The sequence below is a fragment of the Trematomus bernacchii genome, unplaced genomic scaffold, assembly GCF_902827165.1.
Source record: "Trematomus bernacchii unplaced genomic scaffold, fTreBer1.1, whole genome shotgun sequence".
Lineage (NCBI taxonomy): Eukaryota > Metazoa > Chordata > Actinopteri > Perciformes > Nototheniidae > Trematomus > Trematomus bernacchii.
This window is the reverse complement of record NW_022987429.1, coordinates 597471-719366: the sequence shown is the minus strand read 5'-3', so window position 1 is coordinate 719366 and position 121896 is coordinate 597471. Positions and strand designations below refer to the sequence as shown.

The 121896-nt window shown below is 40.0% G+C and overlaps 4 protein-coding genes across 6 annotated transcripts; 3 read left to right on the top strand and 1 right to left on the bottom strand.

Annotated features, from left to right (window-relative positions):
- Nucleotides 1-15354: 15354 nt before the first annotated feature.
- On the top strand, nucleotides 15355-23771 carry spon2b (spondin 2b, extracellular matrix protein). The gene is made up of 6 exons (XM_034140623.1): nucleotides 15355-15455; nucleotides 16726-16993; nucleotides 17408-17631; nucleotides 19047-19238; nucleotides 19589-19775; nucleotides 22729-23771. Exons 2-6 carry the CDS (start codon nucleotides 16759-16761, stop codon nucleotides 22905-22907), a joined length of 1017 nt encoding a protein of 338 aa, XP_033996514.1. The 5' UTR covers nucleotides 15355-15455; nucleotides 16726-16758; the 3' UTR covers nucleotides 22908-23771.
- Nucleotides 23772-26115: 2344 nt separating this feature from the next.
- Nucleotides 26116-28206, top strand: si:ch211-255i20.3 (transmembrane emp24 domain-containing protein 11). The gene is made up of 5 exons (XM_034141668.1): nucleotides 26116-26364; nucleotides 26908-26999; nucleotides 27419-27544; nucleotides 27667-27813; nucleotides 27892-28206. The coding sequence occupies exons 1-5, from the start codon at nucleotides 26235-26237 to the stop codon at nucleotides 28039-28041; spliced, it is 645 nt and encodes a 214-aa protein (XP_033997559.1). The 5' UTR covers nucleotides 26116-26234; the 3' UTR covers nucleotides 28042-28206.
- Nucleotides 28207-29249: 1043 nt separating this feature from the next.
- On the top strand, nucleotides 29250-37805 carry LOC117491577 (probable E3 SUMO-protein ligase RNF212). 3 transcript variants are annotated; one of them, XM_034141639.1, is made up of 13 exons: nucleotides 29250-29271; nucleotides 30089-30205; nucleotides 31249-31310; nucleotides 31442-31516; nucleotides 31668-31724; nucleotides 32024-32082; nucleotides 32191-32250; nucleotides 33607-33671; nucleotides 34439-34505; nucleotides 35552-35594; nucleotides 35788-35842; nucleotides 37167-37236; nucleotides 37609-37805. In XM_034141639.1, the coding sequence occupies exons 2-13, from the start codon at nucleotides 30097-30099 to the stop codon at nucleotides 37751-37753; spliced, it is 867 nt and encodes a 288-aa protein (XP_033997530.1). In that variant the 5' UTR covers nucleotides 29250-29271; nucleotides 30089-30096; the 3' UTR covers nucleotides 37754-37805. The 3 variants fall into 3 exon arrangements, with proteins under 3 accessions (XP_033997530.1, XP_033997538.1, XP_033997547.1); XM_034141647.1 differs by lacking the exon at nucleotides 29250-29271 and adding an exon at nucleotides 29760-29860; XM_034141656.1 differs by lacking the exon at nucleotides 29250-29271 and adding an exon at nucleotides 29849-29865.
- A 10314-nt stretch (nucleotides 37806-48119) lies between these two features.
- On the bottom strand, nucleotides 48120-118878 carry fgfrl1a (fibroblast growth factor receptor like 1a). The gene is made up of 8 exons (XM_034140731.1): nucleotides 118429-118878; nucleotides 116759-116852; nucleotides 88770-89042; nucleotides 58535-58612; nucleotides 53640-53942; nucleotides 51090-51262; nucleotides 50812-50992; nucleotides 48120-50019 (listed from the first exon to the last, which is right to left on the bottom strand). The coding sequence occupies exons 2-8, from the start codon at nucleotides 116817-116819 to the stop codon at nucleotides 49592-49594; spliced, it is 1497 nt and encodes a 498-aa protein (XP_033996622.1). The 5' UTR covers nucleotides 116820-116852; nucleotides 118429-118878; the 3' UTR covers nucleotides 48120-49591.
- Nucleotides 118879-121896: the final 3018 nt, after the last annotated feature.

The following is a 121896-nucleotide window of genomic DNA, read 5'->3' as shown; positions in this document are numbered from 1 at the left end:
AAAAACAAAGTGTACCACGCCTTTAAAGTCATGGTCAAAAGAAGTCTTCTAGAAACGTATAAGCGATACTACAGACAGGAATTTAAACCACAGTCAACGATTCAGCCAAAGTAATGCCAGGCTGTTCAATGCCAAATGATACACACTGACTTGTAGTGACATTTATGGTCAACTGTTTCTATCTTTTTCCCTCTGGGTTTCTTCTGAATGTCACCAACACAAATCCTCTAATATTTTTGCACCTGGCAGTTTTGGTAACCGTGATATTGACTTGCACCTGCTTTGACACAATCCAGATGCGTATGAATTGTCCCAAGGCTCTAATTTTCTTTCAAAATGTCTAAATCCTTGATGGCAGAAGGCAATTTATTGGGTAGCTTTGCCAGGTTCATGGAAACAGTAGGTGCTCCTGATTGTTTTTCTCCATTTGGTGTATGGCTGCGTTTGTAAGAATGGCAGGAGTTCTGGGCAGCCGAGCAGCCTTACCTAACAGCTCCTCAGAGAGGGACAGCAAAAACACAAGATGATGTTCCTGACTGAAAGCCAATAGTGTGTGTGTAGAGAGAGAGCTTCTTTTGGTGTATGAATTGTGTGTATTAAAGCATCTTGTCTTGCAATACTGCCATAGAGGATGTCTGTATTTTTATGATTGTGTGTGAATGTGCCTCACTTTCTGTGCAGTGCAAATATCCCTTGACATAATAACATAAACAGAAAGCCAATGAATTCATCTCGTGCAGACATCTGGTCAAATATCAAACCACATCTTCACTGAATGTTTTTTGTATGTGTTCTTGCATTTATATTCATCCTGTTCTTTATTCATAAGTGCAGTTGTGTCACTGTGAGTGCTTTTAAGGTTTTGAAAACCACCGTTTTGCACAATAATTTGCCTGATGTGTGTGTGCGTGTGTGTGTGTGTGTGCTTGCGTGCATGTCCCAGTTATTTAAACAGCCTGATCAGGCTTTGATTTGAAGAGCTAACTGGCCAGATTTTAATACGCCACAAGGAGATTCAGGACAAAGCATCATTGTTGAGGGTTTTACGTAATTCCTCAGAACTGTGGACATTTTGTATTTTCAATGTTGGCCTTACACCTTACACTTTAAAGCTGACATCATCCTCCAACATGCTGAGGGAGTGATATGACATTAATGTCTGTGAAAATCATTCCAATCCTATCGTAGAAAAATCTGTTGGCGTCACCTGGAAGAAAAGAAGGGTGTCTCTTTCTCCGGCACTGCAAAAAATATCCATCTGTGGAGGTCATTCAGTGTGATGCCGAGTTTTAAAATGTATTCAAAAGTAAGGGAGTACAATCTGCCAGCGGGCTGAGGTAATCTTAATTTAAGCAAACTGGCTTGTTTAAGCAATTTTCAAGTGATGTTATATTGATACCCCTGGAGCGATGTTATCACTATTTCACAATGTCATCACTTTCTAAAGAAGACTGCATTGAGAACCAGTGAAATTATCTCACACGTTTTCACCTTTTTCAAGTAGGACAAGAGTTAAGATTGATGTTTTTTGTGGGGTGAAAAGTATACGTCTTCAGAGATTTGAGGTTTTCTTTTCACTTCAGTGATAATTCAATATCCTCCCCTGTCTCTTTATTTCCAAACTATTAGCAACTCATCTGAATCGAAGCCTGGAAGCTGGACAGACTTCTGACTTCTCCTGACAAGGTAAATACACCCTCATATTGAACTGCTTTTGATCCGCGGGGATCCTCAGTATCAAGGGCCAGATGCACAAAACATCAACAAGTTTTACTGTAAATAAAATTCTCCTTATCTCAATCTTGTACTTAAGGTATCTTATAAAGTTATTAAGCAGAAAAGACCTCAGCAACAAAAGTGAGAAAAAATATATAAGGTATGTATAAGACTGTGTTAAACGCAACATGGCGTCAGTTTATGCATGGCGATAAAATTAAGAAAAAAGACAATGCCAATAATAGTTTTCTGCAACATTGTAAATCCATTGTTTACGCTTCACGTTGAGCAGTTGATTTTACACTTAGATTTCACCAGCAGTCAATTCATGATGTGTCCAACAGTCTAGAGTTTGATCACTCTACCTTCTCAGCTGTGCTCTTTCCGAAACCTTTGCAATTAAGGATAGCTCCACGATTTCATGCTACGGGATCATTTCCGACAGCAGGAGAGGTTTTCAAGTCCTCAGGTCAATTGTGTGGCACGTCATTCAAGTTTCAAATGTTCTTTTATTATGTGTTTTCTTTCATTGTATTCCTCCAGATGTATCTTTTCTTCCTCTGACCAAGTTGGTTTTCCTGTCTTCTTTTCTGCAGTCTTCTTTTGAGTATCTTCTAGCCAACGTTTGAGATGATCACAGGTGAGGCTTTTAAAAAAAGGTGGCACTTTGCAAGCAAACAAAAGGTCTCCATGGACAATGTAGAATTTCCCCAGCGTAAAAATGTCTTTCAATAAAGTAAATGTTTTTTCTTATCCAACAAACTTTTTAGCAGGCAAACAAGCCTTAAAGTGGACCTATCATGCTATATTTGAATAATATAGTGTAGGACCATACCTATATAAGGCATATTTATACTTTTTTTTTTCAAAATACCAAACAGATCATGTACTACGACGTCTCCAGCGCTTTCGAACGGCAATGCCGTGGTTGTCTCCTCCTGATTGGTGGAGTTGGCCCAATAGCCGTAGCTCCACCGTCCTGACGTCAGGACAGTGTTCAAATCTCGATCAGTTTTTATCAGATCCGTTGCAGCCCCTTTTTTAGAGATTTGGGTATGGAGGAAAATAGAGAGGGTTGTGTTTTCTGACACTTGGTGAGTTCCCTGGAACACCGGGGACACATATTCATGTATAAAAGACGTACAAAAGTGCATTTTGCATGATAGGTCCCCTTTAAGTGTAGGAGAAAAGTTAAGGTGTTTTGTGCATGGGCAGAATCTCTAATTAAATAAACCAGGTTCACAGAGTAACTATTACTTAACAGTTACTTTTACCTCTATTGCAATTAAAAAGGCTAATTGGGAAAATATCGTGTTTAGATTTTGAGTGTTTAACTCATTAGCTTTCTCGTTCAGTGTCACAAACCTCTGCGTCTGATGTTTGTTGGATCTTGATGTTATTAATTAGCCTCAATCCTCAAACCAGCATTTAATCATAGTGTACTGTAGAGACAAACTCTAGTCAAGGTCACCGTGTACAGTACACAACCCCTGATGGTTTTACCACATCATGTTCAGCAGAAGCAGCGCCAACTTACGCCTACCGCAATTCTCGATTACATAACGCACTCCTGCTATCGGAAATGATAGGGGAAGATAGACTATGTTAAACTATTACAATTTGGCATTTGTTTTGAGTTGTTTTGCTTTATTCTGTTTCTATGAACTGTAAAACTGTAAGACTGTTTATTGAACCTCTTAACAGAGATGTGCCTGAAATTGCCTTTTAGTCTGCTATTTCCATTTTGGTGTTGTCAGTAAAGGAACGTTAACACTGTGCATCAGAAATACATTATTTGGAGGTTAAGTGTTGAAAACTGAAAAGAAAAATTGAGCAAATAGCAGCAAGTAGGCCTACAGTAGCTAGCTTTAGAAGTGTAATAACCCTTATTTATGGGTGTTCTGAGTTTGTTTTGACACTGAAGCACAGATGTATTGGTGTGTATCCAGCGGAGAAAGTAATGGGCCGAGCCTGTCACTGTCTGACAGTGTTTTGGGGTGGAGAGTGTCTGTCTGTCACAGGACTGTTGTTTTCAACCAAAAGGAGATGTAAGATTTCGACCAGGACTCAATGTGTTTCTGATTAAGTTTGAAGATTAAAGCTACCCAACAGACTGACTCAACTGTACCCAAAAGGTTACATGTTTAATTACCCAACAAACATTTCCCTACAGATGCATGCAGTGTTTGGTGCCCAACATAACAGCCACCACTGCATCTGCTGCCAAAGCTGAACAGATGTTAAATTCTGATGAAGCACATTTGATATGGAACAAAAAAAACAAATTACCTCAATGAAGTGCAGCCACCGTTATGTGGCAGGAGATGGGAAATTATTACTTCATAAATTCAGCATTTAGAGGTTAGATTTTCACTCCATTTATACACTTCATTTCTTTATTTGCCAGTTATATCCAAGTAAAATCCTTAGACACAACCACCTGGCAGCTTTCCAGTGTAAACACACTTTTTCCTTTTGACTATGGACCTCTTCTACCGGACTAGTTTAGAATAAAATGTCTCAGTTGCTTAGGAAGTGGAAAATTGTGTTCATTTTTTCTTTTAAACTCTGTCAAGGATGTAAATAAATGATTTTCCAGCCACAAGCGTGATACTCACACTTCCAGACTAGTGGGTTTATAGTACTTAATTAGGGCTGACACCTTCTGCTTGGTGGGTCGATTGGTTGGCTCTTGTCAGACACATTTTTATAGGTCGGATAGTCTTTCATAGCCAGACCTGTCTCTTCAGCAATAGAGAAAAGTTTTGGTTTCACATATAACCAAATGGACAGCGCCAATGGCAGGTTCAGACCCATAGTGTACCCAGTAAATCACATAATAGATTGGACAACCTATGTGACTTTCATTGGGATACAAGGGCTTTTTAATCATTCAGAAGGTTTTTTGTCCCTCATCGATCAAATGACTTGTTCAACAGTAGTTAGAACTTTTGAAGATTCAGACTTTCTTTTATTGACTACAGGATTACAATTTGTAGCACTCAGTAAAAATGTTCATTAAACCCATAAGTTACTTACTCATTACCCATTACTCTAAACTTTTTTTGTTTCATAATCCAATTAAAGGTTTGGCCTGATAAACTTGACTCAAGTGTGTTGGCCAAGTATCAGGCAAGGTACTTGAAGACCTGCTTCCAACATTTCTAAAGAAAAACGGTGGTTAAAAAAGTAATATTTTTAAGATAAGAAATGTTATTTTTGCTTCAAACAGCCATTGTGTTTTCAGTTAATCAAATAGTCTTTTGTGTGGCAGTATCGGAACTCCAGCTAGCTTCCCACAACATCCCCATCCTCCAGCATCAACTCCAACTGTATAAACTGTGGTCTTACGAGATGAAAAAGCCAGACTTCATTTAATTGGGACTTTACATCCCATGCTTCTTTTAAAACAGAGAATTACAATGTGTCAATACTGCAGCCTTGGGGCTAATGCTTAACCGCTGATCCCACTTCCACCCTTATCTGGATCTTTTCTATCGCTCCATCCAGACATGTCAACACAACGCACATGGGGAGAACTGAAACCAGCATTATCACAGTTTTCTTCTCCCGTGGAATTACATTTTGGCACTCTTGCAACCTTTGAACGCACCGTGTCGTACCAGGGGCACCATATTTCAAGTCAAAACTTTGAATAGTGAAACCTGCGTTAAAGCAAAAGACTACTGTGCTGGAAAACTGATCTCTCATTTAATGTTTTCTTCTTACTTTTTCCTTTTTTTGTTTGCAAAGGGGCCCTGTAAATCATGTCCTTTATACCTCCGGCCGGGGGCTCACCGCCTCACCGCAGGGTGGGTGGAGAGCGTGATGGGAAAAACATGATGGGATCTCACTTTAGTGGCTCAGAGAGAAGAAAAAAGGGCCAAAAAGAATAAGAGGCTGTGAATGAGGTAAGAGGAGCTGTCCTGGATGAGAAAGATACGGAGACAGCAGGAGGTAAAATATTGAGAAATATTCAGACAAAGAAAAAGAAATAAAGAGAAGTACACTAAGATATAAAACCGAAGTAAGAGCAATCAAATCGGAACACCCATTTCATAACATAAGCAACTGAAGAGGTTCAGACACAATTCCAAAAATAGACAAAAAGAGCAATTTAACTAATCAAACCATCAAAGGATATCATTATTTTGACGATTTGAAAAAACACATATCTGCTTAGCATATTTTGCCAGTGTGTCTGACTGATATCGGAGCAGGACTTGTTGTGTTTTTTCTCTTCTAACCAGGCAATATTTCACCAGTGTTCCTGACAAGCCACAAAATGGGTGTGTGACGCAACTATCTCATGGCAGGTGTATTGCTCACGACCCAATGTAGCAGTGTTGCGTTTTTTTTTTAAACTGCAAGGGGCAATACGGCAGGCGTGTTTCGGATAGGCACTGCAATAGCCCGCCAACACGATATAATCATGTGTTATAACCATGATATCGATATTTCAATATATTAGTTGTCGTCAATACCTGTATATATTGCGACAACCCTTGCTACACATGTCTTTTCTGCCATATAGAATTTGGCAACTTAAAGTGGACCTATCATGCTATTTTTAGGCAATAGCATAGGTCTCAGATATATACAAATATATAAAAAGCATGTCAATGAAGTGTTTTGCTCAAAATACCAAACAGATCACCCATTCTAGCCATGCCTCATATCCCTCTATTTCACTTCCTGTTTCAAAAGTGCTGATTTGGGGTATAAAGCTATAAAAAAAAGAAAGAAAGGGGGACTGAGCTCATGCGGGAGATTCTACCGGCAGATACTGCCGTGATGAAACGCCATATCATGGATTATCAAGGATTATTTCTGAAACAGTATGGAGCTCAAAGGCTTTCTCTCTTGCCGGTTATACCACAAGGTGAGTTCCTTTTTATGTCCAGCTTCTTCACACACATGCTCTGTGCAGTACAGGTTAGCTCTGAGTGTTAGCGATGCTAATGTAAACATGCACCGACCATATTACATCCAAAACAGTCGGGCATTGTTTCTGATAGCAACGTTTCTGATAGGGCCGTGGGTGTAAAGCCAGCCTACATTTCCGACATTACGTCATATCGGCGGCAAATCTGAATCAGCTCCGTTGTTCCCCCGTTTTTAGAGATTTGGGTACGAAGGAAAAAAGAGGGTTTTATTTTCTGACGCTATGTGAGTTCCCCGACACACCGGGGGACACATCTTTATGTATAAAAGACATCAAAAGGTGCATTTTGCATGATAGGTCCCCTTTAAGCAAGATTCAATGTTTACTACAGACGTACTGTTTGGTACTGTTACTCTAACTGTTTCCAGGTTTTGATTTTTGCTAATGAGAATAGGTTGAAAGGAAGATACAAATAGTGATGAAGATATGAATTATCACCCACCAACAAAAGCAGTGCTACTGTACACAGGACACTTTTTGTGTGACATGACCTCCTTTACTATGGATCATGTCATCTGAAGACTTAAAGTAAAAGTTGCCTCTTAACCTGCATGACCCCGCCTCATTAAAGACAATGAGGGTTCCTTTAAAAAGGGCCCATCAAAAAAAGTACTGTGACCTTAATATCTGACCTTCCCAGCCCACTCCATCCCTAGAGTTCTCCTTTCCTACAACACTGGCCTGCTTTTCAACCCACGATCAAACTACAAACACAGAGGTGATTACGCCTTTGCTGTCACGGCTCCTTAACTTTAAAACAATCTCCCACTCTTCCAAAGATCAGCCCCTTCCCTAAACTCCCGTAGAATTCAACTATAAGCCCAAATTCTGGTTTTGTAACATCCCTCTTTGTGTCCACCTGAAGTTTTTTTTTCAAAGTTTTTTTTTTTTGGGGGCCCAATCGCTTTTAAAAGCTGCAACGGAAGAAAAAAAAGTTTTAAATAAAACTACACTGATCAATAAAAAGTCAATAATAGAGATAAAATGTCCAACTCTTTTAATGTATATAAGTGATTTTCAATTAAGGGAATTTAAACAATGAGTGCTTGATTGCTGAAATTTGCATAACAAATCTCTATCATCAAGTCCATCACAATAAACATATTTACAGGGTGCAGTGTCAGACTTTATAAAGCCTTGCATCAGATTTACTTTATTTATTGACAGAAATTAAATATAATGTCTAAATTGGCTTAATAGGCCCACAATTACAACAGTTCCTGTTCCAGTTCAACCTCTCTGAAGGTGGAAAAAAAGCCTCACATAAGGATAAATGGGTTAACTATTAGCCTTTCTGCTTCAGTATCCCTTTTGCCCTGAGTGAAATCTGGAAAGGGTTATGGTCTCTCAAAGCTAAACGACAGTGATTGCTCTCTCCCCACCATTAGATCTTGTGCCTCTCTCCTTTACATGACCCCTCGCTGCCATTTGGAGATGCCCATGTGCAAATGTGCTTAATGCAGCTTTTAAAACTTCACAATGCAATCCAGGTGCTCAGCAAAGCCCAATGAAAGACATAAGAACGACTGAGAAGGAGCGAAAACAGCAGCCTCAGCAGCTGTGATTTGCTAAAGTTGAATTTATATGTGTTGTATTTTAATACTCTGCGGTCATCTAATAACCTGAAACAGATGTACATCCAAAATTCTTAGATCTAAACCGCCTTAGTCTTAACATCTAATATTGGTATGTCTGACTATGGTGGGTTTTGATGATGGATGGCACAAACAGTCTGCTTCTGAGGAGTCAAACAGTAGTTATCAGATAATGTATCAGCGCAGGGTTGAGGCAGGTCAGACAGTTTGTGCGTTTGGATTCGTGTACAAAAAAACATTAAAATCAGCCAAAACTAGGGCTTGAAAAGGTGAAACATAGTGTTTTTCCAGTGAAAGCATAAAATAATCATTCAACTTTGAACAAAGAAGCACATTAACGACCACAAAAACATTATACTGTACTATTTGCATAACACAAGTAAAGCTCCAGCCAAAACCCATGGTGCGCCACGTGCTGCCTGGATATACAATAAGACAATGGGCCTTTTTCATGCACACACACACACACACACACACACACACACACACACACACACACACACACACACACACACACACACACACACACACACACACACACACACACACACACACACACACACACACACACACACACACACACACACACACACACACACACACACACACACACACACACACACACACACACACACACACACACACACACACACACACACACACACACACACACACACTTGAGCTAGAAATGTGCAAATAAACGCACATGCACACAAATTGCTCCCACACAGTGGAAGAAATTATTCCCGGAAAGCAGGGGTGATTATTGCTCTAACAAGACCCCCGGGATACTCTGAGTGGGGGTTAGGGGCGAGAACAGTGTGAAAAAGGTTTGAATGTTAAGACCAGGTGTGTGTGTGTGTCTGTTATCGTGTGTTATTGTGCGTTGCGCAAAAGAAACAGGAAGTGAGTGACTGATTCATAATGATTGACAGGTTAAATATGTGTTCTTTGTTTTATTTACTGTGTGTAAACTTGTGAATTACTGCATGCATGCATGAGTGTGTGTGTGTGTGTGTGTGTGTGTGTGTGTGTGTGTGTGTGTGTGTGTGTGTGTGTGTGTGTGTGTGTGTGTGTGTGTGTGTGTGTGTGTGTGTGTGTGTGTGTGTGTGTGTGTGTGTGTGTGTGTGTGTGTGTGTGTGTGTGTGTGTGTGTCTTTGTTTGAATTCTGATGACTCAACCCCTCTTGTGGTCCATGTTTGCATGTCTGTGGGTCTTTCAGTTGTGCTAAATATCTCTTAAACCAAGCCAGAGAGTCAAAACAATGACCTCACGTTCTGTCACCAAATAAACACCAGCCGTTACCCCAACAACACACAAAGCCCCTTGTTTACAGGCTTTCCAGTGCATTTGGTTAACATACGGTGGCCCCTTGGTGGCCTTTAGCATCTTGACATTCACCCTGTCACCAAAATCGAAGTGTTCTGTCTTACTTCCAGTTTCTGCTAGAAAGTTCAATGTTAGTTGGCTTACGTTCTTTCTGGCTTGTAAACCAGCGTTTGGATGATATTTCTTAGCAATGAAAGTCTGTGCCTGCATATAAAAAAAGATTGAATCTGTTTCACAACCTTCATTCATATGAAACACCAGTGAGGTTAGTGGGTACAGCCAAGGGTAAGTATTGCTGATTCAAGGAGCACCGTGAGCAGCAGTTTACGAAACCAACATTTGCACAGACTTTCATTCTGCAAAAGGTCACCCAACCAATTAGCTGTTCAGCTTAAGTTAATCAGTGCATTTGAATGTAAAGTTAAGCAAGTAAAAGACCAAACAAGAGGAACCGCAAAGAAGGCTTTCCAAATGTTTGTATCTTCATCTCATCTCGTCATTTTAATTCATGGAATAATCAGATGAGATCAAGAGGCAGCTGAAGGGTCCCTGGTTCAAATACCCGACCGGACCAACTACAGAGGGAACTTTTCAATGGAGAGGGGCCAGTTTGTCACCTTGGCACTGCCATGGTGCCCTTGAGTATGGCACGACACTGTATATATACCCCTGCCACTATGCTAGGGATTATATAGGATGTGTGACGATAAAAAGTTAATTTGAATTTATCAATTTCCATATTTTGGCCACCACATGGCCACCTGGTATGAAGCTAAGAAGTGAGCAAGTGTGTCAGAAATTGGTCACAGGTGTGCTGCTTAAATTAACATTTCCGATTTGATTGATGATAGTGTATTATTTCCTAATGCTTCAGCGTGATAAAACCTCGATGTATAATACAAGAAACATTGAGGTCTCAGATTAACACATTATAGTCATCTTTCAGTTTAAACACACTATGAAGCCAGCTTGAAAGCCAGATGCAGAGATTGAGTAGGTTGAGCCTCTCTTTTGGTGATTTTATTATATCCATTCACCGTAGTGATGTCAACTGAAATATATAGAATACTGACAGACCTCACAGCTTCGCACCACAATATGTAACAACATCCCACTTCAGTTGCAGCAGATACGTGCCACTTGCCTTTTGGCCAAGGTCCTTGTGGTGTAATCTCCTAGACTCTCCCCTCCACAGGTTTTTACAGCTTCCTTTATAGACATCATAGAACTGGTCGTTTCCTACATAAACACTATATTCTCAGACTGGGTACAGCGTGTTTTTAAATCAAGACCTGCCTTTACGTTTTGAGTCATATGCTTAAAACATAAAGCACAAATTGGCAATCGTTCACCTAGGGAAGTTGTCCGTTGCCACAGAAACAGACAATAACAAAACAATGCAAGCTGGGACCATGGACAGTGTACTGTATGTGACAATAAGTGACATGTGTTTCCTGATCAACAACTGTATTGAAGTGTGACTTTCCTGTATAGAATCAATATTCACAAAAAAATCAGGCAGCACGGAATAACATATTTAAATATTGAAGGCTGCACAATGGCATTAAATCAAAAGATGAGGCAAATAAATATGGATTTGCAATTAACCTACCGATTTAAAAGTCAATAATTACCTGTCTTGAGCCTACGAAAAGTCAACAAATAGGGCTGCATCTGAATGTTATTTCATTATCGATTTGTCTGACAATTATCTTCAGTTTGTTTTGTCTGTGAATTTACAGAAAATAGTAAAACATGTTAGTCCCAGTCTCTCAGATTCCAAAGAGATTTCTTTAAGGGTCTTGTTTTGTCATTCAAAAACCCAAAGATATATTCTTTTGTTCACAGGCAATTTTACAATAGAACAATTAGTCTATCAACAAAAACAAATGATTAGATTATCAAAATAGCGATTGTTGTTCATTTACTAACTAATCATTGCTGCTCTAGAAGGGCTCATAAAAATGGAGTTAATAAACATGTTCAAACTTGTACAACTGAGCTAACGCATAACTGGACCTTGGGGACTGTTGCCTTCCAACAGTGACACTGTCACTACTGCTACTGCTATTCCTACTCATTCTGCATCAGAGAAACAGATCAGGACTTGGTTGGGATTCAGGGGCTTGATCCAGGACACTGCAGCATGTGGATCTCTGCACCCCACTGCTTTCTGACGTGATGATAACTGCTAATCCATCTAATGAATTCAACCAGCAGATTTCAGTGTGCCAGGAACCTAAACTGAAAAGCATCCACTTCAGGCCCATCGTCCAGGCTGCTTCCTTTTCTCATTAAGCTCCACGACTCTCAAGAAACTGAATACAGTACAGCACTGTTCACTGTGCAAGAGCTACCAGGGTGGTTATGAGTTAACTTTCCCTTTTCAAATGCCACTGGACTCTGAAATATAAACAATAAATCCTGGAAATTGAGAAAGGTTCATTTAGGGCAACTGGTGTGTGTGTGTGTGTGTGTGTGTGTGTGTGTGTGTGTGTGTGTGTGTGTGTGTGTGTGTGTGTGTGTGTGTGTGTGTGTGTGTGTGTGTGTGTGCGTGTGTGTGCGCGCGTGTGTGTGTGTGTGTGTAAGACATGTGACCATATGGAAATGATTAGATGTGCATGCTGGCACTTATTTGCACATGTCTGTGTGGAGTGTTTTCTGCAATCTCCAGGTTCAGTAAGTCAATTACCACGCCACAGACCCCCAAACACACAAACAAACAAACACACACACACAAATAGCCTCTATAACTTGTCTGAGAGAATAAAGACGCACAACACGGTATCCGGGGAAAAACAGCGGCTGTTATCATGGCTGCCCGTAGGTGTGTTCGTCACACATTGTAAAACACTCTGAGCGACACTGCCTCGTCTGTTTATGTCCAGCCTCACCTGGAGATGTCAACAACAAATGTGACCACAAACACTTCCTGTTTGTGGCAACGGGTTTTTGTGAGTTTGTTTACAGTATTTTCTTGTGTTTTCTTTCAAGGAAATGTGTGACGACAGCTGAAAATTACAGCTCAAAAGATGATAAACTGCTGATAATGTGACTATATTTGAATGCATGACTTATTGCATCACTTTGGTGGCCCTTTGTATTAATTAAAGGGGGGTTGTTGTCTTTTGTTGTGGTTAAACTGTAAAAATAAATAACAAATGATTCAGTAGCAAAAGGACATTCTGGTAATAAGCTATACTAAAACAAGCATTATTAAGTCTGTTGGAAGCACAATTTTGGCGTTTGTCGTGGCTCAAAACACAACATCTATATGACAGTGTCTAACCGTGTCTATCACAACTGGACCTTCTGTAGACACCCCCCCCCCGGATTCGAAAATGCGGTTGTTCTAGTCAGACGGACGTCACGGAGGCAGTCACTTTGCGTTGGATGGCCTTTTTTTATAATGTCCATATTTTCACTGAATGGTCGTCTTGAAAAGGGTACTAACAACAACATCATCTTCACCTGTTGCCATTTCGACGTAAAAAAAACAATAAAACTTCAAATGAATTCCCACGTAGCACTTACGCTGGATCCTCTGTCTCGAGCCGGTGAACTAACGGGCCTTCTAGAGCAGGGGTTCCCAACCTTTTTTCCCAAGAGCCCCCCCCCAAACGACTCCTGTTGGAAGTCAACAGCGGTAATTAAAGTTTAAAAGTCTAAAAAATGCTACAACTACTGTCACAAACTGGATGAATGTGAAGTATTTTGTTAAAGGAGGATGAAAGCGTAATTAAGGAGCACTATTGGAGTGACTTTGATGGTTATTGGACTCATGATTAATATATTTGGATTCCCGCTGTATGAAGAAATTAACGGACGGCGCAAGTGGAAACAATTCACAAGGGGATTAAACTGTTTAAAACACATGCTCAAGTAAGTAAGCCGGATTTTGCCGATGTGTTTATGTGGATTCAAAAGTCGTAAATAATCTACAAAATGGAGGAGACCGATCTGATCGGAGCAACTGTGACAAATAATCTGAAACCGGCATGGACAATGACTATGTTTTAAAAATGCGCTTATCCAGAAAAGCCTGGTTTGGACACTTTACGGGCAGAAGAAACATTTCTATTAAAGAAAGAATTATACATTTCTGTCTTTTTATGCCTATAATAGCTACTAACTTCAATTTTTATTAAAATTAATTAATCAATTATTTTTTATATTTTATTGTAATGTAGAGACAAGGCTTTTAGTGACAATCATGTATTGCGTTACAATTATATGTAAAAAAAAAAAAAAAAGTCTAAATATGATATTTGGCCTCAAATCATCTGAGGCCTGGCGCCCCCCCAGGTTGGGAACCACTGTTCTAGAGTACCCTGGAACCGAGGGAAACTCTGAAAGAATACGCCCATTGGCTCCAAATCAATATATGATTGGTTGATCAAACTGTCAATCCAAACGTACGCTCTCATTCAGTGTAAGGGCCAGGGCATTCTATCAAGGATATAGAATACCTTGGTTGAAGGATATTCTACCCAGAGACCCAGAAAAATATCTGATTGGTTGCATTTTTTTTCTAACGCGAAACTACTGAAATGCGTAGTGCATGGACCGAGAAGGACAAACAAATCAACGTAACACTGTCATTTTACAGACCAACAACACAGATACCATTCTCGTTTATTAATTTTATTTACATTTGATTACATTTTATTTATATAATTTATTTGATTTTGTGTTCCAGGGTATTCTCTGAATACCTTGAAGGCCCTGACGGTTCACCACTGCTATATAATGAGGACGTTATTGGCTGTGAGGTCATGTGGTTGTCTCTTCTAAATCAAATGTGCTCTGAGAAGTTGTAAAGGCTGGATTAAGCACTATTTAAATACAGTCCATTTACCATTTACCAACAGTTTTAGTCTCATTTCGACCAAAGCATCTGTAGATTGAGTGAGATTTACCTCTTCTTCTTTGGAAGGGAAGAGACACTACTAAGTGAATTTTTTTAGTTGCTAATTGAAAAAACGCCAACTGGGGCTCTTTGAGGTTCAGACATACCTTATTTCTTCTGTGTTAAAGCAACAAAACAATGACTAAATTAAGTGAACTGCTGCCAGGATGATACACAATCTAATAAACTATGGAGTGCAATTTGGGAATTAAATAAATCACTGAATGGGTGCCGTAAGATTTCAATCAAATTAGGGTTTCACCTTAAATCTGTAAGGTTTTGCCAAACATCAAACACATTATATCCTTATAATTTAAGGCAAATAATTCCTCCATATCTTGTCGGATAATACTTTAACTAGCTTGACGAGGCATAACATCAAAGAAGTTATGCAAACTGACTGTGAAAAAGGCCACATAACTTGACATGAAGTCAAAAAACAGCACTGGGATTAAAAAAACCATGACCAAGAGACATTCAGGGAATTCTAGAGATACATTATGAGCCTCGTTGTTCATATATGTAGGTATATACAGTTTCATACTGTGAAATGACACTCTACCCATGGTGCTGCACAGGACCGCTGTCAGTGCATCCAGGACTGCTGAACACATTAGCCAGTTAATGGGCTACTTAAACAGACAGAGGCGCAGAGAGTGGGGAGGGAGAGCCAAAGTCAAAGGCCATGAAGGGAGCAGGGGAGTCACTGACAGGCAGATAGAGAGTATTGAAAGAAAAGTGAAAAAAGTTTGAGAGGGGAGTGGAGAAAGAGGTTTGAAGGAGGGGGGAGAGAGAGGGGTGAACCTCCTGGAAGACATAAATAGGCGAGAAAAAGACTTGGAGCTTTGCAGTCTCTCCTCGCGACAGCCACCGCCCTCCTCTCCCCTTCTCCTCACCTCCAGCCCTCCTCTCCACTCATCTGCTGCAACCATCCATCCACCTGGAAGCCTGGGCAAAATCAGTGAGTAGCTTCTCCACCACATCTTCATTATGTTTCCCAGAGGCAGCACTGAGATGTTTATATTTAAGGAAATGTCAGCTGAACATGTAGCTCTACCAAATATGCATGTATAATTACTTATGTCATGGTAGAATTGTATACAATCATACTTAAGAACAAACTAATTCAGATACCAAATAAAGTGTGCATTTCACAGATTGATGTGGTTGCAATGTGTTTTATTTAGGAAGGGTAGTGTTGCCGTGGAATGCAAATATCTGTAGCAAAACACATCCTGCTCCACTTTTGTGAACATATGTAAACTGAAAAATATGTTCTTACCTTACCTTTAAGCTACATTTAAAATGACTATATTAGGAGCAAATCTTTGTCCACATTTACTAACTCTGCATTAAGCAGAATGTAATACTGGGTGGTCTACTTGATTAAGGAAACTGCACATCACTATATTTGCATGCTGCTCATGTATTTCCTCTTCGAGGCAAAGATCTGCTGCGAGAATGTGCTTCATAGAAAATGAATTTCCCCCTGGGGAACACTTAGTTCTTCATTAGTCAGGGACTCTCATCCATTCATGCAATAGTCCTTAATAATACAGTTAAAAGAGAAGGACCTGAGAGAGAATAGCTAAACTAGTGAACAGCCATTGAAATAGTCCAAGGAGGTTGTAGGACGAGTCCCATGTAGCTGCCAATCATGATATTATAAATTATATTAAGTTAGGAAAGTCAGCTGGATTTGCTTTATTCTTTGTGGCAGGAATGTTGAGCTCACCAGGCTGTAACCACAGCAACAACAAACACCACACTATTTGTTTCTCCATTATTGCAAGATCTACTCCTGCCTGATTTTACAAGTCTAAACAGTGGAAAAACAGTGGGGGACGCTTAAGTAAGACAGTGTCTCTCTGACTCACATGCCCCGCTTGTTAAAACTTGTTAAACTCGGCACTGATACTGCAGACAGACGCTCTGCCATCCCACCAAGTCAATCATGTCTTGTACTGTAGCATATCAGGCAGGAAAGGAAGAAAGACTGCACATATTCTGTACATCCAAAAATAAATGAATAAGACTTACTAACTCTAAATGCACAAGAACTAAAGAAGTAAAGAAATCATCTTGTGCATTTGAATCTCAATAATCAAGCAATTGTACATCAGAGCAGAAATCATGAAAAGTTTTAAAGCATGTGGAGTTTACACCAGCATCTTGATAGTAATGTTACTACTATTATTTCTCCTTTCTTTGCCATCCTTTTCCATCTTCAGGTCATTTATCCTCCCTAAATAAACCCCATTACCATGGACACCACAAGGAACATCCTCTCCTTCTCTGAGGCTCTCTACCACCTGATCCTCATGATGCTGACTCTGGGCCAAGGCGTTCACTCAATGCCCGTCCCTACTGACGTCCCCATGTGCACGGCCTCAGAAACAGCCCAGTACAAGCTAACGTTTTCTGGGAAGTGGACCCAAGCAGCTTTCCCTAAACAGTATCCTGTGTACCGACCCCCTGCTCAGTGGTCCAACCTCATCGGTAAGTGCACAGCAAGACACCGTCTAACTGGTGGTCACAGTAATGGCAGCATATGTGGAATAATATACTGATTGAGCAACACGGAGTTAGTGTGGAAACTAATTTCCAAAAATTACTCAACACAGAATAATGTCCTGTTAAGTTAATTGCAAAATGTCTCCTATTTGTTATAATTAAAAAATAATAAATGTTTCTTCCCATTGAATACATTACGATAATCATTTATTGTCAGATCAAGACTGAAATTTGACTTGCATCACAGCAGCTCCATTTCCAACATCAACCAATGCCAATGATCTTCTCAATAAGACACAAAGACATTACAAAGTTTTACAAATAAAAACATAACCTTATTTTTAAGATAATATTTGTTGTATATCACATGACTTCCTATCCCCCTCTCTTTGCTCTTAGGGGTGACCCACAGCACTGACTTCCACATATGGCAGCGTAATGAGTTTGCCAGCAACGGAGTGAGGGAGTTTGCGGAGAAGGGCGAGGCCTGGACGCTCATGAAGGAAGTGGAGGCGGCCGGCGAACGCATCCAGAGTGTTTATGGGATCGTCTCCGCTCCCGCTGTCAAGGGAGGAACGGGCCAGATGAAGACAGAGTTTGAGGTCTTCGCCAGGCACTCTTATGTAAGTCTGTCAACACCTGGTTCCTTTCACTCTGGCACAGGTACATCAGAGACTTGTATCTAAAGGGTCAATATAACAAGGTGATGAAATGTTCTCTTAGCCATCATTCCTATCAGCATATGAAGATATTGTATTACCAATAGACAAAGCCAAATAATCAAGTTCATGGATCACGCAGATTTCTAGTTTGACCGTATTATAAACAAATTATTTACGAGTGAAAATGAAAGTTTTTCTGAGAATGATTATATTGTTGTTTGAATCCATTGCATCTTGCCGAGGTCCTAACTGGTACATCTTTAACCAACACGATATTTGGTCAGTGTACAATTATTTTTGGGGTGCATTCACTTTTATTTACCCCAGCAATTGTGAGTAAAAAAGCCCAAACAATAAAAAGGAGACAAGGGTTGTTAAAAATATAAAACTAGGCAAGTAATAAGTCACACTACTGTTAATTATTGATCATTAAAAAAGCATTACATTGTCAGAAAGTGCTGCATTGTTCCTTTTTGAGTGGTTCTGATGCAGCAAAACGGTTGATGCTTCTATAAAACTTGGTACAGAGCGTTTTGTTTCCATATATGCTGCATCGTAAAGAGAGCTTCCGAAATGTAGCAAGTTCAATTTATGTCTCTACAAAGTAAGTACAACTCTGCATGGTTTGGCTGTTAAACTTTCTACTGATGAGTCTCAGGGTAGATCATAAAGTTGGGGACATGTCTGACCAAAAACAATGTTAGGCTTGGACAAGAAAGGAGAGTGAGGAGGAGGAGGCGCGAGTGTGATTTAGGAGGTGAGAGAAATGGAAAAAGGCCAGTTGGAGAGACAGAAGACCCTAACCAAAACAAACTGTACTCGGTTGCTTACATAACCACACATGTGTAGGGAGGTGGGTGAGTTATTGGACTACAAGTTAGGCTGAAGACTACAAGTCTGAAAATGAAAAGAAATCTGGGCTTTGGAGTTAGAAGAAGTGAGTTTACCAGACCTCTGTAGCCCACTCCTCATCTGGACCTGAGGCAATCGGCTGAATAATCAACTGCCAGCATAACACCAAGATCTTGAACCACAGTGTAGGATACATTCATTTGTAATAGTTCAGGTGCTGTTGTAGAAGTTAAATGAATGGATCCATCAAGTTTATACATTTATTGAAATAATCTATTTTTCTTTGTGGCTTTAACCCACTGTCAAACTGATACATCATGAGGTCAAATAGTTATCCAAGGACTAACACTAAGATCAAACCCGGTGACATGAAATAACAACCGATTTCATTCTCCTTCCCACCTCTTTCTCCTCTTTTTCCTTATCTCCATCGCTCACTCCAACCCACCTCTTAATTTCCCTCTTTTCTCTCTTACTCACTTCATCTCCCTCCCCACGGTCTACTTCCTCCCCTCTTTCTGCAGCTGTCATTCCTCGTACGTCTCGTTCCTAGCCCAGACTGGTTTGTGGGCGTGGAGAGCATCGACCTGTGTGACGGCGACCAGTGGAAAGAGAATGTGTCTCTGGATCTTTTCCCGTACGACGCAGGAACTGACAGCGGGTTCACCTTCTCTTCTCCAAACTTCGAGACCCTCCCACAGGACCAAATTACACCGGTGGGTCATCCTGAGTCAAGTGCAACATCCGTCAATCCAAAGCCAAATAACACAAATGGTGTGAACAGGAACAAGAGCTTAACATGATACAACCAGGAATGTGGGAACATTGTTGTGTGTGTGAAGAAAAACTAAATTCAATCATTTCAACAGAAGATAGAACAAAAGCCTTAAGGGTCGACAGCACAATTTGAAAATCATTGGCATGAACACTTGAGTACTCAAACTACTCAACACACAATCTATCTGACCTTATCTCAATGATGTCAATATAAATGTTGATTCCTTCTTTCATCTCCAAACAATCCACATATATTCACTTTTATTCCTTGTCCACTTCCCCTCCACAGATCACTTCTTCCTACCCCAGTCACCCTGCTAACTCCTTTTATTACCGCCGCCTGAAACACCTGCCGCCAATTGCCAAGGTGATGCTGACCAAGATAAAGAAGACCAATCAGATCATCAGCCTGCTTGTGGAGCCCACAGAGTCCAACCTACTGCCAACAGGAAACGAGATTGAAGAACAGCTCATAAGTAAGTCTGAGGAGCAGAAATACTCACACTGGATGGGGTATGTTGATGAGTTTAAGGGACTTGCGCAAAGAATAATACGCAGCCTTAAAACAAACACAAGTTTAAAAACTACATCTGGTTTCACACTGTTCAGCTGATCAGTGGCGAGCCGTCAGGGCCCTCTAGGCCCTCTGTGAGGGCCTAAGATATTCCAAAAAATAATATTTAAAAACATTAAAAACATATATATTTTTTTTAAATATATATTTTTTTAATATTATTTTTGTTATATTTTTCATTAGTTTTACCAAAAAAAAACTTGATTTAATAAAATAACATTTCCAAAGAAATAAATCCTTCGAATCTGCCTGTTCAGTCTCTGTTTGAATGTCAGTTACTATAGCGGGCCTCTCTGCGAGGGCCCGCTATAGTAACTGAACGAGAGAGTAATGTCAAATGACAGTACAATTGACCAATCATATCTTCCCTCTAAATGGGTGGGTTTTATTATCGCGGACTTTATGACGAGTTCCGCCCGCTGTGAAACTTTTCTTGTTTCCATAGCAACAACAACTTCCTGTCAACAGCGTGAACTCGCCTTCAAAATAAAAGCATGCCAAATTACACTTAAGACATACAACTGCAACGAAAGTAACAAACACAATGCAATATCATTTTCAATGTCAAAGAACACAAATTGGGTTCACAGGTGTTGTTTTGTGTGGTAGAGGGTCGCTGTCATTGATGCGTTTTGCACCCTGGGCCGTTGTTTTGATATTCCGCTGAAGTATACGCTGTGACGTAATAACTATTTTTTTTTCTTTTTTTCGAGGGAAGGGGTGGGGGTTAGAGGGCCTACATGTAGGTATAAAGCTCACGGCTCGCCACTGCAGCTGATCATCAGTGGGTGACAGTTTTGTAGAGTCCAACAATGCGCCAGAAAAGCTAGGGAAGCAGACGACAAGCTAGCAAGCATAAACGATTTTAAACATTCAAGAAATTGGCTTTGCAGATGTTTTATGAGAAAGGAAATGCGATCAACAGGATTTGGTAAACCCTAAATGTACATACAATTCACTTTGGTCGGAAACACTGAATGTAAACATGGTATATTTGACTAACAGATCTAAATGTCCAACAGAAAATCAATTTTTGAATATTTCCTTGGTGTAAAATAAAAAAATCTAAACCATGCAAATAATGAGTTAGCACAATTTGCACTGGTCGATTAATCTACATATTAAAAAGAGATTAAGTGGTTGCAAAAGAACAGATGTAGGAGCTTGGGACTAAGTCTATTGCTGACTCAATTGCTTTCATTTGGAAACCATTACAGGCCACACACAAACTTAATTGCTACTAACCATAAACCATAGAAACCAAGTGAAAGCAGGGCATCAGAAAATACCAGAGGCACATCTGGCATCCAGTGGAAAACTCTAAAGATGAGAGGATAAATAAGTGAAAGAGAGAAATTCTGTACAGCAATGTTTTGGTCGTGACCTAAAATGAGATCCCAACACGTTTGCTTTAACCAGATCTGGACCCATTAGATGAAGCTGTGTTTATTTAATGATGGTTCTCAGACTGTTAAACATTAAGACTCACAGATTAGTGGTTGGTGTAAAAAGAAGCCCGACTGTAAGTAAGAAAAGAAGGCGAAGTAGGAAAAACCAAGAGTGTGTGAGACTATAAAGCAAAGCCAAACAATACAGTGATGTACTCTAAAGAGGGAAAAATAACCTTTTATAAAAACATCTCTTACCACTGGAAGTCTAAACAGGTTTTTGTGGCAGGAAAAGAGAAACAGATAGAGTGTCTGACTGGCAGGCGGTTCGATGTTCAGGGTAAATGCAAAGGCTTGACTCAGCATCACAGACTACAAGTCCGTTCCCCTGACAACCCATCAACAAACAACAGAGAGCAGCCAGGAGTCTGTCGGGGTTTCCTGCCTTGATCCCAATGTGACATCTTACCCTTCTGTCTGTTTATCTTTCCCTCCCTCCATGAATCCCTCTGTCTCTTATATGCCTTCTCCCGGGGGCTTGAACAACAACTCTTATAACAGATTAGAAATCACCTGTTGTACAGTACATTCGATCTTTGGGATACAAAAAGATAAATCATCTTTGGGTCTTACATCATTTTATCATGTTATCCTTTTTAGGTCCTTAATGGACACACAAGATGAAGGAGGATTTGATTAGCTTGTTCCATCCCTCCTTCCTTCCATGTAGCTTCCGTACAGCCTCCCATCCTTCTGCTTTTCTACTCTTAACTCACAGCTAAATCTGTGATACAAATCAGCTGTAAGGGAACTCACAACAAGGTTGATGGAGGAAGCCCGGCAAGTTCAACAAGTTGGAGAACGAAAAAGTTCAAGATGTGCTCTAATTCCCTGTATTACAGTAGAAGTGCCTTTTAGCACGGCTCAGAATCCCTATCGGCTGCAGGTTACTCATTAAGTGTATCAAAAATGAGACAAGCATGGTCAGCAAAACGCTAATTCAATAAAGGTTATATTAGATAATTAAACATACCTCAGCAGCACAACCACCGCCAATAATCTATTAGCGTAGCTTTCTGTTCATAAAGAGCTGCACACACAGCATGCCACCATTCTTTGTAACTAATGTATACACTTTGATAACAAAAAATAAGGGTTGAATGCCAGCATGTTGCCCTTTTATGACTTATTCCTCTCCTTTCCATTCAAACTTATTAAAGAGACTCACAAAAATCAGCCATTTGCAGCTTCCAAAAAATAAATACAGTCATAAGGGGGAAAGAGAGTCCTTTGCAGTTACCTCTTTGAATTGATATATAAAAAATAGATATACTTCTTCTGTTGCAATAATGTACATTTCCCTGTTGCGGGACGAAGAGAGGAATTCTGATTTCTGAAGAGCTAGAAAACAATGACAAACCAAGTCTAAATGTTAATGTGATTATATTTCCCTCCCTCTCACTGCAGATACCCCTCTGGACTGCGAGGTGTCAGTGTGGTCTCCATGGGGTTTGTGCAAAAGCAAGTGTGGAGACTCGGGCGTGAGGCACCGCACACGCTATGTCATAATGCACCCAGCCAACAACGGATTAGCCTGCCCCCTGCTGGAAGAAGAGAGAAAGTGCTTCCCCGACCACTGTTTATGACTAAGCCAGGAAAGGAAGGAGAAGAAGGAGAGGAAGGAGAGGAGAGAGAAGAAAGAGAGAAAAGGGAGGAAGGGAAGGAAAGGAAGAAGACGGAGAAACAACAAAAAAAGGGCTGTACTGTATTCACTTGAGGCTTAAATACGATGAAGAAGACTCCTTCATTTCCTCCCTGGCTTTGCCTTCTGTCTGTGGAAATGACTAATGTAATTATTGACTGTTAAACAGCAGAACAAGTATCTTCCTGAAGTCACATTGATATATCTGACAGCACTAGAGAGGTGTAGTTTGGCAAAATAGCTATTAGACACCAATTCTGTTTTGGCAGATTATACAATTTGACAGGGAATAGCACAATGCTGTTTCAGCCATTCACCAAAAACATTATAATTTGGTTTCATTTGAAATCTCTGAAGCTCATAGAAATGTGTTTGCCAACTGTGGATTATAAACCCCAGGAGCTTCCAAAAAGAAGATGTTGAAATAAATCCATATTAATAATAATCTGAAACGCTATACTGAACAGAACATTTGAATAAACTCAGGCACAAATGATTTCTTATATCCATTAGCATTGATGTAGTGCTAGCAACAAAATGAGTCAGACATCGACATTAATGTACCATCCTCCCCACATTCAAAACACAATTTTTAAAGAGAGATTATGTTTGTTTGCCTGAAGACAAAGAATATATTTATTACAGGATTTTAACCTGTAGTGTACAGTATATCAAGTCTGAATCTATAAGTTGTATTCCTCTATGTTATTGAGATATAAGTCCATTGCTTTTGTAAAAAATGCTAAAAAATGTACCAAAAAAACATGTTTTCTGTATGATCAATAAAGTGTAAATACATCTAAAGATATTGTGATCTCATTGATTTCGGTTTCTTCAAGAAAGCGACAGATACTTCATCGTGTACAGAGTCGTATCGCCTATATAATCACAATAACACTTGTGAGTTTAATAATTCTTTAGTGCCCTTTGCTCAGTGCACTGTTTGACCTTTAAATCTGAATCACACATTTGGGCTCCAAGGGCAATATTACTAACACTGTGGCTGCAGGATCAAATTGAATTTAGAGAGAAATACTATTAACTGGAGAACCGGAGTTGAAGCCTGATGCTGGCTAGGATTCACCCTGATGAAGTGTTGGTCATAAAACTGATTAATGCGCTCAACTATTTAAAACAGTTCACCAAATGTTGATTTAGCCCACAAGGTCTGAAATCTCACACAGCACACTTCAAGCTGTGACGTCCAGTGCAAAACATCCCACTCTAAAGCAGGAGTTACATTTAATAGGCAGAACAGACAGCAGCTACACTTGAAGTGACCTATTTTTTCAGAGGAGGTTTCTTGGCAGGATGACGACAACACAATTTGAAACGGAGAGAAAGTTTGCTTCTTTAGTGAACAGCAGTAGTCAGAACATCTGGTGCAGGAGGAAGCTCCTTCCGGTTTGAATGGCGAGGGACAAGAAAAGGACTGAGACAGAAAGTCAGAGACATGTAAGTGTAAAGTAAATGCCAAGTATCTGGTACTATGATCAATATTACATTATGCTAAATAGTTTTGCCACAGTGTGTTTTTCAAATGTTTCCAAAGTAAATTCTGTACATATTTATATTCTGAAAATGTTTTTAAAATGACAGAAATAAGCTATTTCAGTGTCAGGGATATTAAACAAATTGATTGTCCTATTACGCCTTTTGTGGTTTTCCCTTTCCTGTAGTGTCTTATAGAGGTTTTTGTGCATGTAAATGGTCTGCAAAGGCTAAAATCCCAAATGTCCCTGCAGAGGGAGTTTCTTCCCCATACACACTCATCCCCCCCCCCCCCCTCCCCCTCCTGCCTGAAACACCTCCATTGGACTCCTTTGTTTACTTCCGTAGCATAGTGACATTACTATGTAACACTTGCTCTTCTATTGGCTTGCGCTCCAACACATTTGACCTGATAGGCTAAGGGAAGGGACATCTCTCAGTAGTTGACCAATCAGAAAAGAGCAAGCCAGCTAACCAATCAGAGCAGACTGGGCTCTGGTTTCAGACAGAGGGTGAAAAGAGGTGCTGCAGCACAGCCAGTATGAGAAAAATAAAGAGCTTTTTGAACATTAAAGCATGTTAACATGTCGCAGTAGAGACACTGCATACACATATGAACCTAAACGAGCATTATAGGGCCCCTTCAAGTATTCATCCAACATATAAAAAAAAAGTGTGGAATGAGAAGGAAATCTGATTATTTGCTGACTGAGTAGAAACAACTTTTGCAGATGCTAAATATGAGATGATTTATTCTGTGTGTGGGGGGGTTGTGGGTTGGTTTACTTTATCCTATAAGTGACCTCGTCTAGGGTTGGTTTATGGCACTACTGTATGTTATGGTTTGGCTTTCAATTTTCAACAACGTTTGAACTCTGTTTAATACTGTAGTAACCCACACTGTGACAGTGGTAATCTTTAAATCTTAAAAAGGTTCAAAGGTGAACACCATGTTTAAAAAAATATACAGGAATCAGTAGGCCAGATGAGAAGTGCATTTGTCCAATTTTTCAAGGTTTGCCATAAATCACTGTACTACAGTACAGTTTGCTAATATATTCTTAATTTTGAAAGACATCTACATCAGATGAGCACTTTTCTGAACATGTTACCTTTCTTGCATCTTTCTGTAGCTAGTGAGTTGACCCTTAGGGCAAAGTTCAGCATCTATACATTTTGAGAGAGCAAGCACTTGGCCCTCGGTTGGAATTACACTTACAGCAGTATCAGAGCAGTCTCCTGCAACATCAACATATGTAATCCCATGAACCCTAATCTTTTACAGTTATATAATAGTTTGTAGATATTTTCTCTATTTTAGCAGTTTAATTCCACAGGTTCTTTTTTTGTTAATATGTCACAATGTCAACGTCAAATGTCTCTTTTTCAAGTTGTTTTTGCAATGTTGATTCATGATGTTTTTTCTAAAGCATTTGACTTTAGCAGTGTGTAAGTCAGACTGTCCCTTAGTCTGCAGGAAGTGGTCTGTCCTGTTACTCATTATTCTTAACAGCTTTACTATTGGCTCCCAGTTTAACCAGTCACAAATTGACCAGAAGGTCTCGTCACACAAAATAGCACCTGTGAGTTTCTCACACTCAAACTGTCCCTCTTACCTCCCACTTCAAATATATGCTGAAGGACATGTGGGTTTGTCTATAGTCAATGGCAAATACATCTGGAATTAGAATTTGGAGATCTACGAAAAACTGAACCTACATGCCAAACATTTGTTCACTGTTCAGTGTATTGTAATTGAATAGCTCATTGTTAGCTGAAAATGAGTTTGCGAGGCATTGGCTTTCTCTTCCAGTGTTACCTGGTGTTGGCAGCAGCCATGTATTTTGATCTCGGAGAGCAGGAGCAAAAGTGCATCATCGAGGAGATTCCTGAAGGCATGCTCGTCACCGGTGAGTCCTGGAGAGGGAATATTCCTCCTGAGTGTCGTTTACAATCAAACACAGGGAATCAATGTGGAATAAGGTTTGGAAGACTGTATTTTGAATTGCCACGTGACAGTTCAATTTAATGTTATGTGTACCTCCATGATGGTGTGTCTCTTATTTCAGCAAGTGTAAAAGCCATTTGTGTAGTAAAGTGGAGTCTTTGTAAAAACGGATTTGTCTGTTTAACATAAAATTACATGGAAAATCTTAAGAGTATTTCATTTATTGTACAAGTAACTAATTGTACTAAAAAGAGGAAAAAGTACTAACAATCAGTCCTACAGTGAGAGACATAAAAGTAATGTATATGTTAAATATTATAATAGTTACACATTCAATAATTTTTTTGTAAATCAAATATAAATGTAACTTTTATTCCCTCTCCATGCTTAATATAAGCATCACAAAATCAAAATTGTAGAGGACAAGGTCATAATTACGTTTTTGAGTCCACTGTGTGTGATTGTGTACTTAAATGCACTCATGTAGACTGTGTTTTACCTTCAGGGTATTTCTTGTTGGAGCCGTGGGAGATGAATGCCCTCTCCCACTCCCCTCACCTCGGCGTCACTGTGACAGTCAGAGATCCAAACCATGAGGTACTGCACTCACAGGAGAAATGAATCACCAAGTCAAACATTCGCTGTGATGGTTCATTAACACATGTGCCTATAACTGGTTTCCCCCTTCAGAGCAAACCCAAACAAGAATAAAATATATGAGTCACTAACATACACACACACACCTATAATTCATCTTGTTGACAGTGTAGAAAGAAGTACTCATATAATTTACTTAGTAATGTACACCAAACTGTAAAAGTCCTGCAAATCTTATTAAGAACAAGACTTCAAATTCACCTGTTTATTTTCCACCGCAGATTTTTGCTCACTCACGTAGGAGAAAGAAAAAAAATCTTTACTTTCATTTCCAATTCAGCTTTTTTGGAAATGTTTGAAATGAGACAAAACCCTAGCTAAAGAAATGTTGGCCTAACAGTGTCTCTCCTGCTCTCTAGGTTCTGATGTCAAAACGCTATGGTAAATTTTCTAAATTCACCTTCACATCGCACGCCTCTGGTCAGCACTACCTTTGCTTCCAAACCAACTCCACAAGGTTTTCTGTATTTGCTGGAGAAAGACTGGTGAGACCTGTGGACACAAACAGAAAATGAATTATTAAACGATGGGGAGAAATGCAACAAAACATACATTGTAATATTATTATATTGAACAATAACCCATTTTCCTTCATCATGCTGAGCAGAAGCTACATTTGGACGTTCAGATGGGAGAGCACTCGATAGACCCCGTCCCTGACAAGACCAAAGACAACATGAAGAATCTGGAGAACAGCCTCCGACACCTCGTAGATCAGATGATATTCATCACCAGGCAGCAGGAGTACCAGAGGGTATTAACACATTTTACTGTGCAAATTAAAAAAATGTTTTTGGAAAAGAGTGTTTTATATTAATGTTCTCCCTCTCAGGAGAAAGAGGAGGTGTTTCGTCAGATTGGTGAGAACACCAACAGCAAAGTGCTGTGGTGGGCCATGGTGCAGACCTCTGTGCTGCTGACGGTTGGTTTCTGGCAGATGAAACGACTCAAAGATTTCTTCATCGCCAAGAAGCTTGTCTGATGATGACCTCTGACTGCAAAAACCTTCAAGTGTATTGGGTGCATACTGAATGCCTATTACACAAACACTCTTCTCTTTCTGCCAATTGCTGATACTTAGGATTCAAAACTATATATGGCAAGAATAATTAAAGTGTAAAGATGTTTGACAGTCAAATAAAATCCACCAACACTTATTTGAATGTCGTCTAAATACAAATTATTGTTTTGTCTCATTCTGTTCTTCAACTCTGTCACCCTTAAAACTGGATTACATTAGGCAAGAGTTTACTGTATACTTTGTTGGGGTTTAAACCAACACAACTGTTTGTATATATATATATAAGTATAGCTGTATTGCTTACCTTATGTTGAAATATTAAGCTAATTGAGAAAAGTTTTCAAGTAGTTTCAATACTTCATCTAACCGAGATTAAGCTAGTATCACTGTATAGGCCTATTGGTATATGGATATGTGCATTAGCTAGCTAGTTACGTTGTATCATTTAAGAATATTAGATTATTCCGTTTTTATCATTAGAAAATACATATAAACGTTTTTTAACCTTGTAATTCGTTAATATGGCGCACATTTTGGAAAGTAGGCCTACTGAGTTAAATAGTAGTACATATCTATCATATAATCAAAGCATGCATTTATGTTAAAATTAAGTGTCAACTCAATGTTGTGCAGTAAAAGTACAAAATGTCCCTTTGAAATATAGTGTAGTAGAAGTACAAAGTAGCAGAAAATGGAAATACTCAAGTAAAGTAAAAGTACCCCAGAATTATACTTAAAGGTAGGGTAGGTAAGTTTGAGAAACCAGCTCGAGTGCGCTAGAATTTGAAAATACACAGCCGGAAAAAATCTGCCACTTCCTTACAGAGCCCCTCCTCCAACACACACGAACGCGCACATGACCAATGGGGGCACGAGATAAGTTTGTGCACAGATGGAAGGCTGACAGGCAGGTAGGCCATCCAGTTATTTTAGCCGGGCCGACTAAAATGATTGGTCGTGCTTTTTACAGCGCTACGGCTTCCACAGATGACATTTTTTAATGGATTTTTTGTCAAAGCACTTAAGATATTCATTGCTATCGGGATGTTAAGAGCATTCCATGGAATATAACAAAAAGTGTAACTCGAGCTGGTTTCTCAAACTTACCTACCCCACCTTTAAAGGTAGGGTAGGTAAGTTCGTGCCCTCATTGGTCATGTGCGCGTTCTTGTGTGTTGGAGGAGGGGCTCTGTAAGGAAGTGGCAAATTTTCTCCGGTTGTGTGTTTTCAAATTCTAGCGATCTCGAGCCGGTTTCTCAAATGTACCTACCCTACCTTTAATTATATAATTGAGTGAATGTTCTCTCAGTTACATTCTAATTACATCTGAACAAAAATCATGAGTTCATGTTGGATATTTTTAAATAGAGTATTTAGGCACAAATGCAATAAACATAACCTTTTGTGAATGACTTAGCTTATGTTTAAATATTAAGTCAGTTGTGAAAACGTTTTATAAGATGTTTCAATACTTCATTTTACCGAGATTAAGCTAGAATATTTATAGCATTAGCCTAGAGATGATAACACGTTATTATTCGTGGTTAGTTAGCGTAAAAACTGACGTTAGGTGCCAGTTGTTAACGTTAAATAAGTAAATATTTAATATAGCTAAGCTAACAATCATTACAGATCGTTAGTCAACAGACATGTTTCTGTAGTTTCAAAAAATGTAAAAGCAGCTCATGACGTCACTCTTTAGAACGTCGATCAGTTATTTATGCTAGCTAGCTAGCTAACGTTATTAGCATTTAGCTTCATTTGCAGCGGGGTATCGTCGGTAAGGTAATTAATTGACATGTACATGCGTTACTCTAAAAACGTTGTACAAAGTTGTCTTGAACGTACACGAAAGCCAGAACACATTTTAAAGTAGAAAATGGAGCTTTGAGCTTCACCTCGCAAAATTAGCTAATGCTATGTAAACACACTAATGACTAGCATAAATGACTTAACAAGATGAGTTAGCTTAATTAAACGCTAACCTAATTTTATTTTTTTGTTGCAGGTTTTCAAATGTCTTACTGGATCTGCTGCAACTCCTGCTTCCTTTGCCCCAGTGCTGACAGAAAACTGGCTGTCACCACCTGTGGACATATCATCTGCAATGTCTGTCATCAGAAAGGTAGAAAACAACTTAACGATACTAACTTTACGACAGTCAAAACAATCGCTGATGGGGAAGTTTAGCTTCACTTCAGTTGTAAAGTGATCAAACAGGGACATCTGTTGGACTCTATGGGATATTGCATAGCTGAAGACTGAGTTATACACCGTGTATTCAAGATTGGAGCTTCTATTTAACATTTGAGCGGATAGTAGACAAACGAGTCCCCCAGTAAATAAACTCTTCCTTAGAAATACAAATGTGATAGTATGCCAAAGTTGGTTTAATATGAATCTGCTCTATTGTTATCAAGCAGCAGATGAAAGGAAATATTTGATCTAGTGAAGCTCTTTGTTAAGGGGGGCTTCCAGTATAATTACACAATTTGACATTGAAAAGAGGATAAGGGCATGGAAGTATTACTCAACTGACTACCTTGTGTCAGCCCCCTGGCTTTCACTAACAAATGTTACTTAAAGACACATGTATCAATCAGGAATAGACTCATAAGGACTATAAAGAGACCAAAACAACTGCTAAGGGACACAAAACAATTGCACAATACTCTAAATTACCACAATTAAAACACTGTATGACTACAAAGAGACACAAAACAACAACACACCCACTCAAAATGACCACAGAGGGACGAAAAAACACAGATGCGTAACATTATCTGACCATGGGTGCTTCTCGTCATATCCTCAAAAGAAGTAAGAGGTAAATTACACCAATCATCATTGGATATTGGATTTCTTGAAGTAATCTCCTGGAAGTCTCTCAGTCCCACTTTAGGAAAGCCGATCATATTCACAAGCCATGGGTCTGTTCCCGATGGGTCAAACTCTCAAGAGTTCGATTATATTTGAATTCGCTCTGGCTTCCAGGGTTAAACCCAGGGGTTACACTTAATTAGTTTTGGGTCTGAGGGGTAAGCACTTTGAGAGCCCCTTTTTGTTCAGTTCCTAAATTAGATTTAGAGAATCCTCTATTTACTATAAGCGTAGAAAGGATATGCATTTTGTATTGTTGTCCATATTTAATTGAAACCTTTCTTTCAGGAAAACCAGGCATGTGTTTAATATGCAACGCCAAATGCCAAGTATCACCTCTCACCGACAAAGTAAGCATCTTTATTCCCATTGAATCCTTTGTGTGACTGTCTGAGTGGGATAAAAGCACACTAAAATCAGACTGATATCATTATATTACATTATAATTTTGTTACATTCATTTGAAATGTCTTTGTTTCAGAGCAGCTCAGAAGTGAAGGCCCTGTTCACCGACATCAACGTTGTGGCAACAAAAAACTTCACAGAAATCAGCAAAGTTTGGTCATTTTCGATCTTATCATCAAATATTAAAATCTTGTTAATTGTTGTTATATCAGATGAAAGTCTGTCAGTTGGAGTTCTTTATGTGATATTTGTATTTTTACATAAGTATAGAAATAACAGTGACTTTATTTCCCTTTTCTCAGGTTTTAATGTTCCAGGCAAGACACCAAAAGAGACTGTTGTCTTACTACCAGCAGAGGGTGAGAGACATCTGTTCCTGCTGTGGATGTTTATTGTGTTTGTGTGTGGGTTTTGAGGGTTTCATTTTGTTCATCTGGCATGTAATGGACTATGTTGTCTAATAATTGTGAAATGTCTGCTTTTTGACATAATATTTTTTTCATTGTTTGTTACCATGTAGAAAGTTTGATTTAATCGATTTCCTGTTCTCTTCGCTGCCCACTAAATGTAATACTATAGTAATAATTAACACCGTTTATATTACAAGATAGTCACAAAAGCTGCCCTACTGTGTCCCCATCCAATTGATCAATTACAGGATGAGAAACTAGAGGAGGTACTAGTCAAGATGAAGCAAGAAATGCAGCAGATGGCAAAGTAAGTGGAAGCACACGTTATTAATGCCTTTTCAAACCTATTTCTCAACTGCAGTAAATACGAAAAGTTGGGTGCCTCCTATTTTCTTTGATTTTCTTTCATTTGAAGGAAGCTGAAGGACCAGAGCGCCTACATCACTAAGCTGGAACACTCTCTTCATCATCAGAGGTAAAGCATAGAGGAGATATTCATTTAAAAATCACTTTCATTATTAAACACCAATAGGTCATTTTTATTGAAAATTGTTTATGAGTTGCAATTGTATAATTTTTTCAAGATTTGAGCTCTTAAAATTCTATGTGGTGCAGTTTGTAAATGCTTATTGGCAGGTTTTCCTTCTTATTTCACAGCCACAATGCTCTCTAATTAGCAGTCTTTAACTTTTCCACCAATCAAGCCATCTTGATCTTTGCTAAAAAGCATCTGGCTGATGTTTCTTTTTTAGCAACTTCACTCACACAGGATTTAAACAATAAACATCACATGTCATACTGCATCAGAGATGATATTGCTCATGTAATGAGACTCAATAAGGATCTGTTAACCCTCCTGTTGTCTTCGGGTCAAATCTGACCGATTTACTACTTTCATCAATCATAACTTTTTTGTTTTGCATTCGATTGCATTAAGGCTTTATGATATCTTTAACAGGAGACATTTGAACATATACAATTGCTGATCACCACTTTCATTGAATTTTGGATGATTTAGTCAACTTTGTAACACCCATGGTGTTCCCGGTCAAAAATGACCGCCATAAAGAAAAGGAATTAGTAACCATCCGGATCAGATCACACACACACACACACACACACACACACACACACACACACACACACACACACACACACACACACACCACACACACACACACACACACACACACACACACACACACACACACACACACACACACACACACACACACACACACACACACACACATACTCTAGATGTGCCCCCCCCCCTGATGTGCCCAATCCCCCCCATGTGACTCACACCTAGTCTGTCTGATACAATATTTACAGTTTGAAAGGGTGTTACATGAAATTTGGTGATGATGAATGGTTTTTGTGTTAATGTAATAGCAGTTAAAACAGGACCGGTCAAATTTGACCACGAACACCAACGTAAGGGGGGAAACAAAGACAATAGGAGGGTTAAGGTAGTACAACCTGATTTGGAATTGAACGGCCTGTTTGAGTTTGGCAACACATAAAGTTATGAACAACCAGCTGGCTGTTATTCCTCTCCTCTCACTAGGTGTCACTCCTGGCACATCTACCACAGCTTACAACCATCACCAACACTGAATTAGTTTAAAACAGAGAGACTTTGTTTTTGAAAAAGGCCAGAAAATATAGCAAAGTAGTAATTAAGTGAAAGTTTTGTTAATTGATATGTATCTGAAAACTGTTGTAACAAATGTTATAGCATACATTGTTAGAATGTGCAGCATTGAGTTTTAAAGTACCAGTGCTGGAGCGTATTTATATTTAAATGTTTATTGTTTTTCTTACTCAGTGCCAAAGTTTCTTCAGTGCCTCAGATGAGCCACAGCTTGCATACTCCACATGGACATAAATCAGGTAAACAACAATCCCATGGTATACAATGGTGTCACTTTTGTTTTCTTGTATCGTTCTTTATGCAAGACATCACCTCTTAGTATGGCACTCTGATGTAAACACCCTGAACTGCCATTTACATTTTAATACATTTGTATCATACTATGCAATCATTATACCTGATAATACACTGTACATTATACCTGTTCATGAGGGGCTGCTTATATTTATTTCACTCATCATTGTTGATGTCTTCAGTGCAGGAATATTAGCTGAAGTTGACATTAATGAAGATCATTATTCATAATATACTATATTATATGTTACTTTACTTTATTATGACTAATAACTAGAGTCCAAGAAAAAGTGGGAGTCTGACTTGTGTTACTGTTGCTCAGACTGAGAAAGAGGTTAGATATAACTCAATACATTGGATATAAAAAGCGTTTGAAGTATCATATGAAAGACAAGCAATGTAAATTGGCCCTAATGTTGCTTTTTTTACTTGTGATTATTACTCCAACCAAAGGCTGTAAAAACATTTAAACCATATTTCAGCATTAGGAAACATGTTTTGTTTTTTTAAGCCTGACCAATCAAGATTACAAGTAATAAAATGCAGAGCGAAGCAGAATCGGCTTGTGGCTAAAAAAAGGCAAATTAGACTAACAATGTCTTTGTGGGCTTATCATTGAAACATCTATTTACATGTATTCCCTGCATGACCACCAATGTCTCATCCCCATTAATAATGTTTGTGAGTTAATGTTGTTTTTATTGTCTGTCAGTGTCAGTCCTACAGATCCCATATCACTCCCCCATGTCCATCTCTAGACACTCCTCAATGAATACCATGTGAGTATCCTCCCTCCATAACGTTTCACTCTGTATTTAAATATTTATTTTATGTTGAGTTCGCACACCTCTCACCTCATCTCAGTCTGTGTTTCTCTGCCTTGCTTTCTCTCTCACCATAAGAGCGCGACAGAGAGAATGGAGGAGGTATTCCACAGTGCAAACAGGCTATATCCTGAGTTCAGCCCCGGTGTCTTATGTTAGCTTTAGCTGCTGTATAGCTGTGCCCTGCCCTGCGGTTATCTACACACACACACCTGAATAAGCTAAGCTTTGTTTGGGTTTAGTCAGGATTCCCTATTGGGTTTCCTTCCACACCGTTGACACAGGATTGATTGTCTGCCGGCGTTTAATAGTACAAATGTTTTTTTATTCACTGAGACTTTAGATTCTTCGACTGAGCAAACAGATGATGGACGGCAGATATTAACCCCAGCTGCAGAATTACCGCCATGCCTGAGGGCTCCATTTAGTTTGGCATTTAAAAGTAAATCGATGCTAATATAGCTAAATTAATTTGTAACATAAAATGCTAGGGATATTGTAATCGAGTGCTTTTGAAAATATTTAGATTTTAGTCATTGAAATTAATATTGAATGTAAGAAGTATTCACAAGATAATGAGTTCCCAATACAAGCACACTACTTCTTGATATTTTGCTGTTTTTGCTCAAGTTTTCTACAAATATATATACCATGTTTTCAGTAAAATAATCAACTGATTTCAAGAAATTGCTATTGAAATGATGCATTATTATGATTATGCATCGTAAAAACCACTGTAACAACATTGAATTATCTCACTAGTTATTTCTTTTTTCATCTTACTCTATGTACTCTATGTATTCACAAAAGGTATCTTAGGTAATTATCCTGTATTCTTGTTCTTGAAAATATTTTTCCAAAACGTTAATATCTGTCTTGGGAATAAAACTATACATGTCGGGGTTAAAGAGACGTTTGGCTTGTTATTTAAAAGAAGTTGAAGCAGTGCTCAGCCCACTGAACCCAACAGGACTAATGAAGCGTGCTCTCATGTCTCACAGCTCTGAAAACATGGACGTGGATGAAAGGAGTCTGTTCAGGAAAGTAAGTGCTATTATTCTTCCTGTAGTGAGCTTCCATTTTTAATATACAGTGTGTGATGTAACATTGATTATCCATATGATACAGCATCTGAACATTTACTCCATGACTCTAGTACAAAAAGATTATTTCTTTTGAATAACAGGTAGATACAAAGGTATGATTTGTGAAGTTTCTCTGTGTCTCTGTCTCTCAGCCCAGCACCGTCCCCAGACTGTCGTTAATCAGCCCTCCACAGGACGGGCGAATGGGTATGTGCTCCGCTGCGCCTCATTAAACTGTGATTCATGTTGAATTTAGCTCATAACCTTGGATCTGCTTTGGTGATTCCTCTGAAGGCCATAACTCTGTTGGGGCATTACACCAGTACATTCAGGGTTAGTAGTTTGACACCGCTCCTCTCTTTATCCGTATACAAGTATACAGCCTTTAGTGCTATATAAGCATACAACTAAAGGCCTTTTAACCCTTTTGCATTCAGAGGGACATGATTGGCTTTTGAATTGTTAATCATACTTCTGGCTGTGTTAATGCAAAGGCTTATACTTTGTGAAGGTGTGAGTGAATTTTGGAGGTTCAACCTCAGCTCTTATATTTAGTATTTAATAAACCCTGTAGTCTAAATACAGACACTTACAGTAGGACAAAAATGTCCTCATTGAAACACATGCAAATGTTTTTGTTTTCACAGCCATTACAGAATAAAAATACATTCTATTATATCTAGCTTTACCTGGCTTCAAAATTGTAGTTTTCTTTTAACAGATTCAGCCATTTTTTAATGGTTGTGTTATGGGGCTTGTATGGTATTTTGAAGGCATTATGTCATTAGAAATCTTTTTAAAAAATGTTTTGAGAATATTGGTTGGTTATGATCAGGACAGAAAATAAAGATTTATATCAGTAACATTGAAATATAATATTATAGACGATTTTATTGCAACTTGTTTAGCATGAAGCACATGGGTAAATAAATCAGACGTCATGCTACTACCTACTAAAAGTCCCTTCTCCTCTCTTGAAGTGTGTTTGGTGGTTATGGTCTCAGGGATTAAAGGAATACAGATGTTCGCTGTTGTTATGTTTAGGATTACACCGACTGAGCTACCCTCTTTGATTTAGTAATTTAGTGCCTTAAAGGATTTAACCTCCTTTGTGGCACATAAATTAGCTTTCAAATAAGAGTTTTGTTAAGTAAATATTGAAATGAAGGAAATCACAATATTTAACCAGCAGCAGCAGATTTATTGGGCAAACAGACATTAAGAGTTTTCTTATAATTAAATAAAGATGACTCACCATTTATCATAAAGCTCCATGTTAGACAGGGTTGTGTACATGATGTAGGTGTGTTCGATGTGAACATTGTGAGAATTGAACAATTGAATTGTTATTTTTAGAATACGATTCACCCATTTATCTTGTCGACTTAGAGGTTTTTCCAAATGAGCATGTGATGGAAGAATAGACATAAAAGCTTAGAATGACACAGAAATACCTCAGGCCTGTTTTAAATCATTATGAGGAGTGTATGACCTTTGTCACAGATTAACACTGGATCTCTCTGGTGTTCAGGCACCATCCCTCACAGGTCGTCCAATCAGAGCTTGCCGGCCAACCACTCAGCTTCGTCGGCGACAGTCAGGTGACTCATTTAATTCATTAAAGAAATCAGAATACTGCTCGAAAAAATTTACATTATGTATGGATTCATCTTGCATTAATTGTTTCTGTAGCGAAAGAGTGCTATAGCCTATTTTTTTCCTTTGTTGCCATTACCATAGACACTGTTTTGGTCCATTTCACAAAGAACAACAAACTACTTACAAGCACACCAAATCTGTGGCTGAATATAGTCCCCAACTACACTGATAAACTCTTTAGTCCTTTTACTCACATTTGCTAGTTTTAAGTAATTATTTTTAAAATGGGGAAAGCTGGGAAATGTGGAAAGTTTGGACACATGCAGTGTTGGTTTTGGTCATATCATATTATTTGATCTCCTCTCCTCTCGCAGTCGTTTTCAAGGAAATCTGATGACGCCAGAAATTTCGTTCGGTCAGAGCTCTGGATGGAAATCTCCAATCTTCAAACCTCTCTCCTCCTTCAGACACTCCATGTCCTCCCTGGTCTGCCCTCCTAGTTATCAGACACACAAATAAACAGTCAGGAAGCCTTTAGAGGACAAACACCTGGCCCCTGACTTGTAATAAATAAAGGGTATTAATATCACCAAAGAGTGTGTTGTGTTTTAAATCAAAATGTAATGTATTCAGCTTGTAACGTACTGTACATGAATGACTTAACTCAGATCCTGTGTTGTCAAATCAATTAGAGTGATTGATTTTAAATGAAATATGGTGAACAGTATCTGATGTCATAGGTCAGGTTATCCAGCAGAGTTTAGCCATGTTGTTTTTGAGGGAACTTCTTATATTAATCCAGCAGCCTTACATTCCTTAATTCAACATTACTCTGCAGCACCTGTTCAATGTACACAAATAAAACAGGGATTAAGGAAAATCGACTAATCTACTGATTACTAGACTTTACAAGACAAGACTTTGAGAATGACAGACACACTCTGCAGTGACTGAACACCCCTCAGGCAGCGGTGCCGTTTACCACCCTCCACACTCCTGGCTTGCTGCTTGTAACTTCAGTAACTTGACTCGTGATTTCACCCTCCAATCTTGTTACAAAACAGCTGCAAGTGATGGCAAAGCGAAAAAGTGTAACCTTATAGACACATGAGATCACCTGAAGTCATCGCAGGGGAAAAGCTGATGCAGTGCGTTGGACAGATGTGTTCAGACAGGTCCACTCTCTCTCTGTCGGCCCGCGTTTCTGCCTCCATTGTCCCCGCCTGTCAGGGCGTTGAATGGCGTCTATTGAAGAGGGCTCAGGTGTGACTGTGTGTGTGTTCTGGGTTTGAACACGCTATATTCAGGCCCTTACCAGCATGTGTGTGTGTGTGTGTGTGTGTGAAGTTAAAGGGTATTGTACAGAGTCAGTAGGCCTGATCCTCCTCTGTGCTCCGGTGGGATCTGAGGTCGTTTCCTGTTTTTTAAGGTCCACTTAGAGAGAAATGGCTCCCCGGGGCAGAATAAGCTGTCATGGTGTCACCCTCTGACAGGGAGAAGACTAAATCACAAATAATCTCTACCTTATGCCCCCCCCCACACACACACACACACACACACACACTGGGTCATCTCCTGTGCTGCACCTCTCACGTTTACAGTTATTTTGTGTGTGTTTCTTTTACTTGTCTTTCAAAATTAAGGTTATCCAGAGACATTTATTTCTCCCTCTTAATCTCTCTTCTCTCTTTTACTTTTCCCTCTGCACACACACCTCTGCATGGCTCCAGGCTGTACAAATGAGCCCTGCCACTTCAGAGAGCTAAAGAAAACTATTCTGATGTCAGTGGTAATTATTCAGCAGCATGTTCCCACAGTCCACCCCCCTCCCTCTATTACTGTGTGTGTGTGTGTGTGTGTGTGTGTGTGGTGTGTGTGTGTGTGTGTGTGTGTGTGGTGTGTGTGTGTGGTGTGTGTGTGTGTGTGTGTGTGTGTGGTGTGTGTGTGTGTGTGTGTGTGGTGTGTGTGTGTGTGTGTGTGTTGTGTGTGTGTGTGTGTGTGTGTGTGTGTGTGTGTGTGTGTGTGTGTGTGTGTGTGTGTGAGAGAGGCTTCTCTCTTAATCTGATCCAGATTTCACACTTTGTCACTCAGTGTTTCACTCCTGTGCTGTTTGGTGCTGTAAATGTAATCCCCTCAAGGCAAGACACGACATGAACTAAGTGATTTCACACCGGAGCTATTTGTCTTTGTGAGGTGCAAAGAAAGTGTTCCTGTAAAGATTTACTGTGTAGAATCCCCTTTACTGGTTAACATTTTGGTTGAAAAAAGACCAAAAGAACACTGATGAAGATGTCAAATATACGTGAAAAGCCACCAGGAAAGATTTGAAGTTATTTGAATATTCAGAAACGTATTTTACATTTTACTTAATTGTTCTGCACTCTTAGTATCCTCCTTTGAAGGAGTTTGATGATCCAACACAAACCATGTACACCTCAATCTGGGGGTTAATGAGGTGATCAACATATTCGGGGAAGAAGATATTCTTGTTGCACTCTTTTTGATTATTGTGATATTTCCAACTTTAATAAAAACAAACAAAAATAGACGGGATCATCAGTCCTTGGTATTTGTACTTTGGTTATTTGGGGTAAAACAAAGATTACAAGTATTTGTGTGTCATTACATGGCTGGGATTTTTGATGGATATAATATATCTAATTTGACAAAAAAAGATTATTGCTATCCCTAGTACTAGCTGTTTTATTTTTGGCTGGTTTTATGTAGGAAGGGAAATAACCCCGAAATATCATCTGTTAGCTTTTAATCAAATTCCATCGATCATCTGTCAAACATTTTACAAAATATTGTAATTTAATGCATATCAGTGGAACAGGGTATATTGCCATGACCTATAATAAACTGTGTATGTGATAAGTGTCATCATTACATATGTGATGTGTATTCTCAACCGAAATGCACTTCATTTTGTAATACCTCCAAATGCACTCATTGAAACTAGCCTGAAAAAAGAAAATTCCTTCCACAGATGGCAGAGTAAAATCATTTATGGAAAATATGGAAGTCAATTGTAGTCACACAAGCTGCACAGACTAGACATCAATTTGATCGGCCTGTAGGTGGCACTATAGCCTATCTGAGCCTTTTTTATATATCATGATAGCTGCAGCATGCATTCCTCTGCTGTGTGTGAAGGCTTTTGGACCACAGCTGCCTCTGATAGGGATCAACAGGATGAGGAAGGGACGCTGAGGAGGTCACACACACACACACACACACACACACACACACACACACACACACACACACACACACACCTAATCACATCTGCTGCTTTTGAAGAGGGTGCAAAGGATGACATCGAGGAATCGTTGAGCGCACGGGGCAGGAAAGGTTTGTTGCATTTCAGCGGAAGAGAGCTGAATAGGGGCGGTTTATGAGTCAAAGAGAAACAGGTGAGGATGGGTGACCTGGACCACTCGTATTCTCATCAATACACACACACACACCTACACACACCTACACACACACAGGCATCCCACATGTGAAGGCAGGCTGCTGCCTTTGAAGGGGCCCGGCCTTCTCCAACTGTCCCATGCATGCTTGAGTGATGTCAGCAGGACTGTGGAAAGAATCCTTTCCTGACACACACACACACACACACACACACACACACACACACAACCCTCCTTATCACAGGTAAATCAACTTGGTTTATATTTTTTACTACTTTTTTTAAACAAATGCACAGACACTTTAGCTTGCATAACACACACTGACTGACTTTCTTCCTCTCCTTTTCTGTCCTACACACACACACACTTGGCAGGATGTGCAGGGAGAAAAAGGGAACGAAAGACAACACCGAGATTAGGAGGCTTTTGTCACGGCTCTGTGGCAGACTTTAAAGGCATTGGCTCCCTTCCCCTCTGCCAGATTTCTTTCTTTTCTCACCCTGTCTGTCCACATCCCTCTCTTTTCACGGAGGGGGGGAGAAAGTAAACATTTGGTAAAGAGAAAGGGAGGAAGGGTGGAAGGGAGGGATGGCTGGAAGAAGGATGGAAGCCGCCTGTTGCCCTCTTTTAGCCTCTTTTTGTGTTTTTGTTTTCCTAGTTTTAATGGCGGCTTTGTGGCTGTGTGGAGGATGAGTGCAGAGAGGGAGAGGTTTGCAAACAGAACAGCGCTTCAATGCCAGCCAGGTGTCTGTGTTGTTCCCACCTGTGTGTGTGTGTGTGTGTGTGTGTGTGTGTGTGTGTGTGTGTGTGTGTGTGTGTGTGTGTGTGTGTGTGTGTGTGTGTGTGTGTGTGTGTGTGTGTGTGTGTGTGTGTGTGTGTGTGTGTGTGTGTGTGTGTGTGTGTGTGATGCATCTGCGCTTTTGTGCGTGCATCCATGTGCAAACCTCCATGTGTAGCTGTGTGCTCATGTATTACCTAACCATGTCAATCTCTCAGGTGTATGTGTAGGTATCTTTCAGGTTTGGTTGCGTGCATGTATGTTTCCCCCAGGTGTGTTAATGTGGGTGTGTGTGTGTGTGTGTGAGCCCTTCATGGTCACTGACTCTATTCACCTGAGCCTTCCTTTCACAGTGAAAAGGCAGTTGCCGGTGAAAAGCTCTCTGGACAGCTTCTCTTCATCACCAACCACAGCTGCTGTTGACTCAAGCGCCCAGGAATCTCCTCGGCGGGTTAACACCCTTTTAACCAGCCAACCGCGCACCAGCACCCTGAGAGAGGGAGCAAGAGGTCCTGCAAGACCTCAAGGACTACAGGACCAAACATTTGCTCTGGCAATGGACAAGATGTAGTCAAAATGCAGCCATCTTGTTGGTCAGAGGAAGTGGGGTTGCAATAGAGAAAAGCAAACCTTGAACCATCATTTCAATGGCTTACTGACGCAAGGTGAAAATATGCTCACTGACTCACTCACCCAGAACATTTTTTATTTACATTATAAGCCTCTTTGGTATCCATGGTTATAAGTGAACGTCATACACTTCACATTATTTCTGATAAATGCAGTAAAACTGATTAAAGGTTTTGTCTCTCAACAAAATGTAATTGCTAAAACAGATAGGCATTGAAAATCCTTTCTTTAACATTGCTACTTGACAACTAGTCATGTTGACAGAAGGTTTATGTCAAAAGAAAAAGAAAACAGTGATTTTAACCCAACAAAGGACTCATCCTTCGTCTCAGCGCCTCTGGAATGTCTTCACACTCCTCTGCACAAAGTGGAACAAACTGAAACACAAAGGCCTGCCAAAGGTTTCATTCAACAAGAGTTTCAGTTGTAATGTACAGCAATGACAAAGACTATATCCTGTTGTGTTGTTGTGAGCGTTCCTGTACACACAAATGATTTGCAGGAAGCTTTTTCATTCTTTGACCTGAAGCCTCTCTCTGCAGAGCAACAACAATACACACTTCTCTCTATTCAGCCGATAATATTAAACAGATTCAACTGAACGATCGCAGACTAATGACTTGAACAAATTAAATGTAAATAACTTTTTTTGAGTTAAAGAATGTTAATAAAAATCTGCATTTGAGACACTTTACACAATAATAATACATTTATTAGATACAACAGAAAATGTGCAGTCATGATAAGTAGTGTAGGCATTCATTGAGCAGCTTGTTCCTTTTTGGAAAATACTTTTTAAACAAACAACACACAATATGAAATTATAATCAATCAATCAATCAAAGTTTATTTATACAGCCCAATATTACAAATTTGACATTTGTCTCAGTGATCTTTACAGTTCATACAGAATACGACACCCCCCCCCCCCCCGTCCTTAGACCCTGGTTTTAGTAAACTCTCAAAGAACCCCCACATTATCTTCAGATCAAACTGTGGTATGAACAACAATGACTTGGTTTCTAATTTATTTGGATGGTCACTTGAGACTTGAAATCCCTAAATGTTTGACATTTAGGTATTTTGTGTAACACAACCCATGGCCCGTACCTCGTGTGTTTATTGTTGTGAGACTTTAACTGTATTGTTTCTTTTACTTCTGGGCTTGACCTCTCTTTGAAAATCTTCTAATCTCAACAAGACTTTCACCTGGTTAAACAAAGGTTGAATACAGAGAGACTGCGGCACTGATTTTTCTCTAAGAAGTTAAAGCTATTACAATGTTAGGTTTCTACATATAAAAAATGATGAAACGTATACAAATTAGATTTTTAGGATCTAAATGTCAAATAAAGACAGTAGTGCTTTCTTTAACATTTCCTCCTCCCTTCCCCGCCTCCTTCGACACCTCCTCGCTCTCCGCAGATCTTTTCTCCATTTCCTCATCTGCTCTCGTCAGTGTGAGCTCAACACATCTGTCAGCAGCTGCACTCTGTGTCATCTTCTCCTCCTCTGTCTGTCCACCCAGCAAACTCTCCAAGTCAATCAAATTCACAGGCTGAACATAAAAAAGGAACAGGAAAAGCAGGATATAATCTTTGAGATAAGAGAAGAATGAGAGTAAAAAAAAGTCACATATTTGCCTACAGTATCATTTATCCAGTCAGTTTTTATCTCACTCTTACACAGATGTAGAATGCAATATGTCTGTCATTGCTTTAAATCTTATGCTATTTATTTATCACCAGTGAGGCTTACCAGATGTAAAACCAACACATGGAGGATTTGTAAATTCCTCAGTAAGTCATGAGTAACTGTTGACTTTGCAGCAATTTCAATACCGCAGATTCCTGTGAGGGATTTCGCTTTTCCGTACATTTGAAATGTTTCTTTTCTCAAACTTTCTGCAGTTCCTTAACCCCTTACTATATCTTAATCTTTACAATCTTAACAAGTTATTAATCCGATATTGGTCAAAGAAAAACAAAATATAATATGAAAAATGTCCAATGTCAGTGATGTCTGATCCAATTTGAAGGAAATCTGGAGAAACAAGAAAGGCAATGGGACTACATAATATGTCTGGATTTAAGAAAATGTTTTTTTGTGTTTTTTAATAAAACAGGCTTTTTTTTTGCTTAATCTGTAACTTGTTAGTTGCGAAAAGTGATGTCCAAAAATATATTAAATACAAAATGAATAATGGCATTGCTACATAAATAATATGTGTTACAGTAGCTACCTGCTGCACCAATTACAGAACATTGCAATAACTTAAAGGGGACCTATCATGCAAAATGCACTTTTGTACGTCTTTTATACATGAATATGTGTCCCCGGTGTTCCAGGGAACTCACCAAGTGTCAGAAAACACAACCCTCTCTATTTTCCTCCATACCCAAATCTCTAAAAAAGGGGCTGCAACGGATCTGATAAAAACTGATCCAGATTTGAACACTGTCCTGACGTCAGGACGGTGGCGCTACGGCTATTGGGCCAACTCCACCAATCAGGAGGAGACAACCACGGCATTGCCGTTCGAAAGCGCTGTAGACGTTGTAGTACATATGCCAGGCCTCTAGATGGTGCTGTTGCTCACAGAATCAACCCTTGCAAAAACAGAGCTAACATTTTTCAAATTGAGCAAAATGAGGCATGGCTAAAATGCATGATCTGTTTGGTATTTTGAAAAAAAAAAGTATAAATATGCCTTATATAGGTATGGTCCTACACTATATTATTCAAATATAGCATGATAGGTCCACTTTAACTAACTGGACTTAAAGCCAGTTTGTGAACACATGGTGACTGGTAGGTCTTTACCTTCTAAAATCCACTGCTCCACAGGAAGTGATGTGCTTTATGTTCCTTGCCACACCTACACTTACTTCCTTGGAATAAACAGAGGAAGATCTGAGTGGGCAGCTTTAGCAGCAACAGTTGGAGGGATAGGTGCTCTTCAATATTTCATATTAACAATAGATCACACGGCTTTGTGTAAAGTGAAAGGTTTTGCTTGTAGTGATGAATCCGCATCATTTGTTTAACTGACTCTGCAGTTCCCTTCAGCCATTTTAGGGTCTTTCAGCACAGATAGGTAAAGTGATCTAGTTGGTGACCATAGAGGAGCATTTAGCAGCTAAAGATTCTTATATTTCCTTCAGGAGAGACTGAGGTCAGCGGGGAATGAATCTTAACTCAGAAACATACATCGTAATTAACGCTTATTTTGTTGGGCTGGATCTGTAAAAAGCCTCTTCAAATTTATAACGTAATAATATGTTATTAGTCTTTTGTTTAAGCTGGTTCTGCTGCCCCCAAGTGGCTAAAAAGTAAATACAAATCTGGTAAGTCAAAAGTAAGGATATCTCAGATGATAAATGCCTGTTGCCGAGATCAAATCAAAAGTGGCACTGTATTTCAAATATATCAAATGTACGATTTTTTCACAGTCCAACAGTCTCTAAAAATGCACTGCAACATTTTAGCATAATACATGTTGCTGAAAATCTGAAGAACACCCAGTAAGCTTTTTTATTATCCTATTATTCTGTTCCCATGTTCTGCCCTGCTGGCACCTCCGCCCTCTCGCAGTGCCCCATCCTTTCAGCAGTGTTTTCTTCCCCTAAATGAGTCAGAGAGAGAGAGAGAGAGAGAGAGAGAGAGAGAGAGAGAGAGATTGAGCCTCACACCTTCCGTCTGCACGCACTGCGTCCATCTGTCAGCCCTGCAGACGCACTCGCTGACAGATGAAAAGCGGGCTGCAGCTCTCACAATTGAAAAGCTGCAACTATTTCGAGGACATTCACTAAGACGGTCCCACGCTGCACTGTGAGGTATTGTTCTGCACTGGAATCTCTCTCTGTGGCAGACCATTGATTGATAGATACTCAGAGATTATTATCTCGTCCCACAGATACTGTAAAAATGCACCATCTTGTTTGGATAAGATGCGATCTTGAAGAAAAACAGGTACATGCACATAGATTTACGTTTTTTAATGGCACCTTTACACTGATTACAATGAGAGAAAACGAAAATGTAACCTAAATGAGAAGAGTCTGTACAAGATTGTCGATACAAAGATTATCGATAACATTTCGTATAATCCGTCAGCACATATAAATACATATTTTACAATGACATGAACATGGTATTTGCTACATAGCTTACATAACTACTATAACACAAATTCCACTCATGCAGTATAATGCCCGATTATATGAAAACAACTAAATAAATTACAAACTTTTGAATCTTGAGACAATTTACAATGTTTAGGTTGGCCAATATGTTGCTAGAACTATTTTATGGTTCAAAGTACAGTATTCGTACTAAGCTATCTAACAGTAACGATCATTTCAATACTAATGTCATTCCATGTACATGCTAGTGGTAAGTGCACATATACACAGTCTGTGGCAGTCCATCAGCTTTGACACAATACAACTTTAACATGTGAAATTATTAGTGAAACAAAGGGAACTGATTGGACAACAGTTTTCACAGAAGAACACAGCAATGATTGTGGAAAATGTCCAGCTCATCCAACAGAAAGTTATACATCAAAGAGCACACTCACAGCTGTGTGGTGTGACTTTGTCAACAGATGTTTCAAACCAGAACAAATAGGAAAACAAGAAGAAGATGCCAGAGGGAAATATTTAGCTAGTGAGGAAAATCATTTAGATAGACTGCATGCTTACTCTTTGCTGTTCTGATGTACTGATAATAACTTGCAATTTCTAACGTGAGGGCATTGTACTGGAGGGATGAACAAGAAAGATAACATCACAGAGGTTATCTGAATATAGGCTAGGTGTAGGCTAGACTTTCTTTAAAGTTGAAACAAAGGACTTCACAGGTTTATGAGAAAACAAAAGGGATTTAAAATTGGCATATAAGAGACTAAAGGCCTGGCTTAGAGTTTGATTCTGAGCTTTTCAGGACAAAGATATCATACCAATGAGTATTATAAAGAATGGGCATACATGATGTATCCATATGTATATATTTGTACATATTCCCATTTGAGTTTAAAGATTTATGTGCAAAATACATGCTTAAGAACGACCACATGTGTAACTAAAGTCACCAGGTGATTTCAATATATCACTTCACATGGTTGTTCAAACACACTCTTGTGAAGTCCTACCTGATTTATTTCATCCTTATCATCTGCAGAGAGAAAATCCACCTTGTTCAATCAACTACATGACAAGCATACAGTTTCTTTCATATTTGAGATTTGAGATTTGAAAAAAATGTTTAAACATCTCTGGACAGAGTCACCCCACTGTTTGATCCGTATGTGGCATGTGCGCCTTTCAGAGAGAACTGTAATGGGAAACAGCTGATCTTAGTTTTTCATTTTTTTATAATATAGTGGTCAGATTCTTGAGAACACACAGGAACGATAAGATGGAGACCTGAGAGAGAGATAGAGAGAGAGAGAGAGAGATGAGAGAGAGAGAGAGAGAGAGACTGAGTAGAGAGAGAGAGGAGAGAGAGAGAGAGACGAGAGCGATGAGAGAGAGAGAGAGAGAGAGAGAGAGAAACTCAGATTTTTGGTGCTGGTTTCCAATGAGACTTAAGTCACCTAACAGAAGCAGTGAAGGTACAAATGTAGCGATAAAATGAGAGTAAAATGTCAAATACATGAATAACCACTTTACAAGAGAGGGTGGGAAACAGTATGTCTCTAGAACACCTCCAACAAGAAATATGTCTCATGGCTTTGGTACTGTAAAAAACAATACTCTAATACTGTTCTGTAGTTTTGAAGATGATTTTGATAGGCCGTTTTAAAATCCTTTGGGTTTTGTGGATCACTTATATGTTTCTCGTCATGCTCCATGGGGGTCTAATCACCTACAAATATGACTTTACATTTAAATCCACTCTCTCCAACTAGAGCTCACATTGGCTTTGAAAACATCTAATCCAGGGATCACTTATATAGAGTCCTAATTAGCTTGACTCGTAGCAGCTGCTGCAGGTGACCCCTCGTTAGCGGCTCCGCACAGGTGTTTCCAATCAACCTGGCTGATTAGACCTCTGCTCAGGAGGAAGCCATGGAGGAGCAAACAAACTCAACTTATTAATGAGTATGATGAGGGCTTACGTTTTCCCAGCCAATGTGGTGCAACAAAGCACCTGAGAGAGGGAGGAACATATTCATCAAATGCACAAAACAGAAGGAGGTTCAGCCAACATGAATGAAAACACATGTGGAGGAGCATCATGGCAGTGTGGGGCTTTCAAATGGCAATTACATGAGACTAAATGGTTATAAAACTGCTTCAAAACCAACCTGTTAAAACATTTTAAACACATTTTGGATCTCATAATTTAATTATTTTAGTTTAGTAGCAAATCTGCAGGCATGAAAATTGTAAAAAAATATATATCCTGGACATATTTTAAAATGCACCGAGGAGTTATTCTGATTAATTGCAATAATACAGGATTAAAAGCAGTTTATGTATGTTGGCGGGTTCTGCTAAAGTAATCAACATGAATTTAAGCAGCACATATGGCTCAATATTTTGGGTTATCTATATTGGTTTCAGTTTAAAGCAGCATCTCATTTACCTTTTTGAGCCTCTTAAATGAGCAAAATAGAGCAAACAGGGTGAAAGAGGGCTTTACAGGTGAGAAGAAGGCACTATTGAAGAGTGCACATGCAACCCTGATCCATTATACTTGAGATCTTATTGTGAGGCACTTTTGGATGAAGTTCCTCTTTTTAAAGCCATCTAAATCTCACAACAGATTAAGGAGACTCTGTGACATATCCAATGATCCGACAGCTATCCACGAAATCTGGAAACAATTGTTTGAAGGCACGTTTTACACCAAGGCATTGTTGATGATCTTTTTTTGTACTGTTTGCTATAAAGGTTAAACGTATCTCAACTAAGGAGAGCGGCTTTCATCCTGCAGAAGGTGTGGATACAGGTGGAGGTTTTTATGGCTCAGTTCGGCTGATGCCAGATGATATACTCTTAAATGAAGCTATTACATTAGGCACATGCTATATTGTTCTTTATATATTACCCAGGATGAGGAACCATGCTAAATGCCATATTCCACTATATACATTAGTAGATGTAGGCGAGCTATTTCTGCTGTTACTGAGGAGGTTGTGGTTGTGTCCAATACTAACAAAAACCTTGAAGTTGCTTCAAATAAAGCAAAAAAGGAAGTTATATAAATCTACAGCAAAAAAGATTATTTCAAAATAAGCTTTGATAAACATGTTTTGGGATTTTTCTTTCATACATTACACTGGATTTCTTAAAAAATAAGGATATTTGTCTTCTTTCTTTACATTCTTCATTGTTTGTGTCTGTTAAAAGTCTGTGTACACATTAACATGGCTGCAGCATGATGGGGAAGAGTTGCGTGACTCCATGTTTCTGTATAAAAGTCCTCATGGTGTCCTGCATGTGGCTTTCCAGCAGTGAGTCTGGACCGAAGGAGTCTGCATGCTCAGGGACATGTCCGTGTGAGAGCTGGTGTGAGAGCGTGCTAACACTGGTAGTGGATGTGCTGGTGCTGGTGCACTTTCCCGTCCACGTGTGAATGTGTGTGTGTGTGTATATCCGTGTAGATCTTCGGATAGACCTTGGGGGCCAATCCAGTGCCTCCCTGAGCGACGAGCAGCTGCTGGTGGGCGATGTAGTCCTCGTATGAAAGACAATCTTTATCCCCATTGGCCGGTTGAGGAGTTACCGCAGGACAGGCTCGGTCTCGATTAGGGGCCGGAAGACGCTGGGCGGTGGGAAGAGCAGAGGAGGATGAAGAGGAAGAAGAAGAGCAGGTACGTTTGGATTGGCAGAACCAGAGGAGGGCGGTGCCTAAGATGAAGGCGACACCGGCTGGGATTCCAATAATGACGGGCCAGGGGAGGCTCGGGGAAGATGCTGTGGGGACAGCGTTGTTTTGGGGCTTCAGATCTGCAAAGGAGAAGAGGAAATGAACAACAGTAAATATGAGTGGTTTGAAGAACATGCAGTTAGCTGATCTGAGCTAGCATGTTATCATCAGGTGATTTTATAATAAGAAGAGGTGTATGCTTTGCTGTTTTCTGAGGTGAAGTAGCTGCATGAGATTGCTCTGTTGTATGGTGGCTTGACCAAAAAGAAATACAAATTCTAGTCTGACCATAAGCTCATTTGTCCGAAAGCCTGTACACTGATAAGAAGTCATTGTTCTTTAAATACGCACTGCGCAACAACCAGAAGCACGTGGCTAACTATTGTGCAGCACGATGGCAATGGCATGTTAAGCTAACAACCTCTGAAGACTGTCAATAGTGTCTCTTTTTCATGTAACTGGTCACTATGAAGAGCAGCAAAACAACTTTTATATTAACTTTCTCTAATCAAATCTGCTGGTCAAGTAACTTCCTCTCTAGTATTTTAAACCACAGCAATAATAATCACATACAACTCTTCATGTGCATGTCACGGTGCGTCCCAATACCTTTAATAACATACTATTTTGTATGGTAGAAGACAATTTAGTATCTCCCAGTACATCGTATGTCAGGCCAGCATGCTTTTCCAGGCTACTCTGACTCACAATTGTTTCCACAGGGATAAAGTTCAAGGTGCAATGTTACAACTTATGTCCCAAGTCTGTGCATACTGCATGCCACAGCACATACTTTATTGGGGCAGCTGCAGTACATATTAAAAGAAAAATAAAGTACGTGATGTAGTTTGCATCCTTGATCTCTCTCTGACCTGGCAGCACGGTGAGGTAGGCGCTCCTGAAGCTGTAGCCCATGGTGTTGGCTCCCAGGCAGATGTACATGCCGGCGTCCTCCTCCTTGGCTCTGGCGATCAGCAGCTTGTTGAGGTACGACCCGTCAGGGCGGGACCACACCTCCCCTGTGGGCAGGACCACGAAGCGGTGGTCTCCAACCTTTGGAAAGCATCATGCGAAGTACACGTTTATCGATCCATTCAGTTCATCTGCCTCAGAGAATAAGGATTACATGTAGCAGTGTGTGTATTTGTACCTCGATGGTGGAGTTGAATTTGTTCTCGTCACCGGGTTCGACTCTTTTCAGCCACTGAATGACAGGCTTGACGTCGCTGCGGACTTTACACTGGAAGGAGGCCGTTCCTCCGTAGTCCACGGTGGTGTTGACGGGGTGAGTGCCAGTCAGAATGGGTTTAGAGTTGGTACGTTCTGAAGAAGGAAAAACACAGAAACAAAAACTAAGATAAAAATCTATTTTAATTGTACAGAAGAATTGCTTATGGATTTTGTAACCTTGTCTAATTCATTTTCAATAAAAATCAGGGGAAAAGCAGAGTTTGGTAAAGCCACATTTATAGTTCATCAAATGATTGGAGTAAATAAAACTAACAAACCCGAGAGAATATTATATGATTTGCAGCATTATCTGAACAGTAACTGATGAATTGATCACCACATCCTCCCTGTCTGTTGAAGATACACAAACACACCCTTATCTCCAGCTCTTTCTCAGTTTATACAGCAGAGTAAACACACCTGCCACAGATATTCAAAAGTCTCTTTTCTACTATCTGTTAATACGATCACACTAGAACGTAACCGGAAAAATGAAGTTGCAGGTGTATTTTTTTTACCTAGAGTTATCACATTACACTACATTGCAGTAGTGTTACACATGTTTTTTATAAGCTCAAGGTGCTCTAACTTTAAATATTTTAACTTTATAAGTGTGAATATAGTCACAGCATTTCCTCAAGACATCTGGTGAACTGGATACCTACAATGAAATGCAAATAACCAAACATGCTAACCACAGGGCGCGACTCACATGTGGACAGGAGGAATGCTGAATGGTGTATGGAGGGTAATATTCATTTAATATATCTCGTTGTAATTGTTTCAGCTTCAAGAGCTGAAGAATGCTCTCTCAGGCAGGTGCAAACCCACAAGATAAATTATCTATGAATTATGTACCTCACATAGTTTATCTACTATCTCTACTTAGGGATTATATATGTTTTTTTATGGGAGATTTACAGTTTTTCTGTGCTGGACTCCCTTTTTGAAAGTTTTCTTTCTAACAGCTGTGAATGACTGACGGCCGAGTGAATCTCCACTGATGGAGAAAATGTCACATTTGACATTAGCAAGCAGCGGTTGATTTACTCCCTTTCTGTTCATGTGTGTGTGTGTGTGTGTGTGTGTGTGTGTGTGTGTGTGTGTGTGTGTGTGTGTGTGTGTGTGTGTGTGTGTGTGTGTGTGTGTGTGTGTGTGTGCACATGTGTGGTGTCTTTCAGGAAAGACTACAGCTGTACTTTAATGGTCAACAGATGTGGCAAGTAAAGAGAGAGGAGCTGGTCACATTCAGTAACACACACACGCAGACACACACACACACACACACACACACACACACACCACACACACACACACACACACACACACACACACACACACACACACACACACACACACACACACACACACACACACACACACACACACACACACACACACACACACACCAATTCAACTCTACCAAACAACTTCACATTAAATCATCCAGCGTCAAAACAGCTTATGCCGCCCTCCAACACAACCTAATACATCAGAAAACACTCACAAATCATCACAGCACACATTCTGCTCTCAACAGTAAAACCGGAGCGGCCTCAGACTGAAACTGCAGCTGGCTCTCTGTCCGCTCCGAATCCTCAGAGCATTCCTCTCTCACTCCGCTGGTGTTTGCTGACAAGCCTGGTGCCGATCAATAAATGCCTCTGAAGGCTTTTCAAAACTATTTTAAACTCTGATACTTGGTACAAATCATTAGCTAGCTAGTTGCAACCAATCATAAAACCTAAAAGACCTACATTCCATTATTTAAATGCATTGCAATTAAAATGTGGACATTATCAAACAAGATTGTTTTGGATGAGTTAGATTTTGTGTCAGAGATATCTTACTATCATACTTACTTGTCACTTGTTGGCAACATTTTGTACAGGAACACAGGAAAGATATGTATGTTTCATGTTGGGTTGAACAGGCCCTTTACAAAATGTATATGCTGATAACTAACCGTCCTTTTCGCTCTTAAAACAAGATGTCTTCAGGTACTTTCCAAGCAGAATACGCCTGATCATTGGCATCAGTCTCTTTGACAGCAAATCATTAAAATAGTTGAATACTTAATTATAGTATTTTTATGATAGCTTATAAATTCTACACAATCCCGGTATTGTGAGTCAGAACGGAAAACACCCTTATTATTTAGTCAGACAGGGCTGTCAGTCAAACAATAAACGATGGATGTTATTGTTTGGGTGAGACACATTCCTGCTGTTGTATCATATTCCAGGACCACATTCACAAAAATGTGTTCTCTGATGTGTCATGACAGGAATATACCACATGCAGCCATATGTTACATAGCCTAAGCATTTAAGAGGCACATGTTAATGTTATTATGTCTCTTCAAGATCTTTTAAGGTGCATTAAGTGCAAATAGTGAAGTACACGGTCAACTACTGCCCTCACTACTATTTATCTTTAAGGTTAAGCATCTAGTTTAAAGGTGACTCACGTATGACTTCCACTTTGTAGGTGGCGTTGATCTCTCCTGCCTTGTTGGACACGTGGCAGGTGTACTTCCCGCTGTGCTTGGGCATCAGGTTCTTCAGACTCAGAGTCCACTTCTTCTTCTTCCCTTCCCCTCCTGCTCCTCCTGCTGCAGCGTCCTCGTCCACCAGTGGCTGGCTGTCCTTCAGCCACACGATGTCGGGGCGAGGGTTCCCGCTCGCTGCGCACTTCAGACGCACTGAGCTGCCCACAGGACGAGCGATGACCCGCTTCCTCATCTTTGACGGCTGTGTGAAACGTGGACGCACTGCGAGTAGAGAGAAAGGGGTTAAAACTGTGATCTAGTATTGGAGATAACATTTGAATGCTTTTTGCTGCCTTGAGAATATGGACTCGAAACCTAACACTACTCTGTATAAAACTTTCACCTCAAGTAAAGAGACAAAAAACACTATTTTTCTCACACTCAGTCAGACTCAGATGGGGAAATGTAAAGGGGAAAACAGAAGAAGTTATTAGTGGTTTACGGAGCAGTTTTATCTTTACAAGCAGTGTTCTGTTCTTCAAAACGACAGATTGGGAAAGACGGTTGAACTCATCAGAGAGACTTTTATGAGACGTAAAGAGCGATCAAAGACATGTCACTTGAAGCTCACGAATGCAGTTCTTCTGAATGTTTCTGTAGCTCATCATTTACAGAGAAGCAACCATTTTGCTATTAAAGAATACAAAAATGCATTTTGTAGTTTTGTTGTTGTTTCATTGTTTTCTTTTGGGAATATAATATTCTTTGAAATATGTTTTTTTTAACGCCCTACAGCTAGGGCTGCTCGATTATGGCAAAAATCATAATCTCGATTATTTGGGTCAATAATTTATATCACGATTTATTATTAAAAACGATTATCCATTTACTTTGAAAACATCCATTTATTGAAAAAAATAAAATTGAACAGTATGTTTTTAACAGTTGATTACCCTGAACTTTAAGTATAATTCAACTGAAAAACCAATAAAAATAAAAATAAATAAAATAAAATAAATAATAATAATCGTTTTATTTCGATTATGTTGTTTTCATAATCGATGCAAGCCAAAATCGTAATTGCGATTAAAATATGATTAATTGAGCAGCCCTACCTACAGCTAACCTTCTCCATTCTTCTGCATATTTGGAAATGTAGTGGTCAGCGGCTGCAACAAAAATACCAACTTTGCTCTTAAACGAGACATAATTCACAGTTTATTAATATATCTTTTTAATAAGAAAAGAAGAACAAATGCCAGGATGAAGTACTGTGTATTCTCTGAAGAGTAATCTGGTGGTTTGAAAAACTCTCCAGAATCACAGAGCTAGTGTGATATTAATTGCATTCTCTACCAAGGAATACTCTGCTGTGGTCCTTCTTCTTTGCACCATGAAATCCATTTCTTAGTTAGGAGATGATAACTATCTGCATTTACCCACAAGTACATTCATACCGAAAAAGACGTCCCTCTTACAACCTATTCACCTGTTTTGACAAACTTAGCGAACGTGAAAAATGGGGCAAATTGAATGGTCTCAGTCAGAGATAGAGTGACTTTAGAAAACACTAAAGAGGTGGTGAGGGGGGTCAGACATGGTGAGGTCATCGCTGCAGGCCGTGCCAAGAACTGCATGTTGTGCAGTAACAACATATGGCAGCGTGCCTCCTGGTATATACAAACCTAATTTGAGGTAATAAACCTAATTGTTTGTTTAAGAAAAATGTTTGAATCACTTCCTCTTCTGGCTGACACACACACACACACATTTTCCACTGATCCTGCACCTCTGGCCCCAGGGTTGCACACCGCTGCTGCTCTTAAAGAAAGCCACATATTTGGCCTGAAATCATGCATCCATGAGTCCCCGTCGTAAAGAACGTCTGGACCGCTCTGTAACATCTCTGTAAACATCCAGTCATGAATGCACATCTTTGCACAGGTCGTAAAAAGCCAGACAGCGAACACAGCAAACATCCGTTCATTCATGCAAATCCTTTCTTACAAAACATAAAATGGCAAGTTAACCCTTTACACCTCTTCAAACATCCACATCCTTCCGCACAGTTACATGACTTAACCCAATCCGGCCATTCAAACAAACATATTCCTATTTAAGGTGCAAACCAAACAGAAACCCATCTGTTCTATGTATCTTTTATTCTCTTTTATCTACCCTCTTCATCACCTCACCTCTGGCTACTAGAGAACTGCCTAATTCAAGTTCCTGTTTTGTTTAACCTTCAATAACCCTGCACGATTTTAACAAATTCATCTTACTAATGAGTATGGTATCCTTTGTGTATATTTTACCTGTAGTAAGTTGGATTTTGTATAGTATATTCTAACTTATTTATAATGTGTATATCTTCCTAAAGTTGATACGTATATATTTACTGTTTTTATGTTATTTTTAATCATGTGCCTTGCCCGATAACCTGATGCTGCTGAAACAAATGCAATATATTAGTATCTATTCATACACAAATATCCCTCTTTGTAAAAACACAACAATCGGTGAGCAGTGAAAGCAGATCAAAGAAAAAATAACTATCCAGTAGGGAGGGAGGAGAGGAAATCATTCACAGGAGCGCTTGATTTTACAGCCCTCATGTTCTAGCCACAGCAGATAGCCATCAACCGGGCGGTAAATCACCCTGAAACTGCTGCTGTTGCGCCTCTCTCTTTGGATGCAGTTATTATCCTAGCTCTGAGTAAACAAACAAAGGGGGAGAGTTATGTGACGGGTTTGTAGATTTCACTACGGCTGCATTTCTCAGAGGAATACAGTCGTCTGCTGTTGGCGGGAAGCTGGGCAGGATGACAGGAGAAACATACGCCCCCCCACCTCGACTCTGAGGAAAGCTACTGGACTGCAGCTGAACTGTGACCGGTCTGAGTCAATAGACCCTCAGAGAGAGGAGGATAAATAGAAGGCAATGATTAATAGTTTAACGTTTTAGTAATGTCCTACAATTCAACTGCTCTGGCTTAGGCTGGAAATAATTGAGAAGAACAGAGAGGAGCCAAAGCAACAGCTGAACCAAAGTGAGAGAGAATGAACGAAATATAGCAAGTGAAATGAACTGATTTATATGATCTGAGCTGAACCAAGTCAAGGAGAGAAGTGAAGGAGAGAACAGATGGAAAGAGATAGATAGAAGTTCAAATGAAGGTTAGCACTGACAGATTGCTAAAGACGAATACAACTGGAGTGACAGCAGAAGGAAAACGAGAACAAAGAGAGCGGGTTGGAGTTAAAACGATATAAAAGCAAAGGTAAGAGAGGGCACACGAAGAGGTAGAAAGAAAGAAAAACAGAGTGAGGGGAGAGGGGAGAGGGTGAGAGGCAGAGTGGGGAGAGGGCAGCTTGTTCTGGGTCTCTGGGGCCGCTTCAACGCCACACTTCACAGTGTAGAAATACTGCCGACCCCCCGACTCACCGCCTTTGATCACAGAGTGTGTCAGACGCAGAGAGAGAGAGAGAGAGAGAGAGAGAGAGAGAGAGAGAGAGAGAGATGAGAGAGAGAGAGAGAGAGAGCAGCTAGTGATTTCCATTTCAGATTCAAGCTAACTGATGTCATTTTGTTATATCTTGATTTGGGATCTTTTGGATTTCAAGGTTTAAGGTGAACGTTTAGGTCAGGATTTGGACTTGTTTTTGCTGAGAGTTAGATGAATGATACCACTTTCATGTCTGTGAAGCTAGCCTGTCTACAACAATCCTTGACAATAGTTATTAGAGGTTGTTTGTTTAAGCTATACACATTTTAAGGAGTTCTAACCCTAACCCTAACAACAGCAAGTATTTTTGTATGAGTTTGTAACCACCTGAAACGCTACAAAATGTGGAACATTACTTTCTTTTAATCCACAAACTTTTCACATTTCTGTTCATGGAATTTGATTAGGAGAGTATGAAAAGCTGCATGAAAGCAGTTTTTTTGTATTACTTTGGACAGCGCCAATCTAGCTTCTCCCTAGTTCCTATTTGTTATGCTAAGCTATGCTAACTGCCTTCTATCTCTATCTCCGTACTCCACGATCTCACAGACGTATTCATCTCATTATCTGACCCTCTATTTTTCAAAATGACAAACTATTTAGTCAAAACAGAGTTGAATTTACACGCATAGTTCAAGATTCATCCCTTTATTCATCAATGAAATATGATCCAGGAAGTATAGTTTGCGTAACAGATAAATGTGTTTAAAGTCCTTGAAACACTCACTGACGTTATCAGGGAGGCAATCATTGTATCTTCTGTCCCAACCATGGCAAGGTTAACAGCGGTTGCAGTGTTCACATTACTATTAAATAAGGGGGCTGTGCTCTGGTCAGTTTGAAGCAGCCTCTGCAATAGTCCTGAGTGTTTACATTTGATCGTGTGTGAGCACAGAGTGGAAAAAAGATAAAGAAAGAATGTGTGTGGAAAAACAAATAGAATAAATGTTTGTTGACTTTTAATTGTGAGTGTGAGCGGATGTTTATGACCGAAAGAGGGAGAGAAAGAGCGGGAGACAGGGAAGAAGAGTTGTATAAAAGGATAACAAAAGCAAAGGGTTAAATTACATGGCAGGGAGACCGGGGGGAAGGAATGTGTCCCACCGAATCACACCTCACACAAATAGACTGTCCTCCACTCTGTCAGAGTCAATTATCAGAGCAAACAGCCACCCTGATGTGTGTGTGTTTGTGAGTCTGTGTGTGGCCCTCCGACAGTGTGCAAGGTGTTTATTGCACAATCTGCTCCTGTACTTTTTAAACGTTACACACTCCCTCAGCTATCTAAAGTGTCACTTCTAGCCTCACTTCTCATTTTCTGAAATGTTTGTTATAGGAGTAGTGATGAGTTGAGATGTGAGCGGTTACCCAGTTTTCCAGCCAGCTCCGGGGCGTGTTCAGGGTCGCCATTGGCCTCCACCGCTCCACCTCTGGAACTGGAGTCATCTGGTGACGGAGAGAAAGATGAGCATCGTTAGGAAATGAGCAACCTTTGAATAGTAGAGCTGCAACAATTCATCAACTAATACATGAGTTAATCCACATAAAATGAATGCCAACTTTTCCATTAAGGATTTACTGTTATAAAAGTAATGTTTCATGTAAAAACAACAGAACATTTTGTTGTCAGCTTCTCAAATATGGAGTTGTTTTTTCTTTTCTCTGTCTAGTATCATATTCAACCAAATATGTGTGGATTTTAGACTTACAAAACAAGCCATTTAAAGACATCCCCTTCAACTTGAGAAACTGGGATTTTCACTCTTTTGTAGAGCAAACAATGAATCAAAAGTGAGGCTAATATATGAATAATCCATTCTGGATAATGGTTTATATTAAAAAAAATGGGTTAGTTGTAGGCCCAATCATGTGTAATAGTGTATACAGTACAATGAGACACGATGTAGTAAACTCTATGAATGAGACAAATACATATTGTAAATCTGTACTTTTGGTTGTAAGACCATTCTTTTTAAATCCACTAGTTGCATCATTTAAAGTAAAAATAAAGATTAATCATTTGCACCAAAGCTCAGCTAGGTCTACTACAAATGTTTTATAAGAATACATAAAGTCTCACAAGTGTATGGGAGTTAGGATGGATTATTTAGGAGGGTTTTTTCTCTGTCTTCTATCAGTATCTGACAGGTCTTTTTATAAGATGCAGCTGTTTCAGCATGGGGTCGCATGGCTGTCCAACATAAATTCAAGTTATCAGTGATACATTGCCCTCACAAATTGGATGCACATTGTTACAAGGTGGGGAGGTGGAGGGCAGAAGCATCACTGTTGATACTTTAAACATCTGAAAATATTGTATTTTCAATGTTAATAGTCGGCAACAGTAAAAGTACATTTAGAAAAGCAGACTGTGTAGAAGGTAAAATCTGGCTGTAAGGTGACACTGAAGTGTTTCAAATCAAAGGCAAGAAGCAATTTCTGTCTTTCAAAGTGTACTTTCCACACAGCACTTGGCCCTCATCACCCCACCACGCATTTGAAATTGCTCAGCCGCTTCACATTTCTTGTCAAACCAGAAAACCAAATGACAAATTACGTGATATGTCTGTCCTCTGCTCTGACTGTGCCAGCGACATGTTGTCACTCACTGGTGATGAAAGCTGTGAAATTATTGCTACAAGTCCCTTTACTTGCCTCTACTTTAACCTAAAATGACTAATTCCTGACTCATGGCATTTAGGAAGCATGATCATTTGTGCCCTAAACATTTGAAATTAGGATTTCTTTCTCCCCAAACTTGCTTTTACAAAGAAATGGTTTGATCCATAGAGTGAATTCCTTCTTGAATACCTTCATACTGTATGTGCCGTTCTCACACTCCACGGTATCATATTGCTTTGGCTCTCACGCTGGTGTATTGGTTTACGTCCCTCAGCAGGTCTTCCCACATTGATTATCAAAAAGATACAAACATCTGTCTGAACCTTCACACTTGGAACCGCTTCAAGATGGGTCCAATGTATGCGAGGGGCCCTTTAAAACAGAGAGGGGGGTACTGATACAGTGCAATATCAGGTCTGTCCAAATATGTAAGGGGATGTGTGTGCAGTTAACTTGAACCTGAAATTTCAACCAAAACCTGTTGGTCGTTATGGAAAGAAAAGGACTAAAAAGCCTCGGACCACCTGCAGGGAAATTCGTGAGAGTGTGTGATTTTAAATGGATATGTTTATTGCTCATTTCGGTACGGATAAGTGCGTGGATTTAAAAATCCACCTGCAAGCTCAGAGTGTTGAATGCAGCGCCAAATGACTTAAAAGCATCACTGTTTGGATGGTGGAGTCGCTTTCGTAATGCAAATACGAGGCATGACCTGCATCCTGGAGGCTGGCATTAATAGCAGGCAGGCAGCATGAGTGTGTCTTTGTGTGAGTGTATGATATGAATTCCTGAATGGGTGTGTCTGTGCGTGTATGTGCAATCCGCCTTTATTTAACTAAGTGGTAACTTGAGATGGGGGTATTCTTGTTGTACCCCCCCCCCCAGACTCCCCCTTTATCTCTCCCTCCCGCCACATGCACGGCGTGTTCTGAGAAAGGGCAGCGCGTTTGAAGACGAGCGGCGCGGGGGTCTGATGTGAAGAGGGAACATGCTCTAGCGCTCTGAGCAGCTAGCGGACCCTCCCCCAGGCGTGGAGCGAGCCTGTAAACCTCTTTTTGCAGACCGACCCCCTACAGATGCACTCAGACGGGGGGTGGACCGCTTTCACTGTCCATAAACTGCAGCCATACATCAAAAGTATCGAAATATTTCCAAAATTCAAAACATATATATGTGTAGCAGCTGTGTACTGGTATACTGATGCAGAGGATAATCAGAACCTGAGAGGTAACAGAAAACCATGACTCTGACTTAGGGCTGCACGATAATGGAAAAAACTGACATTGTGATATCGTGCAGCCCTACTCTGACTCCAGTGTCACTCAAGACCTGAAGAAGCTTTCCTCTAAAGATGTTCACAGAGCAAACTGAATAAGTATCATCTTTATAACTATAGTGTTAACCATAACTAACATCATACTCTTGAACACTACTTAATAGAATATATACTGGTGCAATAGCCCACAATGTGATTTGATATGTTCTGATTATATTCAGAAAGATCAATTACTCACATAAAGGTAGCAGTGTAGACATAGTCTATAAGTTGTGCATTCAAAATGTTACCTTAGTCAAAGTACATCGTATTTAGCATTAAATAAATGAGCAGAAAATAATACTTTTACTTCACCAATATCCAAACTAAAAGTACTCTTTTCCACAATGGTCCATTTGCATGCAGTATGTTATTGGATTATAGATATTGGTGCATTATGAATTGATGATGTTTTCATCAGGTTACTATCGAAGCTGTTTAAGATACAGCTTGTGTTTTTTTAGTATATATACTGCCGGGTAGCTTGTACATTTTGTGAAATGATCAATAACGATTATCTTAACCTATAATAATACATAGGTGTGTGGCGCAGTGGATAAAGCCTTGGAGTTGGAATCTGGGGGTCACAGGTTCAAACCCCACAGCAGTCAGCATGTCGTTGTGTCCCTGGGCAAGACACTTCACCCCAAATTGCTCCTGTGGGGATTGTCCACAGTACTGAGTATGTAAGTCGCTTTGGATAAAAGCGTCTAACAAGTAACATGTAATGTAATGTACATCATTATGTTTTGTTTATGATAATTTAAATCCTTAATGTGAATCTTCAAATTAACTAAAGCTACGAAAAGTACAATATGTGTTTCTGAATTGCAGTGGAGAAGAAGTATAAAGTTGAAGGAAATGGAAATACTCAAGTAAAGTACCGTCAAATTGTACAGTAATTATGATTATACATGTATCACGGCTAAGGGGGCGTTGTCAAATCGGTCTTGCTGCCCGCAAACTAAGAGATGCAGGTTTTATTAAAGGTAAAATAGAAGCTAGAAGGTACTATATACTATATTTTCATTATTTGTATATTCCATTCTTTATGCAACCACTGAAAAACTGTCCATTGTCAGTGGGATGACTTTGATAACCTCTTGTTTTCTGTTTGCAGTTTTTTTGGTAGGTGTGTAGACCTCATTTCTGACTGTTTAAAAATGAACCCACACAGAGAAGAAAACATATCCCCTCCCTGCTTCAGCTGCTTTTAATAAACAAAATGTTTTCTTCTGATCTTGTTCCACCTTCTAATGTTGGGCCAGATACTTTGGCTGGTGATTACAACTAATACACACACACCCAATTACCTTGCCAAATACACACATGCATATGTGAAGGCAAGTTGCATAAGCAAGACAAAGGCAGATATATACTCTAAAAGGTCCAGAGTTGACCCCAAACATTGACCGTAAAGAGAGCAACTGTAATTTCTGTGATATATATTTTCATTACCGTACACAGACTTTACTCTCAATTTTGCAAACATATTTGCCATATACTTATTTTGTTATTCCTTGTTTTACTTTCTTCATTCCTCCTATTTCAACCTTCACTTTTTCACCTCATTCCTGTTCTTTCTATTTCATTTTCTGCCTCTTTTCTTCTTTGTTTCTTTTCATTCCTGTCTCTTTTCATCTTCAGGGGGGTAAATGGTTCAACAGTGTGCTACATTTCACACATTCACTGGCGGGGTACCCCTTAGTGAGTGTATGTGTTTGTTTAACCCCTTCTTGTATTTACATTCAGGTCTGTAGAGAAAAGGCAGCAATTGGAAATGAGCACGCTCAGGAATATGAGTACTGACAGTCCAGTATGTGAGTGTGTGTGTGTTTAAGAGTGTGTGTCTGTGTGTGTGAATGTGTCCAGGGGGCCAGTGTTTACCTAAAGGGTCATGTCCTTCCAGGTTTTAATATAGAGACACTGGATAAGTGGATAACCCGTGTGTGAAGGCTGGTTGTTGCAGCATCAGGGCCAAAAGCAGCCTGATGCTGACAAACCCAGAAAACCACCGCTAGTCCTAAAAACTGACCACGGTCACATTCAGGCTTCACTCAGACACAGCATGCATCACACTTCAATGTCTCACTTCATAATTCAGACAGGAGCTACCACAAGCTCTACATAACTCTAGAAGATAATTTATTTTTGCTTCAGCTTGCTTTAAATATTGCAGTTTTGACAAAAGTTGAAGTTTAACGCGACTGAATGCTGCTAATCAAAAATACAAAACATTTATCTTTACATGGATGTAACTTGGCTCTACTTTTAACCTGATCTACTGCTTGAATCAGGTACTGTATGTTCAATCAAGGTATTGTGCACTAGATGTTAATTCTTGACACGGGAAACAGCAGTTTGAAGATTGTTCAGTTTGGTCCGCAATAAGTGAGGTAACAACAACAACATCTGTTTATTTTAAGCAGTGCTAGCCATACAAGATCGAGTATCTCCAACTTTAAAACTGAAACGTCATGGGCAAGAAATTCAGCACCAAGAAGTCAGAGGAACTCATTATGTGTTTACAAAATGGACTCTGGTTGGTTTACCACAGCGGTTCTGGGATTACTATTTCAGGAGAGCCTGGGCTGCAGGATAACATGGTAAATGTTATATTTTGGTGTCAGACAAATGAACCTTAGAAACCTATTCTTTAATATATCTACCCGCCTTCAGACTCGTCTACTAAGCAGCCGAACAGACTTATCCGTCCTTCAGCAGTCGGTTGGCCTGTCAGTGATCTGACCCCCTACTGAAACACACACTGTCATTATAACTCAGTTAAAATACTCTGGAAACAATGAAACCACATGTATCTTATTTTATAAGCCCATTATTACTGCTGTTGGAATAAAACAAGATATTTAACATCTTCTACACTGGCGGGGGGGTTGTGGGTTCAGAAAAAGATCTGTCCCTCTATTTGTCTGAGACACATTCTGCATTAGAGCCCATGTTCCAAACATACTTTACTTTCCAACAGGCTCATTTCAGAATATTTTATTTCAATTACGTTGCCGCAAATTGCAACATAACACAGTGCTATTGAAATAAAACGGTTGGATGAACAAGCTTTGGCTCTCGATCCAAAATGTAATACCGTAGATGTTGTTAAAACATCTTGTTATGTTCGTGTTCTGGAAACGTTTGCAGGAGTCGTGTTTCAGATGTAGTCAGCAGCTCATGTAATCCTCCACACAAACAATTTATTAAGCAACATTACCCAAATGTAGCCTCTTCTCTCTGTATCAAATACCTGTCCTGTATATTGAATATCTTTAGGTTTTGGACTGCTGATTCAAACAAACAAACAAACAGCCTGTCGACATCAGAATATGTGATCAGCACTTTCAACACAATTCTTTGACTAAGTAATTAACTAATCATTAAAATGCATACATTCATTTGAATTAAGGCACAATGTTTGGTGTTTTTAGTCTTTTTGGATCTCAGCATTATGAAAATATATATTATTATTATTATTATATAAATCCATCATAGTTGTAACTAACTCTTTTATTATTTTGATTGTAACTTTTTTTTTAAATAAGCGATTTACAAAAAAATCAAGAAACCGAGAAAACTCATACACACATTTTTCTGTCACATGATCCACAGCAGAAAATAAAAGTCTCCAGGCCTTAAAGCCGCCATAATCTCAAAGTAGAGGGATGTGTGTTATAGCTCACGAGCATTCACGTCTGCACACGTTTACTACACACACACACACACACACACACACACACACACACACACACACACACACACACACACACACACACACACACACACACACACACACACACACACACACACACACACACACACACACACACACACACACACACACACACACACACACACACACACACACACACACACACACACACACACACACACACACACACGTCACTGTGATTTACACTCTCGCTAGCGGAGGGGCTTGTATCCTTATGGAAATGATTAGAAGTCGGCTGCTACACAGTCCTCCATTAACAGCATGAGAGAGAGACATCGAACGAGGCTGCGACGGAGAACGAGACGGGAACTGACTGACTCTGAGAGGAGGTCAAGAGGCGACGGGAGAGAGATGAAAAGACGAGAGCTGGAGGAAGAAAAAGTCGACAGTGCAGAGAGAGATTTATGAACTGTAACCGCAGAACAGACAATCGTACACCACAGTTAACGGCTACTCTCTTAAAGCGACAGCACTGGCTTACATGACAGATTAACAGCTCGAGTGTGTGTATAGTCTTTAGTAAGCGGTAATCACAATAGTGACGTGTGTGGGAGGTGATGACATTTCCCAATGTTCATTAAATCGCACATGCAGAAATAATTGAAAAGAATCCTCGTGAGGTAAACATCTTTTGATCTGAAATGTTGCTCCAACATTTGATTTCATTACGCCTCAGCATCATACAAACACACAAACACACACACACACACACCCCCCTCCCCTCCTTCCCTTGGACCCCTTCGGAGCGGGCCAAGACAACAACGAAACTTTTTACGAGTGCAACTTTACGATGCTATTTACAAATGCGATTACACGTCGTGCCATTCTGGGCTCGCACTCTCTGAAATATGATCAACACACGTCAACACTCGGCCGGGAATTGCTTCCAGCTTTTTGACCTTTTGGTGCAAACCTATGTGTGTGAGCCAATCGTGCACACAAAGACCTACTAACATGGACACACTCACATCTACACAAAAACTGTTTTATAAAGGGATTCTGTGGTTGATGAACAAAGGCTTTTTTAACTGGCAAGCATTTTAGAGGGAAAGTAGGTTTAAAGAGGCTCAGGATGCATGCCTGTGTATGTGTGTGTGTATGTGTTTGTATATGTGTTTAGCTACATGGATCCCACTGTTGCTAGGTTATTTAAAAATAATCATTAGTGACATATTGTGTATATTGAACATTTATATTGTATTATGTAATAATGGTTAATGCACAATAACCACTTAAATGCCTAAAATGTGCCTTTTAAGAAGGTTTTTAAAGATACATCTGTAACTATGGCTCACAATTTTGATCAGAAGTGCACTTGACATGAATCTTTCAACTTCCGAGTTGCCAGTTCCTGTTTTTCCAAAGCCACTGGATCCAAAAAGGATTTCCTCATCGATTCATATCAGTCTCTATTCTTTTGTCAGTGGAATAGATTGTGCAATGTTTAAGTCACAATTGAATTAGGTTGCAGTGAGAGTAATTGTGTAGCTTCCTGCTGGTCAGACAAAACCAGAGTTTGCTCCAAGCCCCGACAGCAGAAGAAGGATTGCACAAGAAGTATTAAAGGTTTGAAGTCATAGCACACCGCAGCTTAGTTGGACACGGAAACATGCTTTGGATTGCTGACAATGGTGAATGGAAGTCTGTCAAGTCAAAGTATTTCTCCTTTGACCCATTGACTAACATCAGCAAGTTGCCTTTGTTAACCAGACGATAGACCAAAACCACAACATCTTCGACAAAGTCTAATATATCCAGATGATTACCTACAACTATTAAAAGTAAATTAAGTTAATACAAAACACATAGTAGATAAACTGAACAGAGATGTCTTTATTTTTAGGTTTTTAAATAAAGGACATGACTTCACCAACAGCTGGATGGAGACAGTTTGTGGTTGCTCTTCTGGTATAGCTCCAACGACACGCAAAGCAACCGTTTTATTATGTTTTTTATAGACATACTGGTCACATGGTAATACCAATGTAAAAATGGTGGATGACATTCACATCCACTTTCAGTTAGTTGCAGGTGCAAAAAAGTACAAAAGCAGCACAATAAAATGGAAAGAAAGGTTTCCAACCAACGTTTGAACTTTCAAAGGAGTAAAAACCTGAGTAAGATCCATTATTTTTGCCTTTAAACACTTCCAGTTGTATCTGAAAACAAAGTGAAAAGGGTGGCAAACATAGGAACATGCCTGGTCATCAATATGAAAATCTCTCCACTCTAAAGCTTTTCCTCCGGCAGTATTATCACTGCTTTTATAACCTCGTGCCCAGTAAGTTCTGCTTACCGCTGCAGCAAACACCAGCCGTGTGCATTCTTACATCAGATTGGAGATGTTGAACATTTCAGCCTTATCCGCCCAATAATCCCCTAATCTCCACCTTCTCCATCTGTGTTCATGCAGAAGAAGTAAACACTGAGTGTGTGAGTCTCTGAAGTCAAACAGAGCTCAGTTTTAGTCGCAGACTAAACAAAAACAGTTTAAGGGGAAACCTTTTGTAAGCCAGCATCACGTTATACAGAGAAAAAGGACAATATTTTAATGAAAAGGATAATACTGATAAAAGAATATGAGAATTTTAATAGGTGCTCCAGCCCTCGATGCTTGGGCCCTAATAAATAGTGAAGGTGCATAAATATGTAGTTATGTGTGTGTGTTTAAGTGTGTGTGTGTCTAACTCTAAGCAGAGATCTGTATTTCCTGAAGCCGCAGTTTGATCTTGTGCCATGAATGGGCTCAACAGACTAATTACAGCCACCTGTGTTTGTGTGTGTGTGTGTGTGTGTGTGTGTGTGTGTGTGTGTGTGTGTGTGTGTGTGTGTGTGTGTGTGTGTGTGTGTGTGTGTGAGAGAGGTATGAGTGGTTGCATGAGGGAGGAGGGTGACTGTATGGTCATGATAAAAGCTGTTTCCACTCAAACATACACGCATTTAGAGGAAATAATAATGTAGCGTCATACTTTAAAGATGCAGAGGTGCTGTTTTCCTCTCTCGGGTTAACCTAATGTGTGTTTGTGTGTGTATTTGGTTTGTGTCATGCATGTTAGCTTCACTATGGCCTTGGCCGCATCCCACAACAAGGCAGCAGCATGTCTGGGTCTGTATGTGCAGCTGTCAGTCACTCAGTCAAGATGTTTTGAGTTTAAACATACAAGAGAACTCAAATCTATTGAGCACGGTTCCCATCATACAAGATGAGGGTGACAGATTGCACCGATTCCTGCATTGATCCATCAAACCACTCACAATGTGCTCACCAAAAATTCTCTTGAGCGGCTTTCTTCAAAGCTTAGTTTCGATTGTGTGCCACAAAGCCAGATGATGCACATATTCAACTTTTTAGTTTCTCCGCTCATGGAAATAATGATGTCTATTGGACAAAAAATATCTTTATATTCCAGACTAGATTGGGACAAAAGGATTATCAATAATGTTGTACACACTATTTTACTTTCAATTGTGTCATATTTATTGCATTCTTGACATGTACCAAATGTCTCAAGGATGTCATTCGCTGTTAGCACTTTGCTACCAAGGCGCTGCTTTTTGTTCCAATCTTTAAGAAATGTCTTCACCTCAATCAAATTGTCTCCTTCTGTCTGTCTGTATATAGTGAAGTCTTTTTCCCTCCAGGAAATAACTTGCGTAACAGGTTATGTCAGCATATTTATTCATATTTAGTCAGCTTTCTCTGTGTCTACCTTATAGTTTAGCTGGAGATGGACAGGAGGCGACTTTAATGTGTTCAATCAGGAAGCTACAAACCACAAGCACGCACTGTCCTTGTCGGTTTTATGGTGAAAGTAGTAAATATGAACGTGATCTCACTTCAAACATCTGGTGGCCTCAACAATGTAACTGTTTTTTTTCCCCTTGAAAGTACAATTGGCTTCAGATGATAGTCAGGCAGGAGAATTAAGGCCATTGAGAACAGCAAATCCCACAAAAGTTCCCAGTTCCTCTTGACAAAATCCCCGATAAGCTAACGCTTCCAGGTAACTCATTTAAGCCAGGGGAGCAGAGTTTTGGCTAAAACTGCTAGCAATAAAATCCTGTTCCAGGAAGTAAAACTTACCACCCCTACAGGCGGAAAATAGTTCCAGACCCTCTGCACTGAAACTTTTATGATCCTCTGTACAGCTGTATCAAAGTGTACTGCTCTCTCACGTCCTTCTCGATGGTAATTCATATTCTACGTGGCATCATTAGTGCTCTGGTCCACGGTGACTCGAGGTGAACGGCAGAATAAACTTTTGTGGTTAACATTTGTCAAGTCGTTGAAAAAAAGTGGAAACGACACTCACTTAATGCTGTCCATAAACCTCTCTACAAACTTTACATTTATGGTGACTGCAATGCATTAGATGGATATTTCTGGCTAGAGATTGAAGGTTTGTTCATACTCCTATACGGACAGGGAGCAAACTGGCACTATTCATACAGTGATTTGTGGTCTGCATTGCACACTTAAAAAAAGGTATACCTCATGAAAGCAAGAAGAAATTCTTTATTTTATAATTTGTTTGTACAGTACTCCATTCAACAACAATTAGAAGGATGTAGATACCTTTGGTCTAACTCTTGTTTACAGTAGCTCATATATTTCAAAATCTTAATCACTATAATTTCATTTGTTTTGTTTTGTATCCAGAACTATTTTCTCAGTTTTCAAAACTACGCCAACTCCAGATTCAACCTTTACTGGAAGCGTTGTTTAGCTTGCTGTATAACTTTGCACAGTGAGGGCAGTAGAGACTGAAATAGTCTAAATAGGAAAAGACAAACATTTCTGCTTTTAGATGGCTAACAGATTTTGAGAAATCAATCTCCACTGAAGCTGCTGGAAACATCAAATGTCTACATCTGGCCAGGTATCCACAGGATATTTTTTTTTAGCACTATAGAAAAGAAAATGCACCAGAAACATATTGTATATCGCCCAATTTCTCTACTTTCTTTACTCTGTGAAAGTGTTTCAGGCTGTATTTTACTTCAGGTATCCTTGAGTAAGAAACTAAATCCTCATGCCTTCATACTGCTGACCCTGGCCCCTGACCTCCCTGCAAGGAGGCAAAAGGAAGGATATTTTCCACTAGAGATCAATAAAGTATCACATTATATTCTGATTAGGACTCCAGGAATTTCAGAGAGTCTTTTTTGCTGCCTCGATCTAGCAGTGAGGGGAAGGAAGAGAGTTCAACTGTGTGGCTTCCAGCTGACAAAGCACAAATCGTGCCCCATTCAATCTCCATCTGATATTATCCAAATACACAATATGTGATTAACATGCCGCATTTTTATGAGGCATTTAGAAATCCAGATCCATTTTCCAGCAGAGTTACTCCTAGATTTAGCGCTGGTATATTTTCAGACGCTGCGGCCAGGCACGGGCCATTTACCCTTGGCGGTCAGGTTTAGGTTAGCAGCAAGGCCTGGGTTTGGTTATGACATGAAAAATGTTGCGAAAACCAACAGTGAGAAAATACACGAAGCAACCCGGCCTCCACTAACGCCGAGCATGGACTGTGTCAGAGCGTAAAATATCAACAGAGCGATGAAATAACACACAGGCACAAGTGGTTCCACACACTCGCTCATAAACGTCACACAGTGATGAGGTTTATGGGTTCTGAAAACATACAGTTAAGGATCAAGTTTTCTGTGTTCTGTGTGTGTTAATATAACGCGCATGTGTTTGTGTCTGCATCTGGATAAGTTCATTTAGTTTGTATAAGCCACGGAATAAAGTAAACTTCTCCTCTGTCTTTCTTTTTGTCTGGTCTTTCTTCTCTTCTTTCCATATGTGTGTGTTTGCATTATTCCATGCGTGTGCAGTGTGTGCTTATTCACGTAGCTGTTTTACATCACTGTTCACACTTCGTTGATGGAGCACCAGGGTCAAGCGTGGAACACAGACTGAGATTTCTCCTAAAATGGAGACGATATGGACGCCTTGGAATCTGACGGACATGCAGCTGCAGCCTAAAGCCTTGAACCTGCACCCCCGCAGATTATCATGACGGAGGAGATCCAGTCAAGGACAGAAATGATTCAGTGGAATTAGTGAATTACTTCATGTCCGCTGCTCACAGGGGGCTCTGAGATCACAGGAGTGGAAACAGAGTGTGTCAACGTACACTAAACATAGGTTACGCAGATTAAATATAAAGTCACAGTTACCTAAAGCAAGGAATCTTAAGGTATGTATGAATGAGATAAAGGTCAGAACCGTTATTTTCCACACACCAAGTGCTGACAGTGTGCAGGAGTTCATTAATTTATTTTGCATGACTTCATTTTTCCTACGCACCTGTGTACCAGGTGTGCAATAAACAGTGTTCCCTACAGAATAGTTAAACGATTCGCTCATCAATGTATTTTGCATTATGAGGCAGATTGTAATCCTGTGGTCACTGTATTCAGCAAATCTTCAGTATTAAATAAAAATATGAATAAATGACTGACTCAAAACATCTGTTTACACGCTCAACAACACCAAGTGTTTGTCTGCACTTATTTTTATGTGAGCACTCAAAACGAAAAAGACAAAAATGTTTGAAGAAAATCTTGTTGCCGCTAAGGTTTTCTGAAAGGCTTACTTTACCTGATGGCTGAAGCACACAAACAGTAACTAGTCTGCAAGATTTAGGAAATAAGAGAAAATCATTGGTTCTCTTACACAAAATTATGACAATTTTGTCTCTAGTTTTTCATAACATTCTGAATAGTTTAACTTTTTAGGGTCTATAAACTTAATTGTAGACATTTGTAACCTGTCAAAAAAAGTCACCTGTAGCCCCAAAAGTTTGAGATCCACTCCTCCTAACTTTAACGGAGAAGGTGCACGGTCTGTTTAAGAGCACCCAGGTCAGATATATTTAGCATTTGCTGCACCTCAAACCATCCCGGCTTATAAAAAAACTACCGTCATATCCCAAATATAGAGGATGTCCACATCGGCAAAGCGTAGCCTCTGTCCCGTGACGGTCTATTGCACAACAGGACGCAGAAACACAACAGAGTGATGGACGGAGAAACAACTTATTGATATTGTGGACCCAAATCATTTTCTCAAACGGCCATGTCTGCCTAAAAAGCAAATACGTTTGGTCAAAAAACAACACAATTATTGTTGTATTTAAAGATCTGGCTGTAATTAAGTGACTAAATAAAGAAACAACAGTTGTATGGGTCTTTGTTTTTGAATGCAAGTGTATGTATTTGTGCAAAAACTACTTTTAACTCATGTTTGTTGATATATCTTTACTTCATTTTTATGAACATGTGTGGTCTACCTTTGTTGGTTTCATGTTATTGAATGTTTGTGTGCGAATAAATGTGTTAAAACAAAAGATGTGTCTTGGTGCACGTGACCATGTGTATGCAATGTGTATTTTTGAGTGCGTATTGGTGCATCTGCCTGCATTTATGTGTGCATCTGCTTGAAAGCGAGGACATGTGCACTGTCATTTGCAACGCTGTGCGTTTGTGTGTGTACTGTAACGGTGCCTTTGTGTGCGTGTAGTGTATGCATGTATGTATACGTGAGTGCGTGCAGTGGTCCAGCTGCTGCCTGTGTAACTCTAGTAAACATCAAGGCAGCGCTTTACTTTGCTGAATTAACGAATCTCTCACATCCATGGCCACGCGCCGCCTTTGAAACGCACACCGCCAGCTTCGGCTCGGCACTTTGAACGCTCAAGCTTTTTCTGCCTCGCCCACCCTGCTCTTCCCTGTATCAAATTATACTCTAGTTAAATATCTACTCATTATTACTTTAGTAGCTTTCTACCCATTTGACCTTTTCTCATCTTACATCCATGAATTCACTTTCACAACTTGGCATGGCGGTGCTTTCGCAAATGCTGGAAAATAATGAGATGAAAATCCCCAATTAAAGGTGGGGTATGTAATTTATTTCAGAAACACTTTTTGTTATATTCCATGGAATGCTCTTAACATCCCGATAGCAATGAATATCTTAAGTGCTTTGACAAAAAATCCATAAAAAAATGTCATCTGTGGAAGCCGTAGCGCTGTAAAAAGCACGACCAATCATTTTAGCTGGCCCGGCTAAAATAACTGGATGGCCTACCTGCCTGTCAGCCTTCCATCGGGGCACAAAGTTATCTCGTGCCCTCATTGGTCATGTGCGCGTTCGTGTGTGTTGGAGGAGGGGCTCTGTAAGGAAGTGGCAGATTTTTTCTAGCGCACTCGAGCTGGTTTCTCCAAAATTACCTATCCCACCTTTAAGGTTTCGTACAAATTGCACAAAGTTTTCCTTTTATATCTTAATAACTTTATTATTTCCATAAGGCTAATCCACTCTTTATTAATGAATATTCATACATGAATCCTCATGTTCTTTCATTTATTGCCTTCTGCAGTCAGATTTATTTCATGTTATATGCATCTCCGTCTAACAACGACTATTTGTTAATCATGACTATTGAGTACTTATTCATAATACAATTTTTTGTATACGTCAACTCTTCATAATATGCGCTGCAGAGTACTTAAGAGTAAGTTACTGTTCAAGAGTAAAATATGTCATATTTGTACATACAAATACTAGTTTAATGATGGAATTTAAACATGTATATCTACTTAAGTTATTCAACTCCACTACATTGCACAGGCACCCTTTTCCATATATATTTATTGATAACTTCAGTTACTATTTAGGAGATTTAGAATAATTAAACAAAATATGAATCATCGAATAACTGATAATACATTATTGTAGGCTAAGATACCTGGCAATATCTAAAGTTAATAAAATCAGCTCTACCTTTACAAGCTTCAAAAATAAGGTGATGACCACAATAAAAAAATTAAATCCATCAATAATCTAATATTATGTAATAGGATTCAGGAATTTGGTTCATTTTTACTCAATTTAAAGTTATACTTAAAATATAGTACTTTAACTTAAGTAAAATAGTTAATTAAGGCAATACATTTTGAGTGGCAAATATGCTTTTAAGCATTAAATAAATCTGATTGAACAACTTTACATAATATACATTTTGCTAATGTATAACTGCTTTTATTGAAGCACCCTGATGCAGTTAACTCCACCCACCCAGTATTCCCAGTAAAATAAATAATCTCTACACATATATAACACTAACATAAATATTTAAAATGTCCTAGCTTCTTAGTGGCCCTTGCCTGCCTACCGCTGTTTCAACCGTGATCCCTGCAGGAATTTTTAGAGAGGCTTTAAAACATGTCACACTTCAAAGCAACTGCTGGACCTCTGAAGTGTTGCTATTTCATCTGCATGTCCACAAATGTGTGCAGGAGTTTGTTTTCTTTGCACATGCTTGGATGTATGATTGTTTCTGCACAGATCTGCGTGTACTAAAGTGCCTATGAGGTTCTACACACCCCTGATAGATGTGTTTTTAGTGTATGTGTTGAGAATATGCGGTCGTCTCGTTGAACTTCAAAGAAGCTGGCACACTTTGCTGTGAGAGGCTACATGCTGACAGGCTGTCTTTGATGAACAACTATTTACAACAATGTAAAACCAAGCCGCTCATCATGATGTGCCGCCGGGCCACGTCTCAACATGACTCACCTGGATGCCTGCTTTGTTCATCTCTCATTTGTGTTACTCAGAGCTGTTTGTGATTTAAGAATACAGAAACCTTAAAAAGCGGCACAAAGTGGGATGCTATGTTCGTGTAACTCACCTCCGATAGTGAATGAGAGCTGAAAAGACATTCAGCAGCTTGCATATCTCACAGTGAAGGAGCTGTATTGAAACTGGGTAATGTATTTAGAAGTGTCCTTGTGTAAATAGGCAACACACATTTCTGTTGTTGTCATTTAAAGCTAGGCAATATACTATATCAATATTATATCAATACCATAGTATTAGACATAGTCCTAGATATAGTCTTAGATGTGATTAGTTTCTGTCCTTTTTTTTAGCACAATTTATCACAAATCTCATTGAATATTTTGTGAAATCACAGATAGTCAACCTTACAATGTTGTCCAAATATTGGTATTGATGTATTTGATTAAAAATGTCATTTCAACACAGATTTCATCAAGCCGTACTCTCATGTAAATGTGTTTAGTCCAAAGTCATCTACAGGAGGGAATCTGATGCCTTGAGGCAGAACATCTCTCTAATTCGTGTTGATTTACATACTTTAAAAATGTAGGAAAACCAATGCCATATTCATTGTGTGTCAGAGCGGCATTTATGTTACCACATGCTGAGTCCTAAATGGATATATGCAGAATACAGTAGGAGTAGAGTAGGAGGAGAAGGGTCTGCGGTGGCTCAGAGCGGCTTAACTCTGCGGCTTGTTCTCGTTGTTTAACGACACGACTGACAACATCGACACATCCTCCGCTCTCGCTTTCTTTCTTCTTACTTCTGTTTCCAGTGCTTGTGAGAGCTTTGGTCTTCAGGCCAACTAAAGTTACAGCCGAGAAGCGAAAAAGGACACACTCGACTCGTCACGGAGGCTTAAACCCGACCGATGTTGGCATGAAGCGTCAGAACACCCAACGAAACAAGGCTCGCATACAGAGAAATTGAGTTATGATGTTAGCGCTGAATGGAAGCATGGACTATCCTGTAACAGCTAAACATCTCTGGATTGGCATTTAAAAGGGCGTCAGATTTGGTTTGCTTGCCAAAGAGCTACAGTACGTGCAAAGAATTAATTCAATATTCTGAATTCAGACAAAATTACAGTACTACAAATGTAGCCTAAAGGCAGTTACAGAAATACCAAAAAGAGTCAGAACAGATGAATGTAGAGAAGAGATTGGTTGTAACCACAGTGTGTGTGTGTGTGTGTGTGTGTGTGTGTGTGTGTGTGTGTGTGTGTGTGTGTGTGTGTGTGTGTGTTGGTGTGTGTGTGTGTGTGTGTGTGTCAGTATCAGTTTTTAGCATGCTGTCACACTGATCAAACTCCAGGCTGATAGCAGAGGCGCCGCAGACCCATCACACACGGCAAAAAAAAACATATTGTTCAAGCGTTTATGTGAAATATAATGCAGTGGAATGCACATCATACAAGTAAGCACATGCAGACACACACACACCTGATGGCTCTGAACAACAGCAGCCTGTTCGAGCTCATTTCTTGTGACATTGTCTGTTTCAAATTACATATCATTTCATTTGATATTTCTGTCAACAGTCATTTTCTGTAATCAGTCATTTTTGTCTGCCTCTTTCCCCTCAGCTATGCTCAATGTTTAAAAACACAACGCGTTAAAAGGATATTATCAAACTTCCTGGAGCTGAGATATGGCGTGGTGGGAGTTTTAAAAACAACAGTTTAGTCTGCCCGCCTTGTACGACCACATGACAAGAAAACATTGAATAGCCAACGAGGCTTTATCAAATCCAGATAAAACACTGGCTTTGGGATACATAGCTGAAACTTTGATAAACCTTTTGATAAGAGGAACAAGTTTTTCCATGCCGGCTGCTCTGAATGCGAGCGTTTTTCCGTTGTATCCCGCCTGCTTGTTGTCAGTGAGATTGGAAAAGCCAGATGTAACTGCTGGAATCTGAAGAGCGACAAAAGCAGAGTGAAGGGGGGAATCTGGGAGCATAATTCGCTCTTCACGTCGTCATTAAGACATCAAAGCGGCTGCAGGAGATACAGAGCTTTTCAGCGCGGGCCCAATGCATTTCTGGGAGAGGAGTAACGAATGAGATAGAAGAACAGGAGAGAAAAGAAAGAAAGGAGGGAGAGGGAGGAGGAGGAGGAGGAGGAGGGATATTGCGTGTTGAAGAACCAGTCTTTGCCTTTGATGATGGCGCAATAGCGAAGCGGCAAAAAGCAGACAAAAGTTTCTAAAACTTCAAAAGAAGCCTTTTTGTAGCGCAGGTCCGCGCTCTCTTTCTGCTTGATTCCTCCTTTCTTGTCTCTCCCTCCTCTCTTCAAACATGTCTTTGCTAATTGCCAGACCCTGTCCTGCCCTTCGCCGGCTCTCATCTCCTCAGGTCTATTCAGCGGGGGGGGTTGTTACAGCGGGAAGGCCTAATAACCCGCTCGGAGTGGACAATGGAGCCTGCAGGGCCAGCGACAGACCCCAGCCCTAATGAGAAAAGACTCCTTGAGCGAACAAGCATGTCTGTCAATAGAACGGCCTATTATTGAGTTACAGGCTGGGGGGTAGGGGCAGTGTGTGAGTGTGTGTGTGTGTGTGTATGTGTGTGTGTGTGTGTGTGTGTGTGTGTGTGTGTGTGTGTGTGTGTGTGTGTGTGTGTGTGTGTGTGTGTGTGTGTGTGTGTGTGTGTGTGTGTTTTTCTCCGAAGCCATGGGTGCATCTGTCTTTGTATGTTAAAAGTAAAACTAAAGATTGAAATGGGAAATAAAATAAGAATCCAAATGACAATTTAGCCGAGTGTGTCTATCTGCATGTGTGTCTGCCTTAGTGTGTGAGTGTGTGTGTGTGTGTGTGTGAGTGAGTGTGTGTGCGTGTGTTGCTTCCTCCTGAGGGTAACAATAGTGAACAGGACAAATCCTCCAGAGCGCATAATGGCCACTAAGCTGTCTATTCAGAAGTACACAGCTCCCCTGCTAACTGCTCTGATCAGACACGAATACCCTCACTACACACCCCTCTACCTCCCTCCTCATATGTCCTAGATCTTTCTTATTCTTTTTCTCCTCATCTATCCATCCCTCCGCATGGCATTATCACAGAAATATAGTATATCTGCGTTAGAAAAACTCCTGTTATGTATTTATCTTGGTTCCAATTATCTGCAGTAATATCCACATTTTATCAGAAGATGTGTTTGATTTCTTTTATTCATGTAGAAAAATCTATCGTTCTATCATTTGACTAGGGCACTATGGCATACTGCAGTTCTCAAATAGCAGGAGACGAAATATTTGATAAAGCTGAAATGTGTGTCAGAATACCATTTCAAATTCAATATTGTCGTGCTACAGAGAAGTCCTGGCCGAGACATCATACTCCATAGAATAAAAAAAACATCTGTTTGCTAGGAGTCGTCACCAATTCTGATGACAACATTATCACTCTCCCAAACGTTATATTGGTCAAAATGAGTTCAGTCCTGTTAATGACCTACACATGGTGTATCAGTGCTGTATTTACCTATCAAATATTTGTATGGACCTCAAAGTCTTCATGTACAGATGTATTTATCTATTCCTTAGAGTGATTAGGTTTTAATGAAGTTCTGACCATCTGTCGCGCAACAATTCCCCTTACCATCTCTTCTTTCATACCAATCATCTTTGCAGTGTGTGTGTGTGTGTGTGTGTGTGTGTGTGTGTGTGTGTGTGTGTGTGTGTGTGTGTTTGCACTGATGAGGTTTTGGAGAGGTTAACCCCTTTGCAGTGAGAATGCAGAGTATGCAGGAGGATGCATAGTGAAGGGGAGCAGGACACATCTATAAGCACCACTCTAAGAGCAGCGAGTGTCTCCTTGAGAGGATTTGTTGATGACTTCAACATTTCTGAACTCTCTCTGCTTTAACACCTCATGTTGTCTTAGTTGCTTCATCACTTACTTCATTGCTAAATAATTTATGAAAAAACAACATTATATTATATATTATTATTATTATTAAGGAATTAGCACTAAACTCCTTCTGATTGTTTCTTGTGAATGTCCTTTTATTGCATGTTGCTAAAAAACCTTCCGTATCTTCCGTATAAGATTTGATGTCTGACTTTCTGTGTGGATACAATGAAAATACTTAATTTAATACCTTGCTAAGAGAAAAGTAAACACTTTATTCTCCTACAAATGTGTATTCTTTAGTAAAATACGTTAAACTTCTCAAATTTGAAATGCTGTTTGGACAACATACAATAACTACATCTTATCTAATTAACACACATTAGAATTAAATCCATAGGACCGGATACTTGATGCCAGCTTTCACTACAGTTTTTGATACTTAGTGTTAACACAGTGTTACTTTCTGCCTAAAAGTGTTACAATTTTAATATAAACATACTTTAAAAAAAGTTTACTATGTGATTATAACATTTTGTCCATTATTGCCAAGAATTCTCTGTATCGTTTTCCCCTCACCCCCTTCTCATCTTCTGTTACTGTTGGACTCACATCGAGAAGTTTGGTATTAATTACATTAAACAAACTGAGGAACTGAGATGCTTAAAGGCAGCCCACATCCTCAAATATTCAGCTTTACTTGTATTTGGGGACACAGCATACTTCACGATATGAGTAATAGTGCACCAAATGGCCCATGTTAAATTGTGCTACATTTGTTACTTATCATACTTATATGTTGTACTCAGAGGATGCCCACTATGCCAAAACACACACTGGGAAGTAAGGTAACACCTCATATTAGCTATGGGAGAGTTACTGTGGAAACGCAGAGTGAAAACACGTTTTGCTTTAGTCTTTGAGCACAGCTGGCAGATAAAGGCAAAGTCTACCCTAAAACCAAATATGAAAAGGAGATATAGTGTAGTATGAGGAGCAGGCAGACGAACCAAGGAGGAGTGTACTAAGAATGATTGAAATGGATTTCTTGATTTGTATTTTTGTTAATTCATTTTTGTTAAGACTAAAAACACAGGTGATGCCAAGTGGGAAACAATGGAGGCAGACCTGAACAGATTCACATGACATTTTGATCATTTGAGAGAAAACATTTGATTGGAGAAGCTGAATTGAAAAAATGTCAAACTTCAGGGAGAGACATTAGCATTATAAACTATCCAAAATCACATAATTCGTGTGCTTTCACTCTGTTTTCGGGTGGATTTCTTCTTCAAAATGACTGCTCAGGTCCTCGAGGAAAAAAGGCCCGCTGACTGACAGATGGCATCTCGTATGGAGAATTGAAGAGTAAGCTAGCAGAGGGTATTTAAGATCCATTAGGGGTCTATGGGAGCTTGACTTGGCATACAAAAAGTAGATGCAGGCCATACTCACACACACGCACACACACACACACACATACTCACACACACACACACATGCACACACACACACGCAAATGCACATAGACAAATGTAAATGGAGCATGAAGACAAACAGAAAGGGAAAGAAAGAGGAGCTTGAGAGGGAAGATATCTTCTCTTGGCTGGTGGAGTGGCAGGAAGACTTCCACAGGGGGGTTTGAGAGGGAGAGAACAAGAAGAAGAAAGAACAATAGGCGCTTTCACACCGGAGTACTTTTCCCAGGAATAGTTCTGATAGTTCCTGGGATTTTGCATTCGCACCAAAAAGATCTGGAACTAGAACTTTTTTTTGCGAACCTTTTCACCCCCTTTTTAGTCCCTGCTAGAGAGCACGGACTTTCCCTGGGAGAAAAAGGTTCCAATTTCTGATTGGCTGGGCGAATTGCAAACTACGCCCCGTGAAACTCTGAAAAGTTTTGTGAAGCCGCCATTTTATTTGAAGAAGTGACGTCAGTGGCTTCATTTGCGTAATCCTCCCTCAGGGACTTATTCCGGTGTGAAAGCGATCTACTAGGACAGTTCCGGGACTAAAGAGTTCGGCGGGACTAAGTACAGGGAACTAAGTACGGCAGAGTACTTGGTGTGAAAGCGGCTATGGGAGAAGGTAACCCCTAGATTCCACCGGGTCCGTCTGCGGCGCGTTGCGGGCGCGTTGCGGGCGCGTTGCGCGTTGCGGGCGCGTTGCGGGCGCGGTGCTCACGGCGATCATGGCCACTCTAGTCAATGGGTGCTATTCCACCACACGCGGCGCGTTACGGCTCAGAAGCGTCCCAGAAGCGTCCCAGAAGCGTCCCAGAAGCGTCTCGGCGCAGGGCTCCTCTAAAATTAGGATGAATCCTATTTTTGACGCGGCGCAAGTAGGAGGAGAAATGCCAGCGTTCTCCTCCGGTTTACAGGCACTGTGTAAATTATATATATAGAATAATTATTTTTTACCACTAAAATACAGCAACACATCTTTGATTCATGTCGTTTATAACTGGAATATTACAGTTATTATTAACTTTGTCTGTACAAAGTAGCCTGTCCAGGAAATATGCCCAAATCAACAAAAAATGCGAGCCGGCAGGCAAGACGCTCCGCTTCTGAAATGCTTCTGAAACGCGCCTGGTAGGGTATGACGCCTGAGGAGGCCGGACCAAAACCGCTGCGCAGCCGTAACGCGGCGCAGACGGACCCGGTGGAATCTAGGGGTAAGAGGAAGGACAAAGGAGGTGAGGTGAGAGGTGCAAGATATGAGATGCAGTCTTGGTGAGGATGCAATAGGTTCAAAAAGTTAAAGGGGCCCCTTCCTGTAGTGGGTTATATTGGCTTTTGTGCATGTAAATGGTCTAAAAGGACTCATCTTCAATATTTTGTTGTTTGATGTTTTTTTATACTTATTCGTCCAGTATTTCATTTTTTAACAGTGCACCTATTAAACAAGTGTTGTGCAGATGCTGTTGAGTGTTTACTTTCTCACAGATGATGTGTTTTGTATATACATATCTCCTGTGTTGAATATAAGAGTGACATCTCTACCTGTTAGGACATGGGATTATACAAAACTTCTAATCCTTATTGTTTTTTGTTCTCCAGACCTGTTCACATCTTCAAACTGAAGTCAGGAAAAAAAACATTTTCCATAATATTTACTCTTTTCTTTCCGTCTCTTTGTCCCGTTCGGTGTCTTTCCGTGTCTTTGCTTGAAGTGAAACGAGGCAGAACGAGAGGATGTGGGACAGACAGCCGTGAAAAGGAGGCCAGGGCCTCTGAGGAGTGTGTTCACATCTGTCTGAGATGTGTGTGCGTTTTTGTGTGAGTGCATGGAAAAACAACTAAATGTCTTCCTGACCTGTCTTGTTGATACGTATCGAAAGATACAGCACATATATATCTTGGTACATCTGTGTTTGTCTCAACTGGACTCAACAACAAGGTGAAAAACAGCTTCTGAAACTTGACTCTGGTCTTTCTCCCCCTTGTCTGTAACTCCACATTCCCCCCATGCACTTTCATATGAACACACACACACACACACACACACACACACACACACACACACACACACACACACACACACACACACACACACACACACACACACACACACACACACACACACACACACACACACACACACACACACACACACACACACACACACACACACACACACACACACACACACACACACACACACACACACACACACACACACACACACCAGCATGTTTACATCTCCTTTCTTCCCAGTGCCACCCTGATTTCCGGAGGAGAGGCTTTGTTTACTTCGATGTAAAGGTGGCAAAATGTTACAACAGGAGGACCAGCATAACAGATCTGATGCAGAGTGATAGAGAAGAAATAAAGCTTTACACTCACTCTCTCTATCTCTGGTGTAATTCCTCCAACTCATTAATAAAATGTTGTGAAACTCTGATCAGTGGTTTAGCGGTTCTGCCTTCAAGTTTAAAGTTGGATCGTCCCTGAGTGCTTCTGGTCTAAGATGCATATCAGGTAATCACAATATAGTTGGTTTAGCTCTGGTTCCTTTCTTTTTTTAGTGGCTCCCGATGTTGGAGGTGCCATGGTGCGGGAAGAATTGACACATTTCTTTTAAATTGTACATTTATGTGTGGGTTTATATCACAAAAAGTGGGAAATTGTGTGGGAAAGAAACTCCCTCTGGAGTGACCTTTGGGATTTTTAGCCTCCTATTACTAGGATGGGTTAAATGCAGAGAACAAATGTCACTGTGTGTGCTGTGTGCTCTGCATGTGTGACCATTAAAGAGGGTTTCATCCCTCCAATTCTATTCTATCTACATGGACAAAAAAACGACATAACACACTACGGGAAATGGAAAAACCGATAAAGCATAATAAGCTGAGAAGGCAGCACTAAACCTTTGTATATTTTTTCCAGGCAGCAAGAAAGAGTCAAAAGGAGAAACACAGGAGAAACCTGGGATTTGATTCAAGGTTAGTGAAGGCAACACTATAGTTTAAGAAGAGGGGGGCTAAACCACTCGATGATTTCTTTTTCATGTTCTGTAAATCATGATTGAGACCTGCCTGGAAAAGAAAATCCCCTGTGAGGCCTCAAACCCTCAAACTGAACACCAACTGAGCGGTTCCTGAAAACCAGCGAGCTGCAGCTCCAGGTTCACTCCATGCATTTTTCTGCCATTAGTGAGAAAGTGCTGTGTGTGTAACCTGAGCAGAAGAATCTGGCGGTAAGAACGCTTAACCCATGCACGCACACACACGAAAACACACATGAAAAAATAAAGCAAGACAGGCACAGCTGCCCTGGTGTGTTTGTACGTAGGTGGGTGAGGGTTAGGTTGTGTTATTTGAGATTTTAAGGCACTGTGCAATTACATGTGTGTGTGCATGACTCATACCAATTAGGCTGCAAACCTTGGCCACCTCTACATCCTCTCCAGACGAGGCACCAGATATCTAAATTAAAAACTGCGTAACGTGAGAAGACAAAAACAGAGGAGGTATCAGGCCGTAGGAACTGAGGGATCCAGAGATGATGTCGGTCTGCAACCTGATCCGATGTGTGCGTTTTTTGGCCGGAAGACAGCTGCAGTCTCACACATGCAATGCAGTTCAATAGAGACGGAATAAACCTGAATGAAGGAGCGTGATTTGCTTTCCAAGAACTGGACTGAAGCAACATTTTTTAAACATTTTTCCTGCATGCGACTTCACATTGAATTGTCGTGACATACAGGATTGAGCCATGTGACCTCATGGTGTCAGTCTGTATTAAGTGATAGTTGATTTGAGTTGCATTTGGCATTGTTATAGGACTAATCCTGGCATAAAACTGCAGCGCTCAGTTTGAAAAAGATGTTGAATAGAATCATTTTTCTGAAACAATCCTCTACCAAGAACTGCTTTGTGTATATTTTCACGTTCCATCTTGCGCTTTCATTTTTCTTATTTCAACATTCATTATGCATCTGCAGCTTGATGAATATAAATCATGCAAAAGCTCATTAATTCAGACATACAGTATTTCTATGTTTGATATCTTTCTCCTCCTCTCTTTTTCTCTTTGTACGACAATTATGGCCAGATGTCAGCGTCTGAGGTTGGGCTCTTAAATCATCACAAATCATCACACCATCAGACACAAGTGAGTTGATGAAGATTTTCATTAAAACTCGAACAAACATTTCCTTCTCTCTTACGCATAACTTCCTAAATTTGCTGAAGACACGCTCCCATTGTTATCACATCTGTTTTAAAATATCATTTTTCATCATTCATGGAGAGTGAAAATAATTACAAAAGATTGACAGGAGAGAAAAATAGATTGGGAGAAGAAATGAGAGCTCTCTTTGCGAACAGATTCTTTGAGGACATTGATGTTTGTTGAGCATAAAAAAAAAATCTCTCAGAGTCTCTCTTTACTGGTGGTCCCATAAATCTGCATACACCAACGCATGCATACACAACCTCTCAGATAAACAAGCACGTATACACACACACAAAGACTATTTACTCACGCAAACATTTGCCAACCTACACACGATAAAAGACTTCAAGGAATCTTCTAATTTGCCCCGCCAACAAAAGCCTGCCTTCACACAAACGCCTCTCCGTCACTCCCAACCACAGGGCAGCGGTACAGAGGATGCTTTATGGCAATCAAATTGCTATTACGGTCGGGGGAAAAAATAGGAAACTGTGAAAATATTGAAACAAATTAAAGTGTGACTGAGGAAAAACGAGCCGGCTGACTGAAGATGGAGGAATGAGTGCCGAGATTGGGCGTTAATAGGAAAAAGGTGCTAAAGATATTTAGAGTTAGAAATTGAGAGGGAAAGACTATGGCGCGTTTCCACTACAGCGCGCAGCCCGGTTTAAGAGGGCTGTGACGTCAGCGGCCCGTCTTTGGTTGCGTTTCCACTTGGCCTAGTACCGGCCGGCGGGTCCTAATTCACAGTTTTTCTGGCCTCATAAAATCGTGGGTCCAGGGCCAGAGACAACGAGGCTGAGTCGGGCTGAGTATGCTAAACTAGAGAGAGCGTCGCTGGCAAGGGGGCTACAACTACAACAAGATGGACATATTTGACCGTGATTTAATTGTAATACACGTTTCAAAATGATGCCGAAGTAACAACATACTGATACCGGTTAGTAAAAACCATGAATTAATGCTTTGTCAAGTCTGCAGACAGACGGCAGGCGAAAAACCTTTTAAAATGCTTGTTTTCTAAATGGAGATTGGCTAAGCTAACGCAGTAAATGCTCCGACCGTCCACACTCACAACAACGGCCTATACAGACATAAATAAAGCAGCGACTGTATTCACCATGACACAGGCAGTCTGTGGTTTGTACTTGTTTAACTTTTGTCTAGTTTCTGAACATATATGAGGAGCTGTGAGCTCTGAGTGCTAACAGCTAACGGCTGTGTTGTTTTTCTGGGGTCCTCTGAAGATCACGTCACGGCTCCGCCTACACTGCGTTACTATAGATACTGCCCCAGTTCCTAAACTGTAATGGAAATGCGCCATAAAGTGAGCCAGTCCTAACGAGGCCCAGCCATACCGAGCGGGGCCGAGCGAGGCCGTGTAGTGGAAACGCGCTAGACGCAGGTGTGGGCTCATTACTGTGAAGCGCAGCGGCCATAGAATAATTACAGCAGGACCACACAGGAGAAGAGAGGAGATGAAAGGAGGGAGGAGGAGGAGGAGGAGGAGGAGGAGGCAATGCAAAGCAGCAGAGAGAGAAACTCAGAACAACTGCATCCATGCTTTGAACATCATTGGCTATGCAGATTGTTCCAGCTATGAAAACACGCTAACTGCCTCTCTAAGGAGATGCCATGGCATGATTCGCGGCTTGTATTACAGCGAGGGTCCTCTCTGAAGGTTAACCCGGTGCAGCACTAAGTGTCTCTGGGTACCATTTGTATAATCTGTGGTAACGTTGTCATGTAGCCTCTTTTCTTGGATAGCATGTGGCAATTCTCTTGATCCCAGTTTGAATGGGATTTGGTGCAATGACATGTAAACGTTTGAGTCTTAATACCCTTTTTTAAAATTAAAGTTTTGTTTTCTTAAAGGCATTTTTAAACAGAATGTTTTTCATTACGTGCTAAAATAAAAGCTCTGGAGCTTAGGTATGAAGTTTCAAATATGATTATTTGTAGAAAATGTTTACCTAAGTACTTCAATATTTATTTTCAAAGTTCATTAATGGACTTTGGAACAGCAGTTGAAGGCACAATGTCATTTCAATATCTATTTAATAGCTGTTGTGGTAAATATATCAGAACATCTTCCTCAGCAGGCTGAGTTTGCCCCGTTGTCATGGGACAATGTTTATGTAAAGATGAGTACAAACATTTTAAACATCTGCAATCTGAAATGTTACACTTTGATTGAACTCTCCAGAGCAGATACTGGACTCTAAGGTTATTTTGTCTACAACACCTTTACTTTTGCAGGTGCATCAAAACAGCCCAATATTGCACCTATCTGAAGGTTTTAAATTGACATTGAAAGCTTTCTGCATGTTTGGATGGCATATGGTCAAAGGATTACTTAAAGTCCTTATTTCACTTGTTAAGGTACTAATTCTTCGAGTTCAATGAGACCAAAGTAGCTCATGAGGGTTCACCCAATTCATTGCTTCTGAAGCACATGTGTGCACGCATATATGAAAGTGAATGAAAGGGACGGTGAATGAGTGTGAGTGAATGAGGGAGGGAGGGAGAGAGAGAGAGAGAGAGGGAGGGAGGGAGGCAGCAGCTGTCTGCCTGGATGACCTCAGCTGCAGCTGCTGCCCCCCCGCCCGCTGCCCTCTGTATGCCAGCTCGCCTTTGAAGTTCAGGTCAATACCGATACAGCTCTGGATCACAGACCGATAATGATTACTGGAGAATAGAAGCGCTTAATTCATGGCCAATTATCCAAATAATTGAGCTAACAAGCAAAACATGTATATGTGTGCACCTGAAATTGGATGGCAACCCTGACAGAAACAGAAACGGTACTTTCAAGGATGTTTCATTTTTGTGGTTTAAGCAAAAGTTGTATATATCATATTCTAGATATTGCTACATGTATACCAAGAAAACAAGCATTGAGTCTTTTTGTAAATCGTAACATTTGAGAGGTTTCTTTGCCAGCAGAATTCTTTCAAGATTCCCACTTTGGTACATTAATATTGGCAGGTTATATCTGTACCGCAGCACTTTGCCGACGGTGGGCATAGAGAGATTCTCTGGAACGCTGGAACCTGACACACACACGCACACGCACGCGCACGCACACACGCACACACACACACACACACACACACACACACACACACACACACACACACACACACACACACACACACACACACACACACACACACACACACACACACACACACACCACACACACACACACACACACAGGATGGCATGTAGACAAACACATGGAATGATGCACACACAGAGGGCTGTAGAGACATACACACACTGATTTGCATGTGTTAATGCGCACTGACACACCGTTGACCCGCCAGGTATTTTGTTTACATGGTAGAAGTTAAGGGAAGAAGCTATTTGAGTCTCAACTGTATAGAAACAAGAAGTTTGTCACAGGGTATAGCCACCACTTTGGAAATTAAAAGTTTGAAAAACTTAACATAAAGATATTTACAATCAGACACTGAAAACTGACTCAGTGTTTCAGATGCCGTGTTGGAAAATGATCATGTAGAAAAAAAACAAAGCCCAACAATGTGTCTTTCATAGAGACATCGAAATGGAGACACACACCCACACACACATTTCCTGCTCATTCATAATCATACAGGAACACACAAGAACAACAATTGTGGTCAGACACGCGCACAAAGCATAACAACTCAGACAAAAGCAGCGCTTCATTGTCTGGGGAATTACACAGATTTGATTACTGTATAATGGCCCCACCAACCAAACCTGGCTAATTATACCAGTCGAAAACATACATATTTACACTGAACTGGCATTGTATCGCCTCCAGCTGTCTTTAGTGTCTGTCATTTGAATTGAATTCAAGGTTTGCTGTTGTTTATGTTTCATAGTTTGTTTCTTTATTATATTAATGTTATAATTTATAAAATAACGTATTCTTATATCCCAGAAACTCACACAGGAGAATCAATGCAAGCAAGCCAGAATGAAAAAAAAGTAAAGAAAAATAAAGCCTGAAAAAACAGATGCTAGGATGGAAACCGTCTGTAATCATACAAACACACGCGTAAACACAGCCCCACACTTTTTCAATAAGAGACTAGTAGTGTAGCTTTCTTGTCCAATCACAATTTTGAAAGTTTGAAAAGTATCACACAGCCCGGGTCTCAACGATGGTAAAAATTGTCACGATCTTGGTGTTATGTCACGGTGTTAGTGTTGTCTGTCTGGTAATGGGTTTTGTTTTGCTGTTCTGTTCTCCCTGTCTCTTGTTTTCCTCCTGTGTCTGATTGTCTCATTGTGTTCACCTGTTGCCCTTGTGTTTCTGCCTCCCTTACCCAGCTGTTTCTCGTCCCGTGATTACCCCTCTCTGTATTTAGTCTTGTCTTTCCCTGTGTTCCCCTGTCGGTTCATTGTTTGTTTTTCCTGTCTCCCTCCATGTCAGTCACGGTCAGCTTTTTGGTGAAGTATTTTCCTTGTGTTACCCATGCCATGTTTTTTGATCTTCAGCTTTGAAAATAAAGCTCGCCTTTTGTTTATAGACGTCTTACCTTTTTGTAGTCTGCATTTGGGTCCTACCTTTTCCGTGATCTTAACAGTGATCCTAACAGTGATCCTAACAAAAATAAATCTTCCAAAAAGTTGTTTGATAGTTCTAAGTAACATATCAAGTCCAAGGTAAAAGTGATATTAGTACCAATCCTCAAACTAATTCAAATGTTGATATTTGCGTCTCATTTCACAGTCACATTGTTTTTCACTTACCTATAACGATGAGGGTGTAGTTGATGTTCACACTGCCGAACCCGTTGGTGGCCTTGCAGATGTAGGTCCCTGCGTCTTCAGGCTCCACCTCTTTGATCCGCAGACCGTGCTGCAGCACCCTGAAGCGCGTCCAGCCGCTGTGGATGTTGCGGCCATCTTTGGTCCACATGATGAGCGGCGGGGGGTCTCCCTCCACGGGGCAGGGCAGCTTCATGGTGCGACCCAGACGGACGCTCTGCCGGTGGGCCACCCGCTCTGACACCCTGGGAGGACCTGGAGGGTAAAAGAGGAGAGAGGGAGTTATTGAGATGATCAAACTATATTTAAAACTGTGTTATTGTCAGATAAATACACATTTTGATTAACTATCCTCCTAACACGCAACTCCTCTTCAGACTAGTTACAGGACACAAAGTTTACTGATTAAGTAAGGTGTACACAAATCTGCTTACTAAAGGTGTAAACAGGCGGGTTGGTTGACATTATAGACACCTCCTTAGGAAAGTTTTTTCATTTCCGATCAGAAAAGTTTTTTGTTTTTTTTCAGCAGCAGAAAAATATATTTTAAAACTAGGAAAAAATATGAAATGATTGTAGACTAATTATTATCCATAATGTTAGCACCAACAGATGTTTGCTTTGATAGGTCAATCTGATCCACACTGGCAGAGATACATCTAAAATATATATAATGTATCTTCCTATCAAGGGCTATTATTCATCCATTGTTACCCGCGTGTATTCATGTCCACCTTAAATAAGGTTGCGGTAACTATGAAATGTCAAAAAGTAGTAAATAAATTCACATTGAAATTCCTTGAGGTCAAAGTGACCTCTTTTTTTCTCTATTCCAAACCCCAAAATGTTGCCTTTACAATAATTTAGGAAAGATGCTAATTCTTAATGTTGAGAAAATGCAAACAGAATTATTGGTATTTTTCTTCATTTTTGCTTGACAAATGACTTTTAGGTGTGTTGAGAGACGGAAGTATTTAAAGGGAAGTGGGTGTGTCAACAGGTTTAGGATCAAGCTTACAATGACCGCTTGTAAATGCCTTTTCTTCACCTCCATGTTTGCCGGTACCTACTCTTTTTCATTGCTATTCTCAGAACCAATGAAGCATCCAAATATGGCTTTTAACACACACAAGGTATCCTCTGACCTTTAAGAAGATTATCATGGCTTAGCTCAAACATTGACATTTGATCACAGACAACAATAGAGTGCCCAGGCAGCAAACACAAAGCCAAGCTGATATCAACGGAGATGTCGTGGCGAGACATAAAATCAGGCGTGACCTTGACCGCTCAGTAGCCGCTCTACTGTGAAACTGCACACTAGGAAAACAGAGGGAGGTGAAGGAGCCGGCTGATTGACTGGGGAAGGTGGGAGGAAACTGTGGGGGTGATGGAGAGAACAAATAAGGAGCAGGGAGAAAGAGAAAGGAGAGGAAGGTAAGAAGAGAGAAAGGGAGGAAATTGGGGAATGAGGGAGGATGGAATTTAAGGCAGTCAGTCTGAGAAGAGAATGAAATATGGCCGAATAGGGGAGCAGTAAAAAGGACAAACAGGAAGAAGCAGGAGGAGGTGTAGGAGTTAGCATGCTTCACTGCACGTCTCCATCTCATTACTCCTTCTGCCTTAAAACAATACCCTACAAATATAGCTCTAAAAACACACAATAGGCCACCTTTTAGCAAACAAAGTGTCCTAACGGACTACAAAAGTCAATTGTTAGGAAAACATCACAGAACGACCCACTGCAGGTCATGCCAGTTTAAGATTTAAAGGAAGGACAAAGGCTCGGTGGATTTGAACAATGCCCTGTTCAAGGCTTATCTAGATTACATATAGGCTGATAAAGATTAGTAACATATCAACGCAAATATAGGGCCCCCTTTCTCTGATACCTTCTTATCACACAGAGTTAACACAGCCAGATACCTTAATTTGCCCTTGTGAAAAAGGGGTTAGTAAACAAGGACTATTGTGTTGTTTCTAGAGAGAAAGAGATGTTGGGATGTGGCCACAGGTGAAGAATAGGTGATCAGTAGATGAAGAGTTAAACACCCAATATAATTGAGCCCAGTGAAGCACATGAAGAGGCTAACCCTGCCATTAATGAACGACCAACCCTACCTACTGAACAAGTTTGTGAAACCAAAAGGATAATTGCAGCTTGCTAGAACTCAATTTGTAACATCCAGCATCAAAGCAATTCTGTGCCAAATTCCCCACATGTATACATTAAAATAATTCTTGTATCTTTTTAGAATAGATAGACTTACACAAAACATTATATTGCATATTCCAGTGTACTCCTGTTTTCTAACACCTCTTGAAATGATCCCACATTGCAAAATGAAAAAAATTATGTGTGAGAAACAACTGCGCCATGTCAAAGTTAAACCTTGAAGTTGGCCTGTATTGTAAAATGTAATTTAACATTACATTTTATTTAATTGTTTTCTCTTCAAGATAAGTTTGCTTATTTAAAAAGCTGTTTAAAACCTGTCTGGCTGACTTATGTATATTTCTTTGGGATAATAACTTGTAAAACAACTCCCTAAGTGGAATAAACATGAAAAATGATCTGCTACACAGATGGCTTGTAGCACTAACCTATATGCATATTTGCTTTTTTGGATTGGCTTTACAGAAAAGTGTTTCCCCCTTCCTTCAGGGTCTCAAACTTCTGAAGATTCAAAGAAAGACTCCCCATCATTGGCCCAGCTGTCAATTGTCACCAAAACAAAACAAAGCTTGATTTATTCCACCAATGTGCAGCTGTGGATGTCTGAGATGAATAAGGCGAAGTCGTGGACATAGAGCTGAATAAAAAAGGAGAACAGCTACAGTAGTCTTCTAGCACTTGCTGTTGTTTTAACAGGCGAGCAGGAGGTGGACACAATGATGGATGGATGCTGGGTAAATGTGTGAAAACGGCATTAGTCACACAGAGGTATTCACGGGAGCTTCTCCTCCCTCTCTCTCCATGTGTTCGCTCAGCTGTATGGCTTTCTCATCAGGGGCCCGACAGCTCACTTCTACTTCTCCTTTTCTATACCTCCATTTCTTTTTATTACATACTGTATATCTCCTCGTTGTAAATAATCTCCTTTCTAACTTTAATTCCTGTCCTGTTTCTTTATTTTTCATTGCCTATTGTCCTACATCCACCTCTTCTTCCCTATACCCAATACCTTTTAATGTTCCTATGTTTTCTCTCTTCTCATTTCTTCCTCCAACAGATTGAAATCTCATTCCTCTGAACTCTCTCTACTCCCCTGCTACTTTTCTCGTTCTCTCCCTTAACCCCTCGCTTCCCATTACTCTCCTCTCTTTTCCCCTGTCATCGCTCTTTTCCCCCCTCTCTATTTTGCTCTCTTACTCCATGCACTCTTTTCCTCTTTCATCACACTCATTCGCAACCATCCTCTTCGTTCAATACCGTATCTTTTCTTTCTCTCCCGTGTGATTTACTGGTCTCCTGCCTTTTTGGGATCTGCACTCACACATAACTTCCCCAGTTTCTTCCCCAGAGGATCGCAGGAGCAGAACCTCGAAGTGAACCCTTAACTTTCGACAGTTAACCTCTCTACCTCCCCCTTTTCTTATTTTCCTCTCTTTCTCTATCCGATGAAGGGAACACAGACCAGCAGCCTCCTTTCCTTCCCCTCCTCATCCTCCTCTTCCATGATCCATGACTGAAGTAAAGTCTTTTAAAATGTGTCTCTAGGGGTGAAACTGAAGAAAGTAAAACATCTATTCTACTCTTTAACAAGACAAAGGGTCAGTGTGTGGGTCCTATATGTGCTGCTGAGTGTTATGCTAAATATAATCAAATAATTCTAATCACAGTCTTTGTTGTCTGTTATATACTGTTTAGAAAGCCTGTGTCTTTGTACGTCTGCATGTGTGTGTGTGGGGAGGAGAATAGAAAATGTCAGGCCTCTAAAACGTTGGTCTGTTTAGTCCATTTGGGGCTTTATGGCGCTCCCTTGCCTGTAACTGTCCCCCCGAGACAATCTAAAGCACCTTGAAGATTGTTTGTGGGCCTCCAGACACACACAAACACATACCACGCTCCGCCTCCCTCTCCTTCTCCTTATATGCAGGGTGTGTGTCGGTAGGCGTGCACGTCTGGTATTCTGTAGCCCTAATGACAGGAAAATACGACCCACGTCAGAAACACACTACTCCCACAGAGGCAGCTTCCAGCCCCGAGCTGCACATCCTCTGCATGGATGGTAGCTCAAGGCCAAATAAAGCAGGAATCAGTCCACACGTTCTGCTCTTTTACTGGTGACTCCCAAAAACAACTGCAAATGCACTGCTCGAATTCCATAAAAGGAAAAGTTTGAGATTTTGGGGACTGCTTAATCCCTATCAGTTGTTATGAAGCTGGAGGAGTGCACGCCTCCAGATCCACCAGCTTCAAGACCATACATTTAAAATATTGTTTTAAGCTAACTCAAGACAGCCCCCCCCCCAATACTGCTCTAGTGTATAATGGATTTTGTAACTCCTTTTGTTATTGTTTGTCTTACTTTTGTTTGGTGGGAAATCGTGCTCCAAGTTTCAAACAGGATGTTTAATAAGCCTTCATTTTTTAAGAAATTGGCAAATTTGCATTACTAAAAGTTTGCCAAATGTTCTATTAGAAGTTCCTTTTTCCAGAGTTAAAGGTGGGGTAGGTAAGTTTGAGAAACCGGCTCGAGATACACTTTTTGTTATATTCCATGGAATGCTCTTAACATCCCGATAGCAATGAATATCTTAAAAAATCCATAAAAAAATGTCATCTGTGGAAGCCGTAATACTGTAAAAAGTACGACCAATCATTTTTAAATAACTGGATGGCCTACCTGCCTGTCAGCCTTCCATCTGTGCACAAACTTATCTCGTGCCCTCATTGGTCATGTGCGCGTTCGTGTGTGTTGGAGGAGGGGCTCTGTCAGGAAGTGGCAGATTTTCTCCGGCTGTGTATTTTCAAATTCTAGCGCACTCGAGCTGGTTTCTCCAAAATTACCTACCCCACCTTTAAGATTTGAGCGAGTTATGACTTTACTAAAAAAAATAGTAGTGTTTTTCACTCAAATCCACCTCATGGAGTATCTTTGCCTCACATTTGTCTGGCTCTGTCATCGAGATTAATCTACAGATATACATTTTGTCGTCACACTCAAGTGCACACAGACTGTTTTTCTTGCTTTGGCCAACAAATACTTCTAGTAAACCTTTGCATTTTCACACGGTAACATTAGCAGATATAAAACACTAAAGTTAAGCATCAACTCAGTTTTAGTATGTTTTCTTTGGTTCTGTTTTCTTCTTTGAAAATGTGAAAATCGTTTCCAGCAAATGTTAGAGCAAAGTGCTGTTTGTTTAAATCACTCACTAATGCTTTTCACAGACTTTCCCTTGAGGGAAATATAATAAGCAATGCCATAACTGTAGGATTTGTATCATATTTTACATTAGAAGGAAAACTATGAACACCTCCTCTCCATTTGCCATGAAAGCAAAGCATGCAACTACTTTGTCCTTTTTCTAGAGTGCTGAAAAAATGCCCGCTAATTTAGTCAATTTTGTGTGCATACTTTGGCAGTGTGTGACAGCCGGGACTGCACTTTATGTTTTGGTTTTGGATGGAGAGTTCACTTTTTAATGCCCTTAACGCTCCTCTGGTCTTAGAGTGAGATGGGTCTGCAGAGTCCAACACAACGTTGTTGTTGGCAGGGAATTGAGACTGGGGCGAGAGGGGAGAGCGAAGGAATGCTTTTGATGGAGAACACTTAACAGCGGGACGCAGCGTTGATGTACTGCACAAGGTAGAGGTGTGTGTGTGGATGTGTGTGTGTGTATGCATGCTGAGTTATGAAAGACTTAAGTACTGAGAGATAACAAAGTCCTCAAGAGGTCATCATTATTATTGGATCATTTATTTCTCTCTTGCACTTTTAAATAAGCTCAGAGTTAATAAAACAGGCAGGTTTATCCTCCTTGAATGTGCTTCAATGAAAATGTGTGTGTGCACAACTCAAATTACCCAATAACAGTAAGTCGGCTATTTGCGCAACACTTTCTGTAATCCCCCCGTTTTGTTTCTCTATCTGAATTCTCTTTACAGGCCTGAATCCTGTTATCACATCAATACCCAAACCCTAAATTGATTTTGACCAGTTAGATTGCTCGTTGCGTGACGCCACATTAGCTGATCCAAGTTTATGAGTGATTCTTTCTGCTTAAACTGACAGATTTAAGGCAAAAAACAACGTCTGACATCTTGGTGATTGTCTTCCCTTCTCTTCCTGTGGTTCAATTACACACACTAAAATGTTCAGGCCTTTCTGGGGCCCGAGGCAGGAGGCAGACTGAAGGCTACACATTAAGTTGTCTTCTTCAGGTATACACTTTCTTGTTGTCACTTCCACCTCGACAAAAGGTCAACTGCTGCTTGTTACTCCGTCCTGACAGTTAACACCAGGCCCGAGGCTGGGGAGGATACGCCGACATCATTGGAGGGCTACATGACACACACGCACATACACACTTTCACACATAAATCCAAAGGCTTACACTTGTCTCACACTCGCACACAAAAGGAAAACATACAGCAACCAGGAAAACCTTGAGGAATCTGCTGAGTGGTCGGTACAGCAACCAAATCCCCAAAGCAAACCACACCATCGTCTGTCTTAGAGCGCGCACACACGCACACACACGCACACACACGCACACGCACGCACACGCACACGCACACGCACACGCACACGCACACGCACACACACACACACACACACACATATATATATAGACAGAGACAGAGACACAGGATCAGAAAGGTGTAAAACTTTCTATAAATGTTTTCTCTTTTGCTTTTATTTTCCCTTTCTTTGTATTCTCTCCATCCTCACCTGTTCTCACACCTCTTTGTCTCGGCTCCTTTCACTGCAACTTTTCTAATAGCTGGTTATATTGTTCCACCTTTTCTCTCTCTTCTGGCTGCTGCACCTGTCTACTTTTCACTTGAGTAAAAACTTTCATCAAGTCTGGCCTAACCCTATCCCTTTGGAGGAAATTTAAGTTCAAACAATTCCCTAAACCTAAATAAGAAAAAGCACCTCACACATGTACAGAGTAAAATGGACCCTAAATGTGACATATAATGCCTCATATTCCCACTGTTCCCTTCAAAAACAAAGAGCAGTGTGTACATTTGCTCTGAAACCAGCTGGGTAAGGTGCAACATTTACCACAGACGTTTCCTTTTGGGTTTATATTTGGCAAGAGCAATACATTTGCTCAGTTTGAGCCCTCAAAACTAAAAAAGCAATTCATCATTTTAATGACACATCCCTCCCAAATGAATACAGGCGAAAAGATTTATGAAGACGATAAATGTAACTTACTGAAGGAAAAGGGAAAGCCAATGTGGGAACAATTTGCTACTTTGAAATTTCGTCTTGTGTTTGTAACGGTGGGAAAACCAAGATTTGCTGCATCATTTATTGCAACAGCTAGCTTCTGGGTAATTTAATCAAAACGTATAAAATGTCACTGTGAAATTAGATGTATTTTTGTGTCATTGTAGACTGAGGATGTATTTGTTATTGAATGGTCTGCCTTGACATCATCAGAGCAGCTTTACTCATGACTGTGTTGCTCTTATGGACAACAGTTACTACACTAAAAAGCTATATTTTAATTTCGTTTTTTCACTTTGCTGGTATTGAGTTAGGTATATAAAGCCATTATAGAACTCCCTTTTCTTGAGGTTTGCATAAGGTATATTGTGGATCAATGAAATAAAGTAATTTAATGTGACATTTTTGCTAATAAATGTGTCCAATCAGTGTTTATTACATTTTGATAAACCAGCCTCTTATGAAAAGAAGTATCATACACAGGTTCCACTTCATTTGAGATTTTGAAAAACTTGTGACAAAAGCTGAACATTAATCCTTTTAAAACACCTGCAGGTTACCATCCCTCCTGTTTGTGTTCAGAGAGAAGACTATGCATCAAGACCAAGCCTTATTCATGTAGAAACATCATTTTAACAGTGCTTTAATGCAAAAGTTGTAAATCCATAAAAGAACTGCCAACCTGTGTTTCCTAAAATAAACACTGTGGCAGTTTAATCTCATTTTGCAAGATGGAGGATACTGGAAAATGGGAATAGTGGGAATGAGGCTTCAGAGGAAAGCCGGCGGGAGAACATTAGGTTCTGCAAACCACCGAAAACCAGAGGGTTGAAACTAGAAACAGCTTATGAAGCATTATAAAGGGCTTTTCAGAAACCACATCATGCACAGTGTGCACTTGTGTGAGGGAGTGTGTGTAATAACAATGTGGGCCTTGTATATAAATGCAGATTAAGTTAAGAAAATACAATAATAAAAGGGAAGGGAGGGAATACATGTGTGAAGATATCAGAATAGACACCTCAGTAGAGCGTTGAGTGATGAATTAATCCAAACAAATCCCTGCTAACAATTAGGATTCACAGGTAAACTGCAGACTCGACAAGAAACTGACATTTTAATAAGTACCTTGGATAAAACTGTAACATAATTTCCTTTGTAACCTTGTGTTACTTTAACACCCTCTGAGACATCCTGAACGAGCCATTAACAACTCATGACTTGTTGAAAACTGATCTGATATTTGCTCACCGAAAACACACAAATTTACGTTTTCTTTGTTGGTTTTGTCTTTCACGGACACAAAAGAAAGGTACATTGGATTTCACGCAGTTTGACAGCGAGCGTATTAAAAAGCCACACCTGTCTCCTGTGATGACAGTGTCTCCAAAACACCCGTGAGACCTGACCTGATTTGGTATCTCATTTTAACAACATATGTGTAAAAGTAAGCAGGAGAAAATGTATAAACGTTCGTTAATAAACAAAGAAAGCAGACCAGCTTATAGGGAGGAAAGTAGGTCAAAGGCCACAAGTCCTATTCCAGTTCAGTGTATGGAGGATGGGGACTGGGTTACATTTTAGGGCAAAATAAGACCTGAGACAGAAAGGTACCAGGGAGTATACTCTGCTTACATTCATCCTGAAATACTGTTAAGTCAAAACGTGTAAGGTTTTTCTTTCAATAAAGCTGGCAACCACATTATATAAACCACCAGATCCATGGGGTCTGCAGGTGCTCAGTCAGATAAATGTAGGTCTTAAAGATGTTAATAGAAAAAGAACGGTATTTATTTCTACTTATACTCAATTTCTACTTAAGCACAAGCATTAAAATATAATACAAATAATTGCATCAGGAAACTGGTCATGTGCACCGAAGGTTGTAAAATTACCCGAAGCTTACGGGTATCTTCTGCATCCATGGGGCCCGTAAAACATAAATACATTTGTGGCCCAATTGCATCATGGGACAGACTTTGGAGTTATAAGAGATCGGTTGGCCACTATGTCAAATTTGATAAAATCCCGAAGCATTTCCTGGAACAACATGTTATATTGTGTTTGTTAGAGTAGATGCAGGTGCGTTTAAGGTCTTATAGTTAGGTAGCTGGTTTCAAGACTTCTTAGAGAACATGCAGAGATTATTCATTCATGCAGAACTGAAAACAGCTTCACAGTTTCACTGCTGCCGACCTTCACCCTGACTGTGAAGTCTCTCTTCACAGTGCTGCAGTGGCAGGTGCTGTGGTTGAATGTGAGGAATCTGAGGTCAGGGTAATTTAACTTATTCTGTCAATGTCAGGTTGCAGGCACAGTGGACACAACTGTGCCATGACCCTCTGAACCAAAGCACAATCAAACACACTCCTGTGGTAAACAACCACCTTCAGCTATAGTGATCCTACTTACATGGTCTCAGTAAATACATCTGCTGTGTGTGTGTGTGTCCTCTGTGTGTGTCTGCAGATTGCCTCGTGCCTTACAGATAAGGCAAGTCATAGTTGGTGGCAGATGAGAAATAGTTAACACTCTTGAGTGTGTGTGATTGTTTGTGTGCACGTGTGTGTGTGAAGTAAACGGTGTCCTCGACCTGACTTTTATCAGCATTTTGGAGGCAGACACTGTTACTCATTTACAGCAGTGATAACACACGCGCATACACACACACCCACACTCATACAACCACCTGTTGTTGTCTGTTTTAATGATAACTAGGGGAATATTTGCTGTAAGGGAGCCTTTGATATTGACATAAAAATAAAGGAGACCGAGTACGATGGCGAGAGAGATTGGTTTTTATAAACATCTCCATCTCCAAGTACTTGGCTTCCTACTAGGTAAATAATTGCATATAAGATATAAATAGGTTGAAAGTAAGTAGGTGAAGCCAGAAACAACAGGAACATTAACCAAGTAGTTAGTTACTTTATATTAAAAAGGTACTCTTTATTTAAGGTTATTCACTTGAGTGAGGGTTCAAGCAAGTAAATCAAATGTCTTTCAGTAACTACAATATATTTTAATACATAGTTAGGACTTGCCTCACATTTAAATGTAATTATGTAAATAAGGCTGCTTGTTGATGCTTAGTGGTTTATTTCCAGAAAACATCTATGGAGAACCCAGGATTTAAAGTGATGCTTTTGCATAGTAATTTCATAGATCTGTTGATGAAATTGCTACTTAATTAAAATAAATTCTTGCCTACTAACAATTGATTTAGTCTACGATAACCCTAAACATTAATGTTGATAGACTATTTTATGTAACATTATTAATGTCTAAAAACCTTTCACTTTTCGATAAGTTAACGCTTATCTAGACTTTTGCCCTGCAACTTACCAAATCAATACTTATGGGGTCATCAACTTAACAAACATTGCTTCTGTTTGTGCTTAACTCACATGTTTGGGTTCTCCTAACCTTGTTTTCATGTGTTAATGACATAACCGAGGGTTGAAACTATTGTTGTTCACATATTACATTAACCGGTATATTTAGGTATTCAAGTTTCTATGAGCTAATTGTTTTATTTGTAAACATAAAATAATCATGCCAAGCAAAAGCAACTAAGGACTGAATTCCACATAAAAAAGCAGAAACTAAAAGTACATGCATTTGATAATTCAGTATTCCTTCTTCTCCGACCTCTATTTCCTCCTCCTCCACCTGTGTTTTCTGCTTCACTGGGTGGGGAGTCAGACATTCCAATCATGCACATAACACATAACACACACACACACAACACACACATTCCACACCAATCCTCAGCCGTGACTAAGTCCATTTGTTCAGCTCAAGTCCCTGTCTCATTTCCAGGCTACCGTGTGTGTTTGTGTGAATGAGACAGAGAGGATTTAGTGTATGTGTGTGTCATTGCATGTGATTAAACTATACAGTAGGCTGTCTCTTTATTTACATTGCCCCATGTTCATTGACATCTCAATGGCTCCTAAAAAGGGAAAAACTGGTAAATGAAGTTGTGACCTTTAACCTTAAACAGTGGATGTTTTAAATCCCTGCCTACTCTGTGTGCTCATCTGTATATTCCCAGGACATCTGGTCAGATCTGTGCAGAACACTATGTTCAATCTGAAAGCTGCATTACTCACCACTTATGGTAAAAAAGTAAAAATACCAGCACACACAGTGTTTGCCATGACTGCAGGGTGATTCAGAAACTGAGCCTGAGAAGTGTTGACTGATAGTGGACACTCCACCAAACACACAGACCCACACAATCCCAGAATACCACCTGAAATCAATCAGTCATCATGTCACTTGTAGCGGTCAGTGTGGACTAATCTGTCTGTAATGTTTCTTTCAACCCTTAAACTTGTTTTCCTCTAATCATTCATAATCATAATTGCAGTCATATTAAAGTCAGAAACTGGGAAAACATAGAACCAAGTACATAACAGTCCAGTTGTTCTACCTTTATGCTAGATATAGGCTATGACTACGAGAGCATTTACACCAATAATATCCTAAGTAAAAGTAGCAGCGTAAAATGAATAGCAGTGGAAGTAGTATTAAAGCAGCACTGTAAATGTGTCTCATTTTGAGGTTTATTTCTTGCACACTCACAGAGGTGATTCAATTATCTTGGCTAAGATTATACCTTTGTTCAGTGGATGTTAAGCAGATGATGTAATAATAAAGTGATAGAAGGATCAAATTGTTCCATCATAACACGTGACAACAAAACTAACAGGAGACTGACGGAGACGTTAAACAAAATCCGGTCTTTACATGCCCACAGAGAGAGGGGGTGTAATCAGGGGCATTAAGTGAAAACACCTGTGCAGGTGAGGCGTGGGCGTGTAGGAGCTTTAAGTACCAGTAAGTGAAAGTACTTGTTTGGCAGAGTGGACATATTAAGATTTCTTTCTTCAAATATCACTTTATAATTGATTCAATATATTAATATAAGCAGCATGTATGGTTTGAGCCAATTTGAACTACTTTACAACCTATCATATCTTTAGAACAGATAATAATATATACAATGTGTGTGTTTCTCAAATGTAGTAGTGTCCAATCATTGAGTAGTTCTCAAGGGAAAAACATATATTTTCTAATTAACTTTTTTTCTTTGAATGACATGCTTTTTTAGCTAAGTAAACCAAAGAAAAACCCACCGGATTATCATAAAATTGCATTAGCACAGAGCTTAAAGGGCCCATGTCATGGCCATTTCCACTGATCATAATTCCATTGTTGAGGTCTACTAAAATAGATTTATATTGTGCAATTTTCCAAACTCACATTGGTTTCTCATACAGCATCTCTGTAAACTACGTGTATTCACTGAATTTCACTCTCTGCCTTTAACGGCTCGTTGTAGCTCCAATAGCTCCAGCCCCCACCCTCCCTGTGAGCACAGTGTGCTCTGATTGGTCGGGACGTTGTGAATCGCGCTGAGCTCCGTGGAGGTGTTGTTTCCTTGTTAGCGATACACAGCCAAACACAGCCAAACTCATCCTGAGCACACACAAACTCACAGCCGAAGTAAAAACAATAAGTGTGGCTTGATATTGAGTAAGAAAAAGGTTGATAAACGCTGTGAGAATGGGTCTGCAGAGAGAATTTCGCCGCGATCCCAACTGTCTGTTATTAGCCTGCAGCCAGGGAGGAGAAATCAGCAGAGCTGTCTGCTCCCTGCACACAGATGTGTGTGTGAGGAAGTCCGTGGATTGGTCAATTTGGACCAATCAGCGGGGCTTAACGTAACGGCTCCACGGATTGGTCCATTTCGTTCCGGGTACGGCATGACATCATGCCGTACCTGGAACGAAATGGAAGGATCAAATGGACAATGACGTATCTCCAACGAGGCGTTTTGGGGAGGTATTTTCTGTGTTAGAGTTTTACTCGCTACAGGGTGTACTTTGAGGGTTTGTGACTCTGCACACCGTTTACATGCATAAAAACCTTCATAACACACAAGGGGACGGGTAATAACCGGAAAAGCATGACATGGGCCCTTTAAAGAAGCCTGTTATCCTCAACTGAAAAAGGTTGACAATACTGACAGTAGTGGAAAAATTACAATAATCACATACAATACAAAACTTAAGCGCAACACAAGCTACATACAGTTTTATCTAAACTAAACCAATACACCCAAACTGCTAAACCTCCACTACACAGCTGATCTGAGAACCTTCCTTTTCCCCCACCTTCTCCTTTTTCCACCACATCTCACCGCCTTCGCTAAAGCTGCGACAACACAACAGTTAATTCCCAGAAAGCAGCCCATAAGTACCTTTGTTAATTACGTGTGGAAGAATAGGCCCGTTGTGTCCCTGTGTGATAATGGTGCCAGCACAACAGAGGGATTAGCTGGGGATAATACGTATGCTGAGCTGACCAATGTGATGAAGGGCCATGTAGTGGGAAATAATCAACACAGTTAACTGGTGTGCAGGCTTTCAGCTGGACGTCAGCACTGTGTGCTTACTGGCAGGGGATTAATGTCCTGGTTATTTCACTGCGGCCGTATCCAAACGTCTGGAGAAACTCTGTTCTTTATTTTTATAGAGATCTGCTCAATGTTTTGCCTGTTACTTTAGGAAAAATGCAAGAAAAGCCACGCATGCTATTCTCTGCTGCTTCTCTAATTATTAATAATAATCAACACCGAATGCACTGTCTACTTTGGCTGCTTGTGAAATCCTGAAATAGTTGTACCACATTGTGTCAGAACACTGTCTTCAGAGTTATGAACTCTTGACTTTTGTCTATGAGCAGTGAGAGTTCTAGCTCAGTGTAAGAGTTTTCGTGGCATTAAATATATTTTAGTTTCTTCATATAGTCAAAACTATTTAGAAAGACATGTACAAAACAACAACGAAACCAAATAGACAACTTTAAAATCAGGTCAATTGTTTCACTATCTGCAAAGCCACATTTCTTAGATTAAAATAAGAAAGACCTTCTCAAATGTTATATCCAAAAACTATTTTTCGTGGTATGCCCTTGCCAACCACGTAAATTACAGTTTCTTCCATGTCCGTCCAAAATGTCAGCATTTCGTATTTTTATAAATCTAGACATTTGTGTGGAATTGGCATGGCCTTTGATCAATATCATTTAATCAGTTGATCCTTGAGTCCAAGCACACTTTTCCCCTCAAGGTATTGCGGTATTGCGTTCCCGCTAATGGGACTTGTAAAAATGAATGGAAAACCTGAAAACATAAATTCGTTTTTACAGACAGATTCAACAAGTTTAAAGCCAAGCCACACATTTTTTAAGACGGGCAATTCCAGTGAATTTCACTTGATGTAAAGCTAAATGTATAAATCCTAAAAATAGACTGAAGGCATCAGTAAATACCAACAGAGGATCTTTTCTCCCACACCTTTCCGACAATGGAATTTGGGGTGCTGGTCGACCAAAGATGGCAAATTATGTTAAATCTGACAAAATGTATTAATGTTAATCTCGGACATTTTTTATTCTTAGATACAATATTAATCTGGAAACAATAAAAAAAGGATCTGTCTAGCCACAAAGGCACCACTTGCATTAGGATTGTCCCCTTGAGTTCCCATCTTGCAGAACCCACCCCCACATCTCTCACAGTCCTCTCACATTCCCCCTGCAGTATGGATTCCACATGGACAGCTGGCACTGGGAGAAAGACGAGTGCGTTTGTGTCCCCTCATGTGTGTCGGAGGATCGCTCTGTCACTACAATGAGAGTAGCAAGTCCACCTTAAGTGGGCCTGAGCCAGTGTTGTATGATCACTGTTGTCGGGGCTAACCTCTTCACTTTAATCAGCAGGTTGCAAGACAAGGGAACATGGTGTGTGTGTGTCTTGGGAAGTTGTAGCATCTTTCATCGACCAATAAACGATATAAACACTGCAATGCTCCGTTCACAACTATTGCTAACTTCATACTTAACATAACTTGTGCTATCCAAGCAAAATACAAGTTTTTCCTTAAAGGGGACCTATCATGCAAAATGCACTTTTGTACGTCTTTTATACATGAATATGTGTCCCCGGTGTTCCAGGGAACTCACCAAGTGTCAGAAAACACAACCCTCTCTATTTTCCTCCATACCCAAATCTCTAAAAAAGGGGCTGCAACGGATCTGATAAAAACTGATCCAGATTTGAACACTGTCCTGACGTCAGGACGGTGGCGCTACGGCTATTGGGCCAACTCCACCAATCAGGAGGAGACAGCCACGGCCATTGCCGTTCGAAAGCACTGGAGACGCTGTAGTACATATGCCAGGCCTGTAAGTGGCGCTGTAGTCTGCCACAAAAGCAGTGAAGAAGGCTTGGTTACCATGGTTACCCTTCTGTTTATTCTCCGCTGTGGCTTTCTTTCTCCCTCCCCGAGGCAAGCGTTTGCTCCCGCTGCAATGCAATCCCTCCCCGTCGAGGCAAGCACTGTAATTCTCTCCGGTTAGTCCACCAGCAGATGACAAACACCCACCTCTCCGCCTCTTCCAAGGAACGAGGGGACCGTGCGGCAGAGTTTCAGTTTCAGTTTGTTTCGCCGGTCAAGATGTCCGTTAAAGTTGAAATCTTCCGGACAAAATTAGAAAAGTGCCGGTCAAAGGTCTTCTTTGTTATTTATTGAGCTTTAAAACAAATGAATAACGACTCTATATAATAAAACACGGAGGACGGAGATCTCTTTTTCTCCCCCTCTTCTGACAGCCCAGCAGCTGATCAGAGCACGTCTCACCTCTCCTGCAGGGGGGCATGGTCAGCAGAATCAGACCCGTAGACAGCAAACAGCACATACTGTAGAGCGAAATGAGGCATGGCTAAAATGCATGATCTGTTTGGTATTTTGAAAACAGAAACGTATAAATATACCTTATATAGGTATGGCCCTACAATATATCATTTAAATATAGCATGACAGGTTTCCTTTAAAGAAGTTAGCTACTTGTGTAAAAAAAATCTAAAACAACTTAAACTTTCAAATGTTTATATATTAATTTATGACGAAGCATAATATATATCTACTTGGTTTTGCACCCCAAAAGGCTCTTTATCATCCTTTGGCATCATTAAGAGCACAACTTAACAAGCACAATATGTCATAGCTAGAATCTACAGCTTACAAAAACTATTTCCTAAAGCTGTCTGCCTTAACTTCCTGGCCCTGATCAGCCTCCACTTCCTAGGGTCAAAGGTCATCTGTATGTCTGATAAACTACCAAGGACAGAGAGCGTGCCCGACTGTCCATAACATGTCAATCACATTTCAGACTGAGGTCATAGTGGTGGTATTTTTCTGGTTTAGGGTAACCTTTTTTTCCTGTCTTTCTGTCTATCACAGTAAATAACACAAATACACACACACACACACACACACACACACACCACACACACAACACACACACACACACACACACACACACAGCACACACCACAACACAACACACACACACACACACACACACACACACACACACACACCACACACACACAGCACACACACACACACACACACACACACACACACACACACACCACACACAAAAAAACACACACACACACACACACACACACACACACACACACACACACACACACACACACACACACACACACACACACACAACCCACACACACACACCATAGTGCTGTATCACCCTCAACCAGACCCAATCTGACAGACCCAAGCCCAAAGAAAACAAAGAGTCTGTGTCTCCTGTCCCAGCGATCACCTTTCAACATCTCATTTGTAAGGCCATCAGGAAAAACAGCTGGAGACAGTGTGTAAGTGTGTGTGTGTGTGTGTGTGTGTGTGTGTGTGTGTGTGTGTGTGTGTGTGTGTGTGTGTGCGTGCGTGCGTGTCTGTGTGTGTGTGGTAGGTGGGGGTTAAGGAGGTTGGAAAAAGTCTGATTGAAGGGTAGACAAGGCGGAGAGAAACCAGCAGAGACAAAGAAAGTGGTAGAGGAATTAAATTGTCAGAGAGCGAGATAGAGAATGACAGAGAGAAGAGACAGATCAGAGAGAGATGATGTAAAGGCAGCAGAGTACAGACAATTAGCGCCATGACACCCGTAAAGACCTCCCTGTGGACTGCGTTTCTCTCTTGTTTCAACTGTTCTTGTTTCAAAGAAAATAGTCTATTGATAATCCAAAGTAACATGGAACACAATTTCACTGGATTCACATTTAGATGGAGAAACTGAATCGTCTGTTGGATGTTAGGGTAGAGGGGAATAGTAGCCCTTCAGTGGTGGCGCCAGAGATTTCAATTTGGGGGTGCTGTGGGGTAGCTTGACGTTTCATAGAGGCTGCTCAAACATTTAGGGTTTCCAATGAATGTACCGGTCGCTACAGTTGAATTTTCTACTGCAACATTCCCCACACGCACATACACAGTGTACCCGCGACTCTTACAATGAAGGCTCGATAATCAGTTCACCGCATATAGGTGTAAGCAGGGGTAAAGTGCTATTTTAAGTGGGGGGCGGACCTAACATCCTCTAGGGGGGTCCGGGGGCATGTTCCCCCGGGAAGATTCTTTTTTTTTTAAATTGAAGTTAAATGCATCAATCTTAGAGATCTCATCTCTCAACACCCATATGAAACAGAACTGTAAACATATTTTCTATTTCTTTAAGGATATTTTACAAATCACTCCCCTTTTAAACGGTGTACTTGTCATATTGTATTTCATAGCCTACCTGTTTTTAATTTATTCTCTTTTTTTTATACCTATAATGATCATATACACGTGTGCCTCGGAAATACTTGTTTACATTAATCGGGACCAAACCGTTTGAGACCCACTGAGATAACTTAGACTAAAGTTAACTATCTAAACACTCCTTTGGCTCACCTGAGTCTCTCAGTCTGACAGGAGAGGACTTTCCCTTCACCTTGTTGTGGAAACAGCTCCTTATATCCATTAGAGTAGCTAGCTAGCACCAGATGCTAACAACAACGATCTCCGGTACCAGTGCGCGCTCTCTCTCTCTCTCTCTCGCTCGCGCACGCACACAAAATGGCTCGTGCCACACACACACAGAGCCGAGCTTGAATGAAACACAGAGACCCAGAAGTAGGCTACTTGTACTGTAGCATATTATTTTCGAATCAATAATTTCTCAAATTATGAGTTTCACACATAAAAATAAAAAAAGACACTAGACACTAGGCACTAGCACAAGGGGGAGCTGCAGCACCCCCTAGCGCCCCCCGGCGCCGCCTATGTAGCCCTTTAATATAAATGTTCTTCCCTAAAAGGGACTTTTTAGATAGTCACATAATAACTATAATTGATAACTTAATTTGTTTCTGTTTTGCCAATACTGACCAGACTAAATTTAAGTAGGTGTGTTTTTGTCCATTTACGTATTATATTATGTCAATAAGTTCTCCCTCTGATAAAATACATGTGTTCATGATACTCAACCAAAAAACGACTTTTCTTTTTTAAATGAATGAGATATTACAGCTTTAAAACACACATTTAGAGACAGGCTTGGTTATATAACCTCATGGTATTGTTTAATACAGTAGCCTGCATTTTTGAAGGGCACTTAAACTGATAGCATAGTTGTCCAGAAATGCTGATGAAATTTAAGAAACTAAAAATATATTTCAAACAAGAAGATGGTTCATAAATCAGGATTTAATTGTATAATTCCTTGATTCGATTTGTTAACCGACATAATTGCACATTTAATAATAAAAACTACGATGTTCAACTTTAAATCTCTCTTACATTTAAGTGTTAACACTAACAATGTAGTCAGTATCTTCATAAAAGCTGGATTTAATGTATTAATGGATGTTTGTTAATTCTGTTTCTGACCCCATGTCAGTGAGGTTACTGAACGGAGACAGAGGGGAGATAAAGGAGTGAAAGCAGTGTGTGTTGTCCTGTGGGGTTCCTGGTGTGTTATTACAGTCTCCTCTGGTGCTGGCATGTGCTTTCTCTGACCCTACCTCACACACGCACAAACGTACCCACGCAGGCTAGCACAAAAGCTACGCACACACTCCCTGACCCCCCCCCCCCCGCCCCCCGATCCACTGGCTGACCTCTGACCCGCAGTGCTGTAGCATTGACCAAACATACCCCAACCCCACTGAGACCACAATACAGCACTGTGGCGCCACGACCCACACAATACTGCACTATGCAGGAGAGACAGAGAGAAGCTGGGAAGAAACAGAGTAAGAGGGAGAACACAAAGAAACTTTGACATAAGTAAAATGACACATTCAAACAAGGAGCTCATACAAAGTCATCCTCAACTACCTGCTACTACGATGACCATGAATACAACCACAATGTAAGAAACGTGCTTTGTCTAAACTCAGATGCATCTCCTCTCCTCCCTAAATATCTTTCTAATGTCCCGATGAAAACAATTTACCCCTGCAATATATATATATATATATATATGCAATAAGATAAGCTCATACTGTCTCTGCGTGTACCTACAGCAGTATGCATATATGCTGTGATTTAAGTACAGCAATCATTTCTCCCAATCTGTTCCTTATCAATCTTCAGTTTGACTTTGGGAAAGTCTCTTTACTTTATCAGTATATAAACTCATGCTGTGCAGTCAAACACTCTTCAAACTAAAATATCTTTATTTATTCTATTGGAGCTCACACAGTTTCCATACATGCCAAATATGTAGAGATGAATCTTGGGGAAATATGTCGGAAGATATGCTTCAAATGACAAGAACATTCCCAATTGAATGCATGGTGCAGCCATAAAAGCATAGTCTAAAGGTTCTATATTTAAGTCAATGTAAACATCATATAGCAAACATATATGGTGTGACACAAGAGGATTTTAACAGCCTTCTATATTCCCTAAAGGGGGGTAAACTGATGTCAAAGTGTCATTGTTCTTTAACATCTCTTTCTTTGTCTCTGACTATTTCTCTCCACAAAGCCTTCTTTTGCTATCTAATCTTCTCCTCTCTGCTGCACCCCCTCTACAAACACGCGTCACATTTTCACATCCATGCGACACGCCGTCAACCCCCACAGAGAGCGTCCAGACAGCCCTATTACCACCCCACCATTAGCAGAGTCAAAGCAAACATTGACTTTATCTAAATGTGGGCTAATAGCCTTTAACATTAACAGGCACCCGTAAAACTCTAAAGGAGATCAGGGGAAGCAGAGGTGGGGTGTGGGGGGGGGGGAGGGTGCTCCTTACGGTCCCTGCAAATGGGTTCATGTCACAGTTGCTTAATATCTTTTGGAGTCGAACAAAGACATAGATATGTGTAGGTAATGCTGGCTTTTTAAACCAATTTTAACAAGAATATAAGCGGAAAATCCCACATCACTCAGACTGTCGATATCAAAAAAATAACTCTTCGAAGTCCAACTCTATTCAAACTAAATGTACAATTGACAATAGTGAGAATCCTTCTCTAATTTCTCATTTAAACTTTGTTCTGTTAGCCACAGCTCTATCCAAACAGTCAAATAGACAACATTTGGCTCTTGCATTAGGATTTAACAAGAGGAACTGGAAGAGTCATCTGTGTCCTTTGAAGCTTCCCGTCTGTTAATCACCGTGTAATTGAGAGACACGTTTCTCACATTCAAAGCACAAAATGAACACATTGACCATTTAGAAATAATATCTAATAATCTAAAACAAGCTCAAAGACAAGTTTTAGATTCAGTTCTTCACTCACTGAAACATATTGTACATCAATTGTTGCTTGAGAAAATGCACTTTTCTAAAACCCTCATCTGTGAATGCTGATGAAAGTTCCCACCTTCTGGATGCAGTTCTTTCTACAAACCTGTGTCTGGCGGGCAGATGCCCATCAGGCCGTATAATGGTGATCAGCATGTCAAATGGTATTTACGATAGTTAGCTGTGACTTAGGACGCTTTGCATGCTTAACAAATAAGAGTGAGGATGGAGGGGATTTACTGACGTAAGTCTATAAAGTGTGTCTGTTTACAATGAGGTGAAGCTGTGTGTTTGAAGCATCTGTCTGCGGTATGCAGTTGTTAACTCTATGAGGAATCAAGATGCTCTCCTCCTTTCTTCACATGCCTGCCACAAATACCACATTGGACTTTATCACAACATCTAATATCATGGTTAATCAGTACTGAACACAGTGTGTGGAGAAACTACACATGAATGTAGTTTAAGCATAAAATGACATGATTCATTAAATATTAACCCTTTTTATTTATTGGTCACCTATAACTCCTTGTTAAATGATGTTCTGTGCAACCACGGCCATTGCTTTTGAAACTGAAACACTCAGAGCATACATGTATCAACACATTTCAGTAATCAGTAATGTGGGCCTTCATCTGTTATTAGTACTTCAGCTCTTTCTCCACTACTTCTCCCTGAACCCTGCAAGTTGGAAACTACTCCCAGGGTCTTTCTCAATGTCTCCAGAGCCACTATTTCAAGCATACTACGTCATCGAGTGCCGCCGAAGTACTGTTTCAATGTCCAGCATACTTGGAATTCTACCGAGCCCGGCGTACTTCGTAGCGAGAAATTTCGAGGCTGCACATGTGTAGACTAAAATCCCCACAATGCTTTGCGCACGGACCAATTTCCCCAAATCTGTGGCGGAAAATGTAAGGCGGGGCCTCTCGTATGACGCACACCTGCACACTTGCTCGCGTGTTCCACTCTTCGTTTTCCGAATGCCAGGAAGTATTCTTGCCTAGCTTCTGAAGCAAGTGACTCGGAAGACATGTGCTACCAAGCAAGCGTACTCGACATTGAGAAACACCCACAGTATGCAGAAACGATTTAGCTTGATGTCCAAGCAGGTAAACGGAACAGGGAAAATTAGAGACAGAACAATTATCTGAAACCACGGACACCTCTCCTATTTACTGAACGTCTTCATAGGAAGTCGCCTCTTACTTTAACAAAAGCTTAAAGCTCTACTATCCATAGCTTCTCTGATGACTGTGTGCCTCCTCCTCCAGCTCTTTTTACCTAACCACAATTCTCTCCTACCCATCATTGTTAGTGTTAGCATGCTAATTACATTCCTCAGTAATGAGTGTGTGGGACAGGAGGTTGTTAAGTGATTGTGGGCTATGTGTGTGTGTGGTTGTGGGTTTGTGTGTGTGTGTGTGCTTACATGTGTTAGGTCATATTTATGGCTAGCATCTTCTAGTTGTATATGTTTTCAGCATGTGTATATGCGGCTGTTTACACTCGGCACTGTTTGCAGAGACGATGCTCTCTTGTCTCTCTCTGTTTCTTTGGTGCATCTCTGTTTTTTGGCAGCTTCGATAAAGTGACGATGGATTCTTAATGTGTTTGTGGCTCTTTACACTTGGTAATACAACAAGTGAACCCTCTCATCTTTTTCCTCTCACTCCCTCTGAAATGGGTGGTCTAATGGAACACATTTAATTGTTTAGACACATGCACACAAACCCACATTTATCATCTAACTTTTTGGTATATGCTTTCTTTTCTGAATCTGCTTCAAAGGATTGGTGTAGAAGAGGCAGACATGATGGATGTGATATACTTGCTGTAGGTCATTTCATCACACATCATCCCAGGTTGTGGCGGAGACAAAATGAAAATCCCTCCTGGAGTAACTTCAACAATTACATTATAATTATTATCTTCTCCAAACTGTTGCAGTTGTTTGGTTTACATAAATACCATCTGACATGCTGATAACCATCTGACATACACTTGGCATTCCACGTCACATTCACAATTAATGTATGTTTGTGTGTGAGATGGCAAACAGAAACAAAAGCACTGAGAAATAAACAACTTGCAATGCAATGTCTAATGTTATTTGGTATTTCAATCCCCACAAACCACCTCCATTATCATCGGCCCAGAGACAGAACGGAGGTAAAAGTATTTAGATTTCAGGTTGATTTGGAAAATAGAGAAAAATGTCCTGGAAGCTTGGTGCAATATTGTGATTTGGCTTCACGGCAAGCTAAAATTGCTTATGATGTTAAAGAAAGAGAAATGGATCATTCTTCTATTGACAGTGTAAATAGTATAAGAATGGCACATTGTTCACAGCCGTCATGAATCCAATTATTGAGGTACATATCAAGATTTAATTTGCACTTAATGAAGTGGGATTTTTTGCTGATCATAATGAAATTGCCCTGACATCATCCTCAAGAATAGATCCTTGCATTTGCCCCCTAATAGACTGATGTTTGTGAGTTACCAATTTATAAATCTCTGTTAAGTGAAAGAGATTGTAGATGGTAGTTTTGTCATTTATAATGGGATTTTTTTTGCAGGACACAGAATACCATGTCTCGCAAGGGACATCTATCTGACCAATCAGCAGAGTTGGGTGTAACGCGTTACTGTAATAATATTACTTTTGTCGGTAACGGAGTAGTGTAACGCGTTACTTTTATAATTCAGTAATCACACTACAGTTACTAACATTGCCCCGACACGCGTTACTTCGTTACTTTTATAAAATCAGTCATAATCACACTGACAGACAAGAGGGGTTTCCGCCGCAGGTTTATATGTACGTAATCTGCGCGACTTGCGCGTCCACATCTCCACGTTCAGTGCTGCATAAACATGGCAGAGTCAGCGATAACTTTCGAGGGGTGGAGGTATGCCCATTATTTTGAGTTCGTCCGAAGAATAGACAGGAATGTGACGGTGAGGTGCAAACTGTGTCCAGGCCAGAAGCTGTTATACACTGCTGCAAACACCACGTCAAACCTCAACAAACACCTGCAAAGAACACATGCTAAGGTGAAGCTAATAGCTAAGGACCGGACCCCCGAACCCAGAGTGAGGATGTTGTGAGTCGCCGCCGCCGACTCCGAAGCGGCACAAATTAGAATTTGGAGGACCGGTAACCAAAGCAGAGATGGACAGGCTTGTAGCATCCTTCATAGTAGAGGTAATGTTGCCCATTTGCACAGTGGAATCACCATCGCATCGTTCAGAGATATACTGCGCAAAATACAGATAGCAGGAGACAGAGGACAGCCATAGTCAGAGCTATCTGGATCAGTCTTATGCGACAATGGAAACTGAACTAAAGAGAACATTTGAAACTTTAGCAGTCTGCGTGATCTGCCTGCAGGGAGGGGCGGGCCGGCCCTGCGAGTAAAGTAACGAGTAAAGTAACGAGTAAAGTAACGAGTAAAGTAACGAGTTACTTTATGTAGAGAGTAACGAAGTAGTGTAATATATTACTTTTTTAAAAAGTAATATGTAATATGTAATATATTACTTTTTTTTAGTAACGACCCCATCTCTGCCAATCAGTCTGCAGCGTTTTAACTACAACTTCTAAAAGTGATACTTCTTTAGAACCCTGACAGAGGTGAAAAATAATAAGGTATTATATCCACAACTTTCACAATTAGAAATCCCCAAAAATGAACGGTGCCAAGCAAGTTGAGTGGATTGGTACTCTACCATGCGGTGGAAATGCTGCATACCTCTGTCTGGAGTTGCAGGTAGCCCACAATGCTTTGGCCTACTGCTAGTCTATGACCTCTGCATTCAAGCTCAATGTTGTTCAGCTAACAGCGGAGAATGCTAATCTCTCAGCTGCTCAGTCTCATGCTCAGCCACACACACGCACACACACATGCACACAGAGGCCCAGACACTGGTTCACACAGCAGGGTTGTGTAAGCCTCTGGTGTGTGTGGTTTATGTGACTCTCTGCTGTAATAAGGGGCATACATGTTGCGTCTTTATCTTTTTGTTCCTATCTGGAGGCTAATCTCTGTCTGCATCCTGTTCCTTCTCTTTGGCTTCCCTTTTCCTTTCTTTATCTATATCTCTTCCACTCTTTCTGTCCTGTTCCAGCCCTCAGTCTCTTATTTTTTCTCTTCATCTGCAGAGATCCAACAAAGCTTTTAGCATTCCCACTGTTCCTGCTTACATTCGCTGATCGGCACACGCAGTGGAAAACTGCCTTCAGTGCCATCTGATGCTCAGCACTCACAGACTCCCAAAACACCCAGGGAAAAGTAACTTATAACAAATCTATTTTACATTTGGCCTTTCTCGCATCCAATCATTAAAGGAATTCTTTTTTGTTCTTTCTTTAAGGCATAAGTCACACTGTTCTTTGCAGTATTTGAGTGCAATTATAAAGAAGTTATTGGACAGTACTCTCTGGATTTAAACACTAGCAGACTTATATTTATTGTGACTGAATGCAGTGTGTGCAAAGGCGGTTGCAGAGACGAGATAACGCCACAAAAGAGTTAATGTTTTCAAATCATGTCCAAATGTGTCTTATGATATTTAGCTATTTATTGTTCATTGTTTACACAGTTGCCCTGAGTAACCCCTCTCCAGTATGCATGTTACTCAGGGACACATCAGTAGTCACCAAGTCCCTAATAAAACTGTCATTTCTTAGAGTGCAGTGGAGAACAGGACAAGGGGAGGACTATGAGAGGAGGCTTTTCCTCATTAGCTTCTATTTGATTTGTCCACTGTCGTATAACATGTTGTACCCATTTGATCTGTAAAACTGTTCTGAATTAATTCTTCAGTAACGTAAGTATCTTTTTCCTTCCCAAATGACAGCGAATAACTGGTAACAGTTGTAAATCTTATATTGTTTACCGTCCCAAAGGCTGTCTTATTTACTGTTTTTGGTCAATTTGATATAAGCTTTTTTCCAGCTTAAGTGATATACTGCAGACTTGCATGTTTCTGAGTTGTTCCCTGACAGCTTTTGCACTGGGGCCACTGGCAGATGCCCTTTACTGCCTGCAAGCTTGTTGGACTAACACATTGATTTTGCTTAACATTGTCTATCTTGAATTGTTTAATGTATATAAAATTAAATCCAGGGGATAACTGCGGGTAAATCTTGCAGGAGTTGGTTGAGTTTGCCTCAAATAATCAAAGATCAAACTCCTGCTTTTTACAAAATCGGTTAAAAATTGGCAATTTCCTGCATTCTTTTATCAGATTATTCAGCTTTTCTGCTAAACATTAGACTTTGAGACGAGATACAGACAGAGAACAGATGACTTCCTGCATTACTCAAATACAAAAACCACAAATTCACAATTACATGGTATGAACCTCAGACCACAAGGCCACTAAAACCCAGCGTCCCACTCCACACGCATCCTGTATAAATGCCTTTGGCCTGCCACTTTATAGTCTTAAGTCATTGTAACAGATAACAACACAGATAACAAAACACAATACTACATTTGGCAAACATGGAACCGAAGAGAAAAGTTTTCTTCAACATTTCACAGTAGCTTTAGATAGATCTTTACATTTTCACAAAGAGATAAGATCTGTCCGGCAACACGAGTCCAGCCAATCACAGATAAAGGAGAACATAGCTCCTAATAGGTAAATTAGAGCATTTTGTCCCCTCTGTCCTCTCCATGCTCTCCTGTCCTCTCTCTCACACCCCTTCCTATAATCTGTTTCCTTCCCTTGTCCATTCCTTCCTTCCTCACTCTTTCCTCTAGTTCCTTTTTTCCTTTCCCTACTACTTCATCAAATATGACTCCAGTCTAATGTCCAGAGTCCTTTTTCTTTCCATCTCTCTCCTCTTGCCTCCCCTGCACCCCCTTCTTCTGTCTCTCTCTGCAGCCTGCCCTGGTTTCAATGACAAACTGCAGGCGGTGAGGGGGAGTAAATGCTGTAGCATTGCACAGCAAACATCCCTAATAGGCTAATCTAATCTCATCTCTTTGCGGTCTATGGGCCTGTGTTTACTTTCGGCCCCGTGTCTGCACGCTGGCTCGGCCTCGCCTCGCTGAATGCTGCTTTGTTCCCGCTGAAAACTCATCATTGGTGTGATCTCGGGAGCGGGCGCTAGCACGGGGAGCGTCTGCCCATTAAGCCTGCAGGCTGGGTTTTGTTCTCATCTATGTACAGCTTCTGTAGCTGTTTGTTTTAGTTTCAATTAAAGAAACAAAGTAGCATGCCAAGTAACGAGGATACTGCTCTGTGAGTGACCCTGACTACTGAACTCCCCTGTGGGGCTTTTCAATTTAGAATAGAAATACTGAATTGTACCACACAGCCAACAAGGTAGCATCTTTGCTAAATAAGCAGGATGTAGAAAACCACACTACAAATCTGAAAGTCCCAGGCGGGTGCAAGAATACTTGACAGTGACTGAATAACCAGCCGAAGTCAAAGGTTCACTGACTATCCAAAGAGCAAAGGCATTCATTGAGTAAAGTTCAACCAAGGACAAATATCTGCAGATATTCCAATATCTGAGCAAATTATCAGTGCAGAAAGACCCAATGTATATAAATGCTTAAAAAGCACAATGTTTTACAAAGCATACTATCAACGTCCAGGTGACGGAAAGAGGAAAAAGACAGAGGAGAGGGTTCACTCCTGCTACCGTCCTCCTGACGTTAGAACAGCAGTGTGACAGCAAGAATGCAAAAATAGTAAATTTAACTACGGAAAAATGACTCCGGCTGAACCTTTGGAAGACCCTTTTACAAGTGCCGCCACTGAGTCATGTCAGCGGCCGTGATTTATCTTACTGCTGGCATGGATGACTGTAATGCTCCGAGTGTCAGTGGAAATCAGGGCTTCTGTTACTCACCCCTGGCAGCAGCGGACGTCAGAAACACCTCCAGCAGCAGAAAGACCCAGAGAAGATCCATTTAGGTTTAATTTTCAGGAAGAACGATCAGCTTCTTTAAATAAAAAGGAAATGAAGTTTCTTGAAGTTGCATTTTGAAAAGATTACAGGTGATATATCTTTATTAAGGAGATACTGAGTAATTAGTAGAACATGCATTTTAATCTTCAGATTACAGTAAATCAAAACTGCAAGAGTCTATTCATTTCTAAAAAATCTACGAGCCAAGCTTATTATTTCACTATCTAATGAGTTGCTTACTTTATGACAAAATAGCTGCTGTGGCAAGGAATACAAACTTCCAATTGACTCATAGCTGGTGAGCATTATTGTGAAAAACTGCCTTAAAGTTCAGACAATAACTAGGAGCATCTTTGTAGAAAATAATTCCTCAATAAAGGAAAGTCATCAAATAGGCTTTTTTTCCTAAACCAAACTGAGAGATATGTGTGTGTTTCATTCCTATATCCAGATGTTTTAAAATCTCCCTAAGTATTCTCAAAGTTAGACGTTTAATAGGAGATAAAGGAATACACACACTCACTCCCAAAATGTTTCAACTTCATCTCCTCTATTCATTCATATTGCCTTTTGCCTTCTAAACCTTATCTGGGTCTACAAGAGTTCACAGTAGTCAGACTAGAATAAGTTGTCCATCATCTGGCTGAACACCGCTACAAATCCATCATAATGCTAGGGCACAGGAGCACATTTTTTTCTCGAAGTCAAACTATTTTCCTTAGAGATTTATTCGGTCCACCTGTCCACATGTCTCTCCTTACAGTGGTTTTAATCTCTCCGCCACATAAATTCTTCTCTGAACCTTATGAGATCTTATTTCAGTTCTTCGCATGTTGTATCTTTGATCAGCATCTGTCAAACTCAGCGTCTCAGTTCCCCAGAAAAACTGCTGCACACTTATAAGTGCTGGATAATTGATTTGATTTGTGGCTATCAAAGAGCAGATTTCCACCCTACCAAAGTCAGGTTTAGTCGTGTTTTCAAGTGAATAAGTATACTTATCTAACTGGATGAACAATCTTTATTCCCAAAATGTCCAATAAAAATCAAAGAAAGCAAGTGGTTTCATATTAAATAGTTAATGGTGCTTTAAAAGAAGGTGAGCCCAAAACCTGTGATTGCTTGCATTATGATGATCTGGATTGGCGATATAATTAATTTAAATGTATCACTGTTAGAAATCATTAATGTATGCCAATTAATTAAAACCTAGATCATAAACCCATCCATTCACCTGCATTATGGCATGTTCAATTTCCCTTTTTAAAACATATTGTATTGTGTGAAAGTACTGTAAGTACTTAATACATGTAGAAATAAATGGTGCATATGTGCTGTACTATGTTATAACTGTTCTAAAGAGATATTGCAAAATGAAAGCCGCTATAAGTTAATTATTATCATTATTATATTGAAATAAGTAAATTAAACTCTATAGACGTTTACTGTTAGTGGGCAAAACAAGTCTCAGTAACCTACATTGTAGAATAAAGACCAAAATAAACATGAAAGTTTGTACTCACTCTAAAGAGCAACAATTATGCATTATGACATCAGTATACATGATATTAATGGGACTTGGTTTGTAAATAAAGGCATATAATACTTACTTTAAAAAGTGACGAGATCTCCACAGTGTTACCCTCTGATGACCTGCACGTATATCATGCCGAGCAGTCCTTCACCTCCTCTCCAATGAGTTTATGACTGCGATATCTTAATCCGCTTTTCAAACCCAGAATAAAATACAAACGTAGGTAGACGCCTGCCACCGAAACGCCAACAAGTTTTGAATGAAGTCGACTTTGACAAAGTGTGCACAGTAAGCTGTGGCTCCGAGAGCGAAAATGCGAGTTAATATAGAAAAATATATCTCAAATGCAAGCTAAAGTCAAACACGTGAGGCTGTAGTATTTCTGACAGTCCGCATGTAAACTGTTCCGAGGAACACCCCTCATAGAGCCGGGAAAAGACGGAGAGCAAAAGAGAAAAAATACCAAACTTTATCTACTTTTTCCGCCGGTTTGAATGACCGTTCACACACCTATCTATAAAATGAAATCCTGAATACAATATCCACATTGCCTTCAGCAGCGGCTCACGGTCCAAACTTCAGCCGCAGGCGAGAAAACAAACTGCGTCGACTGACTGTCCGAGAACGGAACTTTCAGCCAATCATCGAGCAGACCAATCAGAGCGCGGACCAATCAGCGAGCAGGAACTCGCTGGACAAATTTGGAGCGGTTTAGGGGGAGAGGAGGGGGCAATAACACAAATAAATGTTAATCGTGTTATTATCCTAATTTAGTAGATCACCTGCCTTGATTAATTGTTATATTACTTCATTACTTGTATATAACATAAATAAGAATGATTGTTATTAGCAGTAATCATAGTAGTAGTGGTGGTATATAAAAACGTTATAATTTAGAACTTTTCCCATTTAAAAAAAGAAAATCTGTTTTATTAGATTAGTCATCCAATCAAATAGTCATTCAGGTAGTTTTCCATGCCAAAATGTCATACAATAATATCGAAATGTTTCTGCTCTGCTATATTTATTTATTTTGGAGATTGTATCATATCATTTTAAACTGCATATCTTTAGGTTTTGGAGACTGAAACAACAATAAATTAAAATACATTACCATTGACTTTGACAAACTGGGATGACTTTTAATACTGTTTTTTGACATTTTAATAGACCAACAATTGATCAATTATCTGAAATTAAAAAATTGTGAGTTGCAGCCCTATTCTTTTCTATTCAATTCATGAAGTATAGTGCATGTACAGTAACATGGTCCATTAGTGCTCGCTCTTAGCAACATTATGGACTTACACTGCCCCCTTCCGGCATGTGAGGGTTATTACAGCATTATGCTAACAAGCTTTGACAACGAACATGTTTCCTAATAATGAAAACACTCATGCACGTGTTTCCTTTATCATCAATGATTGACAGGCAGGGGACCTGTGTTTTGTCCTGTTAGTACACATTAGTAGCCTAATCAAAAAGGTGTGCCACATTATAATTGTATTATAACTAAATGTTACCACTGACTGAGATATTGGAACTGTATTACTGGTTTTGTGTCATTCAAACGTTAATTCATTGATTGTCTCTAAATGAAATGTGGATGTAAACAAACTGTCCTCAGCCAGTCTGTGAACCTGAAGAGTTTGTTTGTCAACTATCCAACCTTTAACTAACTTCACCGCCATGACCAACTTTACCAAGTTTACCTTGTTCTGCTGCTTTCATTATTGGTAACCCTGTCGGAATATGCTTCACATCCTGAAACCAGTTTGTTTCTGGAGAACCTTGCACTCGACGTGTAATCAGATTATTTTTTTACCAGAGGTTTGGTTCATTGGATTATCTCGCAGCTGCTTGGCATCATATACATTGGCACCGACGTGTTTAAAACCATAGGTTTAAACTCGATAATTTTTTCTTCAGAAAGCATATTTTCAATTGTTTGCTCAAGACGTTAAACCACGGTGTCCACGTGAACAGCAGTTACAGTTTTCCTAAAATAAATTCGAACGCCTGCCAGAAAGGAGAACTAAATAATGTCTACAGTATTTAGCAGACGGCCAATCAAATCGCAGCACGGCAACAGCCAATCAGCTTCGGGAATACACAATGTGGTTTTCTCACCATCGCGGTAGTTCAAATTGCAAATCTCCATAATATCTTTGGTACTAATTAAAACACCATATTTGAACCGTTCCAGCGATTGATTTTAAATCGTAGAATATTATTTTCATCATAAGCAAGACGTTTTTTAATGTTATGAATTAATCCAGAAACATTTTTAAAGTTACTCAAAAAACTTTATTTTGCTGTTGCCAGCAAGTAGTGCTTTGCGCCCCCAAAACCTTCTAAATTAGGGGTGAAACTATGGAAGCCTGTTTGCGCCACAGGAAAAATAAATACAAATCCTGTAAATCAATATATTGACTTAGCTATCTCAATATATTGACTTAGCTATCTCAATATATTGACTTACATGTACTATCTCAATATATTGACTTAGATATCTCAATATATTGACTTACTATCTCAATATATTGACTTAGCTATCTCAATATATTGACTTACTATCTCAATATATTGACTTAGCTATCTCAATATATTGACTTACTATCTCAATATATTGACTTACTATCTCAATATATTGACTTAGCTATCTCAATATATTTACTTAGCTATCTCAATATATTGACTTAGCTATCTCAATATATTGACTTACAGTAGCTATCTCAATATATTGACTTAGCTATCTCAATATATTGACTTAGCTATCTCAATATATTGAGTTATATATATATTTTTTAATTGAAACAATTATGTCAAATACAGAATAAGGCACATAGAACATCAATGTTCATCATATAAGCGGTACAACTTCATATTAAGGTACACAAATTCACCATCAACTAGTTGTTAATTAACATGCATATTAGCAGTATATTGGCTCTTTATTAGTCATTATAAAACACTTATTAATGCCTTATTCTACATGACCATATTCTACAAGTAATCTGTGTATGTTACACTTGCATGTATGAGATCATTAAGTGCCTTGTAACTTCTTTTTTTATAGTTTCACTCCATTTGAATGTCAGTGGACTGCAAATAAGTCAATAAAGGAGCATGGCTGCTCATTCCCTGGCTCTCAAAAGAGTTTGGCTGGTTGTTTAATCTGTTCACACTGAGACAGTACAACAAATAGAGAGAACAGTACACCTATTGTGTAATTACATACAAGCAGGTCACACAGTATGATCACAAATACATAAACTCTGTTAAAAATCAGTTTTATTAAAAAGTTCAGGCTGCATATGTTCTCAGCCTTGGAGAAACTTGACATGTTTTGGTACATGTGTCTGAACCGCTCTTTAGTGGTTCATTAATAAAACAGATATTTCAACATGTGCCTACTTTGTTCATGTACTGTTGAGGTTAATTTCAGTAGTTGTGTGCTATAATGTATTTACAAAGTGTGAAGAGGAGGCAACTTTAGAATAGGGAACCTGTTCAGGTCAATTAGAGTCAAATTACTAGCTTT

Bases quoted from the DNA above. Each gene is read 5' to 3' on its own strand.
- spon2b (XM_034140623.1), top strand. From the start codon at position 16,759: ATGGACACCACAAGGAACATCCTCTCCTTCTCTGAGGCTCTCTACCAC. The intron at 16,994-17,407 runs GTAAGTGCACAG...CTTTGCTCTTAG, and splicing joins TCAGTGGTCCAACCTCATCG to GGGTGACCCACAGCACTGAC. The intron at 19,239-19,588 runs GTGGGTCATCCT...TCCCCTCCACAG, and splicing joins CACAGGACCAAATTACACCG to ATCACTTCTTCCTACCCCAG.
- LOC117491577 (XM_034141639.1), top strand. From the start codon at position 30,097: ATGTCTTACTGGATCTGCTGCAACTCCTGCTTCCTTTGCCCCAGTGCT. The intron at 30,206-31,248 runs GTAGAAAACAAC...CCTTTCTTTCAG, and splicing joins CAATGTCTGTCATCAGAAAG to GAAAACCAGGCATGTGTTTA. The intron at 37,237-37,608 runs GTGACTCATTTA...CTCCTCTCGCAG, and splicing joins GCTTCGTCGGCGACAGTCAG to TCGTTTTCAAGGAAATCTGA.
- si:ch211-255i20.3 (XM_034141668.1), top strand. From the start codon at position 26,235: ATGAGTTTGCGAGGCATTGGCTTTCTCTTCCAGTGTTACCTGGTGTTG. The intron at 27,000-27,418 runs GTACTGCACTCA...CCTGCTCTCTAG, and splicing joins TCAGAGATCCAAACCATGAG to GTTCTGATGTCAAAACGCTA. The intron at 27,814-27,891 runs GTATTAACACAT...TCTCCCTCTCAG, and splicing joins GGCAGCAGGAGTACCAGAGG to GAGAAAGAGGAGGTGTTTCG.
- fgfrl1a (XM_034140731.1), bottom strand. From the start codon at position 116,819: ATGGATCTTCTCTGGGTCTTTCTGCTGCTGGAGGTGTTTCTGACGTCC. The intron at 53,943-58,534 runs GTAACCGCTCAC...CTCTACTCGCAG, and splicing joins GGAGCTGGCTGGAAAACTGG to TGCGTCCACGTTTCACACAG. The intron at 50,020-50,811 runs GTCAGAGAGAGA...TCTCCTTTGCAG, and splicing joins CTACCTCACCGTGCTGCCAG to ATCTGAAGCCCCAAAACAAC.